This window comes from Marmota flaviventris, chromosome 7 (genome assembly GCF_047511675.1).
Source record: "Marmota flaviventris isolate mMarFla1 chromosome 7, mMarFla1.hap1, whole genome shotgun sequence".
NCBI classification, from domain to species: Eukaryota; Metazoa; Chordata; class Mammalia; order Rodentia; family Sciuridae; genus Marmota; species Marmota flaviventris.
The window spans coordinates 106,479,064-106,623,242 of NC_092504.1; the positions used below are offsets into that span (position 1 = coordinate 106,479,064).

General features: G+C 37.5%; 1 protein-coding gene and 1 pseudogene across 2 annotated transcripts; both read left to right on the forward strand.

Moving 5' to 3' along the window:
• Positions 1–13,290: 13,290 nt before the first annotated feature.
• On the forward strand, positions 13,291–77,734 carry Gprin3 (GPRIN family member 3). 2 transcript variants are annotated; one of them, XR_011708013.1, is made up of 3 exons: positions 13,291–13,801; positions 68,674–71,954; positions 72,716–77,734. XR_011708013.1 is itself a non-coding variant. In XM_027926667.2 (2 exons), the coding sequence occupies exon 2, from the start codon at positions 68,787–68,789 to the stop codon at positions 71,082–71,084; it is 2,298 nt and encodes a 765-aa protein (XP_027782468.2). In that variant the 5' UTR covers positions 13,291–13,801; positions 68,674–68,786; the 3' UTR covers positions 71,085–77,734. The 2 variants fall into 2 exon arrangements, 1 of the variants encoding a protein (XP_027782468.2); XM_027926667.2 differs by having other exon boundaries at positions 68,674–77,734.
• A 62,776-nt stretch (positions 77,735–140,510) lies between these two features.
• Positions 140,511–141,790, forward strand: LOC114085588 (serine/threonine-protein kinase 24-like; annotated as a pseudogene).
• Positions 141,791–144,179: the final 2,389 nt, after the last annotated feature.

Genomic DNA, 144,179 nt, shown 5'->3' on the forward strand with positions numbered 1-144,179 from the left:
TTTCATGAGCCCTGACTTATGCAGAGGCCATAGTAAGACACAGGTAGATTTCGTGTTTAAAAAAAAACAACAAAACAAAACTCTGCTCCACATGAAATACCTACAGGAAAGCTCAGATATGCCCACAAACAATAAAATATTGATCCAACAGTTGGAGAAGAACACACTTCACACAAATAGTAACTGAGTTCAGTTGAGGACATGAGGTAAATATAAGGAAATCCCTGTCCTCCAGGCTCACGTCTATTATTCCTGACTTATGGTGAGTTCAACAATGAGGTGGCACTTGGGACAAGAGGAGATTAGAGTTGGAGAAGAATCAGGAAGCAGAGTCATTATTTTAAAAAGCAATATGGACAGAAATTCTTTCCAATCCAGGAGGTATCCTTGCTGGCATGATCACATCAGTACACAGGTGCCAGACATTTCCTATAGAGGGCAAAACAGTAAAATATTTTAGCCCTTGCAGTCTCTGTCACCACTGCTTAACCCTATTGTGTTCCACATGATCTTTATTTACAAAAACAGGTGGCAGCTGGAATTGGCCTGAGGGCCCTAGTTTGCTGACCCCTGACACCAATTACCACAGTTTCAAACTTGGATATTATATTTAGAAGGTTGTACCATTAATTGAAAAGAAAACAGAAAGAAAGGTGAGTTTCATGAGGAGAAAACAATGAGTTGGGTATTAATAAATATTTGACTTAATATGACAAACATTTCCCAAGCATACCTGACATTGAGTGGACAAAATGTGAGTTCTACTCTCAAGGTCACCCTCTATCAATGTGATAATATCATATCATTGAGCCACAGTATTAAGGAGGTTATTTGTCTTGGAATAAGCCAGCCATTAACAGGGACTCAACAATCTGCCTCCATTTACCTCACTTTAGTCTATAAAACACACTTATAATTCAATGGGTTGAGCTGAAAAAGGGGTAGGTGGAAAAAGTTACCAATGATTGTTGACAAAGTAAAGATAGGAGGGCTTGATGAATTTTAAAATATATGACTGGAAATGTGATTAAAAAAATCTAGACAGATCAAGTTTAAGTTGCTTGTCATGTTTGCTCCTCTTAGGGGAATAGTGGATGTTGCAATGTTGCAATAGAATATAAAATTTTAAGTGCAAAAATGGTATGAGGCTTTTGCTATTTTATTTTATTATTTGTTTTAATATTTATTTTTCAGTTTTTGGTGGACACAACATCTTTATTTTATTTTATGTGGTGCTGAGGATTGAACCCATCGCCCCACACATGCCAGGCGAGCGCATTACAGCTTGAGCCACATCCCCAGCCTGCTATTGCTATTTTAAATAGGTAGATTACCTACTTCAAACAAAACATGTTCTATGTTCTAGATATTACCATTGTAGAGAGAGAGAAAGAAAGATGCACCCCCGCTGTTGTTATATTAGTCATCAGAAGAGTTTGCCTACAGGTCAATTTGGTGGCTTTGATGAAGGAAGGGAGTATATCTCTCTGACTCCTGAAGAAGTTGAAAGAAATAGGGAACTATCATTATAATTATCTATTACAATGATTTTTAGTATTTGACAAAATTTAAAGACTCTTTGAAAATAGAGATAATATTTCCCCCAAAATATGTCTATATGTACAAACAAAAATTCCATATCAATCCACAGGATTATATGCACCTCTGAATTTCCTAGAAGTTGTGTATGACAGTTTGAGAGACCCTGCTCAAAATATACCCAATGCTTTTCATGGTTATCTCAGTTGATTCTCAGACAACAGTTAACAGAGGTACCCTTATCACCTTTGTAGAGAGAAAGAAACCAAGATTAAGACAATGATAAAAAGATCATACAGACTAAGGGATTTGTCAGGCTCCTGAGACTCTAGTGTAATGGAACTCATGCATGCCTTCATGTTGGAGTGACCTGCCTGAAATTTATAAGAAAAAGAAGGAAGTCATTCTTTTATATAACAACTTCCATGACACCCCTAAAGAAGCTTTCCAAAAGAAAGCAAGTTCTTTCATTTTAAATATTGAAAAATTATAGCAGGCCAAAAAGTGTACTCCCCCATCCCAGAAATACCCAGGTTCTGTTCCCCAGATCCTGTGAATGGGTTATCTTCCATGACAAAAGAGATTGTGCAGATGTGATTAAGTTAATGACCTTGTGATAGGGAGATTGTCTGGGATTATCCAGGTGACCTGATACAAAGTCACATGTGTCCTTGTAAGAGGATGTAGGAAGGACAGAGGAAAAGGGAGTCTAAGGACAGAAGAGGACTTTGGAGTAATGTGGCCATACGCCAAGGAAAAACAACACATAAAAGCTGGAATAAACAAGGTGGCGACTCATCCCTCCCAGTACCTTGATCTTAGCACCATGAGTCCCATTTCAGGTTTCTGACCTTCAGAACACTGAGAAAATAAATTTGTATTAGTTTAAACCACTAAATTTGTGGTAATTTCTTTTACCTTAGCAACCAGAAATGAATTTAAAAATAAAATCAAGCTAATTTATACTATAATCATATTTCATTTTTTCCCAAGCTTCATAAAAGCAGGAAGTTTTGAATTTTTAGCACTTAGTGCCAGAAACAGAGCGTATGTTCAGTTAAAAATTTAAAAAAACAATGAAACACTTAATGTTCACAGTAGTGCCATAACATTCTAGAAAGACAGTAAAATTTAAAATGAAGCTAGGGGAATATTTCTACAGGGAGGAAAAAAGAAATGTTTAAAAGTACTATTGGGAAGTATAAAATAACTATATTTTAGCCATCCTTTACACCCAAAAGATGAAGATGCAAAAAAAAAATTATACAAAGTTTTAGATGAACTAATATTAATTAATGATCTAAATCCTGCTATAAACCGGCCTGTTCCTCATATAAATTTTTGTAAGTTATGAAGGAGATATTCCAACTCTAATAAATAGTTATATTTTTCTTCTTCTACACTTCTGGTCATTGTTGCTATTCTTGGAACTGGGTCAGGAAGAGACTTAAAAAAGTTGGAGCTGAGCACTATGGCGCACACCTGTAATCTGAGCAATTTAGGAGGCTGAGGCAGAAGGATTGCAAGTTCAAGGCCAATCTCAGCAACTTAGCAAGGCTCTATGCAACTTATGAAGAACCTGCCTCAAATAAAAAGTATAAAATGCTGGGGGTGTGGCTCAGTGGTTAAGCACTCCTGGGTTCAATCTCCAGTACCAAAAAATAAAAGTAAAATCAGGTGGATGTTGCTGTTGGAAGAAGCTGCAGCTAGTGATTCCTACAAGCCTTGAAATCCATGTGCATATCCCTTAGAATCACTCAAACATAGTAGGATGATTATTCTTTTTCTCTTTGAGACTAAAACTTTTAAGTTGATCTTCCATGGTCACTTTCATTTTTTAGGGTTTCCATAATTTGGAGGGATATAGGAAAAATATTAAAGAAAATAGAACAACATCAAATATCAAATTCATTAAATACCTGTTTTCAAACCCTAATTGCTACAAAGAATTTTTAGTTAGATTCTCTGGATGGTAAAACATACCTCCAAAACTTGGTGTCTTCCCACAATCAATTGTATTTTATGCTTTCAACTACAGAATCAAGACTCCCAAGAGCCATTGATGGGGTCCTCGGTGGAAGCCTTCAGCATATGGCTGGCAGAGACAAGAGAGGCCCATGTAGAAGACTCATAAGAGTAAGTCGAAGTGACATACAGCTCTGCAACTGCATTCTGTTGACCAGATTACTTACATCTGATTACACACCTCACTGCAAGGAATGCTGAGAAATACAGCATGGCAACATAAGTTAGAAGTGAAGAAAACTGTGGATGGACATAAGGGTCTTACATAGAGGTCTAATGATCACTTCTACCAACCCTTTTCTGGTTATACTCTTCTACCACTTCTACCAAATCCTTTCCTGTTCTTTCCTCTTGTTTCATGTACTCCAGGTGTTGTGGCCTCCTTGTTGGTCTTCAAAAATACCAAGCTGCTAAGGTTCAGGTTGACCCCCAAAGGTTCATGGGTTAGAGGCTCTTTCCCAAGTGTAACAGAATTGAGAGGTGGTAAATCTCTAAAAGACAGGGTCTAATGGAAAATCATTTGATCATGAAGTCATCACCTTGGATTCACATCATCCTCCCAGATCCTGTTTTGTTCCTGCAAGAAAGGGTTATTATAAAAGAGCAAGCCTAACCCTGCATGATCTCTTACTTCTTTTCTTGCCATGGGACATAGTTCACTCTCACACACATTCCCACCATATTGGGATACACCCAGAAGACCATCATGAGAGACTGACCAGATATGACCACTCAATCTCTGACTCTCAGTCTCTGAAATTGAGCTAAATAAACCTATTTCACAATACCCAACCTTGGCTATTTTATAATAGTAATACAAAATGGATGGAAACATAAGCCATGGTCCTACTTCAGAGCTTTTGTACATTGTTCCTAGCATCTTTAATACTGTTCCTCACTAGATATTCCCAGGGATTATCCCCTAACTTCATTCAATTCTCTGTTGAAAACTGCTTCTTCAGAGAGGATTTTCCTTAGAACACTCCCATCTTCCTCCAGTCCCTTATCTCACGTCTTTTCCTTTATACATTTATCACTCTCTGACTTCATAATATAGATATATTTGTGCATCCAACTTTTATCTATTTGCTGTACTGGAATATAAGTCTCAAAAGTTCAAGGACTTCTGTTTCCTATTCCATTGGGTCTACAGCACCTAGAACATTGCCCAGCACCTAATAAAACACTCAGAAAGCATTTTATTGAATGAATCATGTTTCTAACAAGGATTTCAAATATGCAAATGCTACAATGTCTATTTTCTGGTTTCCCATCTTCAACACAGTCCATATTGTTCTCTCTCTCTAAAAAGTCATCTGTTCATTTCACTTCCTTATTCCATCAAATCCTATCCATCTTAAAGACTCATCTCAAGACTCAGTTTACCCAAAACTCCAGCAGCCCCACACTCCTCAGGACCTCATGCATGTGTCTGTTTGGAAGTCAGCTACTTATATGGCTGTCTTTGCACAGGACTGAGACAGGGCTATGTGTTACTAGATACAATGTTGTGTCCTCATTGTAAGGTACAGTGTCTGGCATATTGTAGAACTGTAACAATATCTGCTAGCCCAGAACTTTCAACGATTTAAAGACTTCCACTTGCTTCAAGAAAATCAAGAGGAAAACAAAAATTCATCCACTCAAATCTTTCTAAGCATTTTTAGTAAGAATTTGGCAAAACATTATTTCTCTGAACTTCTAAACTGTAAGAATGCAAATAAAATTATTCTGTAAATCATATGTAATTAATATAATGGTTATTAGAGAGGGATTTTTATTTAAATAAATCATGTGATATACAGTTATAATTGTTTAGTGTTGCATTTGTATGTGTTGTAAATGGAGAATCCTTAAATACTGATATACACATCTTATTTACATCATTTTTACAGAACTTAGTACATAATCTTATTTGAAATTACTGTAGAGATTTTAGTATTTGTTTCTGTGATACAGTGTTAATTTTTAAATTCTGAGTCATTTTGTTATTGAATTCATGATCAGAGAATGCAGGTCTAATTATAACATTCTTAGTACAGAAAGAAAAGGTCTACTTCATAATGATATGCTTTATCATACTACTTCTATGAATAACTTACAGAAAAGCATGGAAATTCCACATAGTAAATGGATATTGAGAAACACAATTTACTCCTAGAAATAACAAACTGAAAAATTACCCACTGGTTGATAGGAAAAATCTAATGTTTTTGTTAGCTAGATAAAACCTTTTCCATTCACTTTCCATATGTATATGATTTCCATAAAATCCAGCAACATTTAGACAAATGTAATTTTATCAGAAACACCTTCAACATATAAAAAATCAAATATACTACTTTTATGTTTAGACTTTATAGATCCCTACACAAATGTGTTTGTGTATGTGTGTGTATGCGCATATTCAGTGTAATAGGCAACAGAAAAGATATGAAGAACCATTATTCCTTGAATTTGTAGAATCTCCTGCCATTCTAGAAGAACTACTAGATAAACTGGAATTTTCATTTAATACTATCTACAGGGCACCATTTACATATTGTAGGATTTAAGTTGTGCAATATCATTGCAACTAGATAAACTTAATTCATCTTGGGTACACTAAATATATTCATCAATCCATAAACATCATGTTGTGGCATGAATTCATTTAATAATCAGTCCTTATTAGTAACTAATATAGTAGTGGTGGTAAATTCTAAAATCACTGTTTGTTCTTGCAATGCCATCACACCTATTATAAAAAATAAAATTTAAAACTATATCTTAATTTATTTCTGGTTTATTTTTTCTTTTGTGATGTGATGTTACACATTCCAACCAGAAATCTTTACAGTTCTGCTTTAAAAAATTATATTCCATCCAATGTATTCTAGTTCAAAACTGTCAAAGGAAAGAGCAAGAGGCCAACTGGCTGGCTAGCTGGCTATTTTAGATAGGGCCCCTTGGGGATGTACTACCTGTGTAAGGTTAACACAAACCAGGCATTTTTGCTTTGTGGTTTGTTAAAATCAATTCTCTCTGTTGACCTCCAGTATATCAAACTCGGAACTAATTATTTAGACTGGAAAAACTTACAGGAAATTGACATGAGAACCAGAAGAGTATCTGTTTATTTCCATAGGTTGACATGCTTGGCAGGAGAAGTGTCAGTTTCCTTCCACATCAAGAAAACTGAATTGGATGGTTAAAGTTTGCTCCATAAGCTCAGCCAAAGTGTAATGGGAGCTAAAAAAAAAATCTTAAATGTATTCCATCAGACTAAACAAGTAATTCAGATAATATTTGCAAACAGATTTATTGAGATATAATTCACATACCATAAAATTCACCCTTTTAAATCATGCAGCTCAATGACTTTAATTTATTCATGAATCATGAAACTATCAATCTAAACAACTTTTAGAACATTTTCATCCCCTCAAAAATAAATCCTATACCCATTAGTAGTCACTCCTTACTCACTCTTCTTTTCCTCCTCCCTCTGGCCTTATAGCCCTAGGAAACCACTCATTAACTTTCTGTCTCTATAGATCTGCCTATTCTGGACATTTCATTATAGTGGTACTCTACAATATGTGGTCTTTTGTGACTGGCAAATTTCATTTACAATTTCAGGGTTTATCCATGCTGTAGTATATATCGATGATCTGTTCCTTTTTATTTATGAATAAACTTCCTTTTTACAGATATACCACATTTTATTTTCCATCCATCAATCTGTTGATGGATATTTGTGTGATTCTTACTATTTGGCTACTATGAGTGATGCTGTTCTAAAAATTCATGTACAAGTTTTTGTATAGGCATATTTTAAATTTCTTTTGGATATCTACATAAGATGGAACTTATGGGTCATATGGTAATGTAAGGTTTAACCTTTTAAATACTTGTCAAAACTATTTTGAAAAGTAGCTGCCTCATTCTCATGTCCATTAGTAATCAATGAGTGTTCCAATTTCTCCACATCCTTACCAGCAGTTGCTATTTTCTGTTATTATCTCATACCCATTAGGTATCTTATATAATATAATAACTCCTGATGGTTGGTATTTGCATTTCCCTGAAGGATTATAATGTTGGACATCTTTCCATGTGCTTTTTGGCCATTTGTATATTTTCTGTAGAGAAATGTCTATTCACATCTTTTATTCATTTTATAATTGGGGCATATATCAGTATTTCATTCTTTTTGTTGCTAACTAATATTTTGCTGTATGGCTACTCCACATTTTATGTATCCTTTCATCTGTTGATGCCCTAAGTAAAACAGAAAAGTCAGTAGAAGGGCAGATTTGCTCATGGCTTGATCTGGGATGTCCATCTTGTCCTGCCCAGGAGTGTTAGCATTTCTGATTCTCGGTCCTTCGGGTTTAGACTGTGATTACACCACAAGCTTTCCTGGCAGATTGTGTTAATTCTCGTAATCACAAGAGCCCATCCTTCATAATGAATCTCTTTCTGTTTATTTCAATATCTCCTATTAGTTCTGTTTCTCTGGACAACCCTCACTAATACAAGTGACTTTGAGGAAAGAACATTTCCAGTGGGGCTTGGAAAGCCGGGGGGCACAAAATAAAAGTAAAATTTGTGGTTTGTAGAAAAATGTCACAAGTGTGTATACAAACTACTATTTCAGAAAAGAAAAATGTAGTTTAGGAGCAGCAAGAGCTGAGGCAGTAGGACAAGCAGTGATTTAAGTGTCTATTATCCAATCAGTTGAACAAGTCTACCTTAAGAGTATTCCAGATGGAGAAAATCTAAACATTCAACAATAGGGCATTGATTAGGTATACAATGGAATACTAAGTATGGCAAAAGCCCCTGCAAGCATCGTCTTATGGCAGGTCCTTATGTTACTGGAGTGTGCCTTCCTCCCTCTCTCTGCCTCCTACATGGAGATGTGATCACTTCCTCCAACACGTGCTCTTGCCATTCTCATCTACCACCTCATCAAAGATTCAGCCAATAGGGTCACTTGATTTTAGATTTGACTGTCCCAAATATTAGCAAATGAATCCCTTTCTCTCTTTAAATTAAGTGCTTCTGGTATCTTTTTGGGTAACTAAGATGTACTAACATGATAAAGACACAGCAAGTAAAGGCAAGGAGAAGGAAGGGGTCGGGGGAAGTAAGATGGAAGAGAAAGAAAAATAAGCAAGAGCCGTACTTATATTCTTGCCATGGTCTTCCAGAAATCCAGATGTACTCAGGTAATGTGAAAAAGACATTAGTTTCTGTACTGATACACTGTGAAAGACATTGCTATGAAATGATCCTACAGCCTTCCTTCATTTTCCCTGACCAATAGAAGCTCAATTTTTATTGGGGCAGCAAGATGTCCAGCCTGGAAAAATCAAAGCAAGTTTATTCCTCCATACTGGGTGTCCACGTTCACAGACCTACTGTTTGATCTAGTGACCAAATTCTGGCCAGTGACTGGGTCCTGGGAGATAATTACTTTTGTGGAAAAAGAAAAACATAGAAACTGTTTTCAACTTGAATTTTTTTCTTCTTGAGCGTGGTTTGTAAAGATATGATTTTAAGAGGAATGGCAGCTATCTTACAACTCTTCAATGACAATCTGTTCAGAGCACAGTACTGGGCAGAATGCAGGGATGTAGAAGAAATAGAAGTTATTATAGTCCTTCAGCCCCCAAAGCCTACAATACAAGGTATCAAGACATGCACATGAATTAACTCAAGAACAATTGCAAAGCAATTTACAGTATTAGTCAGTGCCAAATACTGTAAACTCAATGGCCAGCCTCCAAAATCCACTGTTGATAACTCCATCCTGCCAATGCTTCCTGTTAATCTACCTAAATTGAATAAGTTTTTAGGAAAAATGTGACATTTTAGGGGACTCTAACCTCAATTTCTTACATATGTTAAACACATTCCTGACCCTTTTTAAACACCACAAATGACTTTTACATGGGGAAAACAAATATCAAAAATGCATAAAATTGACATTAAATTTTAGGTTTGGTAAAGCCGATTCATCACTGTGGGACATTATAAAGTTCACTTAATCATTTGGGATTTGGGTTTCTTAATTTGTTAATTGGAGCTGATGATTCCTTCAACGAATATTTAATGAGCACTTAATAAATGTTAGAAGCTGTTTTAGGTCATAGGAATGTAGCATGAACAAGAGAGACAACGTTCTAGACCTCAGAGGTGGTGAAACAGAATAAACAAATTTACTATATACAAAGGTGTAGTGATAAGTTTGACAGAAAAACATAAAGCAGGAGGATAAAAAGTATGCATAAGTGGGCAGTGTGGCTAATTTACATATAGCAGTCAAGAAATCTTTGATAAGATGCTTTCCTTTCTGTCTCCATGCATGCGCATGCACACAAACATACACATGCATATCCACTACCCTGATTTTTCTGTAGGAGGAAGGGAAGAAGTCAAATGACTGAAAATACATGAACATCTGGTAATTTATTCAGCACTACATGAAAGTAAGGTATGATTTTCATTATTATTGTGGATAAAGTCTAAAATCCTTAGTTTGACATTTAAGATTCTTAAAATACAACCTTCCAACCTACCCTTCCAGTTTTATTTCTATTTACCTGTGTAAACCTAATTTTCAAATAAAAATTTCAGTTCATCTCATCCAGTTGGCAATTAATCATGTACCATCTCATATTGCCTCTATTGTCTCTTCTGTCTAAATCCTCTAGGATTTAAGTTTTTATAAATTCTACATCCTTAATGAAATCATAAATTTTTGTATATCATCAGTCTTTTATGCCTTGAGCATAAAAGGTGTTCAGTAATATCTATTGGTTTTGTTTGATGTACTGTTTTAGCATTTACCATCATTCTAAAAGCTACTGAACTACTTGGGATTCAGTTTCATACTCTACTTTGTACTAGTTTTGAATTGCTTTATCTATTGGACAATTGTATATTCCTTGAATAGCAGAATTTTTAAAATTTTCTGCATTGTTAGAGCTTCTACTTGCTTTCAGAATTTCCCATATGGGTCACCTCAGTGTCAATCAAATCTTCATGACCATAATCTTATATGCCCTTTTCATAGCCTTTTCATGTTTTAGGAGTGTTTATTGTTATTGTTGTTTCACAAATGATTTTCACGTGAATGTTTTAATTAAAAGAAATTTCCAGCAGTCTGAGAAATCAAGCAGAGGAGAAGAATTAATCAAGTAAAAAAGAATCTATAGGGTAAGTGCCAAGTGTGATTCTGATATACAGAGTAATAATAATCCTATAATGATATCTACATCCTACTCCCTGAGACCTGTGAATATGTTACATTACCTGGCAGAAAGTACTTTGCAGATGTGATTCAGTGAAGAACATTAAAACAGAAGGATGATTCTAGATTATCCAGGTGGACCTAATGTCATTACAAGTGTCCTTCTATGAGGGATGCAGAATCAGAAGAGATGAGACAATAGAAGTAGAAGTCAGAGTGATGTGGTTACAAGTCAAGGAACTCAGGCAGCCTCTAGAGACTGGAAAATACAAGAAGGAATAACTTGTCTCTTCAGAGTCTCCAGAAAGAATGTACAGCCATAATTGCCTCTTTGATTTTGATGTTAGCCCTAAAAGATCCATTTTCAGATTTATGCCCTCCATAGCTGTAAGATTATAAATTTGTAATTTGATAACTTTGTGGTTATTTGATATAGCAGTAGTAGAAAACTGATATAGTGATATAGTAAAAACAGCCACAAAATAGAATCTGTTATATCTAGCACCTAATGCATGCATAATAATTGAGTAACCTCAGGAAAAATCATTACTTCAGTTTCTTTTCCTATAAAATTAAATTTTATATACCTGTACAGTGTTCCTATGAACACAGAGAAAATTCTTTATATGAGCATTTTGTAAAGTGTTTCATGTTATACAAATGTTGTATGCAAAATTTTGGCTTAATTTTTTTAATTAATTAGTTTATTTTAATTAAGAATATATGACAGCAAAATGCATTTTGATTCATTGTACACAATTGCAGCACAACTTTTCATTTCTGTGTACATGATGTAGCATTGCACTATATGTGCAGTCATACATGTACCTAGGGTAATGATGTGCATCTCATCCCACCATCTTTCCTGCCCCATACTCCTTCCCCTCCCCCTCCCCCCTTTGCCCAAAGTTCCTCCATTTTTCTCATGCCTACCCCATTAGGGATTAGCATCCACTTATCAGAGAGAACATTTGGCCTTTGATTTTTGGAATTGGCTTACTTCGCTTAGCATGATATTCTCCAACTGCATCCATTTAGCTGCAAATGACATAATTTTATTCTCTTTTAATTCTGAGTAATAATCCATTGAATATATATACCACAGTTTCTTTATTCATTCATCTATTGAAAGGCATCTAGGTTGGTTCCACAGTTTAGCTATTGTGAATTGAGCTGCTATAAACACTGATGTGGCTACATTACTATAGTATGCTGATTTTAAGTCATTTGTAAATTTTTCTTAATGAGGCCACAGACTGGAAAAAAAGGCATCTATCCTTCATACTCAGATACTGTAAATATTGCTCCATAACCACTCCTGAAATAAAGATGTTTTGGAAGTTACCACCCAGCATCCTTGTCACAAACTTCCCATCAGCCAAAACAAGTATAATGAATTAATTTGCAGCATTATCTGCTAAATAACCAATAATAATAATAATAATAATATATAATATAATATATAATATAATATATCATATATATATAATATATAATATATAATAATAGCCTATATATAATATATAATAATATATAATAATAGCCTTACTATCCCTTTTAATCCACCTTTAGGAAGTAGTTCTCAATCAACTGGAGCTGGCATAAAAAAAAAAGACACTTATTTAAAAATCCCTGACCTAGTGGCTTAGAAAGTTTGTTGTTTTGGCCAGCCTCAAGGGCATCACCTGGGAGTTTGTTAGAAATGCAGATCCCACTCCAGACCTATGGAATCACAACAGCATTTTCAACAAGATCTCTAGGTGAGCCCTGGAAATTGGTCAAAGAAGGTATTTTGGAGTGATGTGAATCCCAGCTGTGCCCCTTACAACCATAAACTCAAGGGAAGTGTCTAAATCATCTAAGTCTCATTTTCTTCATACACAAATGAGGAATAATACACATCTGATGGCTCATTGTGAGAATTAGAGTGCTGCATATAAGGCGCTGTGCACAAGGCCTGCCAACAAAGACTCAGTTAATAATAGTTTTCCTTATTGTATCATTTTGCACCATCTACAGCGGCTAACCATATTACATATCCATTCATAACTGCTGGAGCTGCTCACTAGGGCCAGTTTCCAAAGCAATCCACGCCTCTTGGGGATAGGGGTATTCTATTCAGTGGAGGACCGTTAGCAATGCCAATTCCAAATACGCAGGATACTGTACGCTGTACAACAAATATTAAACGTCCGGTGACCTCCTTGCTCTCAGATCTTCACCGCACGTGGCTTTGTGAGAAACACGTCCACTAGAGTCTAGACTCAGCCTTGGAGTCTAATGACCTGCAGGAAAAGGCAAGGGCCAGAATTCCTACTCTGCCGCTCTGGGTCACCAGCTCGCTTGCCTAATCCTCTTCTTAACTTTCGATCTGATCTCCTGTGGCTGGTCTCCTTGCAGCAGAACCACAACCTGCTTTCCGCCGCCCAGCTCCCCCGCCAGGCGCGCAGCAGGCGCGGCTGGAACTCTTTCCCCCGAGACCAGTTAGGCAGAGGAGGGGGTTCGTGAGGGCGGAGCTCCGGCGTCCTGCTGCTGCTGTTGCTGCTCCTGCTGCTGCTACCACGGTTGCTGCTGCTGCCGCCGTCACCGCCACTGCCTGCAAGGCTGCAGCCCCTTGCTCGGGTCCTCAAGCCCGGCAGCTCCGGACAGATGGGAGCACCCTGGGCCTGATGGATGAACAGTCGAGTTCGTGAACTCCCATCACCAAATTTGCTCTGCGCCTGGTAGTGGCGGCGACCGGAGGCTGCAACCCAGTGGCGGGGGCTGCCGGGCGATCCCGCCCCGCTCCAGCGCGCCACCTCAGCTCTTTGCATAGTAATTTCAGTTCCTGATCGCACAGAGCTGGCTCCGGGACTGGGTTGAAAAGGACCGCAGCTCGCCAACCAGAGACGTCGGTGTGGCGCCCAGAGCCTGTGCTTAGGATATGCGACGGGAAGCCCTTGCTACAGCGCAGACAGTGGCCCCGCGGCGCCGGGGAGAGCCAGGCGAAAGCAGGTAGGCGACCTGCGGCGTAGGGAGGAGACGCCCCCCCCTCCCCCGCCACTCTGCCCAGTGGCCAACCCTGGGGGCCGGAGCGTTGCGATGTGTTGTATATTGATGGGGGAGGGATTTGGTCCCACATTTTGCTGGGGGTTCCTTTGCCTGTTGCTCTTGTCCCCATCCCATCCTGCCTCGCAGGTAATGAATTTCTCTGCAAGGTCATTGCTGCCTTAAGCTCTCTGCCTTTGAAGGTAAATAGGAGAAAACTCCTGATGTTCGTGAGCTGGGGGATTTACAATCAGTCGGGTCTGCACACTGCGAATATCGAAAGAGGGGCGTGTGTGTATGTGTGTGCGGCATTTTTCTCATTTTTCTTACGTTTATTCCCATTAAGGTCAAAACACTGGACATATATAAGTATTTTCATGTGTGTTTGTGTGTATATATATTTACACATATATAGTTTTTCTTGAGATGGGCGGGGAGAGAATAGGAAGGGCGGGCAGAGGTTGATAAAGGGAAATCATTGTAGAGACCTGTTCAGTGTCTGGAGGTGAACTTTGGAACCACATTAAGTCAAGATAGAGACTAGAGCAGATAAACAGCTCTGTGGATGTGGATTTTCGAAAAAGGTCTGAAGAAGATATTTAACTGATACAGCAGATCTTTATGGTATCCAGGCAAATGGAGAAGATGTAGGCAAAATTTCAGATGCAACAATGGGCAGTGAAAGAGGGGAAATGGAGGGGTACATAGTTGACACTGGGAAGTGAATTTGGGGTGGAGAGAGACAGCAAATGCAGGTCAGGTTTCTAGGGCCTTCTTGAGGGGTATTCAGAGAAATCACTGCCTTTGAATGTAGACAGTTCAAGGTTAAGATGATGTGAATGTCCACAAAGCAGCAGAGGAGGTGGGGGGGGGGGGGAGAAGACTTGAAGGGGGAGGGGAGAAACCAAGCTCTGAGTAGTCACTAAAGTAGCAGCCACCTTTTATTAAAGTGTCTTCTTCCTCCAGTTAAAACTGTGCCTGGATATGCTCGATTTAAATATTTTTCACAACACATTTATTAATGATCCATTGGTCTGTGTTTTTTGTTTGGTTTTTTTTTTTTATTTTTGCAAGGAATCTGGGTCATGGTGGGACTGGAAGAAACTGAAGTGTTTACAACACCAGAAAGATTTGGAGAGAGAGTTGATTAAGGCTCAGCTTCATGAAATATTTACACATCTCTTGCGTGGGCTTTTGTTTGCTCCTGTTGGTGCTGCTGCATATTTTACTTTGATAATGCTTTGAATGTACTTCTCCTGAATGTGCTTATTTTCCAGTTAGAAACTATTCTTTCTTTTCCATTGTGTTCACCATTGACCTGCCTTAAGTAATAATTGTGGGAATAAAGATACGTGAGTCACAGTACAAAGAATAAAATCTTCTCTATTGCTATCCCCAAATGGCCAGAGTTTGCATAAGAGAATGTTCTTTGGAAAGAGTCTTTTTCCCCCCAAGTTTGTAGGTGTTTTGGGGGGTGGGATGTACTGTTGATTCACAGAGAAAAAAGTAGTGATTGCTGTCACGGTCTAGAATATGATATGGTAGAAATTTATTTTGGACACAAAGCAGATGAACTCATAGAGAAATGTGGACATTGTGTTGGATTGTGGTGAGGCTTCACCTCATCACCAACTAGACTTATGAAAATGATAAGAATCAAATCACTAGTGCATCAGCTTCACATACAGAGTGTAGAACTGAAGCAGTATGTGACCAAATCAGTCTCAATTGGAGGGGAGGGGAGATTCCAGCAAGCTGTTTTGAAATCTGAGTGTTTTAATTGCCTCTAAGGACTTGCCCAATACACTTAATTATTTGTTCCTGCAACATTTTCTTGATTATGCCCCAAATAAACTTGAAAGAATATATTTAGATCCATCTATCTCTCACTGTTTGAATTGCTAGTCACAAACTCTGCAGCCTACAGGGAAACACTGATATATTGGTGATGGAATTACAAAATCATAAAATACTGGCCTCAAACAGTGAGGACACACAATTTTAGTTCCAAACTTGCTCTGGAGCTCTTTCTGTGGCAGCTGCATGTGGCCTCAGTGCCCTCATTCATTCACTCAGCCAAACAATTTTCATTCATGCATTCCACATGTATTTTTCTTGAATTGAACATGGCCCTTGAATGTAGAATAAAAGGATGAACAAGACATAGCTTCATCCTACAAAACTTGAGGGGGAGACTGATAGTAAGAGCTAGTTACATGCTATTGCAAGGTGCTAAAGAAAACAGATTATGAAGGTAGAGAGAACAAGACAAGTCTACAGTGGCTCTGAAGGATGAGAGGAACTCACCAGGTGAACAAGCGAGGGCAAAATATTCAGAGTCCCAGAAAAACAAGGAGCTCTAAGTTATTAAAAAAAAAAATGTGAGCTGGGTGTGGTGATGTATGCTGGTAATTCCAGCCACTCAGGAGGCTGAAGCAGGAGAATTCCAAGTTCAAGGCCAGTCTGGTCAATTTAGCAAGACCCTGTTTCAAAATTTAAAATAAAAAGTTCTGGGGAAGTAGTTCAGTGGTAAAGTGCTTCCCTAGCATATATGTGAGACCCTAGGTTCAATCTCCAGAATCAATGAAGAACAGAAAACCAAACAAATAAACACGAGTACATAAAGGTAGAAAGTTGAGGATGGAGAGGAAGACAGGATCTACCTATGAGTCCAGCGGGCAGCACCTCATCTGGTCAGTAAACCTTTGGCTCTGAAGAGGTGAAGTAAATGCATACATATTCAGGCTTTTTATGGTTCCAATGATCCAAATTCATATCCTTCAAATATCTACAAACCATATTTACCTTGATTTATAATCACCTGTTAAAGAAGAAAAATGTTCCTGAGTAAGTCATAATTGAGTCTCATTGACTTCATCCATGAAATGTCTGACCCACTTTGCACATTGTGAAAGTCAAAGAGATTATGAGGGAAAGGAAATTTGAGTTTTATAGAAATGAAATTTAGAAATGCAGAGAATCTTATTTTATAATAAGAGTGTATAGGGGAAAAGATGGGAAATTGTATATACCAAGCATTTACTTGTTCTAGAAAACTGGAAAAAGCAAATGCACCAAGGCATGAAACACTGAATGAACAAACAACTAAATTGGGAGTATTACTTAAAGAGCCCAATGGCCACATATAATTTTTAAATAATTTTTAAGTGAGAGAAATGGCTATAACAATTCCATAGTAATCAATAAATGCCCTTCTGGTACGGCATTTTTAAAACTGCAGGTCTCAAGCCATTGTGAAGTCAGTGACTATGATTAGCATTTTTTTTTTTAAATACAAGAAAGAGCCAGGTGTGGTGGTGCACGCCTGTAATCTCAACAACTTAGAAAGCTGAGGCTGGAAAATCACAATGTCAAGGCCAGCCTCAGCAACTTAGCAAGATCCTGTCTCAAAAAGTAAGATTAATAAAAAGGACTGGAGATGTAGTTCATGGTAAGCACCCCTGGGTTCATACCCCAGGACCCTTCCCCAATATAATAAGGTAAGACAGCATAAAAGAATAAGTACTATTCATGGGAATTTTAAAATTAAGTACTTATATGTGGTACGTAATGGACCGTGATATAAAATATATATATCCTATTATAACCTCATGTTCCAGAAAGTCCAAAGGCTACTGCTTTAAATGACACAAAGAAGAGATGCCGCTACTTTGCGAGATGCCGCTTCTTTGCAAGATGCCAACAATTTACCAGGACTTCAGATCCACAAGTATTTATGCAATATTCTGAAAAGCAAAGTTGCTTCACTGAAAAAGGCAAGACTGTGTCTTATGAAATGCATTCCAGTAAAGTCTGAGAGCAAGCTCCTCAGGGACTGAATTGGTCTGCAAAACTTCAGGAATGAGGGGGAACTTGAGCTAGTTTATGAATGATGGCTGGATCTAGTTGGGCACTGAGGAAGGGGTGGTGACATAATAAGAGACAGCAAAAAATGAAGTGGGTAGTGGGAGGTAGCTTTAAGAATCATTTGGAGAAAAAGTGATTATCAAGTTGGAGTAGATAATGGTAGTGAAATTTCTGTTTAGACTGAAATATTACTCAATGGTTGCTATTATTTTTAATAAATTTAATAAGTTATGCCTATTTAAGGTATACAATAAGATGTTGATATACACGTAGATATACCTAGTTACTATAGTAACTATGGTTAAGCAAATCAACCTATCCATCATCTCCCATAATTACCCATTTCTCACCCCATTCTTCATACCCTTACCCCCAGTCTACCATCAACGGCAAGAGTAATTATAATCTACTCATTTGCTAACAGAAATCATGATGCTATACACTATTTTAAAAAATATTTTTAGTTGTAAATTGATTCAATATCTTTTCATGTATTTATTTTTATGTGGTGCTGAGGAATGAACCCAGTGCCTCACACCCGTGAAGCAAACACTCAATCAGTGAGCTACAGCCTCAGCCCTGTGATACACTATTTTTAGCTATAGTCCTAGTGTTGTACATTAGACCTTTAGATGTTCCTCCTACATATCTATTGCTTCATGTCTTTTGACTTGCTTCTCCTCTTTTCCTCCCTGCTCCCACTATTGTTTTAGTCTCTATTTCTGTATATGTAATCTCGTTTTTAAAGAGTTGTTAATTATTTTATATCTAAGATTTCTCTTCCTAATCCTGCTGCTTCAAGAAAATATGGCTGGAATGGTTATAACATCATCAATCTGTTATGTCCTGCCATCTTTTTCATTCTTTTGCAATCATTTACTGGTTGAACCTTAATTTAGTTGAATTTGATAGTTGAACTGTTGAAGTTACGACATACACGGCATTGCAGCAAGATAATTTCATTTCTCAGAACACAACTACAGTCACTGTCACAGAGGGTGAAAGGGTGCTCAGGTGACCATCCTATTCTCTTTAACAAACTTCCTCCCAGGAAAACTTGATAGAGGCAAAGTCCTCTGCAAGGCACTGACTGCCCTATGAGTATGTGCAGGTCACTGGGCTATGCATCCCAAAGGGAAGAGGAGCATCTACCATGTTTTCTTTCTTTCAATTGTTGTATGACTTGTCCATCTTCTTAAATATTTAAATGTGCTTATATATATATTTTAAGAAATGAGCATCCTTGTGTTTTGCCATAGGTAGCCTAATAATTATTTTGAGAAGACAAAATCAGAAGAAAGTCTTTGTGCTTCTGAAAACTTTATTGGCTTTCTCAATATGGTGATGTTGATACCCTTGAATGAAACTATACCTTTAACCAGAAGAACAGTGCCAGTTAGACTCATTGACTTGAATTAGTTGATTTGGACAGCAGTCAAATACAGAAATTTGCATCCACACACACATATCCTGGACACCTCTTTCTTTCAACTTCCTTTTCCACATCAGAGTGTTTCAATTAGTGATAATCTAACTTTTTGGCGTAAGAGTCAAGTTTGAAATAATAAAAACATGAAAAGGTTGCATTTGAATTGGAAAGACGTGTGTATGTGTGTGTGTGTGTGTGTGTCTGTGTGTGCGCACACGTGTTTCTTACAGTTTAAATTACTTACTGTCTTGACTGCCAGAGAGAAAATTATTCACAGCTTTTTAACTGGGCATATTGGAGTTGGCAGCACAGTAACAGCTTTCTAATTTTTCATGCCTGTAATTTGATTGTTGCCTTTATTTTAAAGTTAGCAGCAAAATAGGGGGTCCAAATTATTACTAGCAGGCACTAATAACTGATCCTTGGCCATAGGTTAAATGCAATTGACCTCTTGAATTCAAATCCAAATCCAAATCTGGAGGGAAGTTTAGAAATCTGTATTTTTAGAGGTCCCAAAAGGATTCTGACAGCCAGATGTGTACACTATCTTGAAGTCCATGCCTTTATTTACAGGGAAATAAAATGGTTTCAGATGAATTCCTGGGAACTTAATAACTTATTCTAAGTCACTGTTGCAGCAGGTGCTAAAATCCAGAATTCCTCTTGCTAATTCTTCACTGTTTCTCAGATAATGAGAACAGGAACAAGACCTCAGAGAACCTCCGTGGGGATGGAAGGAGAATCAAGTAACTTATGCATCCTTCCTCCAAATTGAGAGTCAGTGTGGTATATTCTTCCAAATGACAGTGCAGTCATCTCCATCTCTGTCTCAAGGGTCTGATGTGGCAGAAACATTGCAGGAATCAGCTGGGTGATCTGAAGCAAGACAGGTTCTTATACATACACACTGATTCTACTTAAAATTTCTAAGTCTTGGATTCTAAACAGAATGGATACCTGAGCATCTGACAAGAAGATTGGATTAATTAAGATTTACAATCTGTAACTCTTGCACAATTAAAACCCCTGGGGAATGGGGGGACCCAAAACCTGGAGAATAAAAACCTACCAAGTCACAGGCATCTCCAGGGACCTCAGCTATGTTACTAATTCAGTAACAGACAGCTGGACAGAGATCTCCAAGGCTCCTTAAAAAAATCACATTTGCATCTAGTAATTTTGTAGAGAAAAAAGAGTTTCGGAAAAATCCTTTTTTAACCATGAGTTACAAATAGCGCATCAAAGTGGGAGATATAGTTTATGGGGAATAATCACATACTTTATGCTGTTAGATTCTTGATTGTTTTTCAGGGATATTGATTTCTAAATAGGCCAAAATTAAAATAACCATATTTTGTCAATGGGAGACTCTTCTCTGTCTTTATAATGTACAACTTTAGTTAAATGAAACCCTTGAGGGAGTAAAGTGTTTGTGTTAACTACATTTCCTGAGTTGAAGTTTTTTCTAAAATGTAATAGCCTGTGCCTGTATGTCTGTCTTAGTAAGTCTAAGATGTCAAATATTATTAAGATTCAGAATTTTGCATTGCCTCTGGGTTTTTACTCTGAATTATGGCTCTGTAGGACAGGGATATGAAATATAATATAGGTTTTTTTTTTCATTTTTATTCCATGTTATAATGTGCTTTCCCATGATAGACTTTTTAAAACTATTTTAAAATGCAAAATGTATTTGGTTCAATGTAGGTTCCACTTTTAAGTTTGCCATTATGTCATTTTAAAGTTCTCATTTCTTCCTTCTAAATTAATTTCTCAATCTACTCAAACATGTATTAAAACTCCATTATTTCAGCAAACCCTCCATGATTCTTAGGACCCATATATAAAACTGTTTCATACATAGCATGAATTTTTTATTTACACTTAGTTGCGTTGTTCTTTAAGAATGGCTTTCCTTGGATTATTCTATAAACTATTTCTGCTTGAAAAATGCAGGCCAAAATGGAGCAACTAGAATTTTGATTGCTAATAAGAACTTTAATCAGAGGTAAAGCTAGTAAATGAGAACACATTTTCACCTGCATCCTTGGATGAGTAAAAATTTCTTATTACAAATGGGTGTGAAGAATTGTTCTTGTTTTCATGTCGAACATGTTCTGAAAGCAGTCAGAGAGCAGAAATCTGTCAATGTCAGGGTCAGGGGCTGAGCTGTGATTAAGGGGCGGGGGGTGACTTTATAATCCCCTTTCACATGGGGAACCATTTCCTGTCTACACATGGGAATTCTCAGAACAGAACAGATCTTTGCCACAAGCATCTGAGAGACTTGGTACCCTTGGTTTAATCTGCCAGGATTTCAGGTTTGGGAATGTATATACCAGCTCAGAAACCGAAAACTGGCAATCTGTGGGCCCAACAAGAAAACCTTGGCCTGCAGGAATTTATGTGCAATTAAGCCAATATTTAAAAATCAGAAAATCTGTTGTACAATGAAACCCTGGCCCACATTCTCTAGGATGGAATGGAACCACAGTTAAGTGGTACACAGTAGCTTCACTGCTGACCCTATTTCTCCCTGTGGTCTCTTTGACCTTGAGGCTTTGCGTGGGTCCCTTGTACTCTGTGTCTTCAAAAATACTGTTACATAGCTAGAACCCATAGGTATTGAGCTTGTGAATTCTGGACTAGGTGTTCTGTAAGTACCATCAAGTTCTAAAATTCTATGACTGTACTCATGAAATTGATGTGTTCCCTACAAAGCAGAGAGAATTGTACTGAATACAGTTAAGTCCCATAAATAATAACTTTGCCTAAAAAGTTTCCATCAGTCAAATATGTAGAAAGTTCCATCACTACAAATTGAGTTGAACTGGTCTGTTAGCAGCAGAATAGTGAAGTTTTTGTTTGTTTGCTTACTTTTTACTGCCCGATATGTGGCAAATGTAAAAAATATTAACTGTTTTAACAATGATTTATTTTTTTTCTTCACCTTAAGGACCCATGAGTAAGATTTTACATTGAATTGCTTTACATAGTTTTAAGTGCACCATATCTTTATATACAGCTCTTTCCATACATACCCAACTTGCATAGCCTCCTGAAAGTCCAGTTTTTCAATTAATACTGCATTGTATTCAGCAAGAGTAGCAGTTGAGCTAAATCTTCAGGAGTACTGTCGACTCCTATCTCAGTTTGTGGCTATGTGTGGACAGCTGTGAAAAGCTCATCCAGTGATGGCAGCCCGCTGCATGCACAGCCGTTCTTGGAGGTAGTCAGATCACTACAGGGTCTGGCCCCTGGACTGTGAAAAACTGCTTTTTTAATATGGCTAAAAATGAAGTGACTACTTCAGTGTCAGGGTTGATTTATTTGTGCTGCAAATGAAGACAAATGTCCTTCTGAGATGCAAAACTCAAGCCCATGTCTTCAGTAGAGAGAGCTCTCTGAAATCTCTCCTTCTTTCTCAACTTCTGCTGCCACTTTCCTTCCCCGCGCACGCTTCACCGTGTGCCACCCCCACATCGTGCCTCCTACTTTACTTCTAAAAACATCCTCTCATCTAATTATTAATCCTTAAGTGGCGGGTGCTTCAACAGCTTCGCTTGGAGAAGACAGCGCTGAGAATAGTATCAATTGAAGCTAACAGAGGACACAGTGCTACCTTAACTCCGTGCTTTCTTTGGAGAGTGGCATTTCCTTGTTAAATGATGAATGTTGATAATATATAAAATGTGTTGATAATGTATAAAGGACCGTGGTGCTAAAGGTCTTTAGGGATAAAGTCATTTCCTTTCTTGCTTTTTTTTAACTTAGTTTTACTTATGATTTTTAAATAACACAAATTTACTTACACTGAAACTTCTCTACTTTGATAAGGAAACTATTCTTCCGTTCCCCTGGTGGTTATTTTGATGTTACAAAACTATAATAAGGGATTTTTTAAAAGATCATCCCTCTGGGGTTTGTGGCTTTTGAGTTGGGAGTCTTAAGTCTCAGGGATGGTCAGATTTAATGACCTGAATTGGATTGGCTTGAGGGTTCCTTCTGCTTTAAGAATTAGAGAAGCATTTCTCCAACTAGAAATAGGAATTTATTTAGAAGATGATGTATATAATTTGAAGTGTGGCTGGCAGGAGGCCCTGATTTAAGGAAGGCGTATTCCTTGGATCATTTAGTAAATCTGTATTGAGCACTGGACATGTTCAATAAACCTTGTGCCATGAGCTAGGGATTCAAAGTTGAATAAAACATAGTCTGAATGCTTAAGTAATTCCCAGGCTATCGGAATAAACTGATTAATAAATATGACTCATCAAAGTTAGAATGGGCAGTTTTCCTGGTGAGGATCTGAAGGAATTCCCCTGTAGACAAACAAGGGTCCCTCCTCTGACACTACTGCCCACCCCCATGGGCTCGCTTCCTTCCTGTAGGCCCCAGTCATTCAGCTTCATTTCCCCTCCTCCTGAGCTTTACCACCTGCTCGCCACACCTGGGTTTCTTTCTTCCAGCTAGGCCACCCTGAAAACTAGAAGTCCTTCTCATCCTATTCTTAATGCTATAAAAAATAAATCCTCCAACACACGTGTTTTTTTTTTTTGCTTCATTCTGCTAAAAACAAGTAAGAAACAGAGCAGATGAAGTGACAAAGACGAGGCAGGTATATGATGAAGAAATCTCAGGCATTTCTACCGGCAGCTCGTCCACTTACATGAAATTCCTTCCTCATGAATTTGCTGGAACCTCAGTGTAACTTCATCTCCCAGTTTTTCTCAGTTCAAGAAAACATCTCTGAGTGAGATGAGTGAGAGTGACATTATCACAGAAATAATGATGTTAGGAAGTTAGGATAACAGACATTTGAGAAAACTCTAAATTATTCCCTTAAGAAATGTTTGGCTGTCACTGATTCTTTATCATTGTCATAAATTATTTGTGATACATGAGTGTGTTTCAACACTGTTTAAGGGCTGCGGGTTGAGATGTTTGCTTGGACTCTCAGGGATCACCTCCACCCTTGGGGGATGATCTTGAATCCTCATTATTGGCGGGTGGACCAGACCAGGATGCTGAAAATACCCAACAGTTTCCATGGCTGCTTTTTGAAGTGCCCCAGTCTCTCTTGCTATCTTTTTTCCCTGAAGAGTTGCTCATAACTCTTTTGTGGTCCTTCTCTCCAGGGCCATGACCTGGAAGTTCATGTAGTAATTCATGCCTCCAGAATGCCTGGTGAGTGATTCCATCTCTATATTTACCCCAACTGGGAGGAGAACCTCTTAGCCTTGTAGCCCAGAAGGTTAGTGGCTCAGGAAAAATAAGAAGGGATAGGATCCCCCAATTGTAGAGAAAAAACAACCAAACACATGGTGAAGGAGGCGTAAAAGGGATAAAGAGGGAGCAGGAGGCTAGTGGGCATTGCTTGGGCACTTTGCTGCTTTGGTTATAGGACATAAGACAGCTCATTTGGCTTTATCCACCTGCTTTCCAGAACAGTGGGTGACAGATGAACTACAGATCTGTAGAACTCTTTCAAAACTTCGTTCTTCAGGCCCCCCTTGCTCATGGCATTCCACTAAACTACCATGTTTTATTCAAAGAAATCTATAAGGTTTGTACTATTCCAATTTTAGAAATGAGGAAGCATTAAATAACTTTCCCAAGATCTCACTGAAAGTAGTTGACAGAGCTGTGAGTAAATTTCAAGTCATCCAACTGCAAAGGCCACAAGTTTTTCTATGCCACATGTAGTATTCTGTGGAGTGGCAGTGATTTAAAAAAATAATAATAATAACACTGGTCAAAACAAGAGGCATAGGCAGGATTTTATGAACTGCTCTCTTCTGTCTTGGATCTGTTTTCATGTTGCTTTAAAAACAAATGTGAAAGCTTCTAAATCAGTCATAGGACATTTTTTAAACAAACAGGACATGTTCAAGGGCAAGCATTTTAACTTAAAACTCTATAAATCATTGTTTAGGCAATAAAATTGACAAACATAAATTTTATCAAAATATCCAGGTAACACACATGTTCAGCAAACAACATTTTTTTGTTTCTCAAAAGAAAAAGTAAGTAGATTTTGTACAGTCACATGCATCATGCATAGTGGGCACACACACACACACACACACACGTGGATGTACACGTGCACACACACATCCACAATAAAACCAGGCATGTGTTTTTGTTTAACTCTATCTATGGACTTTGTACTCAGAAACTATTTATAGAACTAGTGTTTCCGTGATTGATGTTTTAATCATAGACATTCATTTACTTATGAAAGTTAAGCAATTCCCTCTGATAGCTTAGAGCTAAGTGTTCTAGTTGAAAATTGAAGACAGAATAAAAGGCACAGGAGACCCATCTAAGACAAATTTTATCTTAAAACCATATTTCTAATGTATGAATAGTACTTGATAGGAGGATAAATATACCTATCTGTGACCGTTTTGAAGATAATAATTCACTATTTTTGAAAGTCATAATTTCTGCTTCTTTTTTTTCTTTTTAGTTCTCTAATAACAAATTGATTTTTTTTTCTAGTTAAAAAAATTGGAGAGAAGTCATCCTTAGGCATTAGTCTTACTAACTGGGTCCTTGTCATTTTTCTAGAATGTCTTTGCTACCCTGTGTCATTTCAAAATCCGAATTCTTTGTTCCAAGAGGTACCAAAGTGAAGGGCATTGCTTTTCAAAGGCCAGGAGATTTTCAACAATGACTTGTGACATGATCTTATGTAGTACACAGATTGACTTATTGCTTATGTCTTTATTTTAATATGGAAATATGCTGAGAGTAAATGTAAAAATACACTTTTAAAAATATGTGCTATGAAAACATATACAACTGTCACAACAGCCCCATAATTTCATAGATATTATTTCTCAGTACTAGGTGGGTATTTTTAACTGGGGCATCAGTTAATGTCAGTTTGATGAAAAATATTAAGTAAAAAAAATAGTTTAGATAAGGAGCACAGAAGGCAAAACTCATGGAAGTGGTAAACAGATGTCACAGTCTATGAAAGTGGTACAGAGTCAGGTCATTGCCGAAGGCACTTCAGGTTCTCTCTACAGATGAGACAGTGAAGCCAAAAATTCCTAAAATCAATTTAGCTCTAATTGCCTCTTCCTTTTTTCCCCCATAGCCTTGCATTTCTCCCCCACCCCCTTTTTTTCTTTCTTCCTGACTTCCCTCTTCCCTCTCTCTCTCTCTCTCTCTCTCTTTCTTAACACCCCTTAATTTTGGGCACATTTTCTAGTTGAGAAATCTTCAGCTTTTTTTTTTTTTTACAAGTTACACCTTTCTTACCTCCCTCTCTCATCACTGCCAAGCATGTATGTTTTAATTCATTCACAAATGAATTTATTAAACAATCGTTGTCCAGAAAGTTTACATACTCAGTAACATGGGCGTGCAGGAAAGCTACAGAGTTCTATGCCTTTCCCTTCTTCCTTTGTTAAATGAGAATGCATGTCTGTTATTCACATTGAAGCAAAAGTCCTTGAAAGCCCTGGACTTCTGCCATAATCTTTCCTTTGTCCTTCCCGGATGGTTAAGAGTTCTTCAGTAGAAAGTCTCTTCATTGATAAAAAGCATTATTGAGGTTCATATTACAAATTTAAAACATGTGTTGCTGCACATTCTGAATGAGATTATACATGAGAAAAGACAAATGGGGTTTCTACTTTTCATAGATAGAAATATCTAATTCTTGGGTCATTTTAAGTGCAAAAGGGAAAAGATTAGTATTTTCACGATTTGAGGATAGAGGGTAATATGTCTTTTATCAGTTAGCAGTTTTTAACAAGTCTGAGTCAAATAAGGAATTTCAACACTTGTCAGTATTTGGGGTTTTTTAAAAATCAGCTACATTGAGAAGGGGAATCAAGTTTCATTAGTACTTATTGTTTTTTCATATAATTTATGCCAAAACAAGTGATGAAAGTATTACTATTATTTTTATATTTGGGGGGGGATTTTTGTCTTTGAAAAACGTTGCTAAATGTTTTTAAAGTATAGTAAGTTAAACTGTCACAAGTACCTATGTAATGTCAATATATCTGTTTTATGCTTGCCAGCAATTCATGAGCTTTGAATTGGTGAAAAGGATATAGCTGTGGTTTCCTGCTGGAGTTTCTATATAATAGTGAGAACAGCATGAGAGGATGCAGTTGGTTGTGGTTGTTTGCTCATTCTTTGCTGCTCTTTTCTTTTCTGTAAAAAACAGGAAGCCTAAATTTGTTTTTTACTTAGTTCAGTTGATACTCAGTACGGACTTATGTGTGTGCTAATATGGGTGGATGTAAAGATTAAAAATAAAAAACAGGTATCCCTGTCTTTAAGGACCATAAAATCTTAGAAAATTAAGTAAAAAATGAAGAATTTAAACAAAGAACTTGAATCTCTCAATAGCAATATTTATTTACTCTCACTGCAATACCTTGTAATAAAAGTTGATCAGTTGAAATTGCTTTCAAATTTTTAATGTTTAAATTTTATTATAAGTAAACACAACTGTCCAAGTATCATAACATTAAGACTATTTCAAGAAAGAGCTAGTGAGCTCAGGTGATTTTTAACTTTAATTATTGCACAACAGTTCAAATGAGTTTTGTATTTTTCTCAGGTCATAGACCAAACTCCCAATTCCCAGCCTATTGATTTTGAAGGGAATTAGGCAAAAGAGCATATTCAAGCCTCTATCTCAAAAACAAGGTAAATAAAATCATGTACTTAGGCTCAGTAAATTAGTACCATTTCATTTCATATCACCATAACTTTTTAAAAGGTATATACAAAAGAATATTTGTAATCAAGTATACTCCGAATAGGAAGGATTTGATGGAAGCCATTATCAGGGAATATAAATAGTGATATGAAATAATGCATTTATTGTAAGTTCTAAACCGTACACAATTGTGGGAGCTCTGTGGTTGCTTTTGCATTTACTGTTGGCCCTGATGTCATCATAAGTTAGTAGAGCTGGTTGAAAATCAAAGCTGGATTTGAATGGGAGCCAAACAAGGACCAACAAACCTGTAAGACAAACTGAAACCCATAACGACAAACCAGAACCTGTGTTTGAATCATGCCTCCTCCAAAGTCAGTGACCCAGAGCACCGTAGGATCTGGCACTCTGCACTGCAAAGCTGTTCACGCACCTGGCTCAGAAGCCAAAGGAGAGACCTGGTGGGAGGCAATAGTCCAGCAGCCTGGCTGATATCTGTCACAGACCAGGTGAACCAGAGGTCGGAGAGCAGAACTTGTTGTGCCACACAGACCTTCCGAGCATAGCACTGCTGTTTTCCTGCTACCTTCCAAACCTCATGTAAATTTCCCTAGGAGCCAGCTGTAATGAAGAACCATTTAGGAAAGAGAATTCTGGGAATGTGTTTTCAGCCGACCTAAGCTGACCCCTACAAAACCACCAGAGAAGCTAGCCAGTGACAATATATCAAGAAGTCCCTTGCACTTGAGTTCTACTAGAAACCCATGAACACTGAATACTGAAGGATTCATAATCCATTCTGTTCATGGATTGCATTTAAGAGGTTTTTTTTTTTTCTATAGACTTCTACAGTCTCCAGCAATTTTCTTCTATATACAACTGTACATCATTGGTTTATTTCTGTTCAAAAACTGAAGTTACAGAAGGAGTAGCTACAAAGTTCCAAGACTGATGTCACCTAAATCACCCAGTGCCTCTTTTCCTTGTATGTATCATACAGCACATGGCACCTGGCTAAGTGATGTGGTGACAAAGGTATTCTCTGCCACAGTAGATTCCTGACTCCATTTTTAGATTTCTGTAGGTGCCACAGAAGTTCCTTATAATGCAATGTTATAGAAAAGTGCAAGCTCTGTTAGAAAGATGCTGCATCCCAGTGTTTCTCTTATTTCTTTGTTTTGTTTGGAAATCCTTGCTAGTCAGGATGTCCACACTGGTGCTGTATAAAATGCCACGCTCACCAATGATGGAGGCATCCAACCAGATGCTGGAGCCAGCGTTCATACAGTGAATGGGGGGCTGGCCCGGGCATCTTCAGAGAATTTTTCTATTTTAAAAATTGTCTTTTCAGTGACTCTCAACCCCCCCCCTTTTTTTTTAAATCCCAAATCACTTGATAGCTTATGTTTACAGGGCAAGTACCCTGCAATTGCAACTTTCTCTCTCTCACCTAGAAAGCACATTTAAATGAATCAAATTTGTAAAATGAATAAATAAAAATGATCTTATGATCTCTTACGTACTAGTAAAAAAAAAAATCTTGTCTTTTGTATGAGTACAGGAAGTTCATCAAATATTTCACCATCCCAAAAATAAAACTGTTAGATAAGTTCCCAGAAAAACAAATGAAAGGGAGGAAAATGTATAGTTTTATTTAAATTTCTTTGATAGTCTAAAATTGGTTAAAAATTAGGCAAGGGTTGGGGTTGGGGTTCAGCAATAGAGCACTTGCTTAGCACGTGCAAGCCCTGGGTTCAATCCTCAGCACCACATAAAAATAAACAAATAAAATAAAGGTATTGTGTTCAACTACAACTAAAAAATATTATAAAAAATTAGGCAATACTAGATTAAACTTTAGATGCATTAATTGTGTTACTGAATGTGTTGGTGTAATCTGACCATACGGGAATATTTGCTTAAGTAGAATGTGTTATTTGCCTATTGTTGCAAATTCTTACACTTGGGATGGGGTGGCAGAGCATCATATAGATAAATAGGACCAAGACTTTTTTCTTACCATAAAAGAATCAATAGTCTAGTGGGAGACATAATACAAAGAAACAATTAAAGGGAAAGGAGAAGTACTGAGTGTCGGCTTAATATGGAAGGGAAGTTATTATGGTTCTAAAACTATGAAGCTGTAAATTTTTGTCCTGCACTACATGCTTGGAAGGGCAAAGACAAAAATAAATCCCTAACAATTCCAACAATACCAAGGGTTGGCAAGGATGTGAAGCAACTGGAACTCTTTTGTGTTGCTAGTGGGGATACAAAATGGTACAGCCACTGTGGAAATACTTTGACATTTTTTTAATAAAATTAAAATTCACTTACCATATGACCTGGCAATTCTATTCCTATTTAACTAGGTGAAATAAAGAATTATACTAACACAAAAATCCTATTTATAGTGGCTCTTTTCCTAATCACCAAAAATTGGAAAAAAAAATATCCTCAACTAGGAAATAAATAGTCACATGAATGCAAGGAAGCATTGTTTTTGCAAATAAGAAGACTGAACTATCAATGCACACAGTTTCAAATATACTATGCTAACCAAATATGCTAACCAAAGAAGCCCAACTCAAGCAGCTGTGTGCCTTTATACTTGTATGATATTCTGGAGAAAACAAACCTGAAGGTGGCAAACGGATCAACAGTAAGAGTGAAGGAGGGTTTGACGACAAAGGCTTAGTCAAGAATTTCTTTAGGAGGTAACCAGGCTGCAGGTGCTCCTGGATTTACAATGGGGATATCTCCTGATAGATCTATTATAACCTGAAAATATGGTTCATTTGAAATGCATTTAGTGCACTTTGCCCTACTGACTACCAGAGCTTAGCAACACAGCACACTGGTTGTCCACACTGGTAATGGCAAGGCTGACTGGGAGCTGTGGTTCTCTGCTACTGCCCAACATCTCAAGACAGTGTAATATCACATAAATCGTTAGCCTGGGAAAAGATCAAATTCCAAAATTTGAAGTATGGTTTGTACTGAACAAGTATTGCTTTAACACCAATGGTGGAGTCAAAAAATTATACATCGAGGACCATCTGTGTTCTGAATCTTGATTGTGGTGGTGGTTAGGCCTATGCATTTGTCAGAGCACATAGACCTATATGACAAAAAGAGAGTAAATACAACCAAATGTTTTAATACTTTAAAAAAAATTCAGCCTAGAATTACATTCTAGAATATAGCATCCATCTGGTTCTGAGGTCAGGAAACAAGCCCTATGGAGAAGATGCTCGCCTTGTGCCCTATTTAAATGGGTGAAGGAAAGTGCCACAGGACTTTGGATGTCAACTGACAGTTCTGTTGCCTAAAATAATGTCAAGTTAACCACCCGATGCAAGTATATGTGAATAGTGTGTGTATGGTGTGTCCTCTACTGCCTATGCAAGTGGGGCATGCCACTTATCTCCTCACTCTCAGGATCACAGACTCCGAAAGAAGTTAGTTGTTCCAGTGTTACTCATTGAGGTCTTACTATATAAGAAGTGCTGCGTGACACATTCTGAGGGTGAAATACTGAACTACTTAGAGTCCCCAGCAAAAAGTGGAGCTAATAACTGAGCATGAGAGATAAGAAATGTGCCTCCATAACTGTAATTCAATCAGATTATGGTAAATCCTATAATCGAGGTTCCCTCTCTGTCCTATGGCTGTGGAGAGGAGGAAGTCATCACTTCCTGCCAGGGGTATCAGTAAAGGATTATTTTGTGGAGACTGGCATTGATTCAGAAATTTGTAGATTCTCTATTCTTTGAGAAACAAATTCCTTCTGCCTTATTTACTTGCTTTCCCCCTCATACACAGCCAGTGGCTGAAAAACTGTCGATTAGAATTAGTTTCGTTTAGAATTAATGAATTAGTTTAGAATTAATAAATGACAGAAAGAAACAAAGAAAGGACAAGACAGCATGTTCAAAGGCAGAGAACACATTCCAGAGGACCATGCCCATGGCAAAAGCTTCAAGTACAATTCTGGGAGTAGCTCATTTTGGCTGGAGTATAAGGGGAGTACAGGAAGTAATGTTCTAAAGTTATATTGGACACAAATGGGAAAGTACCAGGTTAAGCAACTTGAACTTTTTTTTCAGTAGAAGTCATCTCTGAAGGATTTTGAAATGAGCAATGTGACCAAATCTGTTTTGAGAAGATATCATTTGATGTAATCCCAGCAACTCCAGAGGGTGAGGCAAGAGGATAGCAAGTTCCAGATCAGCTTGGGCAATGTAGTAAGACACTGTCTCAAAATAAAAATAAAAATGGCTGGGGGTGTGGTTCAGTAGCACAGCACCCCTGGGTTAAAGCCCCAGCACCACACACACACACACACACACACACACACACACACACACAAGATGTCATTTGGCAGTGATTATTAGACAGTGACTATTAGTTGTTACATAAGCTATGTTGGAGCAAAGCAGAGAGAATGTGTCTGAGATAACTGCACATCAAGCATGACTTGGTGATTGCAGCTGTCATGATATTGCACTTAGAGGGCAGGGGTCAGAAGAGCTCCTATGAAGCCCTAACCTGGTTTCTAAACAGTCAGACAGATCATCTAGGTTTCTGGTTTCTAGAAGGTTAATGTGGAAATTTTAAGAAATGATATCTTTGGAAGCTTTGTATATTTTGGGGTTTTTATTATTTGAAAAATAAAATATTTAATCATTTTTTAAGCTTTGTATATTTTAAAAACCTACATAAAGATAGCAGGTATTGTTATTTGAGTGTCAACTATTGGAAAGAAAGTTGCAAGTATTTCTAGCAGAGATGAGAGAGGAATTGATAACTCTGTGGCTCTAGGGGTGAAAGGGGTCAAAGCTGTCAAAACGACACAAAATTTGACTAGGAGAACACAGAAATAGAGATCTCAAGAGGGAAAGTTTACTTTGGCAGAATGATGTCAACTCCAGTGTTGAACATTGCATTTGGGTCACCGGCACAAGAGGCAGGTTAGATATCTGGCCCACTCTTTAGAGGATGGAGGAAGACCAGGAAGAGAGGAAAAGAAAGAGGCCTGGAATTGAAACCTTTGAGTCAACACCATCAGATAGCCTAAAAGATATATAGACAGGAATGAAGAGTTCCAAAACAAGAAAGTTCCTAATGAAACCCGTATTTAGCCATCAGAGAAGGAATGTCTGAGCTAAGTCCACAAAGGATCATGTGAAAAACAGGAAGGAAATCTGCAAAGGAAAACATCAGGGAGAGGTGACCAGCGATAAAAATAATGCCAGGAGATCAATGGAGATGAGGAATAAAATTCCATGTCCTCATCTTAAAATTGAAAAAATAATACCTTTTTGCGGGTTTGTGGAGAAAAAGCAAAGGACGGTGCTAAGTGCCATCTCTTATGTGGTAGGCTTAAAAGTAGGGGTTATTATTAGTATTGTTATTGAAAATTCATTCTCATTTTCAACATCCTTGAGGGATTTAAAAAAATGTAACCCAGACCTTGGTGAGGGTTATATGTAGAGTTGCTTTTTTTGGGGGGGATAAATCATAGGCTAAATTTGCTGCATAATATCATCTCCTGACCTTTAAAGGGTAAAAAGCAGTTCATCCCCAGTTTCAGAAGAGCTGTATCCTGTTCTGACAAGAGCATATTGTTTTTCAGTAGCTCTCATGCAAGTGTCCATGGAAAACTAATTTCCTTCATCCAGGCTAAAGTTGAATACTATCAAGGTACAAAGGACAACAGCAACGTGTTCATCAGCCTTCCTCTGCCCTAATGTGGCACAGATGACAGCTGAATTCCAGCCCTGAAGGTGGCAGCAATGTGCATTTATGAAAACATAATTGTGAACAGGAAAAAATTAAATAGAATATTGGTTGGTGTATACACTTCCAAAATTTATTATGTACCAGTGACCAAGATAGCATAGAATAATCATCCATCTGTTTGTATCATATTGATTATTTTTTAATTTTGATCTAACAGGCTGAGCCTCTGCTTGATTCCAGCAAGAGCTAGTTTGCTTTTGCAAAAATAAATTTAGAAGCCACCTTTCTTCCAGTATCTCATATTTCAACTTTCTGAAATCAGTGGCCTTAAAAATGCATGCAATTAAGGAGTCACAGTGAGAAAGCAGAAAAGGCCCAGGGACATCTGCAAAAATATCCAATGCAAGAAGCGAGATACAGTGTTATTTAAGGACCTTTGTCCTTGATGATACATTATTCCATATGTTCAAGTGATTCATCAAAAATCATGGTCATTCCCAAGATAATTGATAAACACTTTTTTTTTTTTGGTCATCATTTGTCACGTGTGTTGGCCTTACACTGAAACCAGTGAACATTTTCTTCTATATTTGCAAAAGTCAGTCAAAATTAAGATTATTAAATCATTCCATCAGTCTTCTTAAGCTTAGGATTCACTATGGTTTTCCCAATACTTAAGAACATTTTTGTACAGACCCTACTTTTTTTTTCCTCTTTCATTTCACATTTTATTTCATGGAGTCGTTCATTTTTCACTCACTTCAAGGTACAGGGTTTTAAAATAATTTCTAAAACTAAATCTAATTATTTAAGCTGGCATTGTTTATTCAGAATGTACTTTTGATCTTAGAACCATATTTCCTAACTCACACCCAGCTCTTTTTCTTCACATGCTCTGTAAATTCCAGACAACAATGGACCACAATCTATACTTTTTTGTCTGTAACCTTTGCTTAGGCTCATCCCTCTGCTCAAAGGCTCAGCTTTGAAAACCCAACTCAAATCTTTATGCTGTGCTAAGAAATAGCACACAGTTCAATTTAATCAGTTTAGATAAATTGAACCATAGGGAGCTAATTTCTATAACACACCACCTAAATTTTTCTGTGGCTTAAGGAAATAAAATGTGTGTATCTAAGTATGTGTGCATTTATATAAATATAGGTATAAATCTTCCCTGAAATGTTCAATTTTGGAGGGCAACAAATTTTTATATATCTTCATATACATCTCTGTATAGTTCCCACAGAACTTATAATGCCCTATTATACATAGGAAGTCTCACTATATATTTAATGAATTCAGTTCAGTTTTCCACTGAGTTCAGTATTGAACATTTGAAGATTAGTAGACTGGAATAGATTTTTTAAAAATAATTTGCTTTGTGAATATTTTTATAGCTCTACTTCCAAATCATTTTAATATCAACAGTTGTTTTTTAAGTGTCTTGATATCTTTATTATAATAAGAATAAGCACATATATTCTCCATCAGTACTTGGTGAATATATATAGAGGGGGGGGGTGGGGGTGGGGGAAGAGAGTTTTCTACTCTGAATGTCCAGAAGCTTCTGAAACTCAATTCAAGGAATGAAAAAAAAAAAAAGGAAGTTAATGTGTAAGGGAGGGGAGATGCACATAGGAAATGAAAATAGACTTTGGAGTCCCATTCTAAAAACCATGGAGAAAAAACAGAAAAACTATAGAATTTCTTATGTAAGCTTGGAATGTGATGAGGAGGAATCTTAGAGGCAGAACATAGGAAAGCACTGGTAGAGGTGCATTTGCTGGGAGGGGATCCAAAGCTAACAGAAGACTAGGAATCAAAACAATGAGCCCAGGGTGTTGGGCGGTCTGAACACCACCTACCTGATAGTCTCACCTGTGTGCCTTCAATAAGATCATCAACAAAAGCCATAGTTCCCATAAAATATTGTTACATCTTCCTAACTGGTGTTCCTCCTAACTTTTGCTTCATTTCGCTGCTACTCAAGCATTGCTTTTCTGAATCTTTATTCTTAAGAATTTTAAAATTTGTATATATTATGTGTATATGTACATAATATATATGTTATATACTTATATATACACACATACACACATACATCCATACATAAAATTGAATGGCCTCTACAAACAGGATAATATCTAAAAGTTGGAGAAAAGGATATGTTCAGTTATGGGAAAAAAAAGTCAAAAGAGCTAAGAATCTGAGTAACTGATGAAGTCAAGCTAGAAAATGATTCATCTAAATGAAAACAAAAGTATTATTTCTTTTTCCCTGGAGGATAAATTAAGTAGTGGGAGCAGCAGAGTTATACATTTAGGCAAAAGAATGGATGGTCTAACAAGCTACTTGTCCATAATAATTCCTTCCCAACACCAAGTTCTCTTCTCATACAGGTGATAATTGAATAATGCCCCTTGGGAATAATTATGAAGCAAGGAGATACGCATAGGATAGATTTAGGAAAAGTAAAAAGAAGCATAGTGTGTGATGAAACAGGGAAGTGAGAATTTCACAATGCAGCCTGAAGTTTCTGAATTTTAGAATTAAAATGTCAAAATATAGACCTTGATATTTGGATTATTCTGGGCCTATGGAGAGGATGGGGTGAGGAAAAGAGGGGATTGGAGTGAGAAAATAGACCTAGTGATGAGTTTGTGTTAGCAAGAAGGCCCAGGTAACTCTCCCATCCTCGGCGCTATTAGTTCTGCTGCTACCACGGCTACCACGTGGCCTGTGCTACTCTCTCTTGCCAAAACTGTATGAGAAGGATGTGCTGACCCTGTGTGGCAAGTGCTCTCAGCCTTAGGCACCAGAGTTAATTTGCCTGAGGCCACCCAGCTAGTAAGTGGCAAACAGCTGGTGAACCTAAATCCTCTGATACTTGGAGGCACATTCTTCACCTCTCTGTGTCAGCTGCTGGTCATTTCCAGCTTCCTGCCTCTGTCCACGATGTTTCTTTTGTCTTAATGGCCTCCTTCCACCCTCCCTGCCCCTCACTTGGCTAGCTCTTCATCCTTCAGGTCTGGGCTCAGGTGTCATCCTGCTCAGCACACCTTTCCTGGAGCCTCCTCATGTGGGCCAGGTCCCTGATCTCACAGTCTTCAGGTGGGAACCCTGTGAGGGCATCTGTCATAGCACCTACCACACCCTGGTACCGTTCTGCCTTATCTTGAGAGCTTGCAGCCTTTGGCCCCTCCTCCTCCTTCACATTCATGAGGCCCAGCTGACTTGACCTCTTTAATAAGAATTTCTAAATCAGTTCCTCCCTCCCTATTCCTGATACCAGTTCTCAGGCACCATCTGCAATTGCCTTGTGAAAGATCCTTCCACCTCTAATCTACACCTGCCCCCACCACACCCTTAGTGACTGCCCTTAACCTGGTGCCCTCTAGTCTCGCTTTGTCCTCACTTTAGCCCTGTCTCTTAACAGATGGCTGCCTTGTGACACCCAACAACTCTTTGTTCCAGCCCCACCCCACCCCCGGCCACTCCTCCCAGCAGTCCATCTGTGCATCTGTTCATGTGTTGTTCATGTGCACCTGAAATGCCCTCTCCTCCCCTTGGCAAACTCAGCCAGCTTTGCCAGTGTTTGCATTCAGAGGCCACGGTAGCCCCTCTGCTGGACACAGCAACAGCATGTTCTCATCACACCCTCTGCCAGCCATTGTCACAGGGCTCACTACCTTGCACTGGTCTCCCTTTGCTTCTGCCTCCCACACTAGATAGGAGCCTCCTGAAGGCGAGAGCTGGGAGATTGAGCCCACTTGTACATGCTCTGACCTGTTTAGTGCTTACACTGTTCCTGCAGCTTTTGAGTGACCAGCTTTGCAGCAGATCTCCACTGACGCCCAGGGAAGCCTTCTCTGATTGCAAATGTTGGAATGGGTCATTCTCTTGTGTTAAAATCTCTAGCACTGAAATGGCCTTCCCCCTAGCAGATGTCTGTGAAGGCAAGATTGAGTCTTGGCTGTCTTTGTGATTCTTTAGGACCTACCACAGACCTGGCCCATGGTAGATGTTAAACGATTTGGAACAACCCAAAAAATAATATGTTTCATGTTTAGTACTTAGGTTCTGTGTTGCTGCATAGTGCAAATTAGAAAAATAATTACTGTACAGGACTTGTTTTAGCTCATCCCTTAGCCCTCAATTAAGCAAGGGATTTTACAAGCAAAATAATAAAGCCCTTGGCCAACTCTGTTAATAGGTGGTCTTCTTAGGCCCAAACATATGTAGATGACATTCTTAACACTTTCAGGGGGAAAAATAAAAGTCCTCCTTTACCTTCTGAAGATAATATTATTGCAATTATAAGAAATCATCAAATTAATGGATTCTGAAAAGTAAACAGCTCCAGCTTATTATAGTTATATTTCCACCAAATTGTGAGATCTGTAATGAAAATTTGGGGACTGATTCGCAGGTCTTGAGATAGCAAAGTGGGGATAACTAGCTAATCCACCTCAGGCCATAAAGAGTTGATGTTTTTTGTTTGTTTGGAAGTTGGTTTTGGTAATGGGTATTGAACTCAGGGGCACTTGACCACTGAGACACATCCCCAGCTCTATTTTATGTTTTATTTAGAGACAGGATCTCACTTGAGTTGCTTAGCGCCGCACTGTTGGTGAGGCTGACTTTGAACTCGTGATCCTCCTGCCTCAGCCTCCCAAGCCACTGGGATTATAGAAGTGTACCACCGCACCAGGCACAAGAGTTAATTTTTAGGGAGTAAGTGCCTATACTTCTGACAAGCAATTCTCAGGCTACCCTCTAAACACATTGGATTGTTCCTTTCTTAATGAGTGCTTCTATATCTGTGGGCCTATCCCAATAAAGGAAGCACCCCCACTGACGCAAAATGAGAGATTGTAGCTCCTCCACGGTCAGGTTAGCACAGCACATTGTAAACATCCCTGACTTCCACTTATCTTATGATTTGCAAAGGATATTACTATCATTTAGATACTCCTGCGATATGTGCTTTTTCTTTGAGATATCATCACATAATTCTCACCATTGCTAGTGAATAAAACTAACATCAGTAGTAGAACAGTTATTTTATATTAGAGTCTGCTGTGAGATCTTATCTTTTGAGGCATATTGACATTCACCAAACATTAACTGCACTTTTTTTTTTAACCCTTGTCAGTGCTGTACAAGATACTGGGGCTACCAGACAGGCAACCCTCTCTAGTGCCTGAAGTTTATATCTAACTGAAAAGACAAAAAAAAAAAAAAAAAAAAAAAAAAGATGAAGACAGCCTAGCAATGCATCAGAATATAGAGAAGCATGGATGCAACAAGAGAACAGATAAAAGACCACCAAATCAGGGACTGGGATGGTTTGGGGATGGGAAGATATCAAATTGATGTTTACAATGGAATAAAGAGAAAGTAGAGCATATTAGCTTCCTAGAGCTACTCTAATAAAATGCTGCAAGCTGGGTGGTTTAAAACAACAGGAATTTGTTCTGTCCCTGATCTGTAGGTTGATAAGTCCTGTTGCCAGGGCTTTTATTTCCCAAGGCTCTGAGGGAGAGCCTGTTCCATGGTCTCTCCTGGCTTCTGTGGTTGCCAGCAGTCCTTGGCATTCTTTGGTTTATAGATACATCACTCCAGTCTCTAGGTCTTCACAGGATTTTCCCCTGAGTATCTAAAGTTCACTCTTCTTATGAGGACGCCAATCATACTGGATTTATATCTCGATATGAACCAGTCCTAATTTGATAATATCATGCAAATCTTATTTTCAAATAAGATCATGTTCATAGGTTCCATGTAGACCTAAACATTAGGGGACAGTATTCAACCCAGTAGGGAGGACATTTAAGAAACAGAAAGCAGCATGTCTGAAGGCAGAGTCCTTGTCATATTTGCACAATCAACCATACATAGATCCTTCTCAGATGGTTGGATGGAAAGTTTGGGGGGTCCTAATAAGAGGCATAAGGCTTAAGAGGAAATAAAAGTCTCTTTGCAAAGAGACTTGTGTACCAAACTCAAGAATTCAAACTTCATCATGAAATGTGTGGGTGCCATTGAAGGATTTTAATTCTGGGAGTTACATGATCATATTTGCATTTTGAAAAACCTCTTTGGCAACAGTATAGAAAATTGAAAAAGGTACAGATTGGAAGCAGAGAGATTATTTAAGAAGCTCTTGAAATAATTCTGGCAAGAAATAAAAAGAGCCTATGTTACATCAGCACAAGGAGATTCAGGAGGTGGGTAGATAAAGGAGATATTATAAAGAAGGGATTTATAAATTGGTGGTTGGTTAGGTGTGGTGAACAGGAGGCAAGAATGGCTTCCTGGTTTCTGACTTGAGTGAGGAGATGGAGGTGACATTCACTGAGATCAATAAAAGGAAGAACATGCTTACAGGTAAAAATTAATGAATTTGGGCCATATTTAACTAGTGATATCAATAAGACTTCAAAATGGAGATCTACTTTTGAAGATCAATAGGGATTTCTGGCTGGACATAGATTTGAGATTTATGAACACATTAGTAATTGGGTCCCCTGGGTATAGGTATGAAGTTGGGAGAAAATCTGGGAAATGCTAATATTTATGAAATAAACAGAGGAAAAAGAAAATCTAAGAAATGGCATCAGGAAGAAGACTTCTATAGAGAAAAGAAGAAAACCAGGAAAAATAGCTACATGGATTAGGAAAGCATTTTCCTGGTATTAGAGATTTGACCAAGCTGTGATCCAACTCAAGTGAAAAACGGTGAGCTTCACAGAGTGGGCTTGCAGGTGGCAGGTGGTGAGACAAGGAGTGACGACATCTCTTCCAAATAAAGAATCCTATTGGAGACATGTTTTTAAGGAAGGTGAGGGATTTTTCACACAACTGCCCCTGAAATTTTTGTTAATACAAAATAAAAATCTTTCATTCATGCTCCATGCCATGGACATTGCTCGCTGCCCACCCTTCCCAAATCTGTTCCTTTTCTCTGCAATACCACTGTTTCCTATCGGGGAATTACTTCTTCTCCTCTGCATTCAGCCTTAATGGAACTGTCAGAGAAAGTGCCTTGCCCTCCCTTCACTGACCTCTCCTGGTCAAAATCCTGGGCTTCCCTCCCAGGACTTTGAATCTGGAACCTTTAAATTGGAACAAGTGTTTCAAGAATGGGGTGACTAGAGTTTATCCCAGGGATAATTCCCTGCTATGTCCTGGTTTCTACCCTTTTCCAAACTTGTTTCCTTAGATTTCCCTTCAATTTTATGCCTGTTGCAGATCCTTAAACTGGCTGTAGTACCTAAGACTCTGGAATTAAATGCTGGAGTTCAAATCCAGGTTTGGCCCCTTCCTAACTAAGTGACCCAAGGCAAGTTACTTAACTTCTCTGTGCTTTTGTTTCCTCATCTGTAAATCAGAACTAGTAACAGTATCTACTCTGTTGGGTGTTCTAGTAATCAATGAGTCCAATTCTTAGAATGGTGCTGAATCAAAGTAAGTGCTATAGGTGTTGACTATTATTATTCCTATAAGTTGGCTAGGATCATTTGTTATCTTGGTTGCTATGCACCACCAAGAATCCTAATGGACACCTCCTTTTTTTTCCAAATTACTAGCATTTTATCATACTGAATTTGAAAATGTAGACAAAATTAATAATTTGATACAGGTTGACTACATACGACAGTTTGAAGAGAAAAGGAGATATAAATATGCCATTTGTAGCAAATGGGTAAAAGCTCTTATCTAAGAATCAAATAAAGGAAGATAACAAGAGGTGTTAATGGCATGTTTGTACCGAATTTTGGAAAACAAAAAAATATGGGAGAGTTTTTCCAATTATTTTGAAATGCAGTAGCTCCACATTGCTGCTGACAGAAAGGAGATGGATGATAGATCCTTTCTGTGCAAGTGCATAACACAATGGGAAATGCTGCATCCCAGGAATCAGATTTGGAGGCTCACATCACTTATACCCCCTAGAAGTTAATTTTTCTCACTGATTCTCATTTCCTCCTTGAAAAATGCTGGCTGCTTTCTGACAGTGAGTTTCAGGATAGTTTGATACACACCAGTGTCGCACCAATAGCTAATAGGGTGGGTGCTGTGGTTTGGATGTAGTTTAAGTGTCTTTCCCAAAGATTTACATGTGGGAAGCTTGGTCCCATGTGTGAGGTGGTGTTGGAAGATGGCAAAAACTTTCAGAGGAGGGACAGTGGAAAGTAGTTAGGTCATTGGAGGCAAACCCTCAAAAGTGAATAATGTAGTCTCTAGGGACCCTGGTTAGTTCCTGTGAGAGCAGGGTTGTTATAAAAAGAGCAGACCAAACCCCTGAAACTCTCTGGCTCCCTGTCTCACCAGGTGATCTTCCTGCACCGACTCCTGCCATTGTGATGCCATCCAGCATAAAGCCCTCACCAGATACTATACAGATGAAGCCCTATGATCTTGGACTTTCAGATTCCAACACTGTGAACTTAGTAAACATATTTTCCTTTAAAAAGTACACAGTCTCTGGTATTTTGTTACAATAATGGAAAACAGACTAAGACAGTGAGTTATAAAGCTAAGGGATTGGGTAAGATCACCCAGTGATAAAAGAGGGAAGTAGAAAAGGCCAAAAGTAGACCTGAGAAGTCTGGCCTTTGAAATGAGGAGGAGAAGCTAGCCAAGATATAATGGGCAAAAAGAAGATAATGAATAGACTGTGGTTCATGAGGGTAAGACAAGCCTGTATTTCAAAGAAAAACATGCACAACTGAAATGGAAGCAGAACATCTTGTAAATTCATCCAGATCAAGGTTGCCATGATTGTTGCATTATATCAAATGGAATCTAGTGCTGAAGGCTGGGCTTTATGAGTCAAATAGTGCGTTACTGGTGATGGGTCCAGACGGCTCAGATACCCCAGAGGGTGGAAAAGGTGTGAAACTACCAAGATGTGTTTGGCAGGTGTTCCATCTGTCAGTGGACAGGACAGAATGATAATCTCCTTGTTGTAGACAAGTAGTCTAAGGTCATTATTGTCCACCAACTATACAAGTTTCTGAGACAGAGAGGGTGAAGCCAAGCTGTAGATCTGATGGATAAAGTGAGGTTAGGCAGCCATAGACAGTGACCTGTGAATCAGCACAGGCAGCTCAAATGGTTCTGAAAGAGAAAACATGCAGAGAAATTGGGAAAGCCTGCTTTCCCAAGAGGTCATGGTCCCTCCCTTCACATGCCCAAACCAACAGAGAAAGCCCCTTGGGATCAGCTGGCTTCCCACCCAGACAGAACTCTGCCACTCTGAAGAGTTCAGCCTCCAGAGGAAGGAATGTTGGCCATGCAGGTCACCATTTGAACCTAAAAATAAAATTCTTAAATCATTTTGAGAACCTAACCATGACCCCCAATTTCTTTTTGTTGTTGTTTTTGACCCCCAATTTCATCTGAAATGTTCAATGGACTCTTCAGAAGCCACCATACCCCCAACTTTAATGGTTCTAAGGGAAAAATTGTTTAGGCCAAAGGCTCTTCTCATGATGTATGAGAAGCCTATGTATCAGAATGAAATACTGAAAAGAAAAAAGGATATTAAAAATTTGTTAAAAGGGAAACAAATCATCATACTTATATCTACCATAACCAGCCTATTTGACACATATTCTTATGAGCTTTCATTTCATAGAATATACCTGTCACACCTCATGGGTGTGTTAATGATGAGTTCCAACCAGAGCTGCAGGAGTTCATGTCTTCCTGCTGGACTCTGGTAGGCAGAGGATCACCCACCAACATGCCCACTTACAAATGAAAGTTGGAGGAATGAGGCAGCAACTTTGAATTTCCATAATGGGTAATGGAGGAGAGGTTGGGGAACACGGGACTTTGTTAATGTCTGACAAATAACACTCTCTGCCTTTCCCCCCTGTTTCTTTACAAGTTGCAATGTACTCACACTATCTTCTAATATGTTTATGTTTCTTCTTGTATTCATTTGTTTTCTATTGCTATAATAAAATACCTAAGTTTAGGTACTTTAGGAAGAAAAGAAGCCTATTTGGCTCATAGTTTTGGAAGCTGAAAGTCTAAACGACATGGCATCAGCTGTTGCATGGGGCCCTTTGCATCACATCACAGCAGATGGCATCTGGCAGGAGTATATGCCAGAGGGAGAGATCACACAGTGAGATAAGAGCCAGAGAGAGTGAGAAGGGGTCAGTGGTGCTCTTTTATTAAAAACTCTATCTCCAGAACTAACTTAATTTCTTTTAAGAGCAGCTTTCCCAGTGACTTCCCATGAGGCCCCACCTCTTTTTCCTTCCTTCCTTCCTTCCTTCCTTCCTTCCTTCCTTCCTTCCTTCCTTCCATCAGTACTGGGGATTAAACCCAGGGCCTCACCACTGAGCAAGCACTCTTCCACTGAAGAGTGCTCTTTTTATTTTATTTTTAAAAATGTTTTGTGATAAGGTCTCATTAAGTTGCCCAGGCTGACCTCAAATTTGCAATCCTCCTGCCTCAGCCTTCTGAATAGCTGAGATTGCGGGCATATGCCCCACTTTTTGAGGACCTGCTTCTTAAATGTCCCCCCATTTCTTAATATCAAGGACCAAGCCTCCAACCCAAGAACCACTGAAGAACAAACCACACGGAAACCATAGCACTTCTCTTTTCTCTTTCAAGGCTTGCAGAATGGGTGAGGGGTAGGTATACTGCTCATATGAATCAGCCTACCTGTGTTTTCTGTAGAAAAATGTAAGAGAGATACTTAGTTTTTCAGCAGAAACTGCTAGTCTTTCTGCATATTCAAACAAAGGCAAGACTTAAATTCTAAGTAATGATAGAAGTAACTAGTACAACAGTAATTAATAAAAGGGGTCTATAATTATTGTGGTTTCATATGTGGTGTCCCTTAAAGCTCATGTGTGAGGCAAGGCAAGAACATTCAAAGGTGAATTGATTAGATGATGAGAGTTGTGACCTAGTCAGTGGATTAATCCACAGATATGGATTAACTGGGCAGTTACTGTAGGCAGGTATGGTAGGTATAGCTGGAGGAGGTAGATTACTGGGAGTGTGACTTTGGGGTATATGTTTTGTGCTGGTGAGTAGAGCTCTCTCTTCTTCCTGATCATTGTGTCCTTCTTTCCTTTGCCAATGCCCTTCAGCCATGATGTTCTTCCTCACCTTGGGCCCAGAGCTATGGAGTGAGACATCTATGGACTGAGAACTCTGAAAACATGAGCCAAAATAATCTTTCTTCCTTTAAGTTGTTCTTGTCGGGTCTTTTGGTCATGGTGATACAAAATCTGACTAAAATAATAATTAAGAAAGATTATATTAAAGGTGAATTAAACTATCATCAGTAAAAGCTAGAATGATCTTACTAAAATAAATATTCCAAAGGAGCCCTAAAGATTAGTACATGGACAATTTGTAGAATAAGTAAGTAAATGTTATATAAGATAAAATTTTACATGATTATTGCTTGTGCATAGTAGGTGCTCAATAACTTTTTTTGGAAGAAAGATTGATGTAGTCAAAATTCATTATTAACGTCAAATATCCTATACTATTTGTACCATGACAGAAGGACAAGATAGCTTTGAGTTCAGAGAAAGAGCCTACTGCTTTTTTTCTGTTCTACTAATTAAAGCAAGAATTTCCTGGAATCCAGTTCTCTTGGTGCAGGTAATGCTCACAGACTCTTTCCTTGAAATGAAGTCTCCCTGGCCTAGGTTAATTGTAGACCTTATTCATTATGAAACTGAGAACCCCACATAAAACCAAACCCCTGTTAAGATCAGTTAGGCATAATGGAGTCTTGTTCTTCCTTTTTCTTTATGAAATATATCAGCAAATATCAAAGTGGCCGGTCAGTATTCCAGATTGTGTTAACAGTGATAGCATTACAGTTAGTCCTTGCTAGGGACGTGGACAAGGAGGCAAACAAAAGTCTATTTCATTAAAGGAAAGAAAAAAAAATCTCAAACCAAGGAAAGGGGTGCCCATTTAGTTCCTCTGCAGCTCCTTGCAGGGCTGGTGGGAAATGGGCCATGTGGAAGCAGAGCCACATTCTGCTCCTCCTCCTCCAAGAGGAGATACGATGATTATTTTGTTAGCCAGGCCACAGAACTGCCCAAGCAAATCTTACCCATCTGTCATGGAATTGTTTTCAAGAAGGAAGAAGAATATCCTTTCATCTTTTCTATTTTGATTCTTTTTTCTACTGATTCAAAGATACATAAAACCCAAGGTCAAAGAATGTGAGAACTCCATCCAGCATTGAGAGGCTGCTGGCTCTAGGAAGGGTACTATCATTTTAAATTGGTTAGAATATCTTGACTAGCAAAATGTAGGCATCTCAGTAAAGATTTAAATTAGCTATCCAGCATTCATTCTGTTATCCAAACCACAAGGCCAAACCTATCTTGTAATTGGGCCTTCTTCCCAAATAAGGACATTATTCTACTATTAGGGTAATGGCTCCCACCCACACCTACAGATGCACAAAATCACCTACACACACACACACACACACACACACCATATACACACATGCATACGTTTTGTCCAGTCCCCTTACTGGGTAATATAGAAGCCATTGGGATATGGTACTTGTCAAAGAGGATGAAGTTTCTCTGACCAACATCTATAGCTCCCGTACCTGGGTTGCCTCAAGGGTCACATTTGGTGCCTATCTCTGGGCCATCCACAGCTACCCATGTGTCTATGTCAGTAACTGACCATTGCCAGGGTATAAAAGCAGCCTCCTTCTCTTTACCACCTATCTCAGTGTGGATCTAATTAGCTATAAATCTTATCAGGAGAGTAGTAAGCATTGGGAAGACAAGGGTTTGGGAATGAACTGATCGCTGGCATAGACAGTGTCTTTCCACCTTCCCCCAGCATCATCCTGGCAGGCCAAATCTCTGTCTGGTCCCTTAAGTCCTGACTGATTTCTCCTAAGCTGTTGCCTGCCCTTGCCCTGTATGTCCCTGTTGCCTCAGTCCCTGCCAACTCTCCAGCTCCCATCCAGGCAAGGGACATCGTGGGAGTGGTTGGGTTCAGGGAGTTCCAGACACATCTTGGCAAGTAGAGGGAGAGTGAGCTCAGAAAATGTGTTCCTGAGAGAGCTCTCTGACACAGGAAGCCAGCCACTAGGTTACCTGAGTCTGTGTTTACCAGGTAGCTTCAGTGCTTAAAGTTAGAGGTCTCATGTGTGTTTTCTTGAGATTGTTTTTATGGGGGTGTTCAATAATACTCACGTAAATATTTTTTTCCAAGGTTAAACCATTGCAGCTCTGTGTCATAACCTAGAGCATTTGGATCAAATCAAAATAACTTTCCAAAGAAAAATTTGACCCTGAGCATAGGAAGTCCTTTTGGCAGGAGGGTTGACCTGCTAACCCAGCAAAAGGCTCACTTAGACCAAATGAAATTCCATAGTAGGGTGCAAGTCCCACCTCCATCTTGGCTGGCTTCCGTATGAAGTGGTTCCTAATTAACACACAGATTGATTCTGCAGAGGTGGAGGAACGAAACCAACTGCAGAATTTCTTTTAAAGATTTCCAGATCATTCTGATGCATAGCTAAATTAGGATCCTCTCATCCAGGTCAACCTTCTCATTTCCCAGACAAAGGTTCTGAGGCCCCAAAGATGAAGTTCTGTGTCTTCTAAACAATGATGTTCTTCCTATTGCCCAATACAGCCTTTCTGAATTTCTTTGAAAATACATTCAGGGACACTATGAAATTTTGAATAATTACAGGTACATGACACTTCACAATGGAGATATTCCTAATTATGCATTTTGGGGAAGATCTCCATTGTTGGAACATCATGGAGTGCACCTGCACAAGCCTAGATGGAATAGGTCAGTCACTCCAGGTGGCCCTAGATACCATCAAGAGATGCAGTGAACTGAAGGTCTCAGAGGCTGTTGCCAGAGTACCATGGCATACTGCTTTACGATGCACATTTTTTATGAGTACACTCTAGAATAATGAGTTAAAACTATAGTGTAGTAAACAAATAAACTAGTAACATTATCATTTATTATCAAGTTTTATGCACTGTGCTTTTATGTGCTACACCTTCCTATGAATGGCAATACAGGAGGCGTGTATACACCAGCATTCCCACAGACAAGGGAGCAATGTGCTGTGATAACATGTTATGATGCTACATCACTATGCAAAAGGAATCTTTCAGCTCCATTATACTCTCAGGAGATCTCATACATCACCTTCATACAGCTGGTCTGTCCTTGACCTAAATGTCATTTTGCAGCACATTACTAACAAATAATTGCCTTTTTTGTAACAACAGTGCAAGTATCAATGTGGAAGGGCAAGTAATTTCTTAGTGCTATTATGAAACAAATTCTGACTTCATGGACCCCTGGACAGAGGCCCTTGAGAACTTTGAAGTAGACAATCAGCTTTCTGGCTGTTCTCCCACATTTTAATAAGGGCAGTCACAACAAACAAAAATAAACATGCTTTATTTTGGCAAACACAAATCAGTAAGTTTCATTTCATCCATCAAAACTGAATGTAAGTATGCTTGCTTTGCATTGACATGAAATACTAAAAAGCACTTTTGAGTTATTTTCCCTTTGATCACCCTTCATGTATTGTACTCCACATGCTCTTGATTCTTTGTACTAAGAGGGAAATGGTACCTTCATTGGGTAGAGTCTTTATCTTGGTCAACACCTTTTCCCTTTTGTCTCATCCTCTCCACCTTCACAGATGTCAGGTGTCCCTCAATGTCTGCCTTTCCCTCAGTGTAATTATCATTAGTTTGGCATCTGTCCTTCTTACTTCACAGTACTCTTCTTCAGGCCAGAGTCTGTGTTTATTCATTTTGCATCTTAGGTGCCTACTTGAGTACTTAGCGCACTATTGGCATTTAATCATGACATTGGACATCGCGAGGAGGAAGAAAATGCCATTTGGAAAGAAGGACACATATCATAACATACCAAGTCATAGATGTTGTACACACAAGTCATCTGTAGGGTTTTAATTTCTGTAATTATTAAGAAATTTTTTAAAAGAGTGTTTATGTCCCAGCAATTTCAGAAGCAGGAATGATGAGGCTCTGTGGCTATAGATCTCTTTTACTCCACATTATTTTTTTTTTCCAGCTTCTTAAAACTCAACCAGTGTAACATTCTGACTCAATATAAACACAGCCTTCAGGAGATTTAAACTTCACTGTTTTGTATTAATTGGATTAATGATTTAAGATTATCAATTAACTGAATTTTGGACTTGGGAACATGTTTACCAATGCATATGGTATAAACTGAGTGAGACTGCCATGTAATAAATTTACCAGATCTTTCTTAACTTTAGAAAAATATGTGGTCTACCAAAAAGATATGCTTTACTCCTCTCTTGTCTTCAGCATTTCTGAAGTTCTATGTGGTAGAGTCTGAGCTGTGCTGCACACATGGGTTCCTAGCCATGTGGAGCTCTGAGGTAAGCTTACTATTTCCAACTGTGGGTCACTGTAGACATCAATTTGGTGAGCATCAGATAGCAATCTTAGATGGAATGACATTGAATAAAAATATCAGAAAATGCACATTGTTTTTATTAACATTTGATTTTGGTGAAATAGATAAGCATTGAATATGAATGTGTATACTGGGTTGCAACATAATTTTACACTGAATTGGGTCAAAAAAGTTTGAAATCTATAGGTATAACTGATTGACAAAGAAAATTTGTAATATCCTAAATATTCCATTGAAGCAAAAGTCCCATTAACCACCATCCTCAGCTCTTTTTATATATTATTTTAAGTTGTTCAGGCTGTCCTTAAACTTGTGATCTCCCTGCCTCAGCCTCCTAAGTCCCTGGAATTACAGGCATGTGCCACCACAAACAATCATTTTTTTGAAAGTTAGAAGCTTGCCATCAGAAAACTATGAAACAAATGTAGGATAAACAAAAGTTTGAGTTGAATGCTTGATTAGTTAAGAAAATTTCATTTTTATAAATTCTTAACTAGTAAGTGCTGTGATAATCATAACTACCCTATTGGTATGACTTACCATGAATTTCAAAAGGAGATGCTTTACAGGGTCAGTAGAAGTGTGTGTGGTGTGGTCGAGAGAGATCCCTCTCAAATCCCAACAATAGCCATTGCCAATTTGTGACTCTACCACCTCCCTCTTTCTGCCCATTTCCTGCAGTCTTTTATTAGAAAACTAATTTTTACAGCCTTCCCACTCAGGCACAATCCAGGTTCTTATGTTTTCTATCATCCTCCTGAACCTGTTGAAGCCTGCTATAGTCCATTCAGGCTACTAATACAGAATGCCAGGCTGGGTGGCTTCTAAACAACAGAATTGATTTCTCACTGTTTTGGATGCTGGAAGGTCCATCAGGTACTGGTAGATTCAGTGTCTGGCCAATCTGCCTGGTTCGTTGAGGGTTCTCCTTTCTGCATCTTCCCATGGCAGAAGGAAATTTGAAAGCACTTGAGATCTTTTTTGTAAGAACAACAATCCCATTTATGAGGGCATTGTCCTCACATGACTTAATCACCCGCTAAGACCCCACCTTCAAACACCATCACATTGGGGATTAGGGTTCAATATCTGAGTTTGGAAGGAACATAAATATTAAGTCTACAGCAGAATCTAAAGCCTGGTAATTCTTTCTTCAAACATTGCATCCATCCATGGCCTTCTCTTTCCACCGCCCTTCTCTATGTTTGTCCATACTATTGTTTTAACCATTTGTCCAATCCCCTTACTTCAGTCCCCTGAAGGTTCCCCATGTCTTTCATCTGACCCTCTTATCCTGGAAGCCTTTCAATAAGCTGATAGGCCAGGTACAGTGGTGCACGCCTGTAATCCCGGTGTCTCTGGAGTCTGAGACAGGAAGATCACAAGTTCAAAGCCAGCCTCAGCAATTTAGGGAATCCCTAAAGCACACAGGAGACCCTGTCTTTAAATAAAATACAAAAAATGGATTAGGACTCAGTGGTTGAGTGCACCCTGGGTTCAATCCCCAGTACCAAAAAACAAACAAACAAAATGATAAAGAATGAAACCAAGCTCTGAAACCAGCAGTATTGCTTATTAGTTATTTGACTTTAGGCAAGTTAATTAAATCTTCTGAACTTTTTATCAATGAGTACTACCTCCTGGGATTATTTTGTGGTTTAAGTGAGATAATGCTTATGAAATCTTTAGAACATAAGAGCACCTGGAGCACATTCATGCTCGATAAAATGTGTCTTCATGTCATAACACATTGCCACCCTACAGGATGGGGTATATGCTCTTCAGGCCACCACTGAACTGTCTAGGCATTGCACAGCCTGTCCATAATGTTACTGAGGTCCTGCTTCATAGTCTGAGCACGTATGCCTTAAGCATTGTAACCTTTTAAATGTTTAGGTCCTCTTCTTCCTCAAAGAGGATGTGTATCTATTCTTATAGACTCCACCAGATTGCAGCATCTGCATAGGACTTTCTTTCTTTCATTCATTTGACCCCTAGCAAGAGAACTCAATAGTTTTTGTTTCTCCTTTGTGTCTCTTGAAGATGAAATTTACCAGAGGGCTGGCATAGCAAACAAAGAGCAAATTACCAAACACAGTGTAATGAATACAGACAAAAGAAGAGGTTTAAAAGAATAAGAAATAGATGGGTCATTTGGATTTCCACACTCAGTGAGATACCATATTTGTCTGGCAACTTGAATAAGTTATTTGATTTTAGGTAACTTACCTATGTTTTCTTGGCCTAGAAATGCAGGGAGACTGACTTAGTCACCAGATTTTATGTAGACCTTGAAAGTTACCAGTGTTTATCCACTTTCTTCATCCCTGAGAAGCTGGACCACTATCAGATGGAAGGCAGACCTTCTATCTTTATTTCTCCCATTTCTTTTTTTTTTCATACAAAATAAGGGTCTAGATATTTTTTAAAATACAGCAATAGAACTGTTATTTGCAACAATAAGAACAAAGAATTGATTAAAATGCTATTGGAATTAATAAGTGTTCATATAAAGGATTGGATAAAACATGAAGATCCAAACAGCTTTTAATTATACAAAAGAAAATGGAAACATAGTAGATTTATAATAGCAACAAAATGCATAAATTACCTAGGACTACCTGTAATACAAAATGGACACGAATAAGCCTTTCAAAACTCTACTAAAAATCACAAAACCTTGAATAAATGTTCCCAGAGGATAAATTAGAGTGTTGTAAAGAAAGGCATTCTTGCCAAACTAATCAGAAAAGTCAATTAAAAAAAAAAAAAGAACCTCAAGGGATTCATGTGGAATTTGACAACACTTCTACTGCTCATCTGAAATAACTTTTTGTAGATGCTTTTTATTTTTTTCAGTATTGGGGATTGAATACAGCAGTGTATATCATTGAGCTACATGCCCAGCCCTTTTTATCATTTTAAATTTTGAGATAGGGTCTTGCTTATTTGCCCAGTCTAGCCTTGAACTTGTGATCTTCTGGCCTCAAACTCAAAGTTTCTGGGATTATAGGCATGCACCACCACAAGGCCTCTCTCCCAACCCCACCACTTTTATGTGGTGAATAAATTCAACATATCTCTTTCTTCACTTTATATTTTTTTAATGTCACCATTTATTCTGTTTGGGTGATTTTAAAATGGTAATTAATCAACAAGTCTTGTGAAATATTTTCTCTTCAAATGAGAATTAAAGGTACTCAGGCTGAAAGAATTAATTAATTAATGCTCAAGATTTACATGCTATTGATCAAGCAAATTAATCTGTCTGTTCTAAGCAATATTTTAAGTGAATGGGACATTTATTCCCTTATCCCCTGAATATTTGATTTAAAGTTTAGCTCAATGGAAACCCTACAGCAACAGGAAAGTATTCCATTCTTTCCACAAACATCTTTGAGTACCAATTATGTGTCAAACTCTGTAACGAGATTAGATTCTCTTGTAATAATTATCTTGAAAGTTAAGTGGAAATTCTTGTCGCATTTTCTACAGGTTTCTTTTTTTTTCTTACACTCTAAGTAGACTTGGAGAACCTCATTTGTCCTCTATAGGGGAATGTGGGTTTAGATATGGAGTATCTTAACCTCAGTCCTATTAAAATATCATTTAGACAAAATGGGCTCTTGCATCCTACCTGGTCTGGTGTATAATTTTTGTAATAAATTTCACAATTCAGGGATTATATCTTAGAATTGATTCATTATGAAAAGAGTAAATGCAAAATTCATAGCTTTTTGTAGAAAGTAGAGGAAAGCTTACTAGCCAGGTTAGTGGAAGGGGTGGTGGACACTAACACAGATCTAGTTCTAAAGGTATGCTGCAAGAGAAGATTAATGATATACTGTGGTGGTGATTTGCTATCTCTCTAATAATTGCTTCATACATTCAGCATGTTAGCCTGCTGAAAAAAATACATTATTACTAAAATGAATTATTCATCTAAATTGTAGAGAAATCCAGCCAGATCATTCCTTCAGGAAGAGTGAGAAACAATAAGCATGTCCAATTGTCATCTTTGAAGTACTAGAATATTAAACATTGTTTTAAAAATCAGAAGAAAATTTACCCTCAGGAGCCAAAGACTAATCTAGAAATATCTGCAGATCTTTTCTGAGTTGATGAATAAATCTTGTTATGCCACCTTCTCTGGACCTTGATAACCATGTACATCAAGTGTGCCTCAAAATCATAGGTGCGTCTTCCTTTTCTCCTTCCAATTGATATTCTGAAACTTTACCTTACAATCATTCAAAGGCTTTTGTAACACTTCACTATTTTTCTTGGTTTCATAACCAGTTCCTCAACAGACATATAAATATTCAATAACTGGTTTTCTAGGGTGGGAAGAGTGCCTGGATTTATAATTTGCCAATTTCCATGGTGTAAGTGTTCCCACCAAAGTCAGTTTCCAGCTACCTTCATGAAGTCACCGACAGTGGAGAGGGCAAGAGTTGCACAGGGTCAGATGTGTGAGACCACTCCAGGCTTGCCAGTCCATCTTTCGCCACTTATGTTGTATGTCCAGAATTTCTACATGGAAGGGAATTGCAGGACCAACCTAATTAGAAGGGGAAACCGCACAGCACAATAGTCACTGTTTTCAATAGACTGTGCATTTTGTCATGTGAGTCAGGTGGCGTGGAATGATAGCAGAGATAAGACTGGCCAAAACTCCCCTGTCCATGCCATTCACCCACCCTTGCCGTGGTCACTTGTGGATGTGTTCTGGTCTAACCTTGTTCCCAATGCCTCAATCATCTTGGCAATCTTTCCATCAACCTCCTGAGCACTTTGGTTGGAAATCTTGGGATCATCTCTGATTTTTTCCCCAGCCTAGCTTCCTATATGCCTGTGACACCTCTGTAGTAGTTTCCATATCTCTTTTATTTTTATATTCCTACTAACAATATTGACGGATTTCTCCTAGCCTTTGTATGAAATATCCTCATAAACGATCTCTCTCCATTGTGGGTTCTTCACTGCTAGTCAGTCCAACTTTAAATCTGCTTCCTTCAGGAACTTCCTAATGGTTTCACGGCTCTGTTAGAAACTGTTAATAGTTTTCTACTACCTATCAGGAAAGCCCAGATTCATTAACAAAGCCACTGTGACTCTAACATGTCAGCTTTTACTTCCCAGTAGTATCCACTTTTGTGCGACTACATCCTAGCATCAGTGGGTGTACAAATAGCAGCCAATTTGATAATTCAGGCACATCAGGCATCTACTAAATATTTTTAATGAATCCCCAGGCTTAAACTTTATGACAGCCCACCCTGCCCAGAATAAGTGGTATATCTCTGTCCCATGTCTACACCTTTCTCTATGTGGCTTCCTCTGAAGTCCTCACTCCTGTATAGTTGGAATATATCTTAATATATTCACTTCTAATATCTTTACTAAATATCTTTTCTCTACCTATTGTTTTAGATATATATTTCTTGTAGCCTATAACATCACAACTTAAACTTAATCAAAAGGGAGTAAAAATGAATTACAAAAAATGATATAAATATTCCTAAGATTTTTCTTTCAGCTTATAACTTTTGACTGTAGTATTCACTATAGATAAAAAAAAAATCACAAGTAAAAGAGAATGACTGTGATATCTATCTTAAACCAGAAGCCAGAAACCGACAGGGGCTTACACTGGAAAGAATGTCAAGGACCAAGAGAGAGCCATGATAAGCAACTCCTGGAAAAGGCTGTTGAACCAGGGCCATCACATGCCTCTGTATCAGGGTCACAGCAAATCTTCTAAACCGGCTACACACTGGGAAGCATCGTGACTACCTTAGCTGGGCCGGTTTAACCCCAGATTTCTAATGGAGTCTCATTTTATAATTGGAACTCGTGTACAGAGCTGGTTTAGACAAAGAGCTGTTGTAATATTGGAAAACCCAGAAAGTTCTTTGAGATAAAGAAAACTTAAATGCACAACTCCAAAGAACATCCTTCCTAATTTGCATGCATTCACAATGGGAAACTCAAAGATTTAACGTAGATTTTAAAATAACAAACCTCTGAGCCATAGATTTGATAGTAATTTTCTTTCTTTATTTTTACTCTTATTCACATTTTTTGCTACATCTCATATAATTGAAATAAGATTGTTTCCAGGATTTTAAAATTCTAAAGAATAAAGTTTTAAAAAATCATCCATAATTCCACCATATATTATTAACCCATTAATATTTTAATATATTCCCTTCTAATATACTAAATATTTTTTCTCTACATATTATGTTATATATATATTTCTTGTAGCCTATAACATCACAACTTAAACCAATATAATTTATCAAAAAGGAGTAAAATCAAATTACAAAAATGATACAAATATTCCTAAGATTTTTCTTTCAGCTTATAACTTTTGACTGTAGTATTCACTAACCTTTGAAACAGGGCCAGATGTCTTCTTGAGAATGGACCCACTGCTTGGAGTTTTGTTATATCTTCCCTACATAAATTCATAGGACCCTTTGTAATTTTGTACTTCACTTTTGTTACGGAAAAACAAAGCAGTCCCGATTAAAAATAAGAGTGTTAAGTATTTACAATTGTTGTCTTGTCTTTTATAACAGTATCCTTACCCTGAATTCAATACCAATAACTTTTTTTCAGGACCCACCTTTGTCAAATGTTTCTAAAGCTTTTGACTTAGTTTCAAAGAAACAAAAATGGTTTTTTACACTCAAAGTTTCATCCTTTTAATGTAATAGAGTAATAGCCAAATTATGTGGTGGCTGAAGAACTGATGTGAATAAATTTAGTGACTGCAATAGTTAAACTATGGAGCCAACCTAGGTGCCCTTCAACAGATGAATGGATAAAGAAATTGTGGTATGTATACACAATGGGATATTACTCAGCCTTAAAGAAGAATGAAATTATGGCATTTGCCAGTAAATGGATGAAACTGGAGAATATCATGCTAAGGGATATAAGCCAATCCCAAAGAACAAAAGGCCAAATGTTTTCTCTGATATATGAATGTGGATGCTAATTCTCAATAAGGGGCGGGGCTAGTGAAGAACAGAGATACTTTGGATTAGACAGAGTGGAGTGAAGGGGGGCATGGGAGTAGGAATGATAGTAGAAGGAATTGAACATCATTATCTTAAATGCATATATGATTACATAACCAATGTGATTCTACATTATGAACAACCAGAATAATGAGAAGTTATACTCCATGTATGTATGATGTGTCAAAATGCTTTCTACTGTCATGTATAACTAGTTAGAACAAATTTAAAAATTAGTGAGTAAATACAGCAGTGATCGGAGCAGAGCTGGGCAGGCCCTCCCAAGAGGGGTCTGCCAACAGCCAGAGTTCTAGGAGTGGTGGTCTCCTCAGTAAATTGGACATTGGGGATGGAAAGCTAGTCAGTAGATGGAGGTTATTTAGAAAGCTTCTAAAATATAACCCTACAATGAACTTCATTATACACATACCAGTTATTTTTTTTACTTTTCTTAGACTGAATTCCTAGAGGTAGAATTGTTGGTTCAAAGGGCATAGGTATCTGTGCTATTCTTCATCACTCAGTTTGTGCTCCCACAAGCAGAACTGGCCAGTCTCACCCTGCCCTTAAAGCCATTGAAAGTTTTTTTTTTTTAACGTTCACCAATTAAATAAGCAAAAATATAGTGTTTTGTGTTAGTTCACCTGAATATGTTATTATATAAGATGATAATTCTCAACTGCATGCACATCCACTTCCCCAGGAAGCTTGTTAAAGTCTTTGTGTCTTATCATTTTAGTTACAAAGTATACTACATTGGTATAAAATAAGTCACGTAAATAGCATATTGATTTATTTTCTTATTTTATAATCTATTACAAAGTATTCATAATAAATTATATTGGTTTACACCAACAAAAAACACTAGGGGTGGGGGAGGGAAGTAAGGGAGAGAAGGAAAGGAGACCATGGCCACAATAACATAGCCAATAAGAATCAGCTGAAATGTTACTGGAAATGAAATAGCACTTCAACAGCCTTGTACAAAATCACAACATATATCTATAGTGTTAGCCTATGCTCCCAGTTACTTTTATGAATTCATCACAAAGTTTTAAATGTTTAAGAGAAGAACCATTGGGAAGATATGTATATTCCCTAAGTTAGAAAGACAAATCTATAAAGGATATTATTTAACTTTTGGTATTTTTTTTAAAGTGAATGTATATATTACATCTTTTTCAATGTATGTTAAACAAAAAGAAGTAGTATAATCAGTTCCATACAAGTCCCAAATAAGATTCACCCCATCCAGGAAAAGAATTAGAGATTTCCTGTCTTCATAGCAGATAATTTTAGAGGAATAGAATTTATCATCTAAATTAGCCAGTACCCAAAAGAACACTGACATATATTAAAACCATATCTCCTTAAATTAAAATTGAGGATAATATAAGAATAACTATTGTGGCAATATAAGTCAAAATTTGGAACAATTATTTCTAAAACATCCAGGGTATATGGCTATCTCACCTATAGATGTGCCCTGCGGGGGGTGGGGGATCTATCCTCAAATGTAATTAGTAAAAGTTAAGTGAAACTCATAGAAACTGTGGCACCCTGTGAAGGCAAGCCAAAATGAAAAGGCAGCATTCTCCCATTCAGCGCCTGTCTGCTGGGAGCCATACTGTGGGCTGTTCACTGATGTAGGTGCTCGGGGTACATCAATGAACAAGAATGACAAAAGTGTTGCCACTCAGAGCCTGCATTCCAGCAGGGAAAGACTGTCAATGTATAATACAAAAAGTGGGTTAATGTTTTGATGAAAAATGGTACAGAACAGAATAACAATTGAGCACAGCTGGCTTCGGAAGTGACAGAGAGTGGAGGTCAAAGGACTCGCAATTTAGCTGTAGCCTGGTCTGGAAGGACTCCTTTGGAAATGAGACTCACCTGGTTTTGAATTCCAAATTTTCCACTTACTAACTGTGTGCATTTGGAGAGCTGAATTTCTCTGAGCCTCAGTTTCCTCATCTGTACAAAGACAACAATCCTTTGAAGCTTGTCATAAGTAAATAACATACAGGGTCTGACAAATGACAGAAAGGATAGCGGTCTTGAAAAAGAAATAGATCAGATAGTGAGGACATGATATAAACTGAAAAATATATGTGCCATATTTTATGGGCAATGGGAAGCCATTAGAATTTTTACACAAAGAAGTAGCATTTGCATGTTTATTTTATAAAATTGACATTGGCCAGAAATGGGATAAGTTTTCAGAACTGACTGAATGAAACCTATTATGTTAGTATAATTCAGTTAAGCCTGGGATAAACAAAACAGGTGGATTTAATAACAGGCAATTAAAATATGTTTTTCAGATTTAACATCTTGACATTTAATCAGTTCCCAAAATATGGACAGAAAAATAAAAATAAATGAAATTTTTTTCTTAATCATTTCCGCTGATGTTTTGACCCAACTTCATAGAGTTTGACTTTAGGTCATCTTTGGATTTACTATCTGAGGGGTGTATAATTCAAAGACTAACTGCAAGAGCTTCCAGGAATAGGAAAGTGAAGGAGAGGGGAGAAATTAACTGATAAACAGGAGTCAGACAGTCTGAGAAAAGTAATTTAAGACCTTTATTTTGTGGCATAGCAGACATCAGTCTAAAAACATTTCTTGGCTGTTGATTTTGTAAAATACTAACATTACCTAGCTGGGAACTTGTAGATAACCAAGCTGGAACATGGAAATTATGGTTTCCTTTAACTAGCTTCATGGTCAGGTTGACCTTCACCACAAAACCAGAGGATTGGAGAACTGGGCAGTGCAAATCCATTGTCACTAATAGAAAAAAACCAGGGCACATGGATATTAAGTTTTTCCTGTGTGAAGAGTACTGACTTTTAAATTTTCATCCTTTTTGAATAGGTAATACATTCAAACTTTATAATTCAAAACATACAAAGGCATATAGAGCAAAAAAGCCTTCCACTTATAATATCCCTCGTACATCTACTTCTCTGATGGCAGTATCATATTTATCCTTGCAGAAATATTTCCTGTATACACAGCAGAAATGCTCATTTTCCCCTTTTTAATATAGACAGTAAAAAAACTATATTTCTCTGTATATTGAGGGTTTTTATTATTATTAGGTTTGTTTCAGTTGTTGTTATTGTACTTAAAATGTATTTTGGAGATTATTCACAGGTATTCATTCTAAGGAAATTTCTTTCCATCTAAGTTAACTCTCCTGCCCTTCTAGATCAGTGGTTCTCAACAAGGAACAAGTTTATCCCCAGCAGACATTTGACACAATCTGGAGATATTTTTGATTGTCACAAGTGGAGGTGAGGGTGCTACTGGCATCTAGTGAGTAGAGTCTAGGGATGCTGCTGACATCTTCCAGGGGAGGACAATATCTCCTTCTTTTCCTCTCTACAAAGGACTACGGAGTTCAAAATGTCAGTAGTGGCAAGGTGAGAAACTCTATCCTAGATAAATGTCTACTTTCTATTGATCACATTAGATACATTTTACAAAGCTTAGGTTTCTCTAGTTTAACTTACTTGTTAAATAAAATGAAGAATCTACTTCCGTAGTGCATTAGGGTATATTTTTGTTTGCCATTTTTCTTTTTCTTTTATGTTTCTTTTCCTCTTACAACACTTCAGTTCTATGTAATGATTTTCAGGAAGCATGAACTCCTCAAAAACATGAGTACATTGATCTTATTTATATTTGTATTCTAAATGGCTGGCACAAAAAAAAGGCATTTAGCTTATTAAATGAATGGATGTTAAGAGTATTTCCTAATTGTTTCAATGTGACTTAAGAGATTATTTTATTTTTAATCAAAGACCATTTTTTTTACCCTTACTTTCATTCTCTTAATTTCAAATGTCCATTTTTCTCTAAACTTACATGGGCAATTTTCTTCTGTCCCACAGAATAGTTGTGTCAGGAAATGTCAATTGAATTAGAAATATTGGTCTTTTCCCTGATTCAAATGTCTATAAAGTGTAGCTTATTATCACAGTATTAAGCCACTTAATTATATACAATCTTGCTCATTTACAGCTTCTGATTGAATTTGTCTTGACTCCTCCATTGGATTGAAATCTCCTTAAGGGCAAAAAGCAAAACTTTTATCTACTTGTGATACCTGATTTAGTGTCTTATAGAGAGTGACAGATTTGTTGATTCTCATTCTCTCTCTCTCTCTCTCTCTCTCTCTCTCTCACACACACACACACACACACACACACACACACACATACACACACACTTCACTGGCCAAACCCAAAGGTTCTGACCCCAGGAAAAAAAAAAACAACATTAATTTTCAGGAGCAGAGCACCCCAGATTCGCTCAGACACAAACAACAGAAAAGCAGCACAGGAGCAGAATAAACTGAAAGACCTGAGAGATGGATTTCATAACTTTGCTTTTTCTGAGGCTTCTGTGTTCCCCAAGAGCAGAGCAACCCCAATGGATCAGCTCCGTGTATAGCTCCTTTTTCACATCTATTTCCATCGTCACAAACATTGCCAGCAGACACTTTGCCATCGTTCAACATGATTAAAGACCCAAGCGTGGGAACCAGAAGAGAGACTCCTCGCTGGTGCTTGACATGAGCTAAAAACAGAAATCATTAATAAGCTTTCAGCCTGCTACTGGGTTAGCAGGGGTCTCCCACTTTGGTGCTCACTTCTGCAGTTGGAAGATGCCTTTGCCAGAAGGGGAGCAGGTAGGGCAGAACCTGGATGGTTGGGGACTTGGGGGTGGGGAGACAGCCAGGGAGAAAAGCAGCAGGATCAACGAGGTCAGGGAGGAACAAGCAAGGACAAGAACATTTGTTTGTAAGGCTGAGTGGTATGTTACTGGTGCTAAATATATCCTACAGAAAATTGGGATGCAGAGCCGCTTTGATCCTATCTAACATAAGATTTTAAAATGCACATAACTTAGTTTACTTCTATTAGCTTGTTATTTAACCATCATTTAGCCCTGAGATCCTGTTACCTGCTCTTTGCAATTAAAATAAGCTTGCAATTGAAGTCCGAGGAAGCTGAGATTAGAGAGAGAGAGAGAGAGAGAGAAACATTCAGATTTGAATATCTGTTAGGCAAACCAAGTAGATGAAAGGAGCCAGGTTGATTAGAGAAGGCAAAAAATAACAAAACTTAAATGGCTTAGCTATCTCAAGAAGAGTTCATATATAAGGAAAAAAAAACTTACTCTAAGAATTTTTAATACCAAATTTATATTTATCTGTGAATATCTCCACAAGCAGGAAAATTAAGAGATTAATTTCTCAAGGTTACTAGAATCAGAATCTTTTTGATTTTCCTGAAAAGGTTGACAAATATATACATATATGTTTTACTTGTTCAAAACAGAAGAGGACTCATGATTGTGTTAATTTGTAAGTTAGCTGTCACATCTTCAAATGATAGTCTTTAGGCTGAGGCTTGTGAGAACACATAGTAAACTTATTTAAACACTGAACCACTGAAGATGGACTACATAAACTACATCACATAGTTCCTGCCTTCACGGGTAAACTGTGCCAAAATAAAAATGTTTAAAAATAATAATTCATCATTTTATCTCTCATATTCTAAGCATCATGCAACTCGTTTAACATATACTATTTCACTTAAGCTCTATCATATCTCTTTGAGGAAGATAAATTCCATTCTATGACATTTTTCTGATGCCTTGAAAAAAGGTATTAAAATTATCTGCAAATATGTGTAGGTGTGCTCACAAATGTGTGTTCCTTGAGAGAGGTTTTATAGTTTTATTCAGCTTCTCAGAAGTATCTGGAACCCTCAAAATGTCCAAATCAAGGATGGGAATATAGCTCCTTTGGTAGAGTGCTTGCCTTGCATGCACAAGGTCCTGGGTTTGATCCCCAGCACCACAAAGAAAAAAGAAAAGAAAAAAAAAAGTTCAAGTGAGATTAATCAGTTTGAAGAGAAGAAATTTCTCTATTCTTAATTTGTCTTTATTAGCTTGAACTGGTAACATGGTTTAAAGGCTGTGCATTCTCAACAGCTGGGATAGAATTGTTCTGAGAAATGAGTTTCACAGAGAACAGTGTGGAATATAGGAAGCAACAAATAAGATCTAGCTGCTCCAAATCATAGAAAATGTCTGTTGGAATTGCATTTGACAAAAATGGATTATTTGGTATCTTCATGCTTCCTGAAGCCTTATTTTAACTTCCTGCTTTTAATCCAGTCCTACTGTATTCCAATGAGAGACCAGGCCATGTTCTTATTTTTCTGGAAATTGTTGAACAAAAGAAATCTATTGAGAGAAAAGATACAATACATTTCTCATGACTCTCTTTTTATAGTGACGATTTTAATTGAAAGCACACCTGCCACTGTTAGTGGCACCAGGCAGAGCAGCCTCTTTCAGACCTTCAGATTTGCTTTAGCCACAAATTGAAGGAAAGAATCCATTTTTCAGCCAATGTCTTAGGAAAGTGCATTTGGCATTTAGTGCTGTTAGTGCCAGGGTATGACCTTTTTAAGGAAAGAAGGAACTGTTCCTCCCAACCTGTGTATTTCTTGGGATTGGATCACCTCTCCTTAAAGTCATGCACTGGCAGGATCTGCTGGACTGAAATGCCAATGCAGGAGGCAATACTTCCTGTTAAAGGCAGCAGAAGACAGATTGAAAAGGATGCCAGATGACCTTTTGTCTTTGTCCTTCTCTTGAGGCTCAGTAGTCTCTCACTTCTTGCCTCACTCTTTTCCAAAGGGTCTTTGCATCAGTCACCTGAAGACTAATATCTGCTGTCTGATGGGTGGTGATGGATGTGCTTAACTGAGGCCCCTGCAACACTGCCCCAGTGTCACGTAAGAAGACATGACACCATTCCAGAGATTGCTAGAACAAGCCTGCCCTTGTTCTAGCAATGCAGCAGTTCTGCAGTGGGAAAAGGTAATTGCTGCTCACAGTAGTATCCCCTTGACCTACAGTACATCAGTATCCTGCTGGTCTGGGCCACTGAGACACTCTCCATTCCTGCCAGCACCCTTTGCAGGAAGTCACAAAGGGCTGAGACTCCCTGCTGCCTGTCTTATTAGCGTAGGTGCCTGTTATGAAAACAGACTGTGTGGCATAGACTGGTGGTGTCAATTTTCAGTAAACTGGGCATTGCATAAGGTGGCCAGTTATGAATGGCTCTGTGATCTGTGTTAACACCAGCTAGGCTACCCCTGGGCTGTGAACCACCTGAAAAAAAAATGCTTCCTCTTCTCTGTGTGTGTGTGTGTGTATATATATATATATATATATATTATTTTATACACATTTTGAGGGTTCCAGATACTTCTGAGAAGCTGAATAAAACTATAAAACCTCTCTCAATATATATATATATTTTTTTTTCTTCCTCTTCTTTCTATAGTTATAGATAATAAAAAGGGCCCAAACATAAATGTTCATTAGAATTCAGTTCAACAAGAATTATCAGGTATCATCTCTGTGCCTCAGTTTCCTTCCCTATAAAAGGTAGATAATGTTTACCCTGCAGTCTGGCTGTGTTGTCAGAGCAATGCTTTATATCTTTTCTCACAATGTAAAGACGGAAACACCAAAGGACTGTGCTATTGAAAACACAGTTCCCTTTACTTAAATACAGACTCACTTTGAGATACCTGGAGATTCTGTGTGATTTTTGCCTAATTTGGGAAGGATTTGTAAGGCTACAGACAACCTTATAAGAAAATCCTATTTGTTGCTGCAGGTGACAAAGACTCTTTCCTATACCAAACTTTAGTCAGACTCCTCTGAGCCCTCCTGTGAACTCTTTTTCAACTGTGGGCTTCAGAATATTCTTGCAGAGCCCTGCTAAGCCAGCTTAGAGAGAATTCCTCATCACAGATACCTGATCAGCTGGCCTACCTTCACCAAGAAACTTGTTATACAATCCATAAAACTGTCCCTACCTTTAATGTTTCATCTTAGTAATTTTCTGTCCATGAACCCCCTGAAACTGTTCTTTGGCTATAAATACCTACATATTCTTATCATATTTGGATTTGAGCCCATTCTTTCTCTCCCCTATTGTGATCATCTTGACATTAATTGTGAGAGACCTGATTAAAGTCTTCCTTTTTCTGTTTTAACATATATCCAAATAATTTCTTCTTTAATACAGAACAATGCTTAAATATTGAGGGTTTTAAAAGAGGGTAACACTTACATAGAGCATGCTATGTGCCAAGATGCTATTTCTTCTAAATGCTAAGCCTGTTCCTCATGAAAACGCATTGAGGCAGTATCATCATCATTATCTTTAATTAATAGATGAAACTGTTCCCTGGAAGGTTACTTATGCAAGCCCGCAGAGATAAATCTGGGTAGTGGAACTAGTACTCCAACTCAGGGGAGCCTCCCCAAGTTTGTGTTCTTGAGCTCCAATTCAAACTGCCCTAGGGGACTGAATAGACATTAGACAGGGAAGTCTACTCTGTCAGTACCCTTAGAGAACAAACTCAGCTGCACATAGGACTTTCCTAATATTAATGAGCAAAGCAGGATCCTGGGACATGGGCCACTTGGAGTGTCTATGCCCATCAAGAGGCCCTTCTCAGTGCCATCTAGTTGATTCCATCTGGAGATGCAAAGTTTGAAATTTTGAAATAGAAGCACACAGGAAAAAATCTGTATTTTTATTCAAGATCACGTCAGTTCAGAAGGAAAAGAAAGGGAAGGAAAAACCATCTAGGACACACACACACACACACACACACACACACACACACACACCCTTATCCAGAAGAAGTGTATTCAGTCTGGAGGCTACCTTTTTGGAAACTTATTCTTTTTTTTTCTTTACAATATATTTATTTTTATTTATTTATTTTTATGTCGTGCTGAGGATGGAACCCAGGGCCTCATGCATTTGAGGTAAGCACTCTACCACTAAGCTAAAACCCAGCCCCCAACCTTATTCTTTAAAGTCATTAAGTCTAATTTTAATGGAGTCTAGTTGACGATAAAGCTCACTCCTCACTCTGAACCACCAAATAATTGCTTTTAATTATTTGGTGTGTCTGATCCACGGGAAAGGTAGATTTTGCCTATTTGGTGTGGGAGGGAAAGGGAGAGAGAAGTAGTTTGGGAACATAGGAGAGTGTCTTCTGGACTCATACAGATGCTGCAATGATTCCATTAGCAGCTACGTTTGAGACCAGTGATGACTTCTTATCTACTAATAAATCAATAGAACTCAAGTTAAGAGGTGCGAGGCAAGCAATCTGGACTTTGTTTCTTGATTCTTGAATTGATGGATCATTTAATCTCTATTAACAAAGCAAATGAAAGAAAACACCCTTGCAAAGTTAAACTAACACACTCAGCTGTGTGTGGGAAATGGAAGCAAACACAATGACTGAGGATTTTATGAAGTCATCTTCATCAAAGTCTTTTCATTTTCAGTTGCTGAACTTTGTGCTGTTTCTATTTTACAGTCCTATTTGGCAAACAGGATTTCTGGGCTCCGGCCATGTAACATAGGAGACAGGCTGTACCCTTGGCTTTATGAGAACTACCAACTTTTCATAGCAGGTGTCCAGTGTTCTTGGTTTAAATTGTCTAAACTTGAATTCCAGATACAAAAAAACTTAAAATAAATAAGATACTACCACTTTCTTACTTCCAAAAATATTATTCCTTTTAATTGTGATTTTATTATTATTTTATGTCATGGCTAAATATTTCCTGTTAGTTTGGAGTTTAACAGGGCTTTTAATAATGACCATTTTAAAGGAAAACAGGATCAATTAACAACTTTTTATGCACAAAACCCTGCACTGTATCCTGTGGAGTAAACAGAAAAGAATCAATAAGCATCTCCCTGCCTTCCTGGGGCTTTTTAATATTTGTGGAGAAATGGGACACTTAAATAGATAAGAATGGTACAAAAACAGAACATGAAAATCACAAGATGAAGAACAAGCTGACCGACTTGTAGGAGTTTTTGAAAAATAAAATCTATGATTTGAAGCCTTTACAGAACTTCAGAAAAGAAATGGGGTTCAAGTGGGACCTTGAAGAATCAGTGGGCTTTTTAGGATAAGGAAAGCCAACAGTAGGAGGAAACATATGATCAACACAGATGCAAAAGAAAGAGAAAGGGAAAGTGGCTTAGGGTACAGTAAATGAATAGAAAACTAGAGAAAGGAGAAGTGGAATAGAAACCTAGAAGAGTAATTTGAATGAGCAGAAAGCAGTCAAGACCAACAATGGAAAAAATATTTGGTCCATTAATATGAATAATGATGTTACAAGATAAACTAGTTTGCAGAAGAAAATGTTTGATTTATCGTTAGATTTCATACAATAGAAGATCAGACAAATACCACTGAATTAAAAATAAAATTTCATACTTTCAAAATCTGAGCCAAACAAGATAGGACTTTGCCTTCTTTTGATACTTCGCAGCCCAAATTAAGATTGTTTAACGTATCATCAATCACATGCAAAGAAGTAGGAACTTTGAATACTGGAGTTGGAAAAACCCTTAGAAAGCTTATAATCCATTTTGCCAATGAGTTAATTTGGGACCCAGAGAGATTAAGTGATTAGCCTGAGGTAAGATAGCCTTTTAGTGACAGAGATAATATTAAACTAATTTCTGATCCGTGGCTTTATCCGCATGCCTTAATGTCTAGTTATCCTTTCTAAAAATGTTTACACATAAATGTACATATAATTTTACATAAGCATATACCCCAGGTTATATCAGATAGGTTTTAAAAAATTCATCATTTTCCCACTTTGGGGACCTCCATCATCCCTCCCTGTTCCTAACTCATCCCTCTCCCTTCATTTAATAAATAAGTGATATGTCTCATTCTAAATATTTTTAGAATCTATATAATCACATACAACCTTCTGTATGTGTGTGTGTGTGCATGTACATGCAGATGAAGTGTCTTAGGTTATTGTTTTTACAAAAATAAAAATATATGTGCCCTTTTCTGTACCTTACGTTTCTCATGTACCCATACCTTGGGAAAATCCTCCCCAAGTGAAAAGTTAGAACCTTATCAGTTAACTTGTTTTGATTGTTGCTTAGTACTTTAAGGTAGGCACATGTTATTCATTACACATTACCATTCCCTCACTCATGTTTCCAGTTTTTTCTTCTACAAACAGCATTTCAATAAACACACTTATCCTGCTGGGCACAGTGGTACACCCCTGCAATCCCAGCAGCTTGGGAGACTGAAACAGATGGATCACAGGTTCAAAGCCAGCCAGAACAACTTAGAGAGGCCGTAAGCATCTTAGAAAGACTTAGTTTAAAAATTTTTTTAAATGGCTGGGGATGTTGCTTAGTGTCTAAGTGCCCCTTGGCTCAATCCCCAGTACCAAAAATAAATAAATAAACAAACAAACCTACTTATCCCTATCTCTTTATAGACGGGTGTTTTTATTTCTTTTGATAGAGATTGTATCACAGGATCAAAGACATGTGCATTTTAAGTTTTAAAAACTAACCTGCTTCCTTAAAAAAGCTATAGCAATACACTTAAAATTTGCACTTAAAATTAGTAAAAATACTTGCTTTCCCTAGGTCTCCCCAGGTCTCACTGTGTTATAAGCCTATTTTTGGTTTGGTTTTTTTTTTTTTAAGTTTTTCCAAGTGCAGTTGGTATAAAAGAAAATCTCATTAATTTATCTGCATTTATTTGATCAAAAATGAATTAGATCATCCTTTTATAAGTGTGTTGGTTATTTGGATTTCTTATCTTCTCAGTTGTGTTTTCATATTCCTTACCCATCTTTTTCCAACAGATTATTTGGTCTCCTTTTAATTTTTACAACCTTTTGCTATATTATATAATCTATCAAATTCCCAAATCTATCATATCTTTTATCATGCAAAAGTTTTGAATTTTAGTCACCTATGTTTATATTTTATCTTATTGTTTCTGCCTTGTCAAAAAAAAAAAAACCAACTGTCCCATCCCTATATTGATGGTTTCTAGATTTTCTTACAAATTTTAATTTATTGATTTATTTTAAACTCTGATCCATTTATATACAATTTATTTTTATAATTGCTATAAGATAAAAACTCTTTTTTTTTTCCTTCCAGATGAATAAGCAGTTTATCAGCACCTTCTATTAAGTAGTCTATCCTTTTGCCACTAAATCAAAATATATGCTTTTGGCATATATTAAATTCAAATTTACATTTTGATCTATTTCTTGATATTCTATCTCAGATATAAAGTTTGGGCTTATTTCAATACTTGCTGATATAATTAAAGTAGCTTTACAGAATTTTCTGATCTCTGGCAAATTAGATTATACAAATGACTTGTAAAGTAGTTATCAGATGTAAGTACTTACACTAAAAACCTATTTTCTAGACAGCGTTTGGATACAAGTAGAAGCTAAAGTACCAAAATAATATTTGTATAGTTAAAATACTTTTTTTCAAAATCTTTCTTTCCAAGGTCTATTTTTACAGCAACAGATATAAGAAGAAAAGGCCAATGTGCTTATGTGATCTTATAAAAATGGCAATTGTGTACACTTTTAGTACTTAAATGATGTGCTGTATTAACAGTACTGTTTCCTTGATCCCCAGGCTGATTCTTCGGAGGAATCATCTCTGACTGTGTCTTCACTCTGAACTCCCACTGCTTCCAGCAAGAACACCACTCAAGGGAGAGCTCTGGCGTGTTTTTGGAAAGAAATTCCATGGGTACTGTACCTGACCCTCTGAGATCCACTAAAACTTCCCTGATTGCAGCTTCTTTAAAAGAGGAGGCTCAAGGAGAGCTGCAGGCTTCCTTATCTCAGTGCCGACCAGCTCAACCAGGAAAGAATGCCAATGGCCTGGCAGGTGCCCCTGCAGAACCAAGCCTCAGCCCCAGCACTGCTGCTGAGGCCGTGATGCAGGCTTGTGAGCATGAGACCACCCAGCCAGACATGTCTTCTCCTGGTGTCTTCAATGAGGTGGAGAAAGCATCTCCCACACACAATTCTCCTGGAGATCCCCAACTGCTGGAAAGCAGAGAGCCCACAGCATCAGTCCCGAGCCCTACGGCAGCAAAGGATCTTGTACACAGACCATTTACAATGCCAGCCAATCAGCACACCCACCAGGCCATCCCAGGTGATCGGCCCAATGCCAGCGCCTCATCAGAACCTGAAGATTCTTTGGTGAAATCGCAGAGAACCTTGAATGGAGCCCAAACCGAGAAGTCAAATTGTCCTGCAGGGGGCACCTGTGGCAGCAGCAAAGATCAGGCATCTTGTGATTTTCCTTCTCAAGCAACAATTCAGGGAATGGTACAGAGCACAGCGGCCGAGGTATTCAGTCATTCTTCCCCTCCTGCAGGTGGGCCTGAAGGGGACAGGCAGCAAGCCATCTGTCACTCCACAAGGAGGTCCTGTGAGCCTCCAGCAAGAGAAGATGGATGTTCAGAGAACAAACAACTATCTGCCACTGCCTCAGACACCCAAGGTAAAACATCTGGGACACCTCAGCTATCCCATCTCACTACAGAAGTTTCATCATGTACACTAGATCCAGAGAAGGCACTGCAGCCAACACAACAGGTGTCGAGGTTCAAAGAAGCCAGTACAATGACCAACCAAGCTGAAAGTGAGATCAAGGAGGCCCCCAGCAAGGTTTGTCAAGATGCTGAGGTGCAGGCGGTGGCCAGCGTTGAAAGCAGATCAGTCTCCACTAGCCCCAGCATCCTCACCGCTTTCTTAAAGGAAACCCCTGCTCTTGAGTGCTTGGAACATCAAGAGCAGCTGCGTGTCATTTGCCAGGGAAGTGGCAGTGGCAGCCACGTGTTGGAGCTCTCTAACAGCATACAGTCCTCCCAGGAGGCAGGGCAGGGCTGTGGCATTATGGCTCAGGTGCACATCCAGACAGCTGCACCTGTCTCTACAGCTTTCCAAGGGGAACTTAAAGGAGTAAGCCTACCAGAGGAGATCCTGAAGACCTCACCCATCAGCAGGGCCTGCAGTCAGGCCCAAGATACTTGTAAAGAAGATGGGAGACCAGCAGGAGAGACTCCATTGAGGGAAGAGTCAACCTCTAGACAGCTTTCAGATGCTAATTCTAGCTCCCTGAAAGCTAGCCCCATTGACCAGATTTCTAGCAGTGCAGGTAGTCAGTCTGGAATAAATCAGGAACTGGGGACATCTGAAGCCAAGACATCTGATCACAAGACTGAACCAGACTACAAACTATCTGACTCCTGCAGCCCTGAGAGCAAAGAGGACCAGTCCAGGAGTTTGGACACCACGAGTAAAGGCGGTCCAAAGGAGACAAAGTACAAGTCTCCTCAGATAGTAAAAGAAAAGGAGCCTACGGGCACTGATACTCTAGATGCCAAAACCCTACTGCTCAATCCCAAAGCTCAAGAAAATGGAGGCTCAGGATCAGCTAATCCCATACCCTCCCCAAACAGAAAGAACCAGGAGGGCATCTTAGAGGAAAACAGACAGACCAAGACAGCCACCAGCCTGAGCCTACCCCCTGACGCCATGGGTGACTCCAGCCCAGGTTCTGGCAAGAGGACCCCTTCTCGCTCGGTCAAAGCCAGCCCTCGCCGGGCCAGCCGGGTCAGCGAGTTCCTCAAGGAGTTAAATGTGACAGCAGCTGCTGCTCAGGTGGGGCTCACACCAGGAGAGAAGAAAAAGCAGCTAAGCACAGATGCCAAACTCCAGCTGAAGCAGTCCAAGCGGGTCAAGGACGTCGTGTGGGACGAGCAGGGCATGACCTGGGAAGTGTACGGGGCTTCCCTGGACCCGGAGTCCCTGGGGATCGCCATCCAGAACCACTTACAAAGACAAATTCGGGAACATGAGAAATTAATCAAAACGCAAAGCGACCAGACCCGCAGATCCATTTCCTCAGACACTTCCTCCAATAAGAAGCTTAAAGGGAGGCAGCACAGCGTATTCCAGTCCATGCTGCAGAACTTCCGTCGCCCCAACTGCTGTGTTCGCCCTGCCCCTTCTTCTGTGTTAGATTGAAAGGGGACACGTATTGGCGGGGGGGGGGGGGGTCCGCGTATGCACATATGGTATCATATGTGTCTGCCTGTGTCAAAGCGTAAGTTGTTTTCTGAGAGACCAAGAAGAAAAAGCAAGTATTAACTATATGAAATTGCTGTTAAAAATCGTGGGATCCCTTGAGGGTTCATAAATAAAGATGCCATTTCAATGTGAAAGAAAGAACAAGAAAAGCAAGCTTCACTGCAGATTTGCAACCCTAATTAAGTGGAAATCGTATTCACTGTTTGTGTTTTTTAACTATGACATTGCTTATAGAAATAACAATACCATTATACATGTGACATTTTGTATTACTGCCTCAATGTGTATCACTTGATGGTATTTGCATTAAAATCCCTACTTTATATTAAAAATAGCAAAAACACTATTAGCAAAAACGTTATGATTTCTAGTCCTATTGAAATTAGAATGCTGTTACCACACAAAATCTAAGTAGGTAATAAGAACCATAAAGTAAAAATTTGAGACAAATTTTTACATATGTAAAATACCAAATATGAATTAGTATTTGAAAACATCTGCAGATAGCCCTTTTCATACACCTTGTATAGCTTTTAGAAAATATAAGTTATGTGAGGAGAATTAGCTAAGGCTTTAGATATGAATACTGTCCAACTACATCCAACATGGACTTACATATACACATGTTCCTGCACAGAAGGCAAGGTGCATCTCTGTGAGGCTAACCAAATTGTATTCATATTTTCTTACCCTAAAGGAGGCATATGGGACTGGATTCTTGAGAAGAGTCATCACATGAGAGATAAAAGTAAATTTTATGTGATACAGAAGTTCTCCAGTGATATTCTACTGAATTATAAGGTTCTGGTAAGGAATTATAAATAGCAGATTACCAAAATCTGTTTTATCTGTGTTGATAAAAGGAAGAGCCTTTAAGTAACAAAAACTACATGTTTCATCTGTATTCATGTAAACAGCATAAAATTTTTGGCTTTCTTTTGATTTGGTTCAGTAGTTTCTAACAGCAAATGTGGTCAACACCAAAGGGAACAGAAGTTCTCTTACATGTAGACAAATATCACCTGTTTAGGTCTATAATCTGGAGTAAAAAAAAAAAAAAAATAGGTATTTTTTTATACTTTTGATTTTAAGAGAAATACCATCATATCTCAACCTTCAAAGCCAACAAAAAAAGAGGTCAATGTAAGCATGGTTTGAGTTTGGAGTAGGATATTCCTTGAGAACACTGGCATCTATCTGAGCTCAGCACTCACTCCTCTCTAGAAGAGGAGGGTATCCCTGAAACATAGGGGCATCCTCCAAGACACTGGCCAGGGGCCACCAGCAGCTGCTTTCTTTGACTAATGGAAAGAAGAATGCATTAGTCAAGGCCCTAGGAACCCTTCCCTTCCTGGATTCATCATAGGGCCTCCATCTTGCCCTTAGAAAATTTGACTGCTAGATGTTGGAGTGGTACTGGTTGCCTTCTCTAAACTCATTTCCCAGATGAGCCAAAAAAAAAAAAAAAAAATCTGACCATGCAATTTTCTTCAAAGTTTCAAATACCATTGGTACAGTCAATTCCCATTGTCTGTTTTAGCTTATTTCAATTTAATTCTACTTTGCAGGTTCTGAACATGAGGGGGGAAAAATCATACCTAAACTCTACCCTGTGTGCAACCTACACTGGGAACTAACTAAATTACTAAAAAGCTTTGATTTCTTTCAAAGCAATCTAGCTGTATATGCAGCCTGCATAAGAAGACCACAGTGACAGCCTTCTTGGAGCCTGAGAATGGTAATTACAGTTGTTATGCTTGGAACTTATAATGAATTTTTTAACAAGGCAAATTTTTTAGTTTCTTACTAATTGGCCTCTTTTAAGAACACTATCTAAAGTAGAAATTATCATCAAATTACCAAACAAATTACATTTAATGATTAGAGATTAAGTCTAAAATTCTCTCTTCTGGACTTAAGCACCTATTTGTCTCAGATAACTTGGCCACAACTATTCTGTCTCCTCTTTCTCACTGGCCATTTCTATCACATGATGTCACACATGCTGTGTATACACAGAGTACACCCTGTGCACACAGGAGCAGCTGTCAACAGCACCTACTCCAGATAGGTGGGCCCCAGGTAATCCTCTGCTGTGAAGTGGCTAGAACAGGCTGCTCCTGTATTAACATAGGAGAGAAGACAAATTCAACATCTGGCAATAATATTTACTTTCATAATATTAGAGTAACCACACGATTTATAAATAGTGAGATGAAGCAGAGATCTAAGAGAAAAACGTTGGCATTTGTCACACATTGTTAATCAGAACCACTCAATTTGGTATTGTAGTTGTGCCTCTCAAACTAAAACTTTTAAGCAAAAATATTTGATGTACTAAGTTTGGTTTTCTTTGGTGCTAGAACTAAATTCTTGATTTCTCAACACTCTAGAAATGGTCATAAGATAGTACAAAACCTTGTTTGTTTTGTTCTTATCAAATTTTCTAGAACTAGCAGCTTTTAGAAACAGTAACAGGAATGTGTCATCAAATAGATATATGAGATGGGAGGCTGTTTAAGATAGTGTTTTTACATTTTAGTACCTACCCTAAGCTACTCTCAAAATAAAACCATGTTTGAGATTCTTCCTTACATCAGTCTGTGACACAGAATTAGGTATTTAGTATGCCATTTGGGATGTCTTGGATTCATTCAACAAAGGAAGTTGCAATATAATATAATCCTGGTGGACTTTAAACTTGCTCAATCATTTCTTGCTTTACCTGCATGATACCCACTGAGTTAAAAGTTGTTTTTGTTTGTCCTTAATTTCTTTTAATGTGATTTGTCCATTTTAATACACTCTACTTTTAGATCTTTAGAGAGGAAATATTTTATTCAATTAAGAAATATAAAATACTCCCTAAGCCAGTAATAAAAGAAGTGAGTTAGAACTTAGTGTCTGGCAGGTCATTCAACATTTATTTTTTTTTTTATTGGTTGTTCAAAACATTACAAAGCTCATGATATATCATCTTTCATACATTTGACTCAATTGGGTTATGAACTCCCATTTTACAACAGTCACTAATATGCCATTATGTAAAAATGAATGTGTAACCAATATGATTCTGCAATTCGTATATGGGGTAAAAATGGGAGTCATTCAACATTTAAAGTGTGAAGATGTTATACCACTTACCAAATGAACACTAGAATTTTTATTTAAGTATTAATTTTTCTAGGTTTATGATCATAAGAAAAATAGCATTGCTTCACTGCCACATGTTTATCTTGAATGCCTTTCTAATCATGTCTTTTTGAATTACTGGCTTTTGATGCCACAGACTAGCTACTTTATATACACTAAAATCCTGATTAACCTTTCTGTTTTGAATTAGTGGCATAAGTTGAATATTTTTAAGTAGAGGTTAACCAGAAACCTTTTTGTTTGTGTCCAAAATGAAGTGTTGGTAAAATGGATTAGTATGTTTTCTACCTTATAAATTCCACTATATTGAATATAATTTGACCTTTGATAATCTTTTAGTCTTGAGAATCATCTGATACTCATTATTCGGGGTACCAATATTCTCCATGTTATAAGTTAAACATAGAAATTAAAATAAATTGGACTGAGTACATATATGTAACATAAACCTTACAGGTTAGATTTTGAAACCAAATCTTTCATAGGAGCTTGCAACCTTAAAGGAAAAAGCAAAATAGGAAAATGTCATTTGGTTGTATCCCAAAGTATTGAGATTTTACTATTCCTAGGTTATACTAATATTGTTTCTTTCATTTTAGGGAATTTCTGCCATGCTGGGAATGGTTGTATATATATATAACACCAAGAATAGAATACAATGTGACTTTAAAATTTGTTTACAGAGGATATATACAATGTGCTGTTAATGTAACTTGTCTGGCCTTTGCTATATTCACTCTATTACTGTTTTGTTGCCAAAATGTGAGGAATTATTGTCTTTTTTTCCTCCTACATATTGTGCAAGTATTAAAGAAATTGTCCACCTCTGGTACCACGGAATTCACCATATTCCTTGTTAACTTTTTCAGAACCAGTATAAAGAAAAATAATATATTAGGATAGATTTGCATATATGTGTGTGTGCTTGTGTGTGTGTGTTTATTGAAAATTGGGCACCTGTAGACTTGTGTAGACCTCGTACCTGCCTGATTGACTAATTCTCCACAATGCTGCCATGGAGATGAGGCTGTGTACTCTCACCTCCTTTGTCCTGAGTGGTGTTTGAAAAACGAAGCTTGTGAGTTTCCTTCTGTGATAAAGCAGTGAGCTCAACAGCATCTGAGATGAGTGAGCAGATCACCTTGTCCAGCCCTTGTTTTGTCTACCCAGTGAATCAGAAGTCTCCACATACACTCCAACTTTTGCTTTTCACATTCATCTGAGCATTTTGTTTTCTGCGAGCAGTGTTTCTCAATGTCATATGTAGCCCTTTGGGTTGATTCTCTCCAAATGTAGGTTAGCTGCTGCCACCTGGCAAATAACAGGCAATTTACTGAATCTCCTGTCCATCCTGTAACTGTATCCTCCTTAATGAAATTCTTCAACTGGCTGAGTAATTACAAATGTCATCTGTGCAGACACATGGGCTTAAGAATAACAACACAATTTTGAACACTTTTGCAAAAGGGAAAAACTAGTCTTATAAATACTGAAACAAATTTCCATGAACTTTATCCTGATCTTGGAGGAAAAAAAAAGTTTTCTCCTTGGCTACAGAAATCGAATAAGCAATGACCAAGGATATAAATAAGGATGAACTGAGTTGGAAAAATTCTGTCTCACAAGTAATCAGTGACATCTGCCAGAGGTCATCACAGCTACTTTTAACTGTGAATACTCACCAGCTAAACTACTCACTTGCCACAACCAAATAACCTCTCTCAAAGTAAATCCAATACACCTGTATATATGTGTTGATTGAAACAACAAAGAGTCCTGAAACATTACCTTTGGGCTACTGGGAAAATTAAGGTGATGATAATATAAAAGACATTCAAATAACCATGGGATTTGGTGAAATGACTCTGGGGGCCAGAATGGTGCAACAAAATGTTATTTACAGTTTTTTTAAACAGATATCTCAGATACTAATCATGAGAATAAAGACTGTTGAATATGAAATTAAAGCCAAGCAATAATGTGCCAAAAAGAGGCAGTTATACCAGCAAGTGCATCTGTTACAGGCACACTGTTATATAACTATGGTTTGCTCTACAAAGACTTGACTATAACCCAGAGGATAAAAGAAATGAAGGCATAATTTCTGCTTTCTTGTTGAGTAAACTTGTTTAGGAATTCCATAAAGAGGTGCAGCACTAGTGAGCATGAGTAGAGACACAGGCAATATGTCTGCTTTCATGCTAGCCAAGAAAGAAGAGGAGCCACTAAAAGGTTTGCTGTCTTAAAACTCAAGACAACGCCATCCAGAAACTTCTGTCAAGTGAAGGGGATAAACTTATGGTAATTCCTCTTCCTGGACCCTAGCACGTTCAAAAGCAATTTTGTCAACTCTGCCCAGAGGATCGCCCATCTTAGCTATGAAAAATGGGTTCCCAGATGTAAAGTCACTAAAACATGAATACCTGTATCCAAAGGGGCCACAAATAATGCCTTACAGAAAATGATGCTCCAGATGGTTATCTCTAAATACCAATTCTTCAAGTGTCTTTCTGGGTTGAAGTTCAAAAGATTAATTGGCTGCAAAAAAAAAAAAAAACAAGAATTAAAATCACATATTTTACACTTTGGAAAAAGATACTGGTAATCAACCAATAAGGTGATAATTATAAGAGATACCCTACTGATTTAAGTATGTTAGGGAAAATTAAATGGGATAAAAATACTAACTTCTTTCTTGATTTTTTATATGTGGAGATGTCATCAATTTATTTCTGGGGAGAAAATTATAGCTTACTTTTTGACATTATTGCTAATATTGCTCTTTGTTACTTTAAAAATTAAATTGTCTCTTCTTTAGGAAAAAAAAACTTTTTAGCAGTTAAATTCTTTCAGATTCCAATCACTGCTTTTAATAACAGTAAAGGCTATGTGTAGAGCAAACTATAGAAAATGAGTAGAAGGGGTTTACCCATATTAATAAGTATCCTTAATGATTTTAGTTTAGATTCCTTAGCATTTATTTTCAACCACATCTTATGAGCAAATTGTTTTCTATTATGTCTTAAAATGATGCTGGTAAATCTGGAGATTGCAGTATTATGATCTTACTCCTCAATCCCAGGAAGAGAGGAGAGACTATTTCTTACTTTAAGGGCATCTAGAGATACCTTTTTATCGAGGTTGAGAGAGGTCAGTATGACCTGACAACTCAAGAAAAATATCTCTTAGCAATTACTAAATTTCTAAATGTATTTATCTCTGCTGTACTAATGTGTGAACAATATATTGTGCATAATGGCGTTGCTGCTGCGGTATGTCAGTGCATTCCATAAGTGTATACAATCTGTAAGTGATTGGCTTGCTATTTTTATGTGTAGAAAAAAAATAAATAACATGCCATATCCCATTTAAAGGCTGACTCTTGTTGTCAGGTAGGCATATCTATGAAAGTGAATAAAGGCCACACAAGCATGCGTCCCTGTTCAGTAATGGAATTCGTCCTTTCATTTTCCAAGGTCAGAAAGGGCTATTTTGTTTTGCTTCTTTTTCATCTCTGAGAGTAGATAACATAATTATCACAAAGGCTGAATACAGTAATCAGTACACTGGCATGTTACTAAATGTGCCAGAGCTAATTACCCATGCTGTTTGTCACAGGTAAGGTCAGTTCTTTGACCACTGGGAAGATTTACATTCCTCACACATCCTCTCTGTGCTAAGTGTGTGACTAGGATGTACATACTATGGGTGTGATTGTGTACATACCTTGTATGAATTATCTAAACCCTCAGAGCAGTTGCAGGAAAGCAGGAAGAATAAACAGTTGTTCAAAAGCCTCAAAAGGGCTAATCAATAGGTATTATCACTTTCTACACATAAAAATATATACATGGCATAACTGTAAATAGTTTATCCACATTTATATATGCACACACAAATGCATTATACTCAAACTGGTATATTTGAATAAATCACAAAACAACTAATTGAAAGCTACAACACTCCTTTTCTTTTTTACAATAATTAATATTGACCCCAATGCTGCCCTTTAAGTGGTGTTTCTCTCTGGTAGCAGATTTCATGTTTAGGAAGGGTCAGCCCTCTGGGTTATAAAAATCAAGTTGGCACCTTACTGAACCTGGTACCTGAGCAGCTTCCAAATATTAATGCTGTCTTTGAACATCTCATTTTATATCCAGAGCTGACAAACACGAGGCAAAACCGCTTGTGTTTGGGAGACTCCATCTGGACATATATCAATATGTTTATTTGCGCAGGCTAATAAAAGCCCTACATTTTTTCAAAGTTATATCCCTAGATTTCAAAAGCATGTATAATCACTCAAAATGGAAGACAGTTTCAGGCATTATTCTCTTGGAATCAGCTAAATAAATTTTACCAACACCAAAGAGAAGTCAAAGACTTCTGTGGTGTCAGTAGAATAATAAACTATGAGTAATTGGGAGTTCCTTAAGAAGGACTCAAAAACTAAATTACTTTTGTTGATAATCAGAGATTCCGTGTTTGATGAAAGTGATGAGAGGCTAGTATTGGTGGACATACAAGTAGATGGGGTATGGGACACTTAGAATGCCTCATGTCCCATTAGTGGGCAAGTGTTAACACTGGACAAGATTTTTTCAACTTATCACAATTCTAATTTGTGAATTTATATTGTTCAAATTTCTCTCATTTCTTAACAAAATGGTCTGTTAGGGATCCAAAAGGTCTGATTTGGTTCCTAAAGCCTAATAGCATTTGACCCTGATTCCTCAACACAAAACTGGTTACTGAAGACATGAATGGAAACACCACAATCACCCCCTTGATAAAGAATTTCATTTGGAAAAGTACAAATATAACCACCTCTCAGTAAGAGTTAAGAATAACATTTAAATACATATTCATGTTTTAGAGAATCATGCGCCATCTTTTTAACCTAGATAAAAAGAAAAGCTTAACCAAGTATAAACACTACATGTACAGCTATAGCTGGCAATGTTTTTTAACTAATACAAATGTACTTGTTTATAGGAGCAACATACCTAAAATCTTGATGTTTGTCAATATTTGTTGTTGAGTAAAAGAAAAATTTATGTAATTTTGGAAAATGTATTAATTTAAATGACACCTCCCAAAATTATAACTGTTAATATGAGAATCATTTGTATGTAAATACTCAGCTGAGAAAGACCAAAACATTAACATTCAATCACTAAAGAAATAAAAATATTCAAAATAGAAAGTCTATGTATAAATGTACCAAATATTAGAATCTAAAGCTATATCTTGTCATAATGTCTATGTACACAGTTGATAAAATGGTTTATTTAAGCAAGTTCCCATACCCCAGATATTGACCAATAAAATTTAATTTCCTAGAAAAAAAAAAGAATGTTATGATTTATACAGGAAAAAAATAAAGATTTTGGATTAAATGTACTCCCACCTTCATTTCAAATTGGATTTTGAATGGATGTTAAAATACTAAAATTCAACTTATGACTTAGTTTCACCCTCAAAAAAATTAGAATATGATTTTTTTGCATTCCACTTTCCATAATAAATATTATATAGAATAAAATTCATTGGCTTTTGTTGATATTGTTACTGCTGTTGTTGAAATTGTCCTTTTAGCCCTGTATATTTACAGTCAGTTGATTTTCCATGGAACACATTTCTGCTATTAATCTGCAGGGGAACTAAAAGTATTTACGATACAGGAACTCTTTACCTTTAATTAAAATATAATTCCTTAGAATAAACAATGGTCACCAGAAGCAGCAGTTTTTCCTGTATTTGATGGCAAAGCTGTGTGTGTGTGTGTGTGTGTATGTGTGTGTGTGTGTGTGTGTGTTCTGTTGTTCTTGTTTGGTGAAAGTGATGAGAGGTTAGTATTGGTGGACATACAAGTAGATGGGGTATGGGCACTTGGAATGCCTCATGTCCAGGCTCAGCTACCTCTTACCCTGAGCCATTGAGCTATCTTCTGTGCAGTTCCAGCCTTTCTGGCTATCCCAGAGCAAGTAAGTGGAATCTTGCCTTCTAGATTCATAGATTCTAAAAACTCCAGCCATATCCTCCACGTTGGCTTGACTATTAATAAAACTAATGCCATAATTTGATCCCTTTTTGTCTCCTTGCATCTATCATCAATTCATCAAAGAATTATAGAGGAGAGATACAAGATCTATGAAAACTGAGGAGAGATACAAGATCTCAAAAAATGATTTATTTTCCACAGATTTTAAACCTACAAGAATCATACACTCCCTCCAACTGATGTGTATGTATAAATTCATACTATTTCTATCTTAAATAACATCCCAAGACTGCCATTATCTAATTCTTGCATACTTAGACATTCATTCTTGGCAAAATTAAACCTCATGCAGTTCCAAAGATATAAATGCCATTCATGGAGAAGCTAATTAGGCAATAGTCCCCAGGGCAGCTGAGAAACTATCTTATGCCTGTAGCTGTTCTCATTGTAACAGCAGTTGGTGGTCTCATTAGGTGCCATTTCTAGCCAACTATTCCCACTCAGCCACATCTTCAGTGTTGAGTAGAACATAGAAAACCAGCCTTTTTAGCATGATCTGGTTTCACTGGACTGATTGTGAACTCAAAAATACCTAATTTCTTATGAAGTGTGTTCTGCTGTTTGTAAATCTTGTAGGATCACTTTCAGTCTACCACACTGTCTTCTTCCATGTGGGCTGCTAAAACAAACATAAACTAGTTGGTTTATAAACAACATAAATTTACTTCTCATGGAAGCTTGGAAGTCCAACAGATCAAAGCAGATTTGGTGTCTGGTGAGGATCTACTTTCCAATTCACAGATGGTGTTGCCTTACTGTATCTTCACGTGGTGGAAAGGGAAGGATCTATTTCAGGTTTCTCTTGTAAGGGCTTTAATGCCATTCCTGGGATCTGTTCCCATAGCCTAATTACCTGAGTTAGAATTTCAACATGAATTTGGGGTGATCGAAAACATTCAGACCATACATATCTTTAATGAACTCGTGAGTGCCAACACTATTTAATTTTTCTCAACACCATTCTAAATTATCAGTGAGCAAATTTATAGAGTTCTAAAATGTTTAGAACCCAATAACTGTATTAATAATATTCTGCAGCCAATTTTCAAAATATATCATGAAGGATGAACATAGTTGAAATTCAGATTGTCAGGATGGAAGCTAAAGTGCTTGCAGAGATTTCTGGTGGGAGTACTGGCATCACCAAAATGATGTTTTCCTACACCTTTATTTAGTCACACTTAACACCTTTCAATTAAACTCCACAAAAACCTTGGCCTGCCATTTTTAAAAAAATTTAAAAAAATTAAAAAGCAGAATGTCATGGCGAACAATATTATAGGCATTTAAAATCAAGATAAGACTTCATAAAGTGCTAGAAAGTATTTGCATATTATTTATGTTCATTTAGAACCACATGAAACAAAAAAATTAAAGCTATGTGTCAAGAATTCTGCTGGGAATTTACACATAAGTCTCAACCTTGGATGATACTGGGAATAAATGTGCACTGGTTTTCAGTCCATTTTTTAAGTGCCAGATACTTGAGACATACAAATTAGATGAGATACAGCAGTCCATACTCAGGCTTGATATCAAAAAACCCTGGGTTCAAATCTCAGCTTTGAGTCAATGCAACTGAATTAATTGGCTGAATCATTCAGTCTTTTTGAGACTCAGTGCATTCATCTGCAAATTGATGGTAATAATACTGACTTTGCAAAATTGAAGGAATTAAATTATATAGGCAAAAAGGTGTCACTTCCTTCCCCTATCCTTTGATTTTTGCTTTCTTCTTTGTTTAAATTTTATCAATATATTGTCAAAAGCATGGAATTTTGCCATTTTCTTCTATCTAATGAATTTTTCATAAATCTTGATAAATACTAGGAATAGTTTTAAACCAACTATGAGATACATCCAATTTGACTTTAGAAGTATTTCCTTTTATATTTAAAGCATGAAGAAAATACATCCAAGTATTTATAGTTGTCAGAGCTGTAAGAATTAGGAAAAGATTTTGATTAATTTTTGTCACATCAAATACTATTTTTAAATATAAACTCAAATACCAACAAAAAATATTATCAATTCAAATAATGAAGGAAAAGGGGAAATAAAATGTAAATTTAACTATATTAAAATTTAGAACTTAGATATAAGAGAAGAGCCTATATGCAAATTAAGAAAGTAGAAACTATAACTGACAAAATATTGGAATCTAGAAAATAGGAAGAACACCTACAAATCAGTTTAAAATGATGAGCAATACAATAGAGATTAGTTAATGTCAAACTGGATAAGCAAGCAACATAAAGGTATGAAAATACACTAACAAATCTCTAGTTCCTGCAGTTTAATGTTACTGGAAAAGAGCTTTCAGATTCATAGGAGTTGAACTAGAAGGCTATGTTTAAGAGTTAAGCGAGAGCACATGTTGGGCTGAGGGTCAGACCCTGGGAAACAGATCTGGGATCCCTGCAGGGGAAAGAAGATGTGAGGTCCATCTGGAAGAGTAGACCAGCTGTATTCCAGGCAGCAGCAGTCCCCGGCCTCACAAGTCTTTCCATAAGCCTTTTTTTATGCAAGTCAAAAAAGCAACAGTGCCAACAAGTTACGTAAGGGAGCGCATGCTCACAAGCAGATACTTATGACCTTGAGTACTTATGCTGAATCAGGGTGTTTGTGACCTCAGCATATACTAAAAACATAGCCCACTGGAAGTCTCAGCCAGAAGCCCAACTATAGTCATATTGGGCCTTCCTTACAACATTTCACCTTTATTAGGAGATTGGCAAATTGGAAATGGGAACATGCAAGAGCCAGGCTACTAGTGATTACAGCTGTATAAATTGGAGATCTGCAAATCGGTAATGCCTGAGTTCCGGTAAGAGGCTATAGGAAGAGGGTTTTTTCTGAAGAATCCATGGAAATCCTAGGAGAGCAAGTTAGATGGAAATACCTGACACATTCAGAGAGTACACCAATCAGGAAAATATTAACTTTCCATACCTTCTTGTTTTCTCTACCTCCCGGGTCTTCAACCAAATTATTTGGCAGAAACAGGTCTTCTAGGAGAAAAAAGAGTCAAAATCGCTACCTTTTTCCATAGAGGGCTATTGTGTTTGTCAGCTTTACATTAGTATAATGGCACACCTAACACAGGATACTTATGAAGAAGAACTTTTTTTCCTTCACATTTTGGAGGTTCAAGGGCAAGGCGCTGGCATTTGCCAGTGCTCAGGTGCATCACAGCATGGTGGACAGCAGTTGTGGAAACACATGCAGGAACAAGCAGGTGATTACATCTCAAACTAGAACAGAGAGGGAAAGAGAATGAGCAGGACCAGGCTTTGCCATTTTGTAACAATCCTGTCATGAGAATTACCAAAGGGGTCACATGAGAGCTACCTCACACCCCCTTTCACCTACAGACCTCCAAGTAGGCCCCACTTCCCAGGATTTCCACCATCTCCCTACAGCACTACCCTTCACACCAACCCTTCAATTGCAATGGAACTTTGGGCAGAAAAAAAAAATATATAGGTGGGGACTGAGGATATAGCTCAGTTGGCAAAGTGCTTGCCTCCCATGAACAAGGCCCTGGGTTCGATCCCCAGCACCACAAGAAGAAGAAGAAAAAAAAACTATATATTAAAACCATAACAGTTGGTAAGGATAGAACCCACATGATTACTGTGTGATACTGGGGCATTTTGGCTCTAAGTTGAGAGTACAATAGCAATTTCAAATGACTTGTGGCTAAATCAAGCAGTGGGTCTCTAAAACTTAAATAGATGCTGTCACTAAGGTTATCTTTGCCATAACTGAACACGGCATACTTAACCAATGAATCCATCTGCATTTGCAGCTCCTGCTAGACTAGGAACTGCAAATTACTATGGTTTTAGAGGTCAGCAAGAACTTCATTCACACTCTTCACAGGTTGTGGAGAGAAGGTCATTGTGCTTTATCGGGGCCTGCTGCAGTCTTCAGATTTCCAGGAAATCTCCTAAGATTCCCAGCAACTGATGTGCATAAGTTCTTCAATTTATTCAATCACTGCTAAGTATAAAGTAGGTCCCAAGTCAGTTTGCTGTAATACAGGAAGATTATCTGGGCCTTACATAATCACATGAGCTTTTTAAAAGAGTTTTCTTTGACTGGTCTCAGAAGAAAAAGTCACAAGAGAGACAGCTTCCAGTTTCTAATTGTTCTGTAAGAAAGCAAGAACCCATGTCATTTCCCTGCCAAGATCACACTACAGGAATCGCAGAGACTTTCTAGGACCTAGGAACAGCCCCCAGCTGATGGCTAGAAAGAAAACAGGAACCCCGTTATACAACTGCAAGGAAATAAGTTCTATAACAACCAGACAATCGGGAAGAGGACCCTCAAGTTCAGATGAGAACTGCAGGCCTGAGGGACACCTTAGGTTTCAGTCAGACAAAACCTGGAGCAGTTTGTAATACCAGTTACTTCTAAAAAATAACCGATTTATTTTTCATTCAAACATATTTCTTCTAAATACTGCACATAGAGCAGAAAGGAAAAAAACAGATTAAAGTATCAAAATATTCATTCATACTCTATGCAAATCTCACATTCACGTTAACAATTTATTTTATGCTAAGAATGCAAAAAAATAAGAAATGCTCAATGAAACTATATAAAATAATTTGCCTTTACTTAAGGGGAAAAACAAAAAGATCTGTGTTGTCCGAAGCCATTGTTTTACATTCAATCTGAAGTGCTGTTGCACAAATTCACTAATAGTTACTGATTGGCTCTTATAGCAAATGAGATTATAGCAAATGAGATTGCTTTCTCCCTCACTAGTGTTTTAATAATTAATTATTAAGTTAAATATTTATGAACTTTATAAATGCAACTCATAAAATAAATGAACAAGCCATGAGCATATTTTAAAATAATTAATAAAAGTATTGGAAGGTATAAATTTTTAATTATATCACCAGCCTTTTGTATGAAAGAACTGAGGCCTGATATAACTTCCGTTTTCTCTTGAAGATGAAATGCTCTAAAAGATACAAATCCTAGTAACTTGACCCCATGCATAGACCAAGACATTAATACAATTAGGAATTTATAAGTGATACAATCATTTTATTTTTTTCCATAGCTTTATTAAGGTAAAATTGAAGTATAATAAAATGTACATATTTACAGTTTGATCAGTTTTGACATGTATGTGACCAATACAATCAATATAAAAATATTTACATTATTTTTTTATTTGAAATTATGCAGAACTGTTTCCTGCATGATTTATTACATTAGAAATAAATAATCTTAAGATATATAGAACCACACCCCCACATATCACCTATTTAAAAATTAAATGGCACACTTATAAATATCTCAGAGGTCAAGGAAGAAAGAATAATAAAAGCAAATAAAAAGTGTTTTGAACTAAGTGATAGTAAAAGCTTACAATATCAGAATCTCTGGAATGAAATTGTACTCAGATGAACATATAACTTGAAGTACTTGTACCAGAAAGAAGGCAGAATAACAATAAAACTGTTTTCAAATTATATAGTAGGAAGGAAAAAATAAGAGTAGAAGGAAAAAATAAGAGTAGCAGAAATATATGAAACAGAGAAGAAATAATACAGATATAATTTGATTTAAAAAGTCTAATCAAGAAAAAAGCAAGAACAAAAAAATTAGTATCAATGGAAAGCAAGCTATCAAAATAACCCTACAAATTGCTAAAAATATATGAAAGTAATATTACAATTGCATGCCAACATATGTGATAGCTTGCATAACATGGTCTATATTAGAGAAGGATCGTGTGCTACTGAGAAGAAATTGTAGTTAGCCATTAAGGGATGAAATATTCTACATATGTCTGTTAAGTCTAAATTATCAATTGTATTTTTTCCTTCTATAGCTTCTTTATTTGGTTTTTGTTTGGAAGATCTATCCAGTGGTGACAAACACATGTTTAAGTTACCCAGTATTACTGTGTTGTGGTCCGTTTGATTCTTGAAATTGAGAAGGGTTTGTTTGATGTACGTAGATGCTCCATTGTTTAGGGAATACATATTTATGATTGTTATGTCTTATTGATGTATAATTCCCTTAAGCCATATGAAATGGCTTTCTTTGTCCCTTATGATTAACTTTGGCTTAAAGTCCACTTTATCTGATATGAGGATAGAAACCCCTGCTTGTTTATGTGATTCATGTGAGGGGTATGTTTTATCCCATCCTTTCACTTTCAGTCTGTGGATGTCTTTGCCTATGAGGTGAGTCTCTTGGAGACAGAATATTGTTGGGTCTTGTTTTTTAATCCAGTCTTCCAGTCTGTTTCTTTTGATTCGTGAGTTTAGACCATTAATGTTCAAGGTTATTATTGAGATATGATTTGTATTCCCAGTTATTGAGTTTATTTCCAATTTTTAATTTGAATTAGGTGACTTTCACTTTTTTTTTTCATTTCCTCTTCATGAAATATTTTGTTAAGACTGTTCTGTAGGGCAGGCTTTCTAGTTACAAATTCTTTTAACTTTTGTTTATCATGGAAGGTTTTCATTTCAACTTCAAATCTGAAGCTTAATTTTGCTGGATATAGGATTCTTGGTTGTCATCCATTTTCTTTCAGAGCTTGGTATATGTTATTCCAAGATCTCCTAGCTTTGAGAGTCTGGGTTGAGAAATCAGCTGAGATCTGAATTGTTTTCCCCCTATAAAATAATCTGATATTTTTCTCTTGAAGCCTTTAAAATTCTCTCCTGATTCTGTATATTAGCCATCTTCCTTATAATGTGCCTTGGTGTGGGTTTGTTGTGATTTTGTGCACTTGGGATCCTGTAAGCCTCTTGGATTTAATTTTCCATTTCATTCTTTAGGTTTGGGAAATTTTCTAACATTTCATTGAAAATTTGTGCTTTCCTTTGGTTTGCATCTCTGTACCTTCATCTATCCCAATAAATCTTAAATTTGGTCTTTTCATGTTATCCCATAGTTCTTGGAAGTTCTGTTTATGATTTCTTAACATCTTCTTTCCGTGGTTAACTCTATTTTCAAGATTGTGTATTTTGTCTTCATTGCCTGAAGTTCTGTCTTCCGAGTAGTCTAATTAGTCTTTTGGTGATGCTTTCTATTGAATTTTTAATGTACTTTATTGTTTCCTTAATTTCAAGGATTTCTGTTTGTCTGTTTTTTCTGAATCTCTGCTTCTTTATTGAAGTGATCTTTAGCCACCTGTATTTGCTCTCTTACATCATCCTTTATTGCGAGTATCAGTTTAACTATGTACGTTCTAAACTCCTTCTCTGACATTTCTTCCACTATGGTGTCAATGGATCCTGTTATTGGGGTATCTTGGTTTGTTTTGGACAATTTGTTCCCTTGATTTTTTTTTACTTTATTTTTAACTTCTTTTTATTTGTTGATGGACCTTTATTGTTTCTTTATTTATTTATATGCTGTGCTGAGAAACAAACCCAGTGTCTCACATATGCAATTGCTCTACCACTGAACCACACTCCAGCCCCTGTTTCCTTGCTTTTTCATATTGTTTGTGTGTCTACCCATCTAACAGTATGGATCTGAGGCAGTAGAGTTTCTACCCTGTGGACTTACAGTGTCCCTGAAGGTTTCCATTACTTCACTGCATAGGGGGAGACAAATAATAACAACAACCAATGCAATCAATTTACAGCATTAAATCAAGTAGTTCCTACTATGACATCTATAATGTTAATTATCACAATAAAAAGAAATAATATGATTAGCTATTGCCTACAATAAAAACAGCAAGTTTACAAAGGGTTTATAATTTCAAATGGTGGACAGGGAAAGAACAGAAGTGATATAGGATGGATGATTATGAGAGAAGAAGTAAAAAATTAAAGGAAGAGTGAACAATAGAGATTGGCTGTTAGCAGAAGAAAAGAGAGATCAAGGGAAAGAGGAGAAAATATATATTTAAAAATACATATATATTTTAAAAATTTTAAAATTTAAAATAAAAATAAAAGAATACAAAGTAAAACTAAAATATACTAATCATACATCCTAGTTCACAAAAAAACTAACCCATGAAAAATAACCCTTTTCAAAAATGCTAGAAATGAGGGAAAAGAAACAAATATGAATATGTGTAAATGTCCATGTACCATTAAGGTCACAATTAAACAGAGAAAATGATTTTTTTTTTTTTAAAAAAAAGACCTTGATGAAAAGTTACAGAATTCTTTCTGTTGGATTCAAAAGATTCTCAGCTTCTCTTCTCAATAGTTTTAGGTGGGGTCATCTGTAGTGCGATGCTCCACCCTCTGGATTCCTGGAGTGAGAGAGGTAACCCCATAGGTGGAATTCCTGGAGGCAGGGTTTGAGTTTAGATGGGCTCCAAGCTCTTTGCTGATGCCAATTAGTCTGGAGATTTTAAAATCAGCTCACCTCCAGTGCCAAATACTTACTGGTCCATGCTGGAAGATTGTCCCCTAGGGATCTACCCTGGGTTCCATTCATTTGGTGGGGGACCCAATTCTTAGACCCCTATTTCACCTTTGGACCCCACATTTCCTGGTCTTGAGTTTAGTCTCCAAAAAATCTCTCCCAACCCCACGCTTCCTAGTTCCCAGCCAGGTAAATCTCTCCCAGCCAGTCCTGCAACGAGTCAGATTGGAGAGGAAAGAGTCAGATTGGAGAGGAAAGAGCTGGGTGGGCTTCTGCAACCAGTTGTCCCCTGTGTAAACCACTCTTCACATTTGATTTTCTCCTGGTCACTTCAGCACAGTCTATTTCTTACATTGTGTGTTTACTGGGCCTGTATTTCAGGCCAAACTCAGATTTGCCAAGAATCAACCCCCTCAGCTGCTAGCCCCCACTCAGCAGCTACAAAATGGTTCCTTCTTTTGAACCCCACACACTGCCTGGAGAGATGCTGGCTTCTTAGATATTGTGGAACACATCTTTCAGGTTTGCCAGGCAATGTCCTTGGTCTCTAAATGTTTCACACCCAGACATGCCTTGAGCTTCCCAAAAATTTGGGTTCCTTTAATTCCCTTATCCCTCCACTATGCTCTCAGAGGGACCACTCTGGCTGGTACTTTTAGCCCGGCTGTGGCAGTGGCTATGCCACGCAGGATTTCTTCCTTGTTTTATTATATCCAACCTCCTGTGTCCCCAATCTGCTTTGAATATGAAGTTTTAAATTCCAGTAAAGTGGGGCTGGGGTTGTAACTCATGATAGAATGCTTGCCTGGCACATGTGAGACACTGGGTTTGAGCCTCAGCAGCACATAAAAATAAATAAATTAAATAAAGCTATTGTGTCATATGCCAAAAAAAAAAAAGTTTTAAATTCCAGTAAACCCTCCCCCCCCCGCTTTGTTGTTGTTGTTGTTGTTGTTGACCCACTTTGCTGAGAAGCTGCCTGTCTGCTTTCTTTACCCTGTGAAGCAGCCAGGAAAGTAACCTCTATTCCGCCATCTTGAAAACCTCCAATCATTTCATTTTGAGAAGGGTATTTTTGTTTATTTTAAAAGGAGGTGTAATATGAAAAAAAAAAGACGTCAACTGAAGGTGAAGAGATGAAGAGACTCTAATGTGATAAAGCACTTCAAAATTCATATTTATATCAAAACATCCCATCATGCATCTTAAATAGATACAAGTTTTATTTGTCACCTGAACCTTTATATAGCTAAGGGGAGAAATTTTAATTTAAAAGCAATTTTTAAAGAAGGAAAGAAAGTTACAAACAAAATTTTCCCTTTCAGGAAAAATATTAGAAATACTAATGAAATAAGCACTGACACAGATGACTTGGAAGGTAAATTTTCAATTTTTAAAAATCAGAAACAGATCCTATTTCCTCCTGAGAAATTTCCCAAGTATAATAACCAGTTCCACATATATTTAGGGGAATTTTCTATACTAGGTCAAATGCAATTTGAATCTGAACTCTGGAACACAAATAGATTCAAACAAAGTGACATCAGAAGAACTAGTTTCTATTCATTAGACATACATTATGCATCTTCACCAAACAACGCAGCATTTGCAGGTGTTAGTAATGGAAGACCCACAGCTCTTACCCTCCAGAGACTTTTGGATATGTAAACTGCTCAACACAGTAATAGGAGAAGGGTCATAATAGAGATACTGTCCATTGGTATAGGAGCCCAGAAGATAAAATCCTGCCCCTTCCTAAACAGTTCAATCATGAAAATAAAGGATAGAAAGAGGAAAACAGTACACAGAATGCCTAAGAGTATTTTTGCATTCCTGTTTATTTATAGCCTGTGTATTTATAGTCTTGTGTATTTATATACTCATGTATATTTATAGTCTCTTGTATTATAACACTAATTGTCACTAGATATATAGTACCACCATTGTAACTAACATACTTTTTTTTAAATTCTATAATTACTAAACTCTGATAACTGGAGAATATCATGCAAAGTCATTGTATGAAGGAACACAGGAAAAAAGTGTATGTTATATAAAATGTATATAAAACAAAACAATTTGGGGCTGGGGTTATGGCTCAGCAGTAGAGCGCTCACCTTGCATGTGCAAGGCCCTGGGTTCGATCCTCAGCACCACAAAAAAATAAATAAAAGTTACTGTGTACAGCTACAAAAATGAATAAATATTTTTTAAAAATGATTTAATACAAGGTGGTATGATAATATATGGTGTGAAGAGATGAACAACCATTATCCAGAACTCCTAAATCATGTTTAGAACCAATAATTGAGGAAGGTACATCTAATCCAAAATAATTTTTTAAGAGGGCTTCCCCACCCCCCATTCTTTCCTTTCACTTTTACTTACTGTGTTTGGGTTCTCTGGAGTATAAGCATAACAAAGAGTGTCAGATGTACAGCGGGGGAATGTTCGATGCTTATTAAAACAAAAACAAATCACACAGAATTCTTGAGTGGAAAAGTCAACACAAAATTGGCATAAATTAAATTATGCTTAGCTTGAGATTTTCTCACATGCTTCACCCTGAGAGGCTCAACCCTAGCAATTACAGTGCAGGTGGGCAGGGGAGCATGTCCTCAGACAGCCCTCAGGAGTTTAGTTTGTCAGGAGATGAGGCAAAAGCAATCTGAACTCCTATAAGAGGACATAGGGATCATGTTAGCAGGCCTGATCAGAGAACAGGCTCCTCATGGTCCACGTCTTGCCTAGCTGTTGATGAACAAGGAACTGACAAGAGTGGATAAGAAAGTTCACCACTATTCAGAAACTCTCCAGTGTGTCCTTGCAAGTTCTTGAGAGACAACACAGATATTTTCTAACTTTGGTCTATGTGGTCAAATGTTGTCCAGTTCTGTTACAAGCTGCTTATCTTGGGCTTAGCCCATGTATTAATCTTGGTTACAAAAAGACAAGGTCACTGTAGTTTGTGTTTTCTTTTTCAGTCTCTATTCCACTCTTGGATATTGGAAGAGTCTTCAAAATATCTCTTGGTTTTATTTTATAAAACCAGATAGCAGCAAGCCTTTGCAATCTATAATCTCCATTAGTTATGGCAGTCACAAATTCTGTCCAGATTCCAGGGGAGGGAATATCAACTCCACTCAAAGAAGTGTTGATCACTTTGAAAAAGCATGTGAGACTAAGCAACTATATAGGTGTTGCATGCTTAGAAGCTATAATCTATCCTCTGTGATACACATCCTCCAAAACAAGAAAGGCCAGTCTTTCAAATATAATGGCCTTTCTCTCCTGCCTCAAGGGAAGGCAAAATACTTTTATTCATTCTTTTACAAAAGTAGATAAATATTTCCTTTAAAAATTAAAATGGCATATCTGTAATGGTTAATTTGAATTGTCAACTTGATTGAATTAACAGATGCTGATGATTAAGAGGCTTCTGGGTGTGACAATGAGGGTGTGTCTAGGAATGATTGGCATATGAGATAGCAAACTGAAGTGAAGATCCTCTCACTTGATCTTAGCCAAAAGGCCGAGAAGCGATGAAGATCCTCTCTAATTGTGGGCATCACTGTCCAATAAAATGGTGGCTTGGATGGAATAAAAATTGGAGAAAAGGAAGCAGCAGTAGATGTAAGCTCATTTCTTCTTGATTCTTGATTGATGCTATGATCACCTGAGGATATCAGATTCTAGATTCTTCACTCTTCCAAAGCGGTGTGGATTCTGCCAGTGATTCTCCAGGGGGTTTCCAGAAGCCTTCAGTGTCCGACTAAGATAGCAACATTGATCCCCCTTGTTCTGAGGCTTCAGCCTCTTGGACTGCACAGTTCCTCCACCTCGCCAGCCTGCAGATGGCCATTGTGAACTATCCAGCTTCTTGTCACATAAGCCAATCTAATAAATCTCCTTTACTTTTTTTATATTTTTAATAATGAATACAGAAAAGCAAAAAAGCATTTCCACTAAGATCTGCAATTAAGATCCCACTTTCACTACTTTTATTTGACATAGTTCTATAAATCCTAGCCAAAACAATCAGGCAAGAGAAAGAAAGGGCATCCAGAGTGAAAAGAGGAAGTCAAATTGTCACTATTGGCAAATTACAATCTTATATATACAAAACCTCCCAAAAAACACCAAAAAAATCCATTAGAAGAAACAATTTCAGCAAAGTTTCAGGATTAACACAATCAACATACAAAAATCAATGGCACTAGTATATGCCAATAGCGAAGTATCTGAAATAGAAGTCAAGAAAACAATTCTAACAATGAATCAAAATGTTTTCTGCTGTCATATAGACCCAATTAGAATTAATTAATTAATTAATTAAAAAAAACAATTCTATTTTTGGGAGACATGAAAAATAATAACAAAATTCCTAGGAATAAACTTAAACAAAGAAGTGAAGATTCTCTACAACGAAAATTATAAAAACAATTAATGAAAGAAATAAAGAACACACACAAAAAAAGTGGAAAGACATCCTGTGTCCATGGATTAGAAGAATCAATATTGTTAGAATGCCTACACTAACCAAAACAGTTTACAGACTCAATGCAATCCTTGTCAAAAAACCAAGGACATTCTTCACAGAACTAGAGAAAAAATTCATATGTTTATCTAAAACAATTAAGTCTGAGAGAACTCATCAAAGTTTAGAGCAAGGAAGGAAAATACCTAGGTGGGTGTACTCTTCGTCTGTGTCCTGCATGGAAAAAAGATAGCTACTTTTCCACCAAAGTCCTCTTTGGAATTTGAAAAGAGGTTTGAGGAAGATTTCTTTGCAAAAACAGGGGAACTACCCTACCCCCAAGCCTTGGAATCAGTCAACCTTGACCTGGTTGTGAACCCCAAGGAATAAAACCACCTGAAAAAAGAACAAACTGTGATTTCCCTCCCCTGGAAAGACCTAGATTACCTGCCTCTCTGATACACCTGGGTAGCACCCAGAGTCCTATTTCCCTCCGGCCAACCAAGACCCTCATCTTCTCTAAACTAGTTGCCACAGCCTGGCTCTGCCTGCTCCAGCTTGTCACCTTTCTGGGTTTTTATCCTGGGTCTTCATTGTGAGTCCCTAAGTAGAGGTAAGTAAGTTTTGGATCTTTGCTTTCCCCACTAATTAGCCAAGATGCCTGAAACATCTCTCCCTCTCTTTCTTTCTCACCCAGTTCTATCCCTCAGAAAAGTATTCATTTTTGTTAGAATTTAGATGGGCAATTAGTGATTGTACAGTATTGTTTACTGCTGCACAATCACTAAGCGCTCTGTGCATTTACTGAGTAAATCAGCAAACAGCTATGGGCTACTGATGTTCACAATGACTAGAAGGAATGAAGTGAAAAATAGAAAAACACATCACAAAAAAAGAACGGCATTATCACTCCAAACCTCCTTTAACCACATCTGAAGAGAAAGAGATGAACTACATCACTGTTCTTGATTTAAAGTCCTCAAATCCATAGAGATTTTAGAATGTAACAAAAAGATTCTGTGGCCCATGAGGGACCTACACAAAAATGACTATGCATATACTAGCTGAAGTAGCATGTTTCTAAAGAATTTAATTATATTTATTAAAAAATGTATAATTATAATTAATTTCCTATACTAATCACTTGGAAAAATAAATTATTTACATAATTTAAAAATCTTGGGTTCTAAAACTCTCTGTGGATTGAATGACTTTATTGCTGAGTAATATTCTATTGTGTATATATGTCACATTTTTTATACATCCATCTATTGAAGGGCATCTAGACTGGTTCCACAGTTTACCTATCATGAATTGTGCTGCTATAAACATTAATGTGGCTGTGTCCCTGTAGTATGCTGGTTTCAAGTCCTTTGGGTATAGACTGTGGAGAGGGATAGCTGCGTCATATGGTGGTTCCATTCCCAATTTTCCAAGAAATCTCCATACGTTTTCCATATTGGCTGCACCAATTTGCAGTCCTACCAGCAGTGTATGAGTGTACCTTTTTCCCCACATACTCTCCAACACTTATGTTGTTTGTTTTCATAATAGCTGTCATTCTGACTGGAGTGAGATAAAATCTTAGAGTGGTTTTGATTTGCATTTCTCCAATTGCTAGTGATGATATACATTTTTTCATATACGTGCTGATTGATTGTATATCATCTTCTGAGAAGAGTCTGTTCAGGTCCTTGGCCCATTTATTGATTGGGTTATTTTTCTTTATTGGAGTTTAACTTTTTGAGTTCTTTATATACCCTAGAGATTAATGCTCTATCTGATGTGTAAGGAGTAAAAATTTGCTCCCAGGATGAAAGTTCTCTATTAATTTCACAGAATGTTTCTTTTGCTGAGAAGAAACTTTTTAGTTTGAGTCCATCCCATTTATTAATTCTTGATTTTAATTCTTGCACCAAAGGAGTCTTATTAAGGAAGTTGGGGCCTAATCCCACACGATGGAGATTAAGGCCTACTTTTTCTTCTATTAGATGCAGGGTCTCTGGTTTTATTCCTAAGTCCTTAATCCATTTTGAGTTGAGTTTTGTGCATGGTGAGAGATAGGGATTTGATTTCATTTTGTTGCATATGGATTTCCAGTTTACTCAGAACCATTTGTTGAACAGGCTATCTTTTCTCCAACGCATGTTCTTGGCACCTTTGTCTAATATACGATAATTGCAGTTTTGTGGGTTAGTCTCTGTGTCCTCTATTCTGTACCATTGATCTAGCTGTCTGTTTTGGTGCCAATACCATGCTGTTTTTGTTACTATTGATCTGTAGTATAGTTTAAGGACTAATGTAGTGATGCCACCTTCTTCACTCTTCTTGATAAGGATTTCTTCAGCTATTCTGGGTCTCTTATTTTTCCAAATGAATTTCATGATTGCTTTTTCTATTTCTATGAGGAATATCATTGGGATTTTGATAGGAATTGCATTAAATCTGTATATTGCTTTTGGAAGTATGGTCATTTTGATAATATTAATTCTGCCTATCCAAGAGTAAGGTAGATCTTTCCATCTTCTAAGGTCTTCTTTGACTTCTTTCTTTAGGGTTCTGTAATTTTCATTATATAGATCTTTCACCTCTTTCATTAAGTTGATTCCCAAGGTTTTTATCTTTATTTTTTGAGGCTATTGTAAATGGGGTAGTTTTCCTTGTTTCCCTTTCTGAGGATTTACCACTGATATACAGAAATGCCTTTGATTTATGGGTGTTGATTTTATATCCTTCTACTTGGCTGAATTTATTTATTAGTTTTAGAAGTTTTCTGGTGGAACTTTTAGGGTCTTCTAGCTATGGAATCATATCATCAGCAAATAGTGCCAATTTGAGTTCTTCTTTTCCTATGTATATCCCTTTTGCCGCAGTCTGGCTGGGCACAATCAGGAGCCACTTGTCAAAAGAAACTAACTTTATTTTTAGAACCACACACCAAACCACACAGCTCCTCAGGAAAAACCCTCAGAGCCCAACTGCCACCACCGGCTTTCCACAAGCCTCTCTCTCCCACACAAGCTTCTCCCCACCTCCCACAATCCTCCTGCTCTTGAGGCCGATTGGCTGGGTCACGTGGGCGGAGCCAAAAGAGTCCCCCAATGAGCAGCTCCGTGGTCTGAAAGGGCAGGGAAACAGCCCAATGAGCATCACCGCAGAGGAGCCAATCAGCTAGATGTTGCTGGGGCCGCTGTGAGCCAATCATCAGCCGGCAGCTGGAAGTTTGCTGGGGCCCCTTCGGCTGTGGCTCTCAACACCCTTTAATTTCTTTCGTCTAATTGCTCTGGCCAGTGTTTCAAGAACTATGTTAAATTGAAGTGGTGAAAGACGGCATCCCTAACTTGTTCCAGTTTTTAAAGGGAATGCCTTAAATTTTTCTCCATTTAGAATGATCTTGGCCTGGGGCTTAGCATAAATAGCCTTTACGATGTTGAGATATGTTCCTATTATACCTAGATTTCTAGTGTTTTGAACATAAAGGGGTACTGTATTTTGTCAAATGCTTTTCCTGCATCTATTGAGATGGTCATATGATTCTTATCTTTAAGTCTATTGATGTGATGAATTACATTTATTGATTTCTGTATGTTGAACCCCAATCTTGCATCCCTGGGATGAATCCCACTTGATTGTGGTGCATGATCTTTTTGATATGTGTTTTATATTCGATTTGCCAGAATTTTATTGAAATTTTTTGCAACTATATTAATTAGAGATATTAATCTGAAGTTTTCTTTTTTTGAAGTGTCTTTGCCTGGTTTTGGAATCAGAGTGATACTGGCCTCATAGAATGAGTTTGGCAGTGCTGCCTCTTTTTCTATTTCCTGAAATAAATTGGAGAGTATTAGTATTAGTTCTTCTTTAAAGGTCTTGTAGAACTCGGCTGTGTAACCATCTGGTCCTGGGCTTTTCTTGGTTGGTAGATTTTTGATGGCATCTGCTATTTCGTCACTTGAAATTGATCTGTTTAAATTCTGTATATCACCCTGATTCAATTTGGGCAAATTATATGACTCTAGAAATTTGTCAATGCCTTCTATATTTTCTATTTTATTGGAGTACAGGTTTTCAAAATAATTTCTAGTTATCTTCTGTATTTCTGAAGTGTCTATCGTGATATTTCCTTTTTCATCACGTATGTTAGTGATTTGAGTTTTCTCTCTCCTCTTCGTCAGCATGGCTAAGGGTCTGTCAATTTTATTTATTTTTTCAAAGAACCAACATTTTGTTCTGTCAATTTTTTCAATTGTTTCTTTTGTTTCAATTTCATTGATTTCACCTCTAATTTTAATTATTTCTTGTCTTCTGCTGTTTTTGGTGTTGAATTGTTCTTCTTTTTCTAAGGCTTTGAGATGTAGTGTTAAGTCCTTTATTCGCTGACTTTTTCTTCTTTTAAGGAATGAACTCCATGCAATGAACTTTCCTCTTAGAACTGTTTTCATAGTACCCCAGAGGTTTCAATATGTTGTATCTGTGTTCTCATTCACCTCTAAAATTTTTTTAATCTCTTCTTGATGTTTTCTGTAACCCATTGTTCATTCAGTAGCATATTATTTAGTCTCCAGGTGTTGGGGTGGATTTTATTTCTTATTTTATCATTAATTTCTAATTTCTAATTGTGATCTGATAGAATGCAGGGTAGTATCTCTACTTTTTTATATTTGCTAAGAGTTGCTTTGTAGCATAATATATGGTCTATTTTAGAGAAGGATCCATGTGCTGCTGAGAAGAAAGTGTGTTCTCTTATTGAATGATGAAATATTCTCTATATGTCAGTTAAGTCAAAGTTATTAATTGTATTACTGAGATCTATAGTTTCTTTGTTCAGCTTTTGTTTGGAATATCTATCTAGAGATGAAAGAGGTGTGTTAATGTCACTCAAAATTATTGTGTTGTGGTCTATTTGACTCTTGAACTTGAGAAGAGTTTGATGAACATAGATGATCCTTGTTTGGGGCATATATATTTATAATTGTTAAGTCTTGTTGGTGTACAGTTCCCTTGAGAAATATGTAGTGTCCTTCTTTATCCTTTTTGATTGACTTTATTTTGAAGTCTACTTTATTTGATATGAGGATGGAAACCCCTGCTTGCTACTGCAGTCCATGTAAGTGGTGTCATTTTTCCCAACCCTTCACCTTCAGTCTGTGGATGTCTTTTTTTATGAGATGAGTCTCTTAGAGGCAGCACATTGTAGGGTCTTTTTTTGATCCAATCTGCTAGTCTATGTCTTTTGATTGGTGAGTTTTGGCCATTAACACTCAGGGTTATTATTCAGACATTATTTGTGTTCCCAGCCATGTTGTTTATTTTTGGTATTTAAAGTGACTTGATTTCTCTTCTGATTAGATTTTCCTTTAGTGTAATAACTCCTCTGCTGATTTTCATCATTGTTTTTCATTTCTTCTTCTTGGAATATTTTGCTGAGGATGTTCTCTAGTTCAGGCTTTCTAGTTGTAAATTATTTTAACTTTTGTTTATAATTGAAGGTTTTTATTTCATCCTCAAATCTAAAGCTTAGTTTTGCTGGATATAAGATTCTTGGTTGGCATCCATTTTCTTTCAGAGCTTGGTATATGTTGTTCCATGTTCTCCTGGCTTTGAGGGTCTAGGTTGAAAAATCTGCTGAGATACGAATTGGTCTCCCCCTATATGTGACCTGATTCCTCTCTCTTGCGGCTTTTAAGATTCTATCCTTACTCTGTATGCTAGGCATTTTCGTTATAATGTGACTTGGTGTAGATCTGTTGTAATTTTATACATTAGGTGTCCTGTAATCCTGTTGTATTTGGTTTTCCAATTCATTCTTCATGCTTGGGAAATATTCTGATGTTATCTCTTTGAAGTGATTGTGCATTCCTTTGGTTTGAAAGTCTGTGCCTTCCTCTATCCCAATAACTCTTAGCTTTGGTCTTTTGATGCTGTCCCATAATTCTTGGATGTTCTGTCCATGGTTTCTTACTATCTTCACTGTGTGATCAACTTTATTTTCCAGATTGTATACTTTGTCTTCCTTATCTGACGTTCTTTCTTCCAAGTGATCTAGTCTGGTGGTTATGCTTTCTATTGAGTTTCTTATTTGATTTATTGTATCCTTTATTTCAAGGATTTCTGACTAGTTTTTTTTTTTTCAGAGTCTCTCTCTCTCTCGAAGGAATCTTTTGCTACCTATATTTGCTCTCTTATCTTATGGTTGGAGTGATCAATTTTGGCCTATAATTGCTCATTTAGGTCACTCTTTAATTCACAGATCATTTTAATCATGAACCTTCTGACCTCCTTTTCTGATATTTCATCAAAGTTGCTGTCCATGTGTTCTGTTATTATAGTATCCTGGTTTGTTTGGGGCACTTTCCTCTCTTGTTTTTTCATGTTGTCTATGTATCTTCCTTTCTTGCAGTGTGGATCTGAGCTGTTTACATTTTCTTCCCTATATTCTTGTAGTACCCTTGCAGATTGTCTGTACCTCACCTGGATGTTGGGCTTCCAGACCCTGCTGGTGTCCCTCAGTGTATGCTACTGCATCTAAAGGTGATGGTGGCAATAGCCGAGGTAAATTGAGATAAAAAATAGATATGGTGCCCCAAGATGGAAGCACTGTCTTACAGAGATGGGGCTGCAAGAGTGGGCCTCACATTCCCTTTGGGATGCCTGCTCTGAGATGCAGCTGCTTCTAGGCCCTGTCTACTGTCAAAAAGTTAGGGGCTGCTGCGTAGGGAAGGCTATGGCAATGACTGCAGCGTCCCAAGATGGAAGTGGGTTAGGCTTAGGCTAGGGCAGGGACTCAGACATACCCTGGACTTGGGTCCTACGCCAACTCGGTGTGGACAGATTTGGGCCAGGCCGAGGCTCCTGCAGTAGTCTGCTGGTGGGAAGAGGCAGTCCTGTGCTGGAGGCTGGGCTCCAGCAGGTGCCTATCAGTGGAGGGGTAGACCCAGGCCTACTGTGAGCCTGGATCCTGCGCAGGCTGGTGTGGGTTGTCTCACAATTTTTATTCTCTAAACTGTTTTTATTTTCATATGTCACCAAAGAGCAATTTAAGAGATTAACAATGATAGGTCTTTTATATATTACAGAAAGATAATAATATCTATAATTTATTTAACACTTTAGAGATATCATCTTAATTTTTGCCATTCTGTGATAAATGCATTCCTATTCCTGTTTAGAGGATAAAAATAGAAATTTATTCTTAGCCAACAAAATGATAGAACAAGGCTTCAAATCCAATATACTATCTTCAAGTTCACTTTCCTATATTTCTTCTCAGAGAACCAGGAAGAAAACAAAAAAAGCCCTCTGCTACCAAAATGAATGTCAAAAGTCCATCTGCTAAAATTTATTAATTTGTCCCCAAGAAAATCCCTCAGGCTCTTAATCAGAGCCTATTCAGTCTAATCCTATCATAATTCCAGATTATCTGTTTTCTGACTCTGTCAGATAAGAAGCAGCATTTTAAAGCAGTGAGAGGAATAAGAGATGCAATTAACCTTTTCAGAATAAGAGACACAAGTGCTACAGAAATTATTATAACAAACTGAAAAAGAAAGAAAGAAATCCAGCAGTATAAGGCTACTTAGAAGCAAATAGCTGTATAATCTAACATCAGATTAGCCAAAAATTGCTGTTCACAAATACTAGGGACATCTTTTGACAACTTTATACCTTCTTACAATAACTCCATTAAATCTTCCAAATGACAAGAATCAGAAGTTATGTGTTCTCATTTGTATTCTTTTTTATTTTTTAAAGATAAATTTCTGCTGTAAATACCATTGTTGACAAACAATTGGTTTTGCCAATTGAATCTAGAAGGTTCAAGATTCTGTTGTTGAAGACTTTATATGGTATAAAAACACTTTTTTTTGAAGCTCAAAAGAAAATAATGTATTATTTAGGAATACATGATAAATCAATTCTTAAGTGCAAGGGAATAATGACATCTCAATTTGAGAGAGTCCTTTCATCCAGGAGGTGACAGGGAGATGGAGTAAGCAAATAATCCAAAGTGAAAATGTGAATAAACATTAACCAAAGAATTCCAATAGACTATACCAATAAACCAAAAGGTCATGTGAAGAGATACTCAATATTATTATTTATCAGGGAAGTACAAATCAAAACTTTAATGAGATACCATTTTTATCCACTAAGATGGGTATGATTTTTTTAAAGGGAAACAATAAGAAGCATTGCCAAAGACGTGGATAAACTGGAAGCTCATCTACTGCTGATGACAATGTAAGATGAAGATGGTACAGCCACTTTGAAAAACAGTTTTTTAATTTCTTTAAAAAGTTAAACATAGACTTACCATATGACCTAGCAATTCCATTCTTAAATGTCTACCCAACAAAGAGGTGGAAAAAAGTATGTCCACCAAAAGAAAAATGCAAACAAATAATCATTGGAGCATTATTCACCATGGCCTCGAACTAGAAGTAACTGTCCATCAACGACTGAATAGATAAACAAAATGTGGTGCAACCATAGAATAGATGAATAGTGATTCAGCAAGGACCAAGAATGAAGTACTGAAGTATACTACAACTTGAACAAACCTCAAATACATGCTCAGAAATGTTTGAGGAGGTAGATATGATTTGAACATTACACAGTACATACAAATATCACTATCACAAGATCTCGTAAATATGTACAATTTTTTATGGGTCAATTTAAAAAAAAAAAATTAAAAACATTATCCTCAGTAAATGAAACATGACACAAAAGAACACTTGTATGATTCTATTTATGAGAAATGTCCTAGAAAAACAAGACAGAAAGGAGATTAGTGGTAGCCTAGACCTGGAGGTTGGACTACAGAGTGATTGTGAATAAACATAATACTTATTTTTTAAAGTGGTGAAAATGTTCTACAATTGAATCATGGTGGTGATTATACAACTCTTTAAGTGTTCTGATATTTCATAGAATCGTACACTTTTAAAGTGAGTGCATTTTATGGGATGTAAATTATATCTCAATAAAACTAGGTTTTTAAGCATAACCGATTTCAACTTTTTCCTCTAACATTTTAATCACCCACCCACACTATTCAAAGTCCTCATGAAGTGTTTCTTAATTGAAGCAACACATGACTATGCTGTTCATCTCCTTCTAGTTTGCATAACTGTCAGGTGGAAAGGAGAAGCTTAATTACCCACAAATTACACTCATTATCATCCCTACCAATTTAAACAACTACAGTGTGGTTATGAGTAATGTCACTAAAAATGTGCTGGTTTGAAGTTCCATCGACAAAGGAAATAGTGACAATTCATGACCTTTGCATTGCTGGACATGATAGTTTGGCCACATCTACCTTACAACCCTGTGTCTGCATTGGATTATATTAGAATATGTGCATGCCTTTAATTTTAAATTCACAAAAAGGGAGCTGACAGTAGCTTTTTTGTTTTTGTTTTTTTCCTACCAGGGATTGAACTCAGGGGCACATGACCACTGAGCCACATCCCCAGCCCTATTTTGTATTTTACTTAGAGACAGAGTCTCACTGAGTTTCTTAGCACCTCACTTTTGCTGAGGATGACAATTCTCCAGCCTCAGTCTCCCGAGCCACTGGGATTACGGGCCTGCACCACCACATCTGGCCGACAGTAGCTGTTTTATATTAAAAAAGAAAAAATAAATACTATATTATCTCATTTATACTTGGAACCTAGAAAACTCAAACTCAGAGAAAGAAAGAGTAGAATGATAATTGCCAGGGGTGAGGGGTGTGGGAATCAGGGAACTGTTGTTCAAAAGGTGCAAAGTTTCACTGATAAGATACATTCTGGGATTTAAATCTATTGTACAGGATGATGATAATAGTTAATAATACTATATTTCACACTTGAAATTGATTAAGAGAGTGTATATTAAGGGTTCTTACAACAAACTTCTTTAAAAAAAACTATCATTTTCCTTTTCCTGAATCATCTTTAAATATATATATATATATATATATATATATACACATACATATATACATACATATACATATATGTATATGTATATATATGAGAGAGAGAGAGAGAGAGAGAGACCATCTACAGGGCAAAATGGAAAAGTAGATGAACATAGGAGAACAGCATCAAATCTCATAAAAACAAAAACTAACTGTGAGACATATTTGCTATTCCTCTGTGAAAATACTCATTTGGTGCTTAATATAGAACTTGGCAAAGTTCAATATCTTCTGTCATTTATGCTTCCCCAAGGACTTAGGTGAATGTTTCTGATATAATTGTTTGTAACAAAAATATACTCTTTAAATTTATGTGTACCGCATTATTGTTCTATGAGGTTCAGGAGTGTTTGGTATTTTTTTAATAGGTTGTTTTGAAAGCCTCTCAGAAAGAAGGCCCAGGATGAACTTAATGCCTTTGTTTATCCTTTTTTATAGAGTGGGTTATCATAGGTTCTTTCCACTGTGCAAAATGAAAAGCTGTTTGGGGAAAACAGCATTGACCAGCATATTTTCCCCTGATCTGTGGAGTGTTGTGGTGAGACCAGAGCTGTCAGACCCAGGCAGAACAGCCATTGAGAGCGCATTAGCACCCAGACACTCACAGCCTCATTTCTATGACTGCTGGTGCAGTAGGAAAATACAGGAGAGCAGCAAGGGCACAAAATGAGTTATTTCCTTCTTTATTTATCACTTTGTGTTCAACCTTGACAGGGCTGACTGGCAGGAAGGAAAACAGCAATGAAAAACCCTCCACTTGTTAATAGAGTGGTTTAGATTCAATAAACAAATGTGTCATCGTCCATGATCTTCTAGGTACCATGGATTGTGTTTGTTTTCATTGTCAAGGTATTTCCCCTTCCTTGGAATATCTTGCTCTTCCATCTACTCCTGATGAAATTCTATTCCTTGGAGACTGAGATGTAAAAAAGACATCAATGTGGAAAAGGGGGAAATCTGGGCAAAATCTGTGGGTTAGTAAATAGTATTGTGTCAACATTAATTTCCTAGTTTTGATCACTGCGCCAAGCATATGTAAGATGGGGGTGGTTATTAATATGAGGATAAATTGGGTAAAGGACATATGGGAACTCTGTATTATCTTTTTGATTCAGGGGGAAGTAATCTCCACAGGTTTGTAGTAGAGAAGTCCTGTTACAAAAGACAAATGAATATAAGAAAAACAAATAGGATTTTATTAACACTTATATTCCATATAGATGAAGAGATACTCAGACTGAGAAATTCTCAAAAAGGGGACTTTGAATTCCATCTTCAATAAAGAACAGCATGTTTTAAGAGTAAAAGTGACAGGAAAAGGGAAAAGGGCTTTGAGTCTGTATGGGTGGCAACTTGGGGAGAAGAAAATAAAGGACAGATTAAAGGCTAGTTAATATCAACTCCTCTGGAATCATCTCCAAGCTGATGAGGGTCTAACGCTGTCTTCATTGTCTCAAAGTGGCATATTCCAGTCTCCCACACACGTTTTCTCTGAGTCCAAATAAATTTCAAAATACAACCACTAAAGGAAAAAAACTGCAAGAGAGTTACAAAACTCAAAACAATAAAAATTCTGCTTCTCATGTTAGGTCTGTTATTAGATATCTTCCCCATGCTGTCTGCTTTTATATCCCAATGAGAGGTAAAATTTTATGTTTTATTTACTTTCATGGCCTTTTATTTTTGTATAACACATATCATATTCAAACTTTTATCCCTGGTGTATATGTTGAATCCCACCTATTAAGAAGGCAGGGTGGTTTACAACCTGAAAACTACAAGTTTATTTCTTAATTCTATGTTGAGGGAATGACCTACTCTCCCTGAGCCTTAGTTTCTTCTAAGAAAAGTGAGGGCAATAAGTTATCTCTAGCCATAGTGAAGATTAGATGATATATATGCATAAAGATCCTTGGATGAAACCTGGAACATAGTTGATGATCAAAATTATTGAGCATTATTATTCCCATTGCTACTACCAATAGACTAAGTTTCTCAGCACAGGATTTTCTTGTTAGAGTTTAAAGAAACTCAAAATGTGGATGCCCAGTAATGGGTTAGTGAATTAAAGATGTTCCAGAGTATAGTTTTTCAAGTTTATATGTTTGTTGAACATTGTCATTTTACTCAGTATTTTGCTCTAAATTACAATTGACCTCTTTACAATGTTTTCAATTCTCAAAAGCATACATTTATATACACTCCATCTCATAAAGTATAAATATATGCAGTGCATACTACTGAAGTTTGTCTACCTCCAAGTAGGAGAAAAGTCTTTATTTTGTACAAAGTTATAGAGTAAATCTTAAATGTTTCCCTTTTCTATTTCTCTTTATGAAAGAGGACTTTATCTCCCACTGCCAGCTCACAACCCATCACATTCTTTGACCTGTCAGTACCTCTTCAAGGGAACACTGCTCAAGGTTCACAGTGCTTGCACAGGTATAATAATATCTTCATTTCAAAATCATAAAGCAAATTTTATTCATCCCAACTCTTGCCTGTTTGCTTTTGGACTGACAGAAAAGGGAAACTGCTGAAATGAAACAGGATGCCAGTTTAATTTACTTTTATATGAATATTGTGAAAATATTCATTAGGGTAAGCTTAGTTGTTCTCTCATTCATTCATTCCTTTACAAAGGGTGCCTGAACCAACTAAGCTGCATACTGAAAATATAAACCACGATGAAATTACCGTCCCTACCCTAAAGGAACTCCCACTCCTGGGAAACAGACTTGTAAACAGCTCATTATAATGCATTGTGGAATGTGCAATAATAGAGATGTTCCAGAACATTATGGGATCATAAAAGAGCATTTCAATCTGCGGAGGAGAGGAGCATCACATCTGCAAGGTGTCCTTGGAGAGATGAACATTGAACTGCTCTAAAGCAGTGTACCCAGCTGTAACTGGCATGGAAGTCACTCAGAGAGCTTTTAAAAAAAATACTCATTCTTGGGAGCCACTCATATACATTCTTTGTAATTGGCCTGGGACATTTCAATGGACTTTTAAAGCTATAATACCCCAAAGAATGAATAGAAACTAGCTCAACTGAGAACAAAGTGGAAAGGGGCATGAAAGGACATGCCAAGCAGAGAACAGTATAAGAAAAGGCACTGAGGAAAAAAAAAAAAAAAAGTGCATGATGGGTAGAGCAAAGCTTCCAGTGTTGAGTGCAGACTACAGCAGTGGTGGGCAGTGAGGCAGGGTAGGTGGGCAGGGAGGAGATGCTGCTTTTAGGACAACAGATAGGGAAGGAAATAGCATGCTCAGATTCTCATCATAGCTTACTCTATAGCTGAGTGAAGACATATCAAGAAATTCTAGGCAAGGCATAATTAAGGGCAGAATCTTGGACTAGGGGTGTAATTCAGTTGTAGGGTACATGCCTGGCATGCACAAGGCCTCAGCACTGGGGGGAAAAAGAGTACCAATCTTGAAATGTCAGGGAAGAGATTCCTAAAAATTGTTTGGGAAGTCACACTAGATGGGCTCAAGTATTGTTTACATTTGCATGTGGTGAATGAGGTAGAAAGAAATCTGGTGAACAGGTGGATGGAGATTAATACCTACTGGGACAGAGAAGATAGTAATAACAGTTTGTTTAGAAGGAAATATGATATGCTGGGTTTGGATACAATGTATTTGAGATGCCTGTGGAGTGTTCAGGTGGAGATGTGGCATTAGGCCACCTGGTCTGGGTTTAAGAATGGGACAGAATATTGGCTTGGACTTCTTCAAGGTTGTTCCCCTCCAGCTTGCTTCTGAAGCAGCAAATAAGTAATGCAGAGATAAATAATTGATGACTGATGTAGTTCCTCATTATCTCCCTTTTATCTTGAATAGCTGTGTACAAATGCAATGCCCCAGCAAATTGTGTGGACAATTTGTCCAGTAGGACAAAAGAATTACAGATCTGTGGGCTTGCTGATTTTTGCACTCTCAGCAATGTCAGCACCCAGTGACTTAGACCACCATTTGAAGCTAGAATTTTGCTGTTCCACAAACCACATCATTTATGCCTACTGTCTGGGCTCTGAGCTTTGACATTTCTTAGTGTATTAGGACTAGGGAGTCACCTTATCTACCCAAGTTAATTTGGGCATGTACAACTTTTGGTGTTTTTTTTAATATCTCAATTGTCAATGATATTTACAAGTAAACAGATAAGGGCTAAGCCCCCCATGTAGCTTCAATATCAGGTTTGAACAAAGCAAATTTTATACCAAGCTCTGTCATACAGATGGATATTTATTAGTGTCCTGACTATTCTTAAAACAAACCACCCTAAGACTTAATGGGTTAAAAACTATGTCATTATGGTATCTCAGGGTTCTAAGGATGACTGGTCTCAGCTAGCTTGTTCTTTCTTAGGATCTCATATCTGCTGGGTCTCTGGGGACATATTGTACTGAACATCTGGCTTTTGATGCTGACTTTGACTGGAAGCTCAGCTGGAGCCATGACACCTATAGATATCTTTTCCATGCAGCTTGAGCTTACCATATTATGGCAGCTGGTACCAGCATTTGTCAGGCCAGTTAAGACTATGCACAGAATTGGTGTAGAGCATTTTCTGCCATATTCTATCACCACAGCCACAAGGACTTCTCAGATTCAAGTGGAGGTGAAAGAAACAGATTCTCATGGCTTGATGGAGAATGACAAGGTCACATTCTAGAAGATCATTTAGTTTCTGTGGAAAATAAAATCTGTTCCAGCCAGCTGTGCAAAATTCAGTCTTCCATAATTAGAAAACAGATACAACATAGTCATGCAACCTATTCTTGAAGAATGATGAAGTCTCAGTTCTTTGTCCTTTTTGGTACTCCAAAAGTAGTTTCCATGAAAAGCTTTACCTGAGGCCAGTGTAAAGCCATTTCGGAGAGAGGGTTTGGCTGGCTATTTTATTTCACCATATGATGACAAAGAAGGTAGGTAGGCTACTTGAGGCCTATGGGACACTGTGAGAATCAATCTTAGAGTTACAGCCCACAAGGCTCATTAAACTCTTATACTCTGCTTATGCAAAATTAGTGAACATCTGTAAAATACTCAGCACATATATACTTTTGCACTACATATGGGATTGTATTTTAAAGTAATACAAAGATATCAAAACATATTCTGTCACAACATATTCTATCAGAATTTGCTATTTATATCCACTTTGAGGTTTCTGATAATAAATTTGTTCCTTATCTGGCACAAATGCCCAGTAGACCATTGAATATGAAAGTCTAGGCCTTTGCAGAGACCTTAGGATTGGGACTTTTGATTTAGCAAACATCTGGACATAGACTTTTATGCTTTTATTCGTGTGTTATAGTTATACATAGTAGCTGGGTTCATTTTGACATAATCATACACACATCGAATTTAATTTTCTTCATTTCAGTCTCCAGGGCCGCCTCTTTCCCTCCTCCCTCCCATAGTCCCCTTCCTTTACTCTTCTGGTCTTCCACTTATTCATTTGCTTGTTTGTTTTAATTTGTGCTTTATGGATACATAAAGGTGAAATTCATTGTGGTATATTTACACATGCACATAGTATAACTTGGTCAAATTCATTCTGCTTTTCCTCCCCTTTCTTAGCCCTCCTCCCTTCTTCTTCTCTTTCTTCTACTCCACTGATCTTTTCGATATCCAAACCCTTCCCCTGCCCATCCCTACATTTTCCCTTGTTTTGCTTTAGTTTCCTCATGAGAGAAAACATTCAGTCCTTGATTTTCTAAGTCTGGCTTATTTCACTTAGCACAATGTAGGCTGTCTTCACGCTCTTGATCTCTCCTTTTCTGTGCAGAAGATTTTCAATTTGATGTCATCCCATTTATTGATTCTTGATTCTTTTTCCTGAGCATTAGGGTCTTATTAAAGAAGTTAGTACCTGTGTTGACCCTGTTTTCTTCTAGCAGTTGCATATTTCTTATCTAACTCCTAAGTTTTGGATCCACCTTGATTTGACTTTTGTGAAGGGTGAGAAAAAAATATCTAGTTTCATTCTTCCATATATATATATATATATATATATATATATATATATATATATCCTGTTTTCACAGCACCATTTGTTAAAACATTATCTTTTCTCCAATACATATTTTTAGCACTTTTGTCAAGCATGTGGGTTTGTCTCTGTACCTTCTATTCTATTTCATTTGGTCTTTTTTAACCCTTTGACTAAGAGTTTTTCAATCTTGCTTCTCTTTTCTAAGAACAAACTCTTTGTTGCATTGATCCTTTGTGTTGTTCTTTTATTATTATTATTATTATTCTCAATTTCATTAATTTCAGCTCTGATCTTAATTCTTTTCTCTCTTCTACTGATTTTGAAATTATTTTGTTTTTCCTTTTCTAAGACCTTGAATGTATAGCATTATATTGTTTATTTGGAATCTTTCTTTTTCTAAACGTAGGCACTCCATGTTATAAACTTTCCTGTTAGAATTGCCTTCGTACAGTGTCAGATACTTTGATATGTTGTGTCTCTGTTCTCACGTATTTCTAAGAATTTCTTGATTTGTTCTCTCATTTCTTCTTTAATCCCTTCCTCATTTAAAAGAATATTGTTCAATCTCCATGTGTTTATGTGGTTTCTTTCTTTCTTTCTTTTTCTTGCTGTTGATTTCTAGTTTCATTTCATTAGGAACTGGTAGAATTCATAAGATTATATAAAAACAATTTGTTTATTTTCTAAGACTTACATTTTGACCTAGAATATGATCTATCTTGGAAAAGTTTTCATGAGTTGCTGAGAAGGAAATGAACCAACTGTTCTGAGGTGAAGTATTCTGTTGATGTCTCTTAGGTCCATTTGATTAATGGTATTATTTAGTTGGGAAATATATTTATTGATTTTACTTTTGGATGACCTGTCTGTTGGTGAAAGCGGTGTGTTAAAATCACCTCAGTATTATTGTATTAGGGTTTGTCTGGAATTTAATGTCAATAAGTATTTTTTAGTCAATAGGTACACTGAAATTTGAAGCATAAGTATTTGCTAACATTATATCTTCTTGTTGAATTATTCCCTTTTCAGTATTTACTGGCCTTCTTTGTCTCTTTTGATTAAGTTTTACTTGAAATCAGCTTCATCAGATATGAGAATAGCTACTCCTGCTTGTTTTTGCATGCTATTTTTTTATCCATTTATTTTTAGCCTATGGATGTTGTTGCCTATGAGATGAGTCTCTTGCACTCCTGCACATAGTATATAGCTGGATCTTGTTTTTAAGTCAATTCATCCAATCCATGACTTTTAATAGGGAAGTTGAAAATATTTACATTCAAATTATTACAGATAGCTATTTTTATTTCCTGCAATTTTGGTTTGTTGGCTATATTTAATTTGGACTTTATTTTCATTCATTAGTTGCTCTTCTAATGAGCTATAACTATTTAAGAGGTTTGGGGTTTGTTTATGAGTTCTTCTAAGTATGGTGTATTTTTTAGTATTCTGTGTAGTGCTGACTTAGTGGTCATGAACTCTTAGTTTATTCTTTTCATAGAAAGTTTTTTCTTCATCAATTCTGAAACTTAGCTTTGCTGAATATAGCAATCTTGACTGGCAGTGTTTTTCTTTTAGAGCTTAGAATATCTCATTCCAAGCCTTCCTTGATTTTAGCATCTGATTTGAAAAGTCAGAAGTGAGCTTTACTGGTTTTCCTCTAAATATAACCTAATGTTTTTCTCTTACCGCTTTTAATACTCTTTCCTTATTTTCTATGTTAGACATTTTGATTATGATGTCTTGGAAAGGTTCTTTATTTATCTAATCTATTTGGTGTTCTGTATGCTTCCTTATGTGGCTGTTTCTCTCATTTCTAAGGTTAGGGCAACTTTCTGCTGTTATTTCACTGAAGATGTTCTTAATACCTTTAGCCTGTATCTACATGTTCTCTTCTATCCTGGTCACCCTGGTTTAGTCTCTTGCTGTTGTCCCAGAGTTCTTGAATATTCCAATCATGGCCTTTTTCTCTTTTTATTTATTGCATACTGAGTACTCAAGTTCATATACCCTATCTTCAAGTCCTGAAGATCTGCTTTTTATGTAATAAAATCTGTTAGTGGTACTCTTAAGTAATTTTTAATTTAATTCATTGTGCCTTTTGTATCCAGGAATTCTCATTTCTTTTTATTATCACTACTTCTTTATTGAAATGGTCTTTCATCTTCTGCATTTATTTATTAATTCATTCCTTCAATGATTATTTAGTTAATTGAATATTTTAATAATCAGATTTTATAGCCTTTCTCTTGAATTTTATCCACTTCCATATCCCATATCTGTGGGTTCCTTTGTTGGGGGACTGTGAATTTGTGAGGGAGATTTGTTTGCCTCTTTCTTCATGTTTTTTGAGGTTGTAGATTTGCACATCCATTAAGATGGATTCTTCCTCATTTTTTACCTTTTTGTTGTTGTTGCTTACTTGTTAGATTGACTTTGTTCTAGGGACTCTTTTCTTCATTTTTGCTGAATGAGTAGAAGTTCAGGAGTAGAACCTGAGTGCTCCCTCTAGTTTTTACCAATTGAGGCCTGGTTATTGGTATGGGGTTTTTGTCTCCCCTATTCTATAAGTTGAACTATTGTCAAGGTTCAAGTGGGACTAATTCAGGTGTGGAATGAGATTTGCTGTTACTTGGATGAGTTGTGAGTATTGCTCAGAGTAGAGTATTTCTGCTCTGTAAGCCTGAAGTGTCCCAATCACTTTCCACCCCCTTGTAGAGGCAGTGGAAAGTCAGGAATAACACTAACACCAGCAACAGATTTACAGCCTTAAGAAAAATGTCCAGTGTCTACTCTGATGCATGTAATACTAATTACTATCTGTATAGAAATTGTGGGGTCAGCATTTAACATCAGCACCAACGATAAACATTTGTGAACTAGATTGGAAATTAAACAGCAGGTGTCTACCATATAATCCACTATATTAATAATCACAACAACATGAACAGGGTAGGAACTACATAATTCTATCAGATAATGGAATTATAGTTCCTTAAGTGAAAATAAAATAGGGTAGGAAGGCAAGAGAAGGTTTGGAATATTTAAAAAGTGAACTGAGGAGAGAAGCAGGAGAGAGCAGCAGATGATAGCAATAAAGAATGAAGAGTAAAAAAATAACTTAATACTAAAATTTTAAAAAGAGAGGAAGAAGAAACAAGAAAATTAGCTATTAGTGAGGGAAGAAAGTGAAGAAAGAATAAGAACAAAAGCCAAGTTCCAAACAAATATAAGATCAAAACAAGACAAACCCAAATAAGATTTTATCCCACAAGAGTAAAACCAAGTCTAAATAATAAGCAGGTGAAGAAGAAAGCTAATTAAAATGAAATAAAAATTATATTAATATATAATATGTGTGCATTATATATATTATATATTCTAGAGCCTATCAACACAGCAAAAATCCACACATATGCACATGAAATCATGCAGAATGGAAAAAAGTAAAAAGCAAATAAAGTTTTAAAATAAAATATTGATTTTAAAGAAAAGGAAAAAGTGATTTGAATAGGAAAAATATTTTTCTTAATAAGAAATATAGGGCTTATTTCTGCTGATGTAGTCAAAACTATTGGCAAGGATGGATGTTCATTGCTTATGCTGCTGTACTATTTTTTGTATGTATGTATGTATGTATTTGGAGAGAGGGCTTCATAACACTGGTCAAGGGCTGGGGGTTATGTCCCAGGTCTTTGTGTATCTCACCAAGCTCCAGCCATAGTGGTCTAAAGCCAAAGTTGGTTATAGCATCTCTCAGCTTCATATCTTCCAACATAGGATGAGACAGACTTGTGAATACTGACAAATCATGTACTGCCATATTAGGACTGTTGCAGAGTTCTAAATTAGAAGTTCCAGCAGCTGAGTGGGGTTAAGTCTTGGCTAACTTTGGAGCTCTGTAGGTGGATACTTAAGATCTGCTCCACATGAGATGCCCCCCACCCCATTGCTGGGGAGATACTTGTCTCTGCTGACATCTGGGTCTCAGGGACCTTTTGAAAATTCCACTTTTAGGGCAAGGAGTCTAAATCTCCACAGGCCTCACATGTTTACCACCATGGATGTGAATTACCCAGGATGAGATCTGGAGTGTGGACATTCCTGTTTGATCAGTTACTGGTATATTCTCAGTTGCTTGCATGGAACGCCAGCAAAGGGGAGGCTCTCTCTCCTCAGTATCCCCAGTCTGGATTGCCCTAGGCACCATTCTCTCATTCTCTCTGCACCTGTTTCAATCACCCTGTATCAGGTACACACTCCGAGACCCACAATAGGTGACTGGTGGGTCAGGCTGGCAACTTCCTTCATGAATACCTAATCTCACACTCAGCCCCTTGCTCCATGTTTTCTAAATAAATGAGTCCCACTGGAAACTCTGGTTCCCACTGGACTCTCCACCCCTTAGCCTAGCAATTTTGGTTGCTTTTCACTTAACAACTTCCTCCACCATCTCTGGATCAGTTAAGGTCAGCCTCTCTCTCTATTCTGCATGTTCCCCAAGCCAATTTTATTTGCTATGCTTTCCTCTCTCTCTGCCTATGCTCCCCTCCCCTCCATGATGGAACTTACACTGCCGCCAGCTAAGCTGGTGAATATCTAAAATGTATTTCTTATTTTATGTTCAAAGTTCCCAATTTTCTGTGTGTGTGTGATTATTTTATTGTCCAGTGCTGAATTTCAGTGAATCCCCTTAACTGAGAGTATAGTCTTACTGCTGTTTAAATCTTGAGCTGAGGAACCAGTGGGGAGTGCACATTCTTCTAATCCACCATCTTCTGAGTCCTGGCATATATTTTTAACCATTTTTTTCCTATTTAAATTTTAAAAAAAGCATGAGAATGAATAAAATAATTCAGGAAGAGTGAGAAAAGCAATGTTTCTTGGTCAGTCCCTAAGAATCACCAACATCGATAGGGTAGAGAAAGATCGAGGCTGTAAGTAAAAATAGTATAGACAATCTCCAGAAAGAGTGCTGATCAGCAATTGCAAACACAGCAAGGTGGTCTGGCCAAAATGTTTTCACTGGGATTCGCAATTAGAGGTCACAGTGACCTTAGCAAATGCTTTTTCAATGAATTGCGATCAGAAGACAGGCACCTGGGGCTTGAGAAGTGAATGGAAAACAAGGAAGTAAAGACTGACTCTGAGAAGGTTTGGATAGGAAGCAAAGGGAGAACTAGACAAACCCAAGAGGGACAGGGAGTGAAGACAGAGACTTGAGTATGTTTCCAGGGAAGAAGAGAAGCAAATATTGGAGGTATTGTCAAAAGAGACATTCCTTATTCCTTATCAAGTTTTCAGTGGATAAAAGGGAGAAGTGATAGAGGTCAAGGTTAAAGAATTATTGTAAGTCATAGGCATGAATTTGTTCTGAGTCAATTTAAGACCTACAAATCTTCCTAACTTCCTACATAGGCAGACTTAATCTGTGTTTCTGGATTATTTTTGTGCTGGTACAATTATCTAGCCCTGATATTTATAATGAGTTTCTTTATGGGCTTGCTTACTTACTTAGGAAAAACTATAGAATTCCATACCTTGGAAACTAAAGGCCAATTTCTAAGAAAATATATAATGGCAATATCCTCCACTTTATCACCTGTCAGGTTAAAAGAACTCCTTGCTCAGATTCCTCCTCTGAAGATTGAAAATCATCACTTCCAACCTGGTGACTTGGTTTTAGTCAAGACCTGGAAAAAAGAAGCAAGCTTCAACCAAGCTGGAAAAGACCTTACATGCTCCTGATCACCTGAGGGCTATTCAAACTACTTTCAAAGGGGTTAACTCATTACCATGGGAGTTTCCACCTCAAAAAGTGAATATGGCCAGGATGGATGGCCATGCCAAATGGTACAAAAACAAATAAATGAAAATAAGACCAAAAGCTATAAAAGGAAAAAGGGGGAATTTGTGGGAAAAAGGGGGAATTTGTGAGAAAAAGAAAGCCCAGTGGTCCATTTTCAGAATACAGTATTTAGCTTTAAATGTAAAATACCTTGGGATATATAAGCTGGAGGGGAAAGAAGGATATAAAATTACAAGCAGTTAACACCAGAGAGTAAAAATTCACAGCCCCTTGACAAACAGAAGGTGAAAAGGAAGGCCTCCACCCGCAGAATTATTGTAAAATAATATTTGACAAACACAGATAAACTCTACATGCCAAAAGGCACTCAATCCAAGAGGACTTTCCAACCACAAGAAAACAAAGGGAGGTGGGGACAACTAAAGTTACATTTCTTTAAATAACCCAATAAGGAATAGTAAAACCTAGGTGATGTTCAGGAAGACTGTGTACCCAATAGTACTCAGCCAATGAGCAACTGGGGGAAGGATCTTGTGCTCTAAGGAAAAAACACTGATTGCACCCAATCTGTGGGTCCCTGACCACCAGGCACCCAATTTTGAAAGACCATCATTAAAGTAAAGCCTCACTTTTTGCTGTATCTTGTGTCTCTGAGTCCATTCTTTAGGCTTGTACGGGTGACTGTGTTTCTCACAAACAGCAACCATAACAGATGGGAGTCCCCAGGCCCCACACAAGTTCCCTGGATCCTTGACAACCTCAGAATAAAGATGCAATTTCTCATAACTCTAGCATATGGGAACTCACAGGCAAAATTAATTTGTAATTTAGTTTGGAAAATGTAATGTAAATGTGAGAAATGTAAAGAGGAAAACTATGCATCCTACTATCTTGACTACTTTCCAAATCTTGATCATTAAAGGAAGTTAGAGGAGCATTGTTTATAGAAAATTTCTTTTTCTGAAAGAATGTAAGGTTTCTGTTAAGATGAAATGGCATAAGGACTGAATAGAGAGCCATGAAAAGGGGTGAGCTAGGGAAAGAGATAATCAAAGAGTGATCTGACCCAGGTCTTTCAGGCAGTGTTTAAAGCCCCAAATGAGAATGGATATCATGACATTTCAGTGACGGTAGGCACACAATGGTGTGACTATCTCTAGCAGTGGTCATTCTGGTATAGAAATTAAAAAATGGATGCCTGAACTTCTCCTAAGTTGAAGTTTTACTAAGAGGACACATCAAGAGAAAAATTAGCCTGACCTCCAAAATGCAAAAATTCTGATTCAGAAGTTTTGAGGGAGAGGAATTGCTTTGTTGTTTGTTTGTTTGTTTTAAGTGGAAGACCAGGACTTCAGTCACTTTTCATCACAGTGCAGTATAGTAGAAATCGTCTCGATACTTTCCCCAAGAAATGACTCATGGACTTGGACTGCTTCTGACTTGTAACTCTGTCACCTTGGACATCTTTACATCCATCAGGCAAACAGGAAATAAAAAGAGGGGGTGGAGCACCACATCCACCCTTAGTTATCTGAAATGGGAAGAGATACAATATATCCACTCATATTCCTACCAACAGAGACCCAGCTTCAACCTAAACACAAGAGAAATAGAGTCTGTCTTTGTTCCTATAAAGAGGAAAATTATGAGATAAACAGAATATTGACTTAGCCAAAGTACTGGTAGTTAGGACATGAAGATTTCTAATGTAAAGCAAGTTCACACAATGACAAAGTACCCAGGAATGTTTGCAGGCTATTCGAAGAATGAACTAAGCGCTAAACTGTTGGTTAGATGGCTATAATGGACACTGTGGTGTGCAACTCAGATTCTCCAGCTGCAGAGAAACAGCCTTCAGCTATAAGCTGTCAGTGAAATTTCCTCAGCTTTCCCAAGAGCATCTTCCCATCTTGGGGAGTCCCACAAACAATGGCTGGTTAACACCATTATACAATAACATGACTGAACTGGCCTGAACTTAGAACATTTCTGAAAGGCATCCTAGTATCTGAGCTCCCTGCAGAGTTGGTGATATCTCTATTGAGACTGCATCAGAACTCAAGTTTCCCCCTCTGCTCAATGTGTCTTTCTTCCTTCCACTTAAGTAGGGTATCAAGAGTTATTCCCAATAAACCTCCACTATGTTAATCTCCTGCTCACAATCTGCTTCCTGGGAAGCCAACTGCCTACATAATCTATGAATCAAAGAGCAAACTGAAACTGCAACGAGCTTGTTCAAAATTAAGAACTTCAAGATGGTAAAACCAACTTTCATTCAGGGGCCCTCCTAAGCGCAGAGCTTGATGTGACTATACAGGTTGCATAGCCCTGAAGCTGGTCCCACAATAACCTCTATATACTTAGAAATTTTTTTATTATAGGAGTTGTGGTAGATAGGTCATTAAGGACTCAAGAGGTTGAATTAATCAAGGAAAGAAGTCAGATTATCAGGTCATTGACAGGAAAGGGATTTTGAAGGCTCTAGCTAGACCTAACCCACACAGCAATAAAACAGCCAAGGACAGGAAGCAATAGACAGAAGAATGCCAGTCCTATTCATGAGCTTTTGGCACCTGAAATCTGCATAGAGAGTGGGATATTCTGTCAAGGACAAAATTTGAGTCAATACAACAAAGAAGGAAGAGAACTCTTATATGCAATTTTTACAGATGCCTAGACTTTATTGCAGAATACATCTAACTAAAATATGGTTGATTTTGTTCAGTTATATGGTGTCTGCTTTCTACACAAATACCACTGTAATAATTGCAATGCCATTTTCTCAGAGCTTTGACACCTGGAACTATGAGAATATCTACTCTAATAGACTTTGATCTATTCATCTGATAAACCACTCCTGTACAAAAGACCAGTTAACTTTTCTTAATAAAAAGGAAATTCATTTTAATTACAGGGTTGTATTTAACATGGTAGGTTCTTAATTGCAGGGGAGATTTTAGAGATAAGTGTTTTATTTGCTCTTGAGGATATGCTAGCCCCAGCCTCAGCTGTTGTTTTCTTTTTAGTAAATGTACAATATATTGAAATTGCAGCTTCCAAGGAAGGCTGTTAAGCTAATTATGAAAACAGTCTGTATAATACTAGAGTGTTGCCTCTCTGTGTGTTTTTCATTTAAATTACAAAATTGGTGCCCCTTTGAATGCTTTTGCTTGGTTTGGACCACCAGTACTTTTATGGAAGAAATTAGGTGACTATCAAGCATGATTTTTTCATCACTTTGAAGCTAAAACAAGGTGACCAATACCTAAATAATTTGTCCAAGGACACTAATGACAGGAACTGCTGCAGTGTTCAGAATTTCAAATTTATCATTCTCATAGCTAATGGCTACAGTGTTTGCATGACAGACTTCATTTTCTCCTCTACCAGAGAAGAGGGATAACAACAGACTTTACTTTCTTCAAGAGAAAAGGCCTATTCTTTAACTATGCTATCTAAACTGTACAAAAGGAACATCAGTAGAGGAAAAAAAAAAAAAAAAGCGGGGGAGGGGGACCAAGAGGGGGGAGGAAGAGAGGCAGGGAAATAACTGGGGAATGTTATATTGTGTGCATGTATGAAAATGTAAAAATGAATCCCACCTTTATGTACAATTGTAATGCACCAATAAAAATGTGGAAAAAAATATTTAAAGTAAACTTTGTACAAGTTTTTTTTTATTTCCAATTGATAAAATAGAAGTCATTAGTAAATTGTACACAGCACTGTATAAGTACCTATAAACTACTCTTTCTAAACCTGGGGTTTTAATTAAAAAAAAAAAAAATTGGAACCAACTGTCATAATGTTCCCTGAACAGGATGCACTGAGGATACAATGCCAATGATGTAGTATTCCTGCAAAAATGATTAAACTAAATATACTGATAAGGAAGCAATCAGACAAATCCTAATTGAGATATTGTGCAAAGCAACTAGCCTATGCTTTAAAAAAATGTTGGTGTAGTGAAAGAGGAAAAAAGTAAATGGAAAATTGTTTTAGATTAAAGGCAACTACAGACAGGACGATTAAGTGCAATGCATTATTCCTGATCAGATCTTGAATTTGAAAAAGAGATAACCCCTCGGACTACACCCAAAGGACTTAAAAACAGCATACTATAGGGACACAGACACATCAATATTTATAGCAGCACAATTCACAATAGCTAAACTGTGGGAGCCAACCTAGATGCCCTTCAGTGGATGAATGGATAAAGAAAAATGTGGCATATATACACAATGGAATTTTACTCCGCAATAAAAGAGAATAAATCATGGCATTTGCAGGTAAATGGATGGCATTGGAGAAGATAATGCTAAATGAAGTTAGCCAATCCCAAAAAAACAAATGCCAGAATGTTTTCTCTGATACAAGGAGGCTGATTCATAGTGGGGTAGGGAGGGGGATCACAGGTGGAATAGATGAATGATAGATAGGGAAGAGAGGTGGGAGAGGATGGGAGGAGGCAGGGGATTAGCAAGGATGGTGGAATGTGATGGACATCATTATCCAAAGTACATGTATATAGATTCAAATTGGGTGTCAACCAACTTTATATACAAACAGAGATATGAAAAATTGTGGTATATGTGTGTAATAAGAATTGTAATGCAAAAAAGTACGTGTATAAAGACATGAATTGGCGTGAACACACTTTATATACAAAGATATGAAAAATTGTGCTCTATATGCGTAATAAAAATTTTAATGTATTCCACTGTTGTGTACTTAAAAAATAAACTCAATTAAATAAAAAAAAAGAGATAACCAATAAGAAACATGTTTGGGACAACTAGAGAAACTGAATAGAGGTTGTATGTTATACTGTAGTATTACACTAGTGAAAAATTTATCTGAATTTTTTTTATTTTTTGTTTTGTTTTGTTTTCATTTTTAAATATTTTTTTTTAGTTGTAGTTGGACATAATACCCTTATTTTTTTATGTGGTGCTGAGGACTGAACCCAGCACCCCACAAATGCTAGGTGAACGCTCTACCACTGAGCCACAACCTTGGCCCCTGAATATGGTTTTTAATAATGAAAATTAGGAGAATTTCCTTTTTCTCATGGGATACAGGCTAACATGAGAGTGAAGTGTCAAGATCTCTGTAATAAACTCTCAAATGGTACAGTAAAATAAACACAGAGAAAGAGAAAGAAAAAGTAAATCTTGGAAAGTTGTAACAAGGGCAAATCCAGCCAAAGGGCATACTGATATTCATTGTACTATTTTCACAATTTTTAAGTTTAAAGTTTAGTCTATATTTGAAAATGTACTAATTTGATAAAGCAAAGTGATGGTGTGTGAATTTATATTTTCATCACTAGTGAAGATGAATTTTTCATATTTTTCTTTGCAGTTTAGATTTGTCTCTCTTATCTGCCCATATCAATACATTAATTCATTCATTTAAAACAATATTTATTAAGATTCTATCACAGGCCAAGAGTAATTCTTCACACTGAGGCCACTGTAAATGAAGCATAAAAGAATGCTGCCCTCAGAGAGCTTGCATTCTAGTGGAAAGGCAGACAGCATCAAATAAAGAGAAAATATGCATTTGGTCTGTTCTGTATCTCTGTGCCATGCACTGGGGATATGCTAATGAATTTAAGAGTATTACTGGGCTGGAGCTGTAGCTCAGTGGAAGAACACCTGCCTTGCACGTGTGAGGCACTTGGTTCCATCCTCAGCACCACATAAAAATAAATAAAAATAAAGATATGGTGTCCATCTACAACTAAAAAATATTTTTTAAAAAACAATATTACTAACCTGTTGGGGCTCATATTCTAGTGGGGAAAAAGAGATAATTGGTTACAAAGGAAAGAAATACCACCTCTGTGTATAAATCTAAAACAATTGGAAGCAGAATTTCTAAGAGATATTTGCACACCCAAGTCACTGAAGCAACATTTACAATAGCCTGCCCCAACAGACATAGAACCCAAGTTTCCATCTACAGATAAATGGACAAAGAAAATGTATTACATGCATACAATGGAATGTTATGCAGTTAAGCAAAATAATCCAGTCACAAAAGACAAGTACTAAACGATTCTACTCATATAAAGTATCTGAAGTGGTCAAAATCATAGAAACACACAAAAAGTTAAAAGATAATTTCCAAGGACTTGAGGGAGAGAGAATTAGTATCTGATAGAATCAGAGTTTCAGTTTTATAAGATGAAAAAGCTCTGAAGATCTATTGTACAACAATATGACTATATTTAACACTCTCTCACTGTACATTGAAAAATAGTTAAGGTGATGTGTATAAGAGAGAAACAAACATCAGACTATCAGGTGGCAATAGATACTACAGAGGAAAATAAGTAGGGAAAATTAGCAGCACCCATTAGAAGAGTGAAGGGACTTTTAATCCACATGGACAAATGAGGAAAGAGATTTCCAAATGTGGTAAGCCATTGTTATAGATCGTGGCCACCATTAGAAGATGGCGACGGCTTCCACTGTGGCCTGTGGTAAACAACTCCTTTTATGGAGAGTTGGCGCGTAATCCCTGACCGCCCTATGAGAAAGATCCACGTGGCAGCTTGGGATTGGTATGCGGGAGGCTTTATTAGGCTGTGCTTGGGTGCTCGGCGGGGGGTCGCTAGAAGATGATACTTGAATCAAGGCCTGAATAAACTGCTGAAAGAAGAATCCTGTGTCGTGTTTTTCCCTTGCCGGCGAGGGGTCGCGACATCCAAAGGCAAGGCCCTGAGGTAATTCAGGAGGTCAGTGTGTGCAGGATGAGGAATCCATGATGAAGTAAGAGAAGAATGGGGTGTGGGGAGGAGAGATTGTGGAAAACCTAGAAGCCATTTTATAGATTTTATAGAGTTGTTTGTATACTGAGTGATATGGGAAGCTATGAGCAAGGATGGAAACAGGCACAATAGCCCAGAAGCTACAGAAACAACCAGAAAAATAACTGAGGGTGTGTGGCAGGGATGACTAAAGAGTTGTGGAATTTATTCATGACTTCACATGTAGGAGATAAGATTATCTACCATCATACAGTTGAGTTCTTTTCTGGTCACAGACAATGCTCAACTTAATATATAAATTTCAATATAATCTACTGAGATCTGTCTCTCCAATTTGACTGTATCTCAAATCTTTTTCATGTTGTTTGTACCTAAAAAGTTAAAACTCTGTAATGTAGAACATTTATTTCTTACATATACACATAGTCCCAATGCAGATATTCCTAGATGTCCTGCTTTCCTGAGTGCCTCTACTCCAGGTAGTGACTCAGGGACCCAGGATTCTTCCATGAGGTTGATCCAGCATCTCATTGTCCTCCATTTCCAGACATAAGATAGAGGGAAAAATCCCACAGGATGTTTTACAGTCAGTTCTAGAAGTAGCAAAAACATTTCTACCCACTGCACTTTAGCCAGAATTCAGGTATATGCTCACAAGTGGTAGTAAATGGGGCTGCATGGGTAGTCTTCCGGAGTAGGCAAAAGGAGAATGAAACTACTAGGTCAACATGCAACATGGTCTCTACAGAAATTTTCTATTTTTATCTTTAATATATTTTAATTTAACTACTCTCCAAAGTCCAAGTACATTACTTAACAATTCTTGGCTTCATTATTAAGGATCATGAAGATATGAAACCCAAAATAAAATCTCCTAACTTTTTGTTTCAGAAATTTCACAGAAGGAAATAAAAAGATATTATTTTGTCTGTTTTAAAGGGGAATTTCCTACTATTTCCAGCACTTTATACCTTCAAATTTTAAGCTGGGGGCAGCTTCTCATAAAATACCTGGAACCTAACTTTTAGTACCTAAAAGGAATTTCAGTGGAGGCATGTGGTGTCTTCCTAAACAAAAACTGGAAGAGCACAAAGTCTGTCCCATGAGATGATAATAAAAAGCCAAGTAGCAAACAATTAACACAGAATCAGATTGAGACAACCCTTCAAATCAATATTCTTTTTCTCACATCTATTTAAGTGGAACTGCTGCACAGAAAAATCCAAAAATTATACAGAAAACATAATGGGCTTCTGTGTGTTTTAATATTATAAGTCTTTTAATAATTAGTATGAAACACTATCCTCTGTGGTTTTAACTGGCATTTCTCTGATGGCCAGTGAGGTTGTATGTGTACCTTTTCTGTTTGGTTTTCTATTCTGCAATCTTCCAATTCATATCCTTTCCCCATATTTCCATTGGATCTTGTATGTTATTTTCATGTATAGTCATAGTGGGTATTTTGAAGTGCTTGTCTAATATTTACTTTCAGATGCTAAAAGTGACATGGAGAGCAGGTGGCAATGCATCACTGCTGCAGTGTGACCTTTCTTTATTATCTATAGCAATTCACTCTGGCCCCACTCAGCAAAATAAAACCCTGCATGCAATCAGGACCACCCTTCAACAACCTGGCAAGCACAACTGCATTGCTACTAGAGAGTGCAACATCCCTGCACCTTCTGAAGGCAAACAGAAGGCTCCCTGGGCAGTACTCTGGTGAATATCATTTCCTCCTTTTCATTTTATTTCCAGGGAAATTTTAATTTATCAATGGTATTTCAACATCCATTGTAGGCTGACATTTAGATATTCATAATAGGCTGGCATCTAGTCAGAACCTTAATCCCAATTTGGATTACACAAAGTTTATGTGAGAAAGCACAAAAAAAAATGATGTGAAAAACAAGAAACTATGTCAACAAAGAAGAGCTGCCATATGCTGACATTTACTGGTGATCTTACCATGCTTCCCAATAAGTTTGTTGCCTTGGGGACCACTGTTTGTATGCAAAAGTGTTAGAAAACCTAAATAGAAAGAACCCTTCCTCTAAATGTGCTGAAAGTAAGCATGATTAAATTATCAAGTGCTTATATTTTATAACACCACTGGAAGTCATAGTAATTCAGATTTCTAGATCCAAAAATGCAAAAAAGACCAGTGGCACAGAATATTTGATAAAGTAGTGAAACTATCAAACCCTCTTTTTATTCTCTTTTCTTAGGCACAAACACCTATTTTATATTTGCTTTACAGCAGATAATACAGTAACATATTTGCCTGTACACTTGTCTAGTGAGACAACATCTACTTGGCAGATCCCTAAAGGTCATACTAGCTTAGACATATTGCAAAACTCATGTGTACAAAGATAAGCTTTACTTTTGATAGGAAGAGATTTAAGCAGATACATAGGGAAAAAATAAAACACTTATTTTTCTAAAGATATCAGTCTAACTTACTTAGTTAGGCAATACAATAAAACACTTGCTCTTTATCTCAGTAAATTTTGCTTTTGATGGGGACATTGGAAAGATTGAGGGCACATGGATAAAGCCAGGAGAAGAAATGAGAAAGCCCTTTCTCTTAAAAGAGTTTTAAGTTCAAAAAGCTGTACTTACATATAAAGAAGATCAAAGAATACTATAATTTTTATTGATTCTTCTTAATTATACATGACAGTAGAATCCATTCTGATAAAATTATACAAGCATGGAATATATCTTATTCTAATAGGACCCCATTCTTGTGGATGGGCATGATGATACGATTCACTTAGGTATTTTCAGATGTATATATAGGAAAATTATGCTAGATTTATTCTACTGTCTTTCCTATTTCTAACCTCCTCCCTTCCTTTTATTCCCACTTTTTTGTGGTTTAGCTTCCACATATCAGTGAAAACATTCAACCTTTGGTTTGGGGTATTGGCTTATTTCACTTAGCATGATAGTCTCCAGATCCATCCATTTACTGGCAAATGTCATAAAGTTACTCTTCCTTTTAGCCAAGTAATATTCCATTATGTATTTATATCATAATTTATCTATTCATCTGTTTATGGGCATCTAGGTTGGGAACCCTATAATTTGAACCAACATGTGCAAGCCACCAGGGTGCTGATATGTCTCTGAGTCTCCTATTGACCTTCTTAAGATTGGGTTTCCTTCTACAAAGTACTTCAGACTTAGCATCCTATGCGCTTTCTCCACTGACAGAAGAGTGCTTAGACTCTATGAAATGAAGTCAGGAAACACTGACCTGGAACCACAGCTGTTTGGGGTCTCATCCAGGCTCATGATGACTGTATCATGATAGTGTAGTTAGCCCCTTCTTCTCCGTAACATTATTGAATGTGTCAGATTTATAACAGCAATCATATAAGAAGTGGGTAGAGGTGGAACAAGATGGCAGTGGCGCTCTAGCAATCATGCCCCCAAGAAATATCAGTCTAAACAGTTATTCATGCACAAAACTATCTATACAAGAGCTAAGGAAACCAGGTAAGAGATCATAGTATCTAGCTTTAGCATACTACTAAGATAAGGCACATTGAGGAAGGCAGGAAGGAAAGCATTCCCTCACCTCTACACTCAACTCCAACCCATACAGTATGGAAAAAGATGTTTCCCATTTGGAGGAGGGAAAAGGAACTGGTTCCAGGCCTAAGACTTGGGATCCAGCACCAGACACATCACTATGAAACTCAGTGACAGGCAGAATCCCAAGGCCCCTGCCCCAGGTCTGGGCCAGCAGACAGAGTCTTTAGTTTGGCAGCCAAGTACTGCCTCTACTAGTACTTCCTCAACCTCAGGCAGCACCATGTGGAGAAAGACTCCATCTGTTTGGGTAGGACAGGGAACTAAGCCCAGGTGTTTGTCTTGGAACTCAGTATCAGGAAGGTGAACCCCAACACTGGGGATCCCAGTACCCTCTTATACCCAAGTCACTGCCTACAGATGGAACCTCTGGATCTCATTCCAATGCCAGATGGAGAGATCCAGGCAGCATTACCCGAGGCTAGCTAGATACAGCAACCTGAAGTGGTGAGAACACCAAAACAGCAGTTAGGTCATAGACATGTATGCCTTGGTCTTGACCCTGTGCTGTGTGGGCCTGAGCAGGATGTGAGCCTTGGATGCAGCCAAGCACTGTGGCATTGGTGGCCACCGGACTTTCTACCCCATCTGTCCCCCAACCCTAAGCGATACAACACAGAAAAGTCATTGCCCACTTGAGGGAAGAAGAGGAAGCTAGATGCCAAGTCACTGCCTCAGAGTCTAGGGCAAGTTCCTCCACAGGGAGACCCAGTGCCAGGCAGACTCCCCCATGCCTGACTAAGGTTGATGACTGTATGTGGCATCTGGTCTGTCTCAGTCCCAAGGAAAGAATTTCAGGGTTGAACTACCCTTTTTAGATTCCTCCAGTGCATCCAGAACAACACACCAGCTGCAGATTTGAGACAAACTTGGACCTGGGTGCTATCTAGTACTGAAAGAGTAACAACATGCCAGCCACTGACTCACGCAAACCTAGATGAGCTGTTTGAAGATATAGAGTCAGAGGACAAAGAAATATAAAAGAATGAAGAGGAATGAATAAAACTTATAGAAACTTTGGGATAGCATTAAGAGCAAATATTCAAGTTAGTGGGGTTCAAGAAGAACTTGAGCGTATCGAAGTCATAGAAAACATATTCAAAGAGATGATAAGAGAAACTTCCCATACTGAAAGACAAAAGTATCCAGGTATAGGAAGGTCAAAGGTCACCAGTGAAATTCATCTCAAGCAAGCTTACCCCAAGTCTACCCCCAAGGTATGTTACTATCAAGCTTTGAGAAGTAAAAGACAGAATTCATAAAGTGATAAGAGAAAATAAAAAAGTAACACAAAGGATGTTCCAATTCTCCTGACAGCCAACTTCATCAGAAACCTCACAGGCCAGGAAGGTTTTGAATGATATTTCCACAGTGCTGAAGGAAGAAAACCTGCCAAGAATACCTTACCCAAGAAAGCTAACCTTTTAATAAAGGATAAATAAATAAAGGATAAATAAAGATATTCTGAGATAAACTGAAGCTGAGAGAATTTATCACCAATAGGCTTATCATACAAGAAATGCTAGAGGGAGTTCTTCATAGTGAAAGAGACATTGATGAGTAAAAGAAAACATTAGAAGGTATAAAACTCATTAGTAATTGCAGAAAATTCAAAATGCTCTAATGCTGTATATATGGTATGTGAACTATTACATTTAGCATAATTATATCTTTAGTATAAAGACTAAAAAACAAAACAATGAAGAATAGCTACATTACTATGTTAAGAGATAAGCAACATAAAAAGAGGTAAAATAGGACTCAAACATTCCAAATGAGGGAGTAGAGTGCAAGTGGGGTTTTATTAGATTTTTCTCTCTCTTTTGTTTCTTTTCCTCTTCATTATAAATGTTATCATTTTAAAATAGCTTGCTGTAATCAAGAGATCTTTATAAATCTCATGATAACCACCAAGTAAAATGTACAATAGATGCACCAAAAATAATTAGAAAGGAATCAAAACATACAACTAGAGAAAATTGCTCAGCCACAAAGGAAGCCTAGAAGCATGGGAGAAAGAGAGAAGGTTGGGGGAGAGAGAGAGAAAGAGAAAGGGGAAAGAAGGAAGGAGGGAAGGACCAACCTACTCAATATTAGAAAATCAGTAATAAATTGGTGGTAGTAAGACTCTACCTGTCAATAATTACCAATGTGAATGTATTAAATGCTCAAAAAACACAGAGTGACTTATGGATTGAATAAGAAAACCAACTATATGCTGCTTATAAGAAACTTGCTTCACTTCTTAGGACATGCATAGACTGGAAATGAAGGGATAGAAAAAAAATATTACATGCAAAAGTAACGCGCACACACACACACACACACACACACACACACCCCAAAATTCCCAACAGTAGCCAGATGTAAATAAAATAGACTTTAAATCACAAACAGCAAAAAGAGGCAAGGAAGGTCATTATATAACAATAAAACTATCAATTCAATAAGAAGAAATAACAATCCTAAATATGTATTCACCAACTATCGGAGCATTTAAATATATAAAGCAAACATTAATAATCCTAAAGGAAGAGAGGGACTCCAATACAATAATAGTAAGGGACTTGAACATCCAACTCCAGCAACAGACAGATGAGCCAGAGAGTCAACAAAGAAATGGCAGAGTTCAACTAGACTCTATACAAAAGGAACTTAACAAACAGCTACAAAATATTCCACCCAACAGTTACAAAATACACATTCTCCTCACAGCAAATAGGACATTATCCATGATAGATCCTATAATAGTTCATAAAACAAATCTCAGCAAATTTTTGAAAATTAAAACTATATGAAGTACCTTTAGCCAGCACAATGCAATGGGAAACTGGAAATCAGGATAGAATCCAAGATGACAGAGAAGGTTACTTTCCAAACAGCTCCATGGTGTGGGACCAGGAAAGAAGGCAAACAGCTTCTCTTTGAGGTCAGTAAAAAAATAAGAAATCCTATTGGGACTTAACACTGGACTCTAAGAATACTCTAGGGACACAGAAGATGCAATAGAATAATTTTTTAAAAAAAATAAAAGAAAAAAAAACAACACATTGGCACTGGCAGCTGCAGCTGCAGATCCATGGAGGGCAGGTCTAAGAGACAGAGAGCCTACATTTCGGGTGGCACTAAGACGGTTCTTGAAGCACAGAAGATGGTGATTGGGGACATTGTTGAGCTGATCAGTGGGTGAGCTGCTCTTTGCTTTTGTGTGAGAGGGATGCTGGGCATCTCCCAGTGACCTGCAGATAGCAGGGTCAGCCACCATCTTTTTCCACTGTGCTACGGTGGCCAGCAGGTGTGGGTCCAAAAGCAATCACCCAGACCATTGTAATTCCAACTGGGTCTGAAAACCTGACCTAGAAGAGGCCCACCATGTGACTCACCACTCTTCCTTTAACTCTTTACTAATATTTTCCTTAGACCTGAAAGATCCTGGTTGTCCTTCACATTTTGAGTCTCAGGGTTCACACAATCAGCTAGGGACCCCCAGGGACTTGATCAGGTTGGGGGTGGGTATGAGTGTGTGCTTTGGGACTGAGCCCAGGTGGCCAAGATGTGGAAGGTGAATGGGGGACAAAGGACTGGCTTCTCCACCACTCCAGTGGAACCCAGAGGAGATTCAAGGGGTACAGACTCCCAGCATGAAGCGGAAGCAGCCGGGCTCTAGAGGTATGCTTATTAAAAGTTTCAACAAACATCATTCCACAAAGCACCAGGGGTCTAACTAAACCCAAACACTGCCTCCAGGAGCTGTGCTTCTGAGAACCCCTCTCACAAAACTCTATAGCAATCACTCACTGTGAGTGGAGTAGACAACACTCTCCAACCATCCAACCTCATACTTCAGAGAAAGGAAGCCAAGAACTGGCAACTGTGACAAGCTCCACACAAAAAAAGGAACTGACAGCCCCCAACTACTACTCTTGCATGCAATACATACCTCAAGAAAAAAAAACAAAAAGAATACAATTTTTCATCCATTGCAATGAAAATAATACCTTCATCTTCCATCAAGAAACTGTTTTTTCAATTTTTGTGTGCTAAATGGTCCATGGACATTTGAATGTGTACATATTCATTTGACTCTTCTTATTATACGCATTTCTTGAAGATAGTTATTTTCTTCACTCTGTTTTTTCATGACATAACTAGGGTTTTTGATTAGTATGCCTTAGTTTTTTTATATATTTTTTGTTTGTCTTATATTGTTTTTTCTTCTATTTATTTCCCTTGATTCTATTCCTCCCTTTTCTTTCACAGACAGCCAAATTCTATTGTTCTCTCTTTCAGTCTTCCTTTAAATCTTTACTAATATTTTCTCATCCTCCCTATCAATTGTTACATCCTGCATCTCCTCTGCATTCTCCCTCTTCATTTTTTGCAATAGTAAACATAATATCTGTACTGCTGGCAACTGCCTGCCATAGCATTTCTATTTACAATGCCAATTAACATTTTAGATGACAAAATAGGAAATAAGTATTTAGTTTGATGTTGAATATTGACTGCATTGGTTATTGTTATTATTTGTCTCCCCCTAAAAGCAAGGTACTAGAAATATTCAGGAACACTATAAATTCATAGGGGAGAAGCTCTGCCACCTAAGATTCTTACTGATAAATGGGTAGATGAATAAAAAACGTGAAAAATCAAGGGAACAAACAATTCAAAAAAATCAAAATACCTTCTTATTCACAGAATTTAATGATATTACAGTGGAAATATGTCAGAGAAGCAATTTAGAAAGTTCATAGTTAAACTAATCTGTGAGGTAAAATGTAATGTGAGGAATAAAATCAGAGAGAAAATCAAAGAAGTATAAGATCATTCAATAAGGAGTAAGAAATTCTGAAGAGGAATAAATCAGAAATTCTCAAAATGAAGGAATCAATAAACCAAATTAAAATCTCAGTGGAAAGCATCACTAGCAGACTAGACCAATTAAAAGACAGAATTCCAGGCAACAAAGACAAAATATATAATCTGGAAAATAAAGTTGACCATGGAGAAAAGTTGTTAAGAGAACACAAACAGTATTTTTAAGAAATATGGGAAAACATGGGAAGCCCAAACTTAAGATTTATTGAAATAGATGAAGGCTCAGATATAAAAACCAAAAGAATGCACAATCTTTTCAATGAAAGAATATCTGAAAATTTTCCAAACCTTAAGAATGAAATGAAAAATCAAATCAAATACAGAAAGCTTTCAGGACTCCACATATACAAAATTATAACAGAGTGACACCAAGGCACATCATTATGAAAATGTCCAACAGAGTAAGGATAAATTTTCAAGGCTGATAGAGAAAAACAACAGGTCACAGTTAGAGGGAAACTAATTGAATCTCATCTGATTCTCAACCCAAATACTAAAAGCTAGGAGGTTGTGGAATAATATATACCAAGCCCTGAAAGCAAATGAATGCTAACCCAGAATACTATATCTGGCAAAATTAAGCTTCAAATTTGATGATGAAATAAAAACCTTCCATGATAAACAAAAGTTAAAAGAATTCATAATGAGAAACCCGTACTACAAAACACACTCAATAAAATATTTCATGAAGTAGTAATGAAAAATAAAATTGATAACAAGCAAAGGAAGGAACTACACTAGAAGAATAATCAATCAAAGGAGACACTAATTCAAATTAAAAGCCAGAAATAAATCAAAATGACAGGAAAAAATTGTTCCTCAATAATAATATTTAGTGTAAACGGCCTAAACTCATTAATCAAAAGATACAGACTGGCAGATTGAATAAAAAAACAAGACCCAACAATATGCTGTCTCCAACATACTCACCTCATAGGCAAAGACATCCACAGACTGAAGGTAAAAGGATAGGAAAAAACATATCATTCACATGGATCTCATAAACAAGCAGGAGTTTCTATCTTCATATCAGATAAAGTAAACTTCAAACCAAAGTGAATCAGAAGGGACCAAGAAGGCCAATTCATATTACTTAAAGGAATGATGTATCAACAAGATATAACAATTGTAAATATTTGTACTGCAAACAATGGAACACCTAAGTACATAAAACAATCCCCTCTCAATTTCAAGAACAAAATAGACCACAACACAATAATACTAGATGACTTTAACATGCCTCTCTCATCACTGAATAGATCCCCTAAACAAAAACTAAATCAAGAAGTTATAGAACTAAGAAATACAATTAATAACTTAGACTTAACAGACATATAGAATATTTTATCCATCAATGACTGAATACACCTTCTGCTCAGCAGTACATGGGTAATTTTCTAAAATAGAACACATCAAAGATAAGAGGTTTGTTGTGGCTTATGGTTCTGGAGGTCCAAGGTTAAGGGGCCTCATCTGGTGATGGCCTTCTTTCTGGCAGAACCCCAAGGTGATGCAGAACATCACATAGGAGAGGAGGCAGCACATGTGTGTGTCCTGGTTCCTCTCTCTTCTTTTATGTCACCATCAAAATCCTGGGGGCTCCACCTTGATGGCCTTATCTAATTCTAATCACCTCCCAAAGGCCCACTTATAAGCACTTTAATTAATCCAAGCCTCCACCCTCTAAATGCCTCACAGTGGGGATTAAATTTCACCACATGGGAGTTTCAAGATGTTGGACCATAGGGAGGCAGCATTCTGTGTTGCTCTGTGATCCAGATCTCACCTAGTTGGAATACTGCATTTCTGAGAGTGTTAGAGGACCCCTATACAGCTACTCTCTGCAGAAATCACCAGCGCTGTGACCCCGCAAAGGGCTCCAGGCCTCAGTATTCGAGCAAGACCAAAAGCCCGAAGTTCCAGTTCACTCAAGACTTGGTGAGCGCCTTAGCAGAATTACCTATCAACACATCTGCAGACCACCAAGACTTTGCTCCGCTCCCACAGGTCACTCAGCTGCTACCTACCCACAGTACAATGCCATCGCCCGGCTCCCCCAATCTCACCAGACACCCAGATGCTGAAAGCAGACCACCGCCATCTTTGTTCAACATTCTCGCCATATTAGGTGGGGGCAGTTCCCAGATTGGATCTCCAGGGGCTAGTGGATTTTCACAGAAATCACCAGCGCTGTGACCACCCATGCAGAAATCAGAGCCTCTGGGCTCGAGTAAGTCTCCAGACTCTGGACACAAAGCCCGCAGTTCTAGCTCACGCACAACTCGCAAGCAACTAAGCAAAACACCTATCAGCTACCTCTACAGAACTCCAGACTGTGCTCCACTCCCACGCAGGTCACTGGGCTGCTACCTATCCACAGCACAAGGTCATCGTCCAGCTCTGCCCACATCACCAGACACCCTGGTGCTGGAAGCAGAGCAACTCCATCTTGGAAAACCTTCCTCACCATTTTGTGGTCCACATGGCTATCAGATTGGATCGCCATTTGAGCAAGTACCTGATTTCCAATTCCTCCCCTCTCCCAACAGCTTTTACTCGGCACAGTGGCCACCCAACAACACAAGAACAGCTCTCAGTTGCACAGGAGTGCAATGTGAACAGGGTGCCGTCCACCTGGTGTGAGCCTGGGGGTAAGAGGTGCCGCAGTTGGGACCTGATAAATAAGAGAGGGGAGGGGACTAAAGTCTGGAGCCTAACAGAGAGAGATAAGCATTTGGGAAATCTCCAGGCAAGAGAGGGAGATGATACCAGGGGCTCAAGTCAGACAACGTGTAGTCACAGAAAAAGACCCGTGAAGCATTATTTCCCTGCTGGGGCTGGTGGGTAGCACTTTCCCCTTCAGATGCTCCACACCAGGTCCAATCTTCACACCCTGGTTACCTACACCATCCTGTGGGCACAGACACCTACTAGATGAGACAACCCTACCTACTGGATGAGAAGAGAAGGAAATGGATCTCTAAGAGTATTTTTTTTCTCCTCTTCTTTCTCTTCTACCCTTCTATCCTCTGGTTTTCACATCCCCAACATATGTAAAACCAAGAACATTGCATGAAATAGTACTTTGAGGACTGAGTCACCTGAATAATGTAATATAAAGGAATTGCATAAGCCCTTTTTTTCTCTCTCTTTTTTTTTCTTCTTCTTTTTCTCTCTTTTTCTTATCTCTTTTTTGTTTCTTTCTTTCCCTTTTTTCCTCTTTCTTTCCCTCTTTTTACTCTTTCTTTTTCCTTCACCTTCCAACGTATACTATTTTAACATCCTGTATTTTTATAAAAACCTAAGTGTGTTTGTTTTATGTACTCTACCATCTTCCCACATAATTGCCTACCCCAAATTACTTCCTATCTATTCTCCTGCTACTAACCCTCTTCACTAGATTTCTCCTTCACATTTCCTAAGATGTATTAACTATATACCCTCACATCTTCTCCCCTCAACATATCATTCTATGCCTGACCCCCAGTTCATTGTCCATCACCAGAAACTGTCAACCTTTTTATGAAACTACTGATTATATTTTAAATAATAATTGAATCCAACAATCCAACATTTCCAGACATTGAGACTAAACTGTAAATGTCTTAATAACAACAATTAGTTCGTAGGTGATGTATCATTGATATTGGAATCTGTTAACAATGTTCTTCCCCACAAAGGAGAGATCTTGGAACCCTACAAGAGCACTACAAATTTATAGGGTAAAAACAATAACACACCATATCCACAGAGCTAGAAAGGAAGACACATGAGCAACATGAAAAGACAAGGGAAGAAAGTACCACAAACAGATCAAGACAACACATCATTAGAAGCATTGGCAGCTACAGCAGAAAAAAATGACAGAGAAAGATTTCAGGATATACATGATTAAAATGTTTTGGAATCTCAAAGAAGACATAAGAGAACAAATACAGGCAGTAAAAGATCATTTCAACAATGAACTTCATAAACAAATCCAAGAAGCAAAAGATCACCTCAACAGGGAGATAAGGGTTATACAAAAAAAAAAAAAAAAAAAAAAGCAGAAATCCTTGAAATGAAAGAAATAATAAACCAAATTAAAAACTAAAATGAAAGCATCACCAACACACCAACAGAGTACACCACTTAGAAGACAGGATATCAGACAATGAAGATCAAATAAATCATCTTGAAAAGAACGTAGAACACACAGCGAAAATTATGAGAAACCATGAGCAGAACATTCAAGAAATATGGGATAGCATAAAAGGACCAAATTTAAGAGTTACTGGGATACAGGAAGGCATAGAGGTCCAAACCAAAGGAATGAACAATCTATTCAATGAAATAATATCAGAAAACTTTCCAAACATTAAGAATGAATTGGAAATCTAAATTCAAGAAGCCTACAGGACACCTAATGTACAAAATCACAACAGACCTACACTACAAAAATGCCCAACATACAGAATAAGGAGAGAATTTTAAAAGCCACAAGAAAAAGGAATCAGATTACATATAAGGGAAAAGCAATTAAGATAATGGCAGATTTTTCAACACAGACCCTGAAAGCTAGAAGATCCTAGAACAACATATATCAAGCTCTGAAAGATAATGGGTGCCAACCAAGAATCTTGTATCCAGCAAAATTAATCTTTATATTTGAAGATGAAATAAAAACCTTCCATGATAAACAAAAGTTAAAAAGGTTTATAGATAAAAAACAAGAACTACAAAACCTCCTTGGCAAAATATTTCATGAAGAGGAAATGAAAAACAGCAATGAAAGTAAGCAGAGGGAGGTAGTACACTAAAGGAATAACTAATCAAAGAGGAAAACCAAGTAAAATAAGAAAAATAAACAAATATGTCTCAATAGTAACCCTAAATGTTAATGGCTTAAACTCACCAATCAAAAGACATAGGCTAGCAGATTGGATTTTTAAAAAGACCCAACAATATGCTGCCTCCAGGAGACTCATCTGATAGGAAAAGACATACACAGACTGAAGGTGAAAGGTTGGGAAAAATCATACCACTCACATGGACTGTGGAAGCAAGCAGGAGTTTCCATACTCATATCAAATAAAGTAGACTTCAAGCCAAGGTTAATCAAAAGGGATAAAGATGGACATTACATACTGCTCAAGGGAACCATACACCAACAAGACATAACAATCATAAATATATATGCCCCACACAATGGTGCAGCTTCTCAAGTTCAAGAGTCAAATTGACCACAATACAATCTTGGGTGACTTTAATACACCTCTCTCTCTATATTGGATAAATCTTCCAAACAAAAGTTGAATAAAGAAGCTATAGAACTCAATAACACAATAACTTAGACTTAACTAATACATATAGAATATTTCAACCTGCATCAAGCAGATAAACTTTCTTCTCATCAGCATATGGATCCTTCTCTAAAATAGACCATATACTATGCCACAAAGCAACTCTTAGCAAACACAAAAAAAGTAGAGATAGCTACCATGCATTTTATCAGATCATAATGGAATGAAATTGGAAATGAGTGACAAAATTAAAAATAAAAATTTCTCCATCACAAGGAGACAAAACAATATGCTACTGAATGAACAATTGGTCACATAAGACATCAAGGACAAGATTAAAAAATTCATAGAGGTAAATGAGAACATAGACACAACATATCGAAATCTCTGGGACACTAATAAAGTAGTACTAAGAGAAAAATTCATTGCAGGGAGTTCATTCCTTAAAAAAAGAAAAAAATCAACAAATAAATGACCTTACACTACATCCCAAAGCCCTAGAAAAAGAAGAACAAGCCAGTAGCAAAAACAGTAGAAGGCAATAAATAATTAAAATTAGAGCTGAAATCAATTAAATTGAAACAAAAGAAACATTTGAAAAAATTGACAAAACAAAAAATTGGTTCTTTGAAAAAAATAAATAAAATTGACAGACCCTTAGCCACACTAAGGAAGAGGAGGAGAGAGAGAACTCAAATCACCAGCATACATGATGAAAAAGGCAATATCACAACAGACACTATAGAAATACAGAGTATAATTAGAAATTATTTTGAAATCTTATACTCCAATAAAATAGAAGAAATTGAAGGCATCAACAAATTTCGTAAGTCATATGATTTGCCCAGATTGAGTCAGGAAGATATACACAATTTAAACAGACCAATATCAAGTGAGGAAATAGAAGAAGCCATCAAAAGCTTACCAACCAAGAAAAGCCCAGGACCAGATGGATATACAGCCAAGTTCTACAAGACCTTTAAAGAAGAACTAATACCAATACTCTCCAATTTATTTCAGGAAATAGAAAAAAAAAAAAAAGGCAGCACTTACAAACTCATTCTATGAGGCCATTATCACTCTTATCCCAAAACCAGGCAAAGACATATCAAAGAAAGAAAACTTCAGACCAATATCTCTAATGAACATAGATGCAAAAATTTTCAATAAAATTCTGACAAATCAAATACATAAACATATTAAAAAGATTGTGCACCATGATTAAGTGGGATTCATCCCAGGGATGCAAGGTTGGTTCAACATATGGAAATCAATAAATGTAATTCATCACATCAATAGACTTAAAGATAAGAATCATATGATCATCACAATAGATGCAGAAAAAGCATTTGACAAAATACAGCACCCCTTTATGTTCAAAACACTGGAAAAACTAGGGTAACAGGAACATATCTCAACATCGTAAAGGCTATCCAGACCAACATCATTCTAAACGGAGAAAAATTGAAAGCATTCCCTCTAAAAACTGGAACAAGACAGAGATGCCCTCTTTCACCACTTCTATTCAATATAGTTCTTGAAACACTAGCCAGAGCAATTAGACAGATGAAAGAAATCAAAGGAATATGCATAGGAAAAGAAGAACTTAAATTATCATTATTTACTGACCATATGATTCTATACCTAGAAGACCCAGAAAACTTCTAGAACTGGTAAATGAATTCAGCAAAGTAGCAGGATATAAAATCAAAAGCATTTCTGTACATCAGTGACAAAGCCTCTGAGAAGAAAATGAGGAAAACTACCCCATTCATAATAACCTCAAAAAAAAATAAGATACTTGGGAATCAACTTAACAAAAGAGGTGAAAGATCTATACAATGAAAATTATAGAACCCTAAAGAGAGAAATCAAAGAAGACCTTAAAAGATGGAAAGATCTACATTGCTCTTGGATAGGCAGAATTAATATTATCAAAATTACCATACTACCAAAAGCACTATAAAGATTTAATGCAATTCCGATCAAAACCCCAATGGCATTCCTCCTAGAAATAGAAAAAGCAATTATGAAATTCTTCTGGAAAAATAAGAGACCCAGAATAGCTAAAGCAATCCTTAGCAGGAAGAGTGAAGCAGGTGGCATCGCTATACCAGACCTTAAACTATACTACAGAGCAATAGTAACAAAAACAGCATGGTATTGGCACCAAAACAGACTGGTAGACCAAAGTACAGAATAGAGGCCACAGAAAATAACCCACAAAATTACAATTATCCTATATTAAACAACGGTGCCAAAAACATGCACTGGAGAAAAGATAGCATTTTCAACAAATGGTGCTGGGAAAACTGGAAATCCATATGCAACAAAATAAAATTAAACCCATATCTCTTACCATGCACAAAACTTAACTCAAAATGGAACAAGAACCTAGGAATTAAACCAGAGACTCTGGGTCTAATAGAAGAAAAAGTAGGCCCTAATCTTCATCATGTGCGATTAGGCCCCAACTCCCTTAATAAGACTCCTATAGCGCAAGAATTAAAACCAAGAATCAATAAATGGGATGTAATCAAACTAAAAAGTTTTTCTCAGCAAAAGAAATAATCTGTAAGATGAACAGAGAACCTACATCTGGGAGAAAATCTTTACCCCTCACACATCAAATAGAGCACTAATCTCTAGGGTATATAAAGAACTCAAAAAGCTTAGCACCAAAAAAACAAATAATCTAATCAATAAATGGGCCAAGGACCTGAACACACTCTTCTAAGAAGATGATATACAATCAATCAACAAATATATGAAAAAATGTTCATCATCTCTAGCAATCAGAGAAATGCAAATCAAAACTACTCTAAGATATCATCTTACTCCAGTCAGAATGGCAGCTATTATGCATACGAACAACAATAAGTGTTGGCGAGGATGTGGGGAAAAAGGCACACTCATACACTGCTGGTGGGACTGCAGGTTGGTACAGCCAATATGGAAAGCAGTATGGAGATTCCTTGGAAATCTGGGAATGGAACCACCATTTGACGCAGCTATCCCTCTCCTTGGGCTATACCCAAAGGACTTAAAAACAGCATACTACAGGGACACAGCCACATCAATGTTTATAGCAGCACAATTCACAATAGCTAAACTATGGAGCCAACCTAGATGCCCTTCAGTGGATGAATGGATGAAAAAAATGTGGCATATATACACAATGGAATTTTACTCAGCAATAAAAGTGAAAAAAATCATGGCATTTGCAGGTAAATGGATGGCATTGGAGAAGATAATGCTAAGTGAAGTTAGCCAATCTCAAAAAACCAAATGCCAAATGTTTTCTCTGATATAAGGAGGCTGACTCATAGTGGGGTAGGGAGGCAGAACATGGGATGAATAGATGAATTCTATATAGGGAAGAGGGTAGGGAGGGAAAGGCAGGAGGCAGGGGATTAGCAAGGATGGTGGAATGTGATGGACATCATTATCCAAAGTACATGTATGAAGACTCGAATTGGGTGTCAACCTACTTTATATACAAACAGAGATATGAAAATTTGTTATATATATATATATATATATATATATATATATATATGTGTGTGTGTGTAATAAGAATTGTAATGCAAAAAAGTACATGTATAAAGACATGAGTTGGCATGAACATACTTTATACAAAGATATGAAAAATTGTGCTCTATATGTGTAATAAGACTTATAATACATTCTGCTGTCATGTATTTAAAAAAATAAAATCAATTTTAAAAAAGAATGAAAAAAAATTTCAGCACATGAGCACTTGGAGCACATACTCAAACTATATCCAAAACATAACAAAGAATAAATACCATCATTTCAAATTCCAGGGTACTGTGTCTTTGAGGACCATCAAAGCCTTTATCTCAGGAAATAAGTCTCCATATACATACATTCAAAGGCATTTAATACATAGAAATGTAGGTAGCTCAAATTTACATAATTTCAAATTTCAGTTTCTCTTATAAATTTAGAGTAATTGGCATTCCTTTCACTTCTAATTGATCGAAAATTTGACTTTAGATATCTAATCAATAATTTAAATGGCTGAAACCATTTTTTAAAGAGGTATATGATTTTTACATGCTGAAATCATCTACTAGAAATTTCTTTAAAATGAAACCCTTAAATTTCAAATTATATTAAAAGCATGTGATAAAGGGGATTCACTACAGTCATATGATAGTAGTTCAAGGTCCATTTGAAAAAACTTAGCAGACCTTTCAAAATCCCTTAAGATTCAGCAAACAACCAACTAGGACCATGCTATAATGGTGAAAACCTAAAAGTGATTCTTAACAGCAATCTCTTCCCCAGTCTTCCAGACTCCAGTTTGGAGGTGAGGATAGATGGGAGAGACACATAGTTAGCTTCATAGTTGCTTCCATAATAAAAACAATAAAAACCACAAAAGCAAAAATTGACAATATCTTCTTCAGTGTGAGACAGGCAAAAATATAGATTCATAAGATACTAAAGGGCTTCTTAAAAATTTTGAAATTGCTCTGTAGTAAAATTTGATTAACATCAGGATAAACACAACCTTGTTCACTTATAGTAGGCTTATGGTTGTCTTGGAAATGCTAACCATATGATATCTATCATATCTATATATGATAGATAGATAGATAATATAAACTATACATATGCAAGCACTCACATGAGCAACAAATTACCCCTATTTCTTATAATACATTTGTCTACTTGAAAAGCTACTGAAAAACTATCAGAAATAAAAAGAACTCAGGGCGGAGCTTGGCGGGCTGTGTGCGCCCACTTAGGCCCTGAGCGGTCAGCGCATACAGACTGAGGCTACACCCAGGCATCGGCTTGGGCACAGGAACAGCACCTTGCGCGAGGTCCCGCCCCCCACACCTGCAACCTATCCCTGGCAGGGTGCATAGAGGTGCCACCCGTCGCTGAGCCAGGCTGACTGAGCCAGGAAATGGCTTTCCTGAGTGGCATGGCCCACACCCTGGTGCAGTTGGGCCTGTACTTAAAAAAATACCAGAAGAGCTTTTTACGAAACTGGAGAAAATTGGAAAGGGTTCTTTTGATGAGGTGTTCAAAGGTAATGACAGTCGGACTCAAAAAGTGGTCGCTATAAGAATCACTGGACTGGAGAAGATGAGATAGAGGACATTCAACAAGAAATCACAGTGCTGAGTCGGTGTGACAGTCCGTATGTAATCAAATATTACGGATCCTACTTGAAGGATACAAATTGGGGTAATAATGGAATATCTTGGTGAAGGCTCTGCATTCGATCTATCAGAACCTGGCCCTTTAGATGAAACTCAGATAGTCACCCTATTAAGAGAAATTATGAACGGACTTGATTATCCGCATTCAGAGAAGAAAATCCACAGACGTCAAAGCCGCCAATATTCTGCACTCCGAGCTTGGAGAGCTGAAGCTGGCTGACTTTGGAGTGGCAGGCCAGCTGACAGATACCCAGATAAAGTGGAACACCTTCGTGGGCACCCCCTTCTGGAGGGCGCCCGACATCATTCAACCGTCAGCTTTACGACTCCAAGGTGGACATCTGGTCACTGGGAATAACAGAGCCATAGAACTGGCGAAAGGGGAGCCCCCTCATTCCGAGCTGCGTCCCATGAAGGTTTTATTCCTCATTCCAATGAACAACCCCCCGACGCTGGAAGGAAACTACAGCAGACCCCTCAAGGAGCTCGTGGAGGCCTGTTTGGGCAAGGAGCCAAGCTTTGGGCCCACTGCTAAGGAGCTGCTGAAGCACAAATTCATAACGCGCAATGCAAAGGAAACGTCCTACTTGACGGAGCTCATCGACAGGTGCAAGAGGTGGAGGCCGAGCAGAGCAGCAGACGACTCAGGCTCTGAGGACTCGGATGCGGAAACACATGGCCAGGCATCTGGAGGTAGCGACTCCGGGGACAGGATCTTCACAGTCTGAGCGAAGGATCCCAAGACTCTTGAAAACGGAGCTCTTCAGGCATCGGATTTGAAAAGAAATATGATGAAAGACATCTCAAAGAGGACTTTCTCTCAGTGTTTATCAATGATTATTCCTCCTCTGTTTGCGGAGCTGAAGGAGAAGAGCCAGGCGTGTGGAAGGAACCTGGGGTCCCTCCATAGAGGAGCTGCGGAGGTACCATCTACCTGGCAGAAGAGGCCTGCCCCAGGATCTCCGACACCATGGTGGCCCAGCTGGTGCAGCACCTGCAGAGATATTCTGTAAATTGTGAAGGAACTTCGTCCCACTGATATTCCTTTGGCATTTGGGATTTTGTTTTTCCTCCTTTTTTCTGCATCCAACTTTTGAAAGTCAATGAGAGCCTTTGACAACTCTCCTGGAGGAAACTTGGAGGGCCACCCCCAAGGCCAAACCTTCCACACATTCAGCCCTTGCTGTGCCATAGCCTGATGAGGTCTCTTGCATGGGGTGGGAAGAGCCAGTTCCTTCAAGCAATTATTTTATCTTTTTTATTGTTTTTAATTTTAACCATAGTGCACATATTCAAGGAAAATGTCTTTGATAACAAAACCACTGAAGTGTATATTTGGGATTATGATAAGGCAACTAAAGACATGAAACCTCAGGTATCCTGCTTTAAATCGATAACTACACTGGGAGATGGAGAATCGCTGGTGGATCTGTGTACAGATTTGTACTTATTTTTACAGAAACCTTTTTTGCGTGCATAAGGAATCACTGTGTACAAATCGGCCAAGTGCTTCTGTAGATAATGTGCGTGGAGTAAATATTTGACAAGCCATAACTTGAGTCTATTGCCTTGCCTTTATTACATGTGAATTTTGAATCATGTGACCAGTGATTTGAGTTTTATTTTGTATTTGCAGGGTTTGCAATTAACAATAATTAACGCCCCTCTATGGAACACTCCTATATGAACCTCCACAGATGCAAGTATCCATCTCATTTGCCCCTCACCCGTTTTGGTACACTTAGGAATTGACTTCACTTTTCATCCATGGTACTTTCTTAGAGTTTTTAATTGGAACATATCTTGTCTCATGAAATTGTAAATTATTATTCTGAGTTTCCCCAGATGAAGCGCTCTCATCTAACCCTTGTTTGGAGACGTGCACTTGGTGAACTGTCCTGCCCACACAATTTTCTGTTGCACCTCTTAGCGGAATCTGCATATCATCTTTCCCACCTGGAAGTGTCTGGATGCTTACACCAATAAATTTTATAACACACACACACAAACACACACACACACACAGAACTCAGTAATATGGTTAGCTAAAAAATACACACACAAAAATTCAAAAATGTCTTGGTAAAATAACCATCAGTTTGAAAATACAAAGAAAAGGAAAAGATTCACAACAGTTTAAAACAAAATCTATGAACAAAATTTAGTAAGAAATGTGTGACACAAACTATAAAAAGACTAGAATGAAAGGAGAGTTCCAATGCTCTGTAATGGCAAAACTTGATTATTTGAAGGTTTGTTTTATCCAAATTAATATTTGAAGTTGACACAATCCCTATAAAAACTCCTGTGAAATTTCGAGAGAGAAAGGATTTTGTTGCTAAAACCATTCTTAAATAGTTTTCCAACCAAGGGTTAGAATCTTGACATATAAATGGGGAGAGTGTTATAGTTTGGATATGAGTTATCCCCCAAAGCTCTTGTGTTAATTCAGAAATGTTTGGAGGTAAAATGATTAGATTATAAAAGCTGTAACCTAATTAGTTCATCCTAGTTTGAATGAACTGACTGGATGGTAACTTTAGGCAGGTAGAGTATGGCTGGAAGAGTTGGGTCACTGGTGGCATGCATGCCCTGCAAAAGCCCATCTTCCCTCGATTCCTCTCTCTCTCTTCTTCCTGACTCTACAATGAAGGGAGCAGCTTTCCTCCATTGGGTCCTTCCTTCATGATGTGCAGCCTCACCTCCAGATCACAGCAATGGAATCAGCATTCTATGGACTGAGACACCTCTGAAACCGTGAGCCCCAAGTAAACTTATTGTCACCAGCTGGCCAGGCTGGCAACTAAAAAAACACACAAACACAGAAAGACCTTTTTGGGGGGTCAGGGACGGCTCTGAGACCTCAGGTTTCAGCTCCCATGCTGGAGGGCAAGGGGAGCAAGGGAGGCAAGAGAGAGAGCACACCGTGAACCCCTCTGTTTAATTAGGGGAAAGGCATTGGATAGGAAGTTCCACTCAAATAAGGCAAGGGATCAGGTTTCGAAAGGTGGAATCTTATTGGTGATGTCCTGTGGTCAGGAGATTGACTAACATCTTGGCAAGTCACTCCCATCTCAGCTGCTGTGTCAGAGAGAGAAAAGGCACTCATGCTCCCACAGCCCCCAAAAAGCACCTAACACCAGACCATACGCTCAAATGCGCATAGCTCACACACACAGCCCATGGATGGCTCTCGACAACTTATCCTCCTCTAAGTTGTTCTTTTCAGGTGTCTTGATAACTGTGACCCAAAAGCTAACTAAAACAGGGACGGGGAGTTGTACAAATGTTCGGTCATAACAATGAGTCTATTTTTTAAAAAGTATGATGAGGTAAGGACTTTTCCTACTGGATATGCCAATGTATAAAAATAAAATCATAAAACAATACAATGTTTTTTCCAGGGTTAGTCAAAGGAATATTATTAA

Excerpts from the sequence above, each read along its gene's own strand:
- Gprin3 (XM_027926667.2), top strand. The coding sequence starts at position 68,787 with ATGGGTACTGTACCTGACCCTCTGAGATCCACTAAAACTTCCCTGATT.